Raw genomic sequence first — 122949 nt, 5'->3', positions numbered from 1 at the left:
AAGCCACACACCACAGTCAGCTTAGGCGGTGTTGGGGGCTTGAACCCTAAGGCTTTGTGCATGCCAGGCAAGCACTCTACCAACCGAGTCACAGCCCATGCCCTTTAGTTTCTATTAATTTATTTATTTTTGGCTTTTTAAGACAGCTCTGTAGACCAAGCTGTTCTTGAACTCACAGCGATCCACCTGCCTCTGCTTCCCTGAGTGCTGGGATTATAAGCATGTGCCACTACTGGCTTTAATTTTTATTTTTAGGCAGACCTCACTATACAGCCCTTGCTGTCCTGAAACTATGTGGACCAGGCTGGTCTCCAACTTGTGGAGTGCCTGCTTCTGCCTACTTTAGGTGAACGTACTGCTGTGTGTGTGCACGTGCTGGCACCGCAGCACATGTGTTGGGTCAGAGGATCTTGCGAGAGTTCTTCTCTTTCTACCACTTGGATCCTAGGGATGGACTCAGCTTGTCAGTCATGCCAGCGTGCAAGCAAATATGCAGGCAGACCACTGCATATATGATACAACTTTAAAAATTATTATGTATGCAGTGTTCTGCATCCATTTAACACTTGCAGGCCAGAAGAGGGCACCAGATCTCATTATAGATGGTTGTGTGGCACCATGTGGTTGCTGGGAATTGAACTCATGACCTTTGGAAGAGCGGCCAGTGTTCTTCACCTCTGAGCCATCTCTCCAGCCCAATAAATACATCTTAAAAACAACAATAACATCAAATTGGCTGGGTGCAGTGGAGCACGCCTTTAATCCCAGTGCTCATGAGGCAGAGGCAGGCAGGTCTCTGAGTTCAAGGTCAGCCTGATCTACCACAGATGCTGCAGGCTAGCCGAGATAGCTGTGAACCCTGTCTACAAACACTGGGGCCGGAGAGATGGCTCAGCACTTCCAGAGGTCCTGAGTTCAGATCTCAGCACTCATATTATACAGCTTACAACTGCTCTAACTCCAGCTCCAGCAGACTCAACACCCTCTTCTGGCCTGCACAAGCACCTGCATACACTCACAAATACAAATAAGTAATAAACCTTTAAAAACACAAATACTATATAAAGGACACATATTTGAAATAAATACTACAAGGTGATGTTGGGGAAAGTTCACATACTTGGCTGCAAAGCCACAATCTTCCATGAAACCCAGTCACTAAGCTGAGAATCCAGGAGTTCCAGTCAACAAGCAGGAAGAAGCCACCACAGTGGCCGGATGTGTTCAGCACAGACGGAAAGCATGCACGGCAGCTGCAGAGGACAAGCCAGCACCAACATCCCACAGACTGTGTGGTACACACATGCGCACATGCATGGGGCATCTGTGTGGTGGGCAGGGGTCCACATCCAGGATTTTCTTTTTAGACAGGGTCTCTCACTAATCCCCCAAGCTCTAACTGGCTAGACTGGCTATCCAGTAAGCCCATGGATGTCTTGGCCCCACCTCCTTGCTGCTGAGGTCACAGGTCACGCCCGCTCAAGGCATTTGCACATGGTGCTGAGGACAGACTCAGGTCCTCGCGCTTGGGCAGCAAATGCTGTACTCACTGAGCCCTTTTTTCAGTTTCCTCAGGTTCTTAATGTGTGCCACTTTCTCCAACATCAGCAGAGTGTCGTCTTGAACTTTGGCTAATTTGGTAAGCTTGTGTTTTCAGTTTTAAAGAGTCAGAGGCATGTGGATCTCCCTAAGTTTGAGGCCAACCTGGTCTACATAGTAAATTCCAGGACAGCCAGAGCTACCTAAATCTGGACATGGTGGCACACACCTTTAGTCCCAACATTTGGGACACAGAGACAGGTGGAGGCAGAAACGGGTGTTTTACAGCCTGGTCTACACAGTGCATTCCAGGCCGGCCAACGACAGCGAGACCCTGCCTCAAAAGCAAGTGCGTATGTGTATGCCTAGTGCCCGTGGAGGCCGTAGGAGGCGCCAGAGGCCCTAGGACTGGAGTCACCCCATCCGTGAGCAGAGAGAGCAGAAGATGCAGCCAGAGCGTCTTGCTAGGCCAGTGCAGTGAGGCGGGGTAGGCATCTTCATCTACAGCTTCCTCTCCACCTACAAGTCAGAAGCCACACCACACCTGTCCCTGCAGCCAGTCACTGCCATCTGTGCAGCCCCTGCTGTGCTCAGACCAACATGCTCCCTCTGTGCCTAACAGCAGGAGCCTGACAGTCACTAAGCAAGCTTGAGTAACCTGGCAACCAAGAAGACAAAAGGAGCTCCACCACCTGAGAGAACAGCGTTCTCCACAAGTGCAGAGAAGTGTGTGGCTGCTTGTGGTTTCTGTGGTGATGGCAGTATGCGGGTGGTGACAGGCACACAGAAGGAAGGGACCAAGACTGCCAGATGTAATAGAAAGGGCAGACTGACGCCAAGAATGGCTGTTTTTGAGGTCCTGCCCCACATTTCATGTAGGTGGGCTATCTGGCTTTAACTCGTAGGTTTTAAGCATAAACTATAACTATCCTGTTCGTGGAGCTCAGTACTGGAAGACGTATCAGTTATACCACGTTTGCTCTGGAAAGGAGCTGCCTTAGGTCACCACCTAGCAACACTGGGAAGGAGGTGAGAAGTGCAGTGTGCGTGCAGAAGCCCGCAGCGCGCCCTCCCTCCCAGCCAGAGCTCACAGTGTCCTCTGTGCCTAGTCTGTCATGCATGCACAGGACTGTTGAGTATAGTGGTCAGAGGCACACTAGTGTCTTCCTCAACGCATCTTTTTTAGTGTGGGTTTCTTTTGCTGTTTGTTTGTTTGTTTGTTTTAAAGACAGGCTCTCACTTCACTCCGCCTGGCCTGGCTTCAAACTCCCAGAGATCCACCTTTCTGTCCCGAGTGCTGGGTTAAAGGGCACACCGCTATGTCCTGCTCAGCTGCTGCTGTGTATGCAGGTCCCAGGGGTCTGCACTCAGGTCCTCAGGCTTGCACAGCGACACGTACTCCCCGAGCTGTCTCTCCAGCCTGCCTGTATCTGCTGGAGCAGGTGTCAGGTGTCAGGGAGCTGACGATGAACTGGCCAACCTCCCAAGCGCAGAGACTACGGGTGTGCACCACTGTGCCCAGCTTAGCACCTCACTGAAGCAACAGACTAACCCGTGCCGGAATTGTGAGGTTCTCTCCTGACTCCTTTCTGTGTGAAAAAGCCCCGATGGGCTAAAGAAGCACAGAGTCACTAAGTGTTGGAGAAAATGGTCTATTATCTGTTATCAATCACATATAATTATTACAGCAGTTATTACTTAGCCTGTTAACATATCAATAAAAGACACAACACCTGTTAGATTTTTGATATGCCTTACACTCTGGGGCTGGGCAGAAGCAAGCCCCCTAAGTCCCCTGCCACCTCCCAGCCCCACAACCCACGCCGCCTGCTTTCATTGTATCTCTCTGGCTACCCGACCCTTCATTCCCACCAACACGTGCACGTGCTTGTCACCTGGGTCACTTCTCCCCAGCACCGATCCTCAGAGTGACCTCCTGGCCACAGTCCTTCTTTACGCTAACCCATGGCTACTCCCTTCTCCTCTCCCTCCGCCTACCTCAGTTCTGCCCAACCCAGGTATGTGGGCAACTTTATTTAGCCAATCAGCGATAATTTGGGAGGCAAAGTTACACAGCATCACTTTATTATATGTGAGGGTCTGCTCGCAGAACAGTAAGACTCTCGGGGAGCAAGCAGTTAACTCAACTCAAAACACCAGACCATGCCTGAGTGACGCCCTCCTGCTGCTGCCAACTCCCCGCCAACACTGTTTGTCATCAATCCAAACCAGCCCCAGTTACCCTGAACAACACATGCTACCACCAACAGCATCCTTTCCTGTTATGGTCAGTACTGACATTTTTCAGCCTAACGCTAGCCATACCAACAAACAAGCCTTTGCGTGCCTGTGAGCAGTTACCCTCATTAGGCCCACTTTAACTCTGCGTGGCAACATCCATGAGCTGGGGTCCTGGGCTGAGAGAAAGGAGAACGGGGGCTGGGCACCATCGCTCATCCTTTGCTTCCTGACTGGAGGCACTGTCACCAAATGCTGCAAGCCTGCCTACACAGCCTCACTCTGACCACAATAAACCCTCTCCCAGGACAAGCAACTGACACCTCCCCAGGTTCCCCCTGAAATCAGCAGGCACAGTGGCAATAAAAGCTACCGTGGGCTCCACAACACTGTCCTGGACACAATGGCAGCTCTGTTCACTTTAATTCAGTTCCTGTTTCAAGATGAACAGATGTTACAAGCCACTTAAAATTTTACAGTGTCATTTAATTGGCTGTGAAGCAGAAAGATCTGAGTTCAAGGCCAATTTGGGCTATGCAATAGGACTGTATCTTCAAAATCTACCACAATCTGCTACTACACCAACCTGATCAATTAAAATAAAGTCTTCAGAATGAGCAGCTTGGTAAGACTAATTAGTGTGAGGAGGGATACATGATGCTGGGGAGGAGACCTAGGTCTGGCTCCACTTATGCCCCTGAAATGAAGTTCACTCTGATCCTTTCTTGCTCTTACCTAAAAGTAAAGCAGGATCAAGAAGGATTAACATTAGCTGGGCGTGGTGGCGCAGGCCTTTAATCCCAGCACCCAGGAGGCAGAGGCAGGTGAATCGCTGTGAGTTCGAGGCCAGCCTGGTCTACAAAGGGAGTCCAGGACAGCCAAGGCTACACAGAGAAACCCTGTCTTGAAAACCCAGAAAACCAAACCAAACCAAAACAACAACAACAAAACCAAACCAAGAACTAGATATATCTTCTACTGGTCATTCTTTTTAAAATTATTGTTTATTTACTTATTTTGTTTATTTGTGAGACCCTCCTTCCTTTGCCTCCTGGGTGACAAGATTAAAGGTGTTTGTTTATTTTGAGACAAGGTCTTGATATATAGCCTACCTGTCTTGAAATTCAACTCACTATGTAAAACCAGGGTGGTGTCAAACTTACAGTGATTCTCCTGCCTCCGCCCTAGTGCTGGGATTCTGGCTTCAAATACTACACCAGGCTGGTCACTCTGAAAAGGTTCTCAAAGCCGAGCCTCAGCAGGAAGCAGCTCCACGGGCCGAAGCACGGTCGGAGCTGGCAGAAGCTCGTGTGAGCACAGATGTGTGAAATGGCTCTGAGCCGCCAAATAGTGTGCCGGAGTCAGGAGAAGGCCCCTCTGCCCTCCATACGAGCAAACACTGAGGATGGAACAGTGGTGGCCAGGACAAGAAGGGAGGGCTTGGGGGGCACGGCCACCGCCCGCAGCTGGCAGACACAGGTCAGAAGAGACAGCTAGAGTGACAGTGACGGAGCCCGAAGAACACTCTGCATAAAGAAACCGAAGGAGCTTAGCAAGGCCAACCAACAGAGATGCCATGCAGGCCTCTGGGCTGTTTGATGCCGGCACCTGTAGCTCAGGCTGCCTCTCGCTCCCTGTGGCTGAGGATTTGAACTTCTGCCTCCCCCTTCTCAGTGCTGGGAGCACAGGTGTGTGCCACCATCCCAGCTTGAGGCATGCGAGGGAACCACCCTACAAACAGAGCCACGTCTGGCAGAGCAGTCTGTGCCTTAACCTCTGAGCCATCTCTCCAGCCCACAGCCCAAGGAATCTTTTCGTTAGGTTTTGGTACTCCTGGGAGTTGACGTGCTAGGCAAGCGCTGTCCCACTGACCTGCCTTCTCAGGCCCCTGGCACGTCCTAAGCGGCACTAACTGTACGTGCCACGGAAGCTCAGTGGACAAGAGAAGGCACACCACTGTGCTCGGTCCCCGTGAGTCCTCAGCTGCGCTCCAAGGGCCACCACAGGCTGCAGTGCCGCCACCACAGGCCGCGGAGGACTGAGAAGGAGCTACGCTAAGCAGAGGGCTCCTCTCAGCACTGACATCTGATCTATGACAATTACCAGAGGTGAAGCTGGAATAAAGCCACAGGAAGCCACGAAGCCCTGACACTGCCGACACAGCCTTCCTCCTGCAGCGCACTGGGACAGACACTGCAGCGGAGACGGTGTGCTGCCCACTCAGTGCTCCCTCTTTGGTCACGAGCACGGTACACAGGGGTGAGACAGGGCGCAGCAGTACCTACAGGATGGTGACAGCACGTACCTCCTCACAGACTTCCCGGACTGCTGCCACGCTTGGCTCCTCCTCGGGCTCCATGCCTCCACCGGGGACAATCCATCGGTCTGGATGGCGGCTACTGCTCACAAGCAGCACCTGAAGTCAAGGCACAGGCAAGAAGACACTCACAAGTCAGTCTGAACAAAACAAACAGAGCTGGCTCTTGCTTACATCTCCAAATAACGTTTTACCAGGTGGTATCTGTTGGGACGGCGGACACTCTGCCCAGGACACACCAGGGCACCTGCTGGCAACAGCCGGGCTGTGGTCTTTCCCTCCCTCACACTCCGCTGTCGCATCTCCCTTCTCCTCTATCTTATTCTCAACCCTCGGGACACACAGCTCATGAGGTGACAGATAAAGCAGGAAAATGAAGTCCCTGGCTGTGAAGGCCACCACAGCCGCACACTCTGCGCTGAGCCAGCAGCGCACGCGCACTCCCAGAGCTAAGCTCGCTCTGGGCTCTGAGCAGCAGTCGTCCTGCCATGACTCAACCACAAGACAGCTGATGGGCATAACTCTTTTTACGTACTTTATTTTTATTTGTTTGTTTGTTTGTTTGTTTGTTTTGTTTTGTTTTTAGAGACAGGGTTTCTCAGTGTACCCTCGGCTGTCCTGGACTCACTTTGTAGAGGCTGGCCTCCAACTCAGAGATCCGCCTGCCTCTGCCTCCTGAGCACTAGGATTAAAGGCGTGCGCCACTAACACCTGGCTTGGCCTTAGCTCTTGATCCTCCTGCCTAAACTTTACAAGTGCTGAGATTTACACATGTGCCATCATGTCTGGCTGGAATTTAATTTAGACTGTTTATTAAGAAATGGAGACCCATGGGGCTGGGGAGATGGCTCAGAGGTTAAGAACACTGTTTGCTTTTCCAGAGGTCCTGAGTTCAATTCCCAGCAACCATATGGTGGCTCACTGCCATCTAGAGTGAGGTCTGCTGCTCTCTTCTGGCGTGCAGGGGAACAGGCAGGTAAAAACACTGTATATGTAATAAACAAATACGTCTTTAAAAAATAATAAAATAAAAGATGTGTTTAAAAAAAAAAAAAAAAAAGGAGACCCAGCACTTAGGAGGCAGAGGCAGGCATCACTGAGTTTGAGGCTAGCCTGGTCTAAAAAGCAAGTTCAGGACAGTCAAGATAACACAGAGAAACCCTGTTCTGAAAAACCAAGGGAGGAAAAAAGAAAGAAAGAAATGGAAGAGGCCGGGCATGATGGTGCACACCTTTAATCCCTGCACTCAGGAAGCAGAGGCAGGCAGATCACTGTGAGTTCGAGGCCAGCTTGGTCTACAAAGTGAGTCCAAGACAGCCAAGGCTACACAGAGAAACCTTGTCTCGAAAAATAAAAACAAAAAAGAAAGAAAAATGAAAAGAAAGAAAAGAAAAATGGAAAGCCATGACTAGAGACATGGCTCCGCAGTTAAAGTGGGCTTGCTGTTCTCACAGAGGACCCAATGCCTTCCTCAAGCTGAACTGACAACACATTCATGTGTACATACCCACACAGAAAAACTGAAAAAGCCAAATCTTTAAAGCTGTAATTTACTAATTCAGACTTAAGCAGCACTCTGCTAATGGCTGAGATAAGAACGTGTAATTCCTCTAGTCTCTTTCCTGTGCCCCCCCGCCCCCCCTGTGGCCACCCTGGGACCCCAGGTGAAAGTGCAGAGCAACTATGTGCAAAGCTAGGGAGCAAGCTAGCTGTCCCCACATACTGCTGTCTGCTGAGGGCTGAGCCTCCAGTCCTAGTCTAAACCACAGCCCCTGTGCGCACGCCCTTTCTGTAACAAGCTTCTGCCTCTCTGGCCCTCACAGAAGCCTCAAGGCCTTCTGGGTACTGATCGTCAAGCCATTTCCCTTCTTTTCCCTGTCATGACAGAGTCTCCTGCGGCTCATTCCTAAAGTCTGTCCGGTGCAGACTCCCCAGGGAGACCGCAGAGCAGAGCGGCTCATACGCAGCACCCATCTGAATACCACAGGCTCAGAAAGCCAAGTCCTGCTTCAAGTAACATGATGCAGTGCCCTGGGATGAGGCTGCAGCGCCATGCCAGCCTCAGCTGCTCTGCACAGGCTGCTCTCCTAGTGGCCCTGGCCAAATACCCAACAAGAAGTGACCTCAGAAGGTGGGGTTTGTTTCCTGGCTTACAGTTTGGAGGGCAGGACGTGCCCCACGCCGGGGAACAAAAGGCACAAGCTGCCATCTCTGTGGGTCAGGGAACAGAGACAAACAGCCCAGTGACGGCCAGGTAGGCCAGTGTTCAAAAGGTTCCACAACCTTCCACGACAGCCCAGCTGCTGGGGCCAAGTGTCAAACACTTCAGATCACATCCTGCAAATGTAACTGGAGGACATGGAGATGGGACAAGACAGGCCATAAAAGTCATCGCTAGAAACCAAAGTTCTCATCCGACTCCTCAGTTAAAAAACCAAAACCTAAAGTGACTGCTAAAGCTAGAAGCCCTGGAAGAGCATGGCGGGCGTCTCCGCCATCTCAGATGATCAGGACCTCAGCAGCAGAGTGACAACAAAAATAAGGCCAGCTGCACTCCGAAACTCAGAGGCTCTATGAGACCTTCCAAGCGGGCTGAGGGGGCGAGAGGCGAGGCGCAGGTGCAGCGTGCTCACAGGGAGAGGTGGGGGGTTGTGGGTGCTCTACAGAGGTCTCCACAGTGACAACCCACACAGCTCGCACACCGGCCTAGTCTGCTGTGGCACACTCACCCGATTCTATTTCCAGCACTACACCACTGCAGTGCACACTCAGTGTTAGTGAGTGAGTGTGAGTGCACGCATGCCTGTGTACACTTGCCGGAGTCTATTCTTTCCTTCTACCATGCGGGTCTCAGGCCTGGCAGCAGATGCCTTTACCCAAGGACGCCTCTCCCTAGCTGAGGCCCACCTTCTTGTCAGAGAGCTATGCCGACACCCGGGTGGTGCAAGGGCCACGCCTACCTCATCTCTTTGCTCCGTGAACTGCCTCAAAGAAAAACGCTTTGTCACCAGTTAATATAGGGCTCCTTGTAAAACTGTAACTAGGGGCTGGAGAGGTGGCTCAGTGGTTAAGAGCACTGTCTGCTCTTCCAGAAAACTCTGGTTCAATTCCCAGCACCCACATGGCAGCTCACAACTGTCTGTAATTCCAGTTCCAGGGGATTCTGACACCCTCACCCCAATGTACATGAAAAAAAAAAAAAAAAAAAAACCCTATAACTATAAACTATAACTATAAAAGTAAACAATTGTTTGTAGTGCTTGGATTCAAAATAGGTTTTTAAAATAGAATTTAAATTTTGTTGTTGTTGTTGTTTTGAGACAAGGTTTCTCTGTGTAGCCTTGGCTGTTCTAGACTCTCTACTTTGTAGACTAGGCTGGCCTCGAACTCACTCTGCTTCCCAGAGTGCTGGGAGATTTCAGGCCTGTGCCACTGCACCCCGCTTACTTTTAAAAAAATTTAATTGTATATGTATGAGTGCTTTGCCTGCATGTGTGTCTGTGCATCACGTGTGCGCTGTGCCCACAGAAGCACGCTTTGGGTCACCTCCGACTAAAGTTACAGTCGTGAGCCACAGTGTAGGTGCTGGGAATCGAACCCAGGTCCTGTGGAAGAACAGGCAGCGAGCACTCTCAGCCGTTGAGCCATCTCTCCAGCCCTAGAGGAGGGAGCCACACTTCCACACAATGACCCAGGAGCTGCTTACAGGGCGCTCAACACTAAAGGGAAGTAAGATAACGACTGAAAGTGAATCAACAGTCACAAGGTCAAGGAGCTTCAAGTCTTAGAGTGTTTAAGCAATTTTACCTTCAAAGGTATGCGCTTTAGAATTTTAAAGCTACTTTTTAGTCTACAGAGGAACAAAAAACAAACCCAGGCTAAGGAGGAGCTGCTGGACTGACACTCCACAGATGGCCCAGCTGCCTATTTCCACCGGAAAGAGGCAGTTCCCGGCCTTATCAAGCGAGATGTGTGCTGTGTAGTCACTAGGCGACTTGACAATATGGTGGGCGCAGTCACAGCACTACACACAGAATCACTTTGCAGCATGAGCCGCGGGGCTGTTAGCTACACAACGTCTGACGCTGTGGCTGGGGAGCGGGGGGCATGTGCCCCTTGAGGGCTCTGGGAGAAGGGTTAGGGACTTCCTGGCAGACCCAGAAGAGCGAGCACCAAGCTGCACTTTTAAGCAACGCCTGCCGGAAGAGTGCAATATATCCAATACTCTGCTCTCTCAACATCACTGAGGCAATAAGCAACTGCTTTCTTGACCTCCACAACTGGGTGTTTCCTCCCCAGGGCTGAGCTATAGGAACACTCTGGAAAACCCCTGCTTGTGCACAGCCATGTTCTCCATGTTCTCTGAAGGACAAACTGATGGAAAACAAGGGCATCATCTGTGCGTGCTTCAGCCTACCTTAAGGCGTGCCGAGGAAAGCACAGGTGCGTGCTGTCCCCTTACAAAAGCACACTCAGCAGCCCTGTGTCACCTAGCAGGCGGCTCCTAACACCACCAGCCTGCAACGCTAAGGAAAAGCCATCTCTCCAGCCTTTTTAGCTTTACAGTGAGGGGGTCCCAAATCTCTACAGTCCTTCATAGGACTAACACTTCTATCATACTGAAGTCACACGAGTGTCTAGACTATGGTTCCTAATTCTACTTAAAATTTTTACTTTTCTTCAGTAATATGTTTAAGATGTACAAGAGGACAAACTGAAAGTAGGCTTGAAGCTGGGCACAGTGGCATATGCCTGTCAGTCCAGTACTCGGAGGCTGAGGCAAGGAGATCAGAATTCAAGGCTAGCCTGGGCTACATGAGACTCTGTCTACACAGTCCTTCAAAGAAAAATGCATAGCAAGCTGTCCTTACTTCTGCCCCAGACCACCCTGTGAGGGCATCGGGCTGGTACAGACAGTGCAGCCGTCAGCTGTAAGTGACACACACAGTGTCGCTCCCAGTGCTAACAGTGGGCCATCCACAGCGCTCCACGTCACCTTCTCCTGTGTGCAGAGATCAGCACAGCAGCCCGGAAGGCTTGCTCACTTCTTCTCTATGCTGCTGCCGCTCCTGCTGAGACCGCCGTCCATCCTGCCAGTGCCTCGCTCTTGTCTAAACCTCTTGTGATTTTTTTTGTTATTGTTTTTGTTTTTTTCTTTTTCAAAATAGAGTTTCTCTGTGTAGCCCTGGCTGTCCTCGAACTTTTAGTAAACCAGGCTGGCCTAGAACATGGAGATCTTCCTGCCTCTGCCTCCCAAGTGTTGGGATTAAAGGTGTGCACAACCACTGCCATCACCTCTTGTGATTTTGAGGCTCCTTTAATCACAGAAAAATTTCAAATATACTTAAAAGTATAGGGAAAACACAATGGACTCCCCCAAGTAACTGCCAGCCAGCTTCAATAACTATTAAGGCTGTGCTGATCTTGGTTGACTTACCTGTAGCCCACACTAGTGAGTATTTCAGAGCAAACCCTAGACACCAATAGGCTTTTACTGCTGAATACACGTTAGTACAACCCCCTAATGTCATTTCTGAACTTGGCAGGGCAGACAGCTCCTTATGATGATCTGAGAACAGGACCACACTCCGATTTCTCAGGAACTAACAGAAATGTTCCGGTGCCTATTTACAAACCTGGCAGCAGATGGCGCTGGCTGGGATCCCACCGGCTGGGTTCCCGCTAAAGTAAAGGGGGGAAGGCAAGGCTGGCTAAGCAGCAGCTCACAGCAGCTCAGGTCTCTCTCCTCACTTGTCCATTGGACAACGTGACCCGCTGCCTCCAGGCTTCCCCCACACCACAGCCCTCAGCCCATGCGAGCCCTCCTTCCCTCAGTTGCCCTTGGCAGGGACTTTGTCCCAGCAACAGACAAGAGTAACTGACATAGCCCCACCCCACAGGTCAACCCTTCTGGGACTACACCGCCAAGGATGGCTCCTGCTGCCCTGGACCTACCCCAATTACCACGTGTGCGTACTCTGCCTGCATGTGTGTGCGCACCACATGGGCACTTGCAGAGTCCGGAAAAACAGTGTCAGCTTAGCTGGAGGTGGCTCAACAATTAGGGGCACTGCTCCTCCTGAGCACCTCTAACAGGGGACCCCATTTAACCCCCAGAGCCACACGACAGCTGACAACAGTCTGTAACTCCAGTTCCAAGGATCTAAAACCCTTGTCTCAGCCGGGCGGTGGTGGCGCACGCCTTTAATCCCAGCACTTGGGAGGCAGAGGCAGGCGGATCGCTGTGAGTTCGAGGCCAGCCTGGTCTACAAAGTGAATCTAGGACAGCCAAAGCTACACAGAGAAACCCTGTCTCGAAAAACCAAAATAAATAAATAAATAAATAAATAAATAAATAAATAAATAAATAATAATAATAATAATAATAATAAAATAAAACCCTCGTCTCTTTCTGTAGGCACTGCCTCACACACATAGAGGCAAAATAGTCACATAACACAAAAAATAAATGTTTAAAAGGAGGAGGCATCAGACGCCCTGGAAGAAGTAACAACCATGTGTGAGCTGCCTGTGGGTTCTGGGAACGGAGCCCAACAGTGATGGAAGAACAGCAGGTGCTCCACCCGCTGACCGTCTTCCGACCCTCTGAAGACTTATTAATATGGCTATACTGTAGTTTACTTAACACACTTTCTGTTTGTTTCTATTTGACTTTAAGTGTTGGGAGTTCAAAACCAAGACCTTGTATGTGGTAGGTGAGCACTGACTGCTGAGCCACAACCCAGCCTTTCTGATGGAGACCTTGGGCGTTTCCAGTTTGCTGCTGTTACAATTAGTAGCCTTTTACACCAACTATTTCCCACATGTGAATACACTTGAACGTTACATAATTCACCCAACTAATTTCACTGGCAATGAAAAGTTTACTGGGTACTAAGGTGTCTTAGTTACTTTTCTATAGCCGTGAAGAGATACCATGATCAAGGCAACTTATAAAAGAAAGCATTCAGCCCAGCAGTGGTGGCGCACGCCTTTAATCCCAGCACTTGGGAGGCAGAGGCAGGCAGATCTCTGAGTCCGAGGCCAGCCTGGTCTACAAAGAGAATCCAGGACAGCCAAGGATACACAGAGAAACCCTGTCTCGAAAAACTAAAAACAACAGCAAACAAACAAAGTGTCCTGTAAAGTGTCAAGCAGCCAACAGGAAGCAGGGCAGATCTAACTCATGTCCTTGCAGCACCAACACACAACTGTGCGTGTGCCAGCCACCCCGGGAGTGCAGAACGCAGGCTTGTCACAAGGGTAAAAAGCAGACTCGGCACTTGTGGGGTTAGAGTGTCTTGGCAGTGGGAAAAGGCCCAAAAATAGATGCATCAAGTACAGCTAAGGGGGTGTTCTGAGCAGCATGTATTTTTAGTAATGGCATGCTTACAAGTTTTACATGTCTAAGAGAAAACTAATCCAGCCAACAGCCTTCAGAAATGGCACGCGCACGCACGCACGCACGCACGCACGCACGCACGCACGCACGCACGCACGCACGCCCCTCTCAGAGAGGCTCTGGACAGTACCCTGGAACTACTTCAACTGGACATGAAGAGTTTAGGAAGAGCGGGCCAGTGTGGTGGCTTAACTGGTAAAGATACAACAGCACTTGCTGAGCAAGCTTGCCCGTCAGAGTCAGACCCTAGGAAGCCATGTAAAAAGCAGGGTACAGCAGTGCACATCTGCAGACCCAGCTTCCCTACAGCAAGATGGGAGATAAAGACAGTGCAACTGTCTGCAACAGAACCACGTCACCACACACGGCCTGGGTTCAGCGTAGCAGCAGAAGGAACCAGAGAATGGGCCGGGCATGGTGGTGGCACTCACCTTTAATTCCAGCACTCGGGAGGCAGAGGCAGGTGGATCACTGTGAGTTCAAGGCCAGACTGGTCTACAAAGCAAGTCCAGGACAGCCAGGGCTACACAGAGAAACCCTGTCTCGATAACAAACAGAAAGAATTATTGGCTCTGCAGTTGCCTCACTTTAAATAAAGTCTATTGTAAACATTGAAAAAAACAAGAAATACTGTAAGAATGTTTTCATTTTAGGAGACTGACACTGCCCTACTGCACTAAGAAGATATGCGTGTTTTCATTTTAATCCCAGGTGTGAGGCTGCTTTGGACTGTCCACAATTGTGTGCCATCTGGAACTCTGGGAATTTTTCAGATAGAGAAATGCCAGGCCCCAGGGGTGGAGTTGGTGGTTGGTCGTTCAGGGGGTTGGTTTCTGGTTGGTTAGTAGTCGTACTCAAAGAGGCAACAAGAAGAAATTAGATTCAGCTCACAACTCCAGGAGATACTACACCTCTGGCCTCCATGGACACTTGAAAATTATTTAAAAGGGCTGGACAGATGGCTCAGTGGTTAAGAGCAATGCCTGCTCTTCCAAAGGACCCGGGTTCAATTCCCAGCACCCACACGGCAGCTCACAACTGTCTGTAACCTGTAACTCTAAGATCTGACACCCTCACACCAATGCACATAAATTAAAATTAAATAAAATATTTAAAGAAAAAAAAAAAAAAGCCAGACATGGACACCTAAAAGTGATTTTTAAAAAAGACAGACACAATGGCGTATGCCTAATTATAGCACTCGGGAGGCAGAGGCAGGTGGATCTATGCGAGTTCCAGGCCAACCTAGTCTACAGAGTGAGTTCCAGAACAGGTAGTGAGACCCTGCCTTGAAAAAAAAGAAACTAACTAAATATAATATTTTAAATGCCTACTAATGAGCTGAGGCTACAGCTCAGTGGTAGAAAACGTGTAGCCTGCATAGGCCCCAGGCTCAGGTCCCTGCACCGAGGACGTCGTCTCTGATGACATTTCTGACTGCTGCAAAATTCTATAAGTCAAGTCTTGCCATACCTGGCAGGGAGGAGGCTACAGAGGAGCAATCTCTATAAGACTGTTATTGATTTCCTATTGCAAGAACAAATCTATAGCAGGCCCTTTCTGAAATCATTAAAGACGGCCTACTGACGTGCTGTAACGACCTCTGACGCTCTGTCCCTTAGCTTACACTGCAGTGACTAGATGACAACCAGGCTTCTCACTCACAGGCACTGGGGGAGGTGGAACGCGTACAACAGCCATGTTTGTTTACTTGTTGCGTTTCCCTAAGACAGCATGTCTTAGGATTCTATTGCTGTGAAGAGACACCATGACCACAGCACCTTTTATAAAGGAAAACGTTTCACTGGGGCTGGCATACATTTTCAGAGGTTTATTGGTCCATTACCCTCATGGCGGGGAGCGCGGCAGCAGGCAGGCGGGCATGGTGCTGGGGACATGATGAGACAGCAGCAGCAGGAGACTGTGAGCCACACTAGGCATGGTTTAAGCACAGAACACCTCAAAGCCTGCCTCCACAGTGATGAACTTCCTCCAACAAACCACACTGAACAGCGCCACTCCCTGTGGGCCAAGCACTCGCACACAGGAGTCTCACTGTGTGTCCAAGTGGCCTTGAACTCACGACTCTACTGCCTCAGCCTCCTGCGTCCTGAGAGTACAGGTCTATATCCACCATGCCTGTCATGGGAAATGGAATGGCAAAATTCTGAGTTTTGCCCAAGCTAGCTTCAAACTCAGTATGTAGCCAAGAACTTTGAAACCTCCGACTCCAAGCGCCCGAGGGCTGGGTTACAGGTGTGCGCTAAGCCCAACTACTTACACGGTGCTGGGATCCCCTAGCGTCTTGTGCATGGTAAGAAAGCACTCTACTGACTGAGCTCCACTTCCCGTTCAGAAGACAGTAATTTTCAAATATCATGTGTTAAGTGTCACATACATCTTCACAGTGTGCACTCTGTGACTAGCAGCAGGACATGCTGTGGTGGATGAGTGACGTCACCCACAGCATGAGGACACTGAGTTACTCCTTTACGTTATACTTAGGAGGAGGCGGGCTCTGCAGCCCAGGCTGGAGCTTCCTGCAGCTCAGGGCTTACACTCAAAGCAACTGCTTCTGACGTCAGGCTTTTGGGTTCCAAGATACAGACCTAAGTCACTACAGCAAACTCCACAGAAGAACAAGGAAACCCTATTTTATTATAATTTATTAATTTTTATTTTATGTGCACTGGTGTTTTGCCTGCATGTGTTTGTGTGAGGGTGTCAGAGTCCCTGGAACTGAAGTTACAGACAGTTGTGAGCTGCCACGTGGGTGCAGGAAATCGAACCTGGGTCCTCTGGAAGAGCAGCCAGTGTTCTTAACCCCTGAGCCATCTGTCCAGCTCCCAGATATTACTTTTCAACATTTTATGTCTATGGGTGTTTCGCCTACATGTGTGTCTGTGTGTTACAAGTGTGCCTAGTGCTCTTGGAGGCTGGGAGACAAGAGTTATAAACACTGTGAGCCTCCACGTGGGTGCTGGGAATCGAACCCAGGTCCTCGGGAAGAGCAGCCAGTGTTCTTAACTGTTGAACCATCCCCACAGCCCTGTAAATCAGACTGTTCACCTGCCTGATGCCATAAAGCCACTAAAAGCAGATACAGAATTCAGACTAGAAGAATGTTTATTGCAGGTACTGAGACATCATAAAAATACAAATAAACTATTTGTGACGTAACACTACACCTGCCAGCTGAGGAAACAGATGTCCTTCATGTGCGCTGCAGGGCACTGTCAGGAGGCTGAATGGCACTGATCTGATGGAAGAGGGCACCACGTAATGCCACAAAGGTCAAACCACACGCAAGAGACATTTTAGAACTCAAGTAAGTCACATCTGGTGGGCTCATAAGAGGATATTTTTTGAGTCAGTACTCCAGAAGCAGAGGCAGGAGGATTGCTGAGAGTTCAAGGCCAGTCTGGTCTGCATAAAGGCCAGTGAAAGCTGCATAGTGAGAGAGACTCTCTCGAAAACAACAAGGCTCAGAGACTGCTCAGCAGGTAAGAGCACTTGCTGCTCTAGCAAAGGACCCAGGGTTGGTGTTTAGCAACCACACTGTGGTTCACAACTGTTTGTAATTATGGTTCCAGGGGATCTGTCAACTTCTTCTGACCTTCAGGGGCACTAGGCACAAATACAGTGCAATGTAGGTGGTATCCATTCACATAAAATGAAAATGTCAATAAAAAATAATTTGCTATAACAAACGAGAAACATCCTTATAACGGAAAAACTAATAGTGAAGTGGATTTCAGACCTGTTTTGAGATTTGCCCAAAATAGCTATGTTTCTGACGAATGCCTAAGCCTCTGCACACAGCATCCACACACTGGCGCCAGGACTCAGCGGAGCTGTGCAGGCCACACTTGTACAGCTGTGCTGAGCCTCTCGGGCCACCGTATGTGACTCTGTAAAGCTGGGGTGCAGTCCACTTTAGAAATGTATGTTTGCTCAAGCCATTTCCGTTTGACTTGCTCAGCTCCTTCTGTGGATCTGCTAAGAGAAAACGCACGTCCTGTCTGGTGCGCACTGCTTTACCGCAGACAGCGCCACAGAGCTGAGCTGCCCCGAGTCTCACTGAGGTGGGTGATAGGGCACAGCTAAAGCTCCTTCCAGACTGCCAGGCTTAAAGTCTGTCTGATCTGAGTCTTCCCTCTTCCAGAAAGAAAGAAAAGACCCAGCACCAGCCAATCTTTCCTTTATTCTCATAAACCACAGTGAAATCCATCTTGTGTAGTGAGAACTAACATTTCTCCGCTGCAGTGGTGGCGTTGAAACTGAAGACCTCTAGACACGCGCCACCTTTAACCCTGCAGAGTCTACAGCGCGGCAGCACGTGTCGCTTACCTTTCAGCCCCAGCCCCTCCTCCATTCCAAACGTCTCATACCCAGCATTCCCCCCTAATGCCCGCTGGACAGTTCTGTCCCAACACTAATCAAGCTGACCTGTGTGCGCCCGTGTCACAGCAACAAGAGCTAACCTTCCTTAGCTCTCATCATGTTTCTCAGGGCTTCAGGAAGTAGGTACTTACCTCCATCTCACAGACAAAACAAACTTCCAGGTGTGCTGCCCTACGCCCTCACCCTAGCACTTTGAGCTCGAGGCCAGCCAGGACTACATAAAGACCTTGCCTTTTTTTTTTTTTTTTTTTTTTTTTTAAAGATTTATTTATTTATTTATTGTTATGTATACAGTGCTCTATCTGCACTTACACCTGCAGGCCAGAAGAGGGCGCCAGACCTCACTATAGTACATACATAGTTGTGAGTTAGCATGTGGTTGCTGGGAACTAACTCAGGGCCTCCTGAGGAGCAGTCTCAGTGCCCTTAACCTCTGAGCCGTCTCTCCAGCCGATAAAGACCTTGTCTGAAGGGAGGAAGCAAAGAAGGGAAGGAGGGAGGGAAACGAAATTCTCAGTCAACTTCCAAGGCCTCATCTTGTACCATGCTCTGAGATCAGTTCCCAACCTGGACACACCTCCCTTTCCAGACCCTACACAAGCTGTGATTAAAGGTGTGCATGCACCACCATGCCTGGCTTACTACCACAATCATCTTGAAAGAACTCAGAATCAAAGGCGGGCGTGGTGGCACACCTTTATTCCCAGCACTCCAGAGGCAGAGGCAGGCGGATCACTGCAAGTTCAAGGCCAGCCTGGTCTACAAAGCAAGACCAGGACCGCCAAGGCTACACAGAGAATCTCTATCTCAAAAAACCAAAAAAGAAAAAGAAAAACAAAAACAAAACTCACAATTACCTAGGAGACACACCTCTGGGGGTGGGCAACATCCGGATAGGCTGAAAAATCTTCTGAAGGGCAGCCCAGATAGAAAGAGGTCTCAGGGGCTGGACAGGTGGCTCAGTGGTTAAGAGTACCGATTGCTCTCCCAGAGGTCCTGAGTTCAATTCCCGGCAACCACATGGTGGCTCACAACCATCTAAACTGAGATCTGGTGCCTACTTCTGGCATGCACTTGTACATGCAGATAGAACACTCATACATAAGATAAATAAAATTAAATTTAAAAAAGAAAGAGGCCAGGCATGGTGGTGCATGCCTTTAATCTCAGCACTCAGGAGGCAGAGGCAGTTGGATCCCTGTGAGTTCAAGGCCAGCTTGGTCTACAAAGCAAGTCCAGGACAGCCAAGGCTACACAGAGAAACTCTGTCTCAAAAACAAAAACAAAAAAACCCCACAAAAAACCAAATTTCCTATGTGCACTCAATACCAGCCACTGTCTGGGGAGCTTCAGCTCTGATATGGGGCTACTGAGATGTCAATGACACAGTAAGCAGCTACCAGGTCCTCTGCTTCCCCAGTGTAGACAGCCACTGTGGACTGCCCACTTCCCCAGTGTAGACAGCCACTGTGGACTGCCCACTTCCCCAGTGTAGACAGCCACTGTGGACTGCCCACTTCCCCAGTGTAGACAGCCACTGTGGGCTCCCCACTTCCCCAGTGTAGACAGCCACTGTGGGCTCCCCACTTCCCCAGTGTAGACAGCCACTGTGGACTGCCCACTTCCCCAGTGTAGACAGCCACTGTGGGCTCCCCACTTCCCCAGTGTAGACAGCCACTGTGGGCTCCCCACTTCCCCAGTGTAGACAGCCACTGTGGACTGCCCACTTCCCCAGTGTAGACAGCCACTGTGGGCTCCCCATTTCCCCAGTGTAGACAGTCACTGTTGACTGCCCACTTCCCCAGTATGGACAGCCACACTGGACTCCCCACTTCTGCAGTGTAGAAGCAGCCACTGTGGACTGCCCACTTCTCCAGTGTAGACAGCCACTGTGGACTGCCCACTTCTGCAGTGTAGACAGCCACTGTGAACTGCCCACTTCCCCAGTGTAGACAGCCACTGTAGACTCCCCACTTCTGCAGTGTAGAAGCAGCCACTGTAGACTCCCCCCAAGCCAGCCCCCCTAAGCACCCCCCACTCTCAGCGCTCCGGTGCACTGCTGCCCTCCACTCCCCTCTAGGGCCAGCACAACACTAGCTTCGCTCTCAGCTTTCCCTGCATCAACTTCCCCACAACTGACACCACTGCTTGGCCTGGCATGACAAAATCCCAAGTTCCTCCAAAACCTATCGCTCTTCTGAATTTTGCACATTCTCGGTCTTTTAAGACACTTCTAATGCCAGTACCTGGGAGGCAGAGACAGGCAGATCTTCTAAGTTTGAGGTTAGCCTGCCTGGTCTACAAAGTGAGTCCAAGACAGCCATAGAAGACCTGTCTCAAAAAACCAAATAAATAAACAGTTCTAAAAAAAGACATTGAGCCCTGTGTATGGAGGACAGGCTATGCTAGGAGGCCTCAGCCTCGGCCTGGTGTGGCAGTGACCACCTGTGATCCCAGCTCTCAAGAGAGAAGCAGGCAGCTGCAGAGCTCCCAGGTGCAAGCCCCTGTCTCCATGCAGGTAGAAAGGAAAGAGAGAGTGACGACAACAGAAGCGAGCCTGGCCACGCCACTGCTAACTTTAGAGTAACTTTAAAATCCAGATTTGACATGCGTTGTTGGCTCTGAGCCTACATCAGGTCAGTGGACAGCAGATTCATCTTGTGGGACTGATGAAAAGATTCCAGGGCAGAGCTGGGCAGTGGCACACACTTTAACAGAAGCACTCAGGAGGCAGAGGCAAGCAGATCTCTTGAGTTAGAGGTCAGTCTGGTTCCAGGAAAGCCTTGGCTATCCTGGACTTGCTTTGTAGACCAGGCTGGCCTCGAACTCATAGCGATCCATCTGTTTCTGTCTCCCAAATGCTGGGATTAAAGGTGTGTGCCATCACACACAGCTCTGTTGTTTTTGAGACAGGGTTTCTCTGTGTAACCTTGGCTGTCCTGGACTCTCTTTGTAGACCAGGCAGGCCTCAAACTCAGAGATCCACCTGCCTCTGCCTCCAAGTGCTGGGATTAAAGGTGTGTGCCACCACACACAGCTCTTTGATATACGTCTTAAAGATGGTCTAAGAAGGGCTGCAGAGATGGCTCAGAAGTTAAGAGCACTGACTGCTCTTCCAGAGGTCCGGAGTTGAAGCCCCAGCAACCACACAGTGGCTCACAGCCATCTATAATGAGATCTAATGACTCCTGGCCTGCAGACAGTGCACTGTATACAAAATGAACAAAAAAAATCTAGAAAAAGAAAAAGATGGTGTGAGAAAATGACAGGGGAGTGAGCCTGGTAAGTAACACGAGAAAGAACAGAGGCCAAGTAGCTGGAAAACAAGGATGAGTAAGAAGGCGAGAGGGGAGTGATGGCATCAGAGGCACGGCAGGGGCCTCCGCAGTCACAGTTCAAAAATGGGACTTAGGCTGCAAGGGACACGACCTGATTCTGGGTTAGAATAGTCGTTCTGGGCTGGGCGTGGTGGCGCATGCCTTTAATCCCAGCACTTGGGAGGCTGAGGCCGGTGGATCTCCGTGAGTTCGAGAGCTCTGGACTACAGAGCGAGTTTCAGAGAAACCTCTCGAGGAAAAAAAAAGAAGAGTCGTTATGGCAGCTGGGGTGAGGGTGAATGGGAGGAAGGGCAGAGCAGCGAAGCCAGGCGAGCCATGGCGATAGTCAGGGAAGAGGCGAGACTGGGCTAGAGCAGCACAGTGAGGCTGAGACACGGCTGCAGTTGGCAGGCTAGAGCTGAGGATGGAGTAAGGAAAGCCCAGAATGAGCTCGAGGTTTCCACCCTGAGCTACACAGCACAGGAGTTTGATTTGCTATAGGAGAGGCAGGTTTGTGCAGCTGGCTGTCAGGCATTTTGAGAATGGAATCAAAATTTCAGTTTGAGGGCTGAGGGTAAATTTCAGCTGAGTGGAAACCTGAGGCCCTAAGTTCAATTTCTAACCACCCACCTCTGCTACACAGATGCCTGTGTGTGTGTGCATATATATGTGTGTGTACAGACATATGTGTGCACATATATAGTGAGTATGTATGTGTGTTTGAGAAAGGGCATTGGGGGGCTGGAGAGATGGCTCAGAGGTTAAGAGCACTGGCTGCTCTTCCAAAGGTCCTGAGTTCAATTCCTAGCAACCACATGGTGGCTCACAGCCATCTAGAATGAGATCTGGTGCCCTTTTCTGTTGTGCAGGCAGAATGCTGTATACATAATATATAAATCTTTTAAAAAATTAAAAACAAAACAAAAAACACAACATGGCTCATTAGGCAAGCCTGTAATCCCAGAGCTTGGGAGGCAGCAGGACCACAGTATCCAAAATAGCCTGGGCCACAGAGTCAACCCTGTCAGAAAACCATCAAGTCCTGGGCTCTCCAGCCTGAGCTGTCCGTCAGGCTCTGCGGAGCCATGGCGTAGCCTGCAGGCCATCAGAGCCGATCTGAGGAGAGCGTGCACAGTGAGGAACAGACTTCGACAGTCACCAGTCCCTAGGAGACAGGGAGGAGGGCTCAGGACTGCGCCCTCACATACTGCAGCCCAGTCAGACAACTGTTAAGGAAGCAATCCCTAAGAAGGGCCAGGGCTAGAGAGATGCAACAGAAGCAGAAGCATGAAGAACAGGCTCCCAGCAGCAGGAAGGGAGGGGGGGGGTGTTGGGAGGAGGGGTGGGGGCAGAGTGGGGGGGATGGGGGCAGTCCCTGTAGTGCCAGCACTTGGGAGGGTAGAGGCAAGAGGGTCAGGATTCAAGATTATGTTCAGCTCCAAAGTTGAGTTCTAAACCATCCTGAGCTACATAACCCTGACTCAAAAAGAACACACCTCTACTCCCAGTGCTTAGGGCGGCAGAGGCAGGCAGACTGCTGTGAGTTCGAGGCCAGCCTGGCCTAATAGTTCCAGGCCATCCAGGGCTGTAGACCAGTCTTAATTCCTACCTCCAAAAAGGAAAGTGATGGTGTACAAGACAGAGTGCATCACTGTGGGGAAGGGGGGAGGAGAGACAGGCAGACAGGCAGACAGGCAGGCAGACAGAGAACATCACTGTAGGAGGGAGAGCGACAGAGTGCATCACTGCAGGAGTGAAGGAGCGTGCACATCACTGCAGGAGTACAGCAGTGAGCTCACTAGGTAGGCAGGAAAGGACACACACAGGCAGAAGGGTTGGCTTTATGAGTGTCCATAGAAACGAATCCATTATAGAGTTCTCAAAAAATATATTTTAAACCAGGTGGTGATGGTGGGGCACACCTTTAATCCCAGTACTCAGGTAGCAGTGCTAGGCGGATCTTCATGAGTTCCAGGTTAGCCTGGTCTACAAAGTGTCCAGGACAGCCAGAGCTACAAAGAGAAACCCTATCTCAAAAAACAAAACAAAACAAAAACACACACACACGTTTTAAGCTGGGCATGGGGATGTGCACCTGTAATTTTAGCCTAGATAGGCTGAGGCAGGAGGGCCACCCAAGCTTAAGGCTAAGATTCAGTGATCTGAACCATACAGCAATACCCTCACCCCCCACCCTCACTCCCCGCCACTTCTGCTTTTTTTGTTTTTGTTTTTGAGACAGGGTCTCTCTGTGTTAGCCTTGGCTGTCCTGGACTCTGTGTAGACCAGGCTGGCCTTGGACTCACAGCGATCCACCTGCCTCTGCCTCCCCAGTGCTGGGATTAAAGGCGTGCACCACCACGCCCAGAGCCCCCCCCCCCCCCCGCGCTTTAAATTTATTTATTATGTACAGTGCTCTGCCTGCATGTGTGCCTGCCTGCCAGAAGAGGGCACCAGATCTCATTATAGATGTAAGTTGCTGGGAATTGAACTTAGAACCTCTGGAAGAGCAACCAATGCTCTTAACCTCTGAGCCATCTCTCCAGCCCCCCCAATGCCCTTTCTTAAACACACATACATTACTCACTATATATGTGTACACATATGTCTGTATATACATGTATGCATACACACAGGCATCTATGTGTACATAAACATACACGCATGCCTGGGGAGACAGTGTAACTAGTAAAAATACTTGCTGAGCAAACCATAAGGACCTAAGCTCAAAGCCAGAGCTTATGTTGGTGGTGGTCTGGTTTGTTATGTTGTCTGTTTTGTTAGTTTTTCAAGACAGGGTTTGGTGTGTGTGTGTGTGTAGCCCTGGCTGTCCTGCACTCCCTTTGTAGACTAGGCTGGCCTGGACCTCACAGCCTCTGCCTCGCAAGCGCTGGGATTAAAGGCATGTGCCACCACCGCCTGGCTGTTGATTTTAAGAACAAGGTGTGCACGTTATAACGCTAGCCTTGGGGAAGTGGGGACAGATGGATCTATCTCTGAGGCTCACTGACAGGCCCTGTCTCAAAAACAGACAAGCAAAATATGAAGGTGGACAGCAAATGTGAGTAGCAGGCTGACCTCTGGCCTCCATATGTGTAGTTATACACAGGTGCGCGCGCACACACACGCGCACATACTCTCTCTGAAGAGATAGAAATGAAAAAACAAATGTATTACTAGCTGGGTATGGTGGTGCACACCTTTAATCCCAGCGCTCGGGAGGCAGAGGCAGGCGGGTCTCTGAGTTTGAGGCCAGCCTGGTCTACAGAATGAATTCAGAGAAAAAAAAAAAGACTGCCAAGGCCAGGCTTGGTGGCACACACCTATAATCTAAGCAGCTGGGAAGCAGAGGCAGACAGACTGCTGTGAGTTCGAGGCCAGCTTGGTCTACAAAGCAAGTCTTGGACAGCCAGGACTACAAGAGAAACTCTGTCTTGAAAAACCAAAAAGAGAAAAAGAAAGATCCTTCTCACTTGTAGCAGGTGATGAAGAAAGGACCAGGTTACACACAGTAGAGATGCAATGTGTAACTGGGAAAAAAGACCCATCTAGAAGCCAGCGGTATAATCCCAGCACTTGAGAGGCAGAGGCAGGGGGAATCTCTGAGTTTGTGGCCAGCCTGGTCTACAGAGAGAGAGTTCCAAGATGGAGAGAGATACACAGAGAAACCCTAACTCAGAAAAAAGAATCATCTGGAAATAACACGAAGGGCTAAGGCAGGAAGTAGTTTCAAGAAATGGAGCAGAACGGCAGCTGGCTGTGGTGGTGGATGCCTGCATCCAGGTCCTCGAGAGCCTGAACACGGCAGGAAGATTCAGAGTTCCAGACCACACTGGCCAACACACTGAGTTAAGAGGCCACGCGGACAACACAGAGGAGACCTTGTGAAGAAGGGGGAAAGAGGACCTTCAAAATAAGTTTTGACCTCAGACCAAACCCACACACGGGAAGGAGGGAATTAGATAAAAGCCACGGGGCCACTGTAGAGAAAAGGAGAGCGGAGTGCCCTGACTGTGACCTTACCGTGTGTGATGCTGGAGTGCAGCTGACAGGCACTAGCATCCCCCCTCAGCCCTGCATCTCAGCTATCGCCACCCGGGGATACCACCAGGGCTTTACTGGCCTCTCTGGAGTTGGCTGGAAGGTGTGGTGTGCAGTGACGTCCTGCTACCTGCCCCTCTGAGGAATTTCAGAGACAAACAGTCAGGCCACCAGAGTCTCTGCACACTGAGGATCTCCAGAGTCGGTCCACTCCCAATCGACCGAGTGAGTGAGCTCAGGGTCTGAGGAACCACCAAACAGCGACCTGCCAGGCAAACCCAACACCTCACTGTGGAAAGGCATAGGGTTTACCTCTCTTTTAAGAAACAAACTGGCCGGGTGTGGTGGCGCACGCCTTTAATCCCAGCACTTGGGAAGCAGAGGCAGGCGGATCGCTGTGAGTTTGAGGCCAGCCTGGTCTACAAAGCAAGTCCAGGACAACCAAGGCTACGTGGAGAAAGCCTGTCTCAGAAAACCAAAAAAGAAAACAGAAAAGCATATGGATTTCCTAATCTTTGTAGAGCTAGGATTTTGGTATATAGGCAGAACTGCAGGTTGTGAATACGGTTTAGTGGTGGAGCATGTCCCCAGCATGCAAGAGGCTCCCAGGTCAGTCACACTAAACAAGTATCTCAAGTGTGTCAAGTAGGCATGTGCGTCCAGCACTGGGAAGTGGAGGCAGGGGCTGGGCGTGGTGCACGCCTGTAACCCCAGCACTGGGAGGCAGGGGCTGGCGGATCGCTGTGAGTTCCAGGCCAGCCTGGTCTCCAGTGTGACTTCCAAGACAGCCAGGCTACACAAAAAAACCTTGCCTAGGAAAAAAAAAGAGGAAGAAGAGGAGGAGGAAGGAAGATCAAGGGTTTAAGACCAGGGCTGGAGAAGTGGCTCAGGGGGTTGAGAGCACTGGCTGCTCTTCCACAGCTCCTGAGTTCAACTCCCAGCAACCACGTGGTGGCTCACAACCATCTATAATGAGATCTGGAGCCTTCTTCTGGCCTGCTGGCTCACATGCAGGCAGAATACTAAATCTTAAAAAAAAAAAAAAAGAGTTCAAGGCCAGCCTAGGCTCCAATATGTGTCAAAAACCAAAACCAAGGCTGGGTGTAGTGGCACGCGCCTTTAATCCCAGCACTTGGGAGGCAGAGGCAGGTGGATTGCTGTGAGTTTGAGGCCAGCGTGGTCTACAAAGTGAGTCCAGGACAGCCAAGGCTATACAGAGGAACCTTGCTCAAAAAACAAAACAAACAAAAACAAAACCAACCAAAAGAAGTGCTGAATTACAAGGTGACTTTCTTTCCTGTGCCACCCACATAATGAATGACCTGCTCCTATGTCTCGCCTGTAAATGGGATAAAAAAATCCAAAAACACTAGTTGGTATCCATGTGTGCCTAGGCCCACAGCAGCTGTTCAGTCCTTCCACTGCCCTGTGCCCGTAGCCAAGCAGTGATTTCTTCCACAACACGCGTGTGCAGTCTTTCTGCAGCGTTTGAAAGGCTTCTTTCCCTCGCATGCACACAAAATGACCCTTTTTGACCTGAAGCTCCAGGATGACAAAGTGAGGACACACAGGCACACATGCATACAGCACTGAGACAGCAGAGCCTTCGTGAGGGAGCCGGGAGACAGCTGCTGACGACAGCACTGGTGAAGGGCACCTGCCACAGCACCACGGCCACCACGTCAGCTACCACAAGTGCCCATTTGCAGAAATGTGAGCAGCAGCTAGTACAGTCCCATGAGCAAGGTACATCTTTCCCTGTTAATTTCAACTTACCAACAGGAAACCAGCCAAGTCTGGAAGGAGCGCTCCTACACCTGCAGCCAGGCGAGCCTCTCTCCCCCACGGGGCTCTGAGCTTGCGCCTATCTATCCTGCTGTGGTACAGAGACTCTCAGCACACACCCATCCTGATCTGGGCGTGTCTCCGCTCTCCTGTAACTGCTACACTTTCCTGGGGACGAGTGATTTTTGGTCAACTGGGTTTTTTTTTGTTTTTTTTTTGTTTTGATGTTTTAATCTCTTCACAATATATGTATGTTTCTTGACATTGGCTAAATTTAAAAACCAAGGTCCCATTTACACTTACATTAACCACTCTGGCATTGTGCTGATAATATTTTGTAAATAATCCCCTTTTGATTAAGGCCATTGGTGCCCCCTGAATACCCTCCTAAGTGTGAATTTCCGTCTCCCCCAATGGTGTCTGGCACTTCTACTGAGAACATAAAAGTTCCCCTGAACTAACAGAGCACTGCCCTTCCAACACAATTACATAATGTGAACGTTACACCGTTCCCTGCAGTCTATGGTCCACCATCCTTCCCCAGCGGCAGTGTGGATCTGCAGGCCTCACTACCATGCTGGGCTCTTCGGTCAAGGCATGTTTGTCTCCCTGAGCAGAGCGCGTCTCTAACCCTGGCCTTCAACAGTTTTCTTCTTCCCCAGCTTTAACGCGCATGGAATCTACAACTCAAGATTAACACGACTGCTCTACTCATTTTTTTGTTTGGTTTTTGGTTTTTCCGAGACAGGGTTTCTCTGTGTAGTCCTGGCTGTCCTGGACTCACTTTGTAGACCAGGTTGACCTCGAACTCACAGCGATCCACCTGCCTCTGCCTCCTGAGTGCTGGGATTAAAGGCGCCACCACAGCGGCTGACTGCTCTGATCATTAGCCAGTGTGCAAAACAAAATTTAAAAAGGAAACTCCACCATAAAGCACATGACATGCTTTAATCCTCCTTCTAACAATTTAAATTTTTAACCTGCTACAAATCAAGTCCCATGCCTGGTGTGACCTGCACAAGGCAATTGGTGGCCAAAACATCCAAACAAGCTGGGACATCAAAGCTGCTGTCTGTCCCTTATAAAACTTTTAACCAAAAACGGAAAATCACTTGTTCCTTTGTTTGGGTTCTTAAAGTTTCCAGAATTTATCCAAAATAATACTCATGTTTTCCCTCTAGGATGATTTAAAAACAAAACAACAACAACAATAACAACAAAAAAACCGAAAGGTCTTGCTGCATTCCCGTGACTAAATTACACAACCTACTTATAACCGCGGCGCAGAGCTAAGCACAGCACTGTACTACTGTTATGCTAATTAGTTTTCTCCATCTGACTTCCCATATGATAATGAGAACAAAGCCTCTAGGACTGCATCACCACAGTTTATGTAAGTAAGCATTCTAAAGGCCGCTGTCTTTTCCAGTTTACAACAGGATCCTAAGCCGCTCTTCCAGCGGCCTTTGTAATAAAGGCCAAGTAACAAAGTATACATTTCCGAAACTCCTGCTTCGCTGGAAACATTCACAGCCAGTCCCTCAACAACACAAAGAATGCTTTCACTGATTTTCCTCAGGCCGTATTTAAATTCCCTCCTCCTCCTAAATATCTCGGGACAGTGATTCCGGGCAGTCCATCTGTCTCTTTCATCACGGCTTTTCATAACTAGCGGGTCAAGTTCCTTCCCCCATTTCTACACGAGGCACTGCACCGCAGGCTTGCCACCCCAGCCCACCGCCGCTCGCCGGAATAAAACCTTCTGTTTCACTGCCCTTCATTGTTTTCAAGCTAACTGCCATTTTACCGCCGTGCACACGACAGAAATGTGTCCCCCACAGGCATTTTATGAATTTCCAAAGCGGCTATTCTTCGTGGATTTACAAAACATGCACCTTTTCTGAATTCCCTTCATCACCACAGAAACTGCTTTGTGAAATTGGGGGGGGGGATGTTAAAGTTCCTTAATCAAAAAAAGAAACAGGCTGTAAAAATTTCTATTTTCCTAGCACAGCCTACGAATCATCCCGACATGTCAGGATAAAGATCTTAACAAATACAGCTTTCGATGTTTGTGGATTTTCCGACCCACAAAAAATAAAAACAAAAACAAAACAAAACCAATGATATCCAATGTCCTTTCTCCCGGGGCCCCTCCACACGGACTCGTCAGCCCGACGTTAGAATCGAACGGCCGGCTCCGGCTTGTGCACAGCGCCCGGGCTCTCCCCGCGGCTCCCCCAAACCTCCGCCACAAAGGCCGGCCTGCGCCTCGTGCACGTGGGCCGAGCTGACAAGCTCCGAGCCGCCCTTCCCGGGGTGAACGGCGGCGGGGGCCCCCGCGTGGGGTGGATGCCCCGGCCCCGCTCCGCCGTCCCGTTTCTCCGCGGGGGAGCCCGTCGGAAGCCCTGGGGAGGGCCGCGCCCCGCACTCCCCGACCCCCGCCCCGGCGCCAGGCTCACCTCCTCCTCGCTCTCGCTGCGGAAGCACAGGCACGCGGCCCGCTTCTTGTAGCCGTCGCCGTCGTAGGTGCGGGTCTGGTTCGACTTGAGCTTCATCATCCTCCGGGCCCTGGTTGGCGGGGGTGCCGTGCGGGGCCTCGGAGCCGCGGGATGGGGGCGGGGGGCGGGGAGCCTGCGGCGGACGGACGGCCGCGCGCGCGCGCCCCCGGCTCGGTCGAGGAGGCGGGGAGGAGGGTCTGCGTGTCCGCTACACGGCTCCGCGGCGGGACGGCCTCATTGCCCCCGGCCCAGGCCCCGCGCCTCCGTCACGGCCGCCGTCGCCACCGCCGCCGCCCCCTCTGCCGCCGCCGCCCCCGACGACGACCGCGCCGCCATTTTGGGCGCGCTGCGTCAGCCGCGTAAGGGCGCGCGGGCCCGCGGGAGAGGCGCGCGTGCGCAGCGCACACGGCGTTCGGGAATCGCGCCCGGCGCAGAGGCTCCTGCGCGGAGGGCGGGCGGCGGGAGCTGGCGCGGCCGCTACGCAGACAGCGACGGCCTGGCGCGGGGCGGGGGTGGAGGGGGACGGCGGGAACCCGGCGAGTCGCGGCGCGTGGGCGCCCCCCGAGACCCCCACGGTCCGCTGCGCCGCCGGGCAGAGAGCAGAGGCCCAAGGTCACCGGGTGAGCGCTCGCCCAGCCTGGTCCAAGGTCGCGCTGCTCAGCAGCTGACCCGGGCGGTGACACCGCCGGTCTGCGGAAAAACGGGGCGCTGCGCCCCGCCGCGGACCGCCCACCCTAGCTGCGGGGATCCGGAGTGGGGGGTGGGGGTAGGGAGGCGTGCGCCTGCTCTTTGCAGTCAGGTGGTGGCTACCAGAACATGTGTGCGTCCTGCAGTCATTTCTTTTTCGGGGGTGGGGGAAGGCAAGAGCTGTTCAGCGGTGAGGCTCCTGGGCTGACCGCATGATTGAGGACTGGGTTCGAACCCACCACTGCAAAAGGAGGGAAAAAAAAAAAAACAAGCACATCCTCTTAAACAGGAGTGTGTGTACAGCACACATATGAAATTATGTGAGCATTGAGTATCTATTGGGGCGACCCTCTTGGAGAACGTGGAAGTGGGGTACTGCGCGTTCCTGTGCTAAGCACAGCACCATTACCATGCACTAAACATTTGGAAAGTACTGTCAGAATATTTAGGATTTGCAAGTAAATCCCAAATTATTTATTTATTTGGGGGGGGGGGCGCTGCCATATGCTTATGCGAGGTCACAGGTCAACTTATGTGAATCCTTTCCCACCTTGTAGGACCAAGAAACAACTCACGTGGTCAAGCCTGGCCCTTGTCAGTTCCTGTTTTAATCAGCTTGTATGCAGTACACTCATTTATAGTCTAGAGGGGTCCAAGATAACCCCAATAAATGCACTTACCGCAAAGCCTGACAGCCTGAGCTAGATCCTGGGGACCCACACAGTGGAGAGAACCAACGCCCACAAGTTGTCTTCAACTCCACATGTGTTCTCTGACATGTAGCCACATAGTAGTTGAAAATGTTCATTAAAAAAAAATATTAGGGGTTGGGGATTTAGCTCAATGGTAGAGCACTTGCCTAGCAAGTACAAGGCCCTGGGTTCGGTCCTAAGCTCTTAAAAAAAAAAAGGACTGGAGAGCTGTTAAGTGAGTAAGCGCACTGGCTGCTTTTCCAGAGGACCCAGTTTCAATCCCAGCACCCACACGGGAGCTCACATATATCTGGGGTTCCAATCCCTTCACATAGACATAAATACATGCAGGCAAAACAATAAAATAAAAATAAGTAAATAAGAATGCTGGGCTGGAGCGGTGACTTGGGGTCAGGAGCACGCTGCTTTCACAGAGGACCCAGGGTTCATTTCCAGCACCCACATCCTGGCTGCCATCCGTGATTCCAGTGTCCAGAGACCCCATGCCCACACATGCTGGATACATAAGCAGGAAAAGCATCCATAAATAAGATCAATATTTTTTTTTTTTAGACAGGGTTTCTCTGTGTGTATCCTGGACTTGTTTTGTAGACCAGGCTGGCTTCTATCTCAGAGATCTGTCTGCTGGGATTAACGGCGTGCACCACCACCACTGCCCAGCTGATGAATAAATCTTTTAAAAAGACAGGAAGAAAAAATTGGTCAAAAGGACTGAGGATTAATCTACCATGTACTCAGTCCCCAGCACTGCATAAAGAACGTGTCCTGTGAGGTGGCACATCCCTTTATCCTAGCTCTGGGGAAGTAGAGGCAGGTGGATCTCTGACTTCTAGGGCAACCTGGTTGGTCTACATAGCAAGTTCCAGGAAACCAGGGCAGTACAAACACATGTACAGACAAAGTCACAGACATGTTTTGGGGTGTTTTATTTATTTAATTTTTTTTTCAAGACAGGGTTTCTCTGTGTAACAGCTCTGGCTGCCCTGGACTTGCTTTGATCTTGAACTCAGAGATCAGCCTGCTTCTGCCTCCTGAGTGCTGGGATTAAAGGTGTGTGCCACCACGCCTGGCTACATAGATATTTTACAAGAAAATCTACAAGTCACCAGTAAGGACAAAGCACTGGTCATTATCACTGACTGGAAAATACAAATTCAAACTGTAATGTGGGCCGGGCTTGGTGGTGCACATCTGTGATCCCAGGACTCAGGGAGGCAGAGGCTGGCAGATCTCTGTGAGTTCAAGATAAGTCTGTCAACAAAAAGAGGCCAGGCCAGCCAGGACTACACAGAGAGACCCTGTCTTCAAAATCCTGTAACATGGGCAGGGAATGTAACTTTTTGGGCAGTATGTATGAAACTCTAGATTCCATCCTAAACACCAAGTGAACGGGGCAGCGGCACAATTCTTTAATCTGGTTACTCAGAAGTAAAAGCAGGAAGATGAGGAATGCAAGGCCATCCTTGGCTACACAGGAAATTTGAGGCTAGCCTAGGGTACATGAAATCCTGTTCCAAAGGGGAAAAGTGTAGGAGAGGAGCAATGAAGAGATGGCTTAGCAGTTAAGAACACTTAACTCGAGGCTGGAAGGAAGGATGGTTAGGAGTCAGAAGTTAGTGGTAGGGGCACACGCCTTTAATCCCAGCTTTTGGGAGGCAGAGGAAGGTAGATCTCTGAGCTCGAGGCCAGCCTAGTCTACAAAAGCGAGTCCAGGACAGCTAAGGCTACACAGAGAAACCCTGTCTTCAAAAAAACAAACACTGGCATTGCAGAAGACCCTAGTCTGGTCCCCAGCACCCATGTGAGGTGGCTCATTACCACCTGTAACTCCAGTTCCAGGGGACCCACCCAACACCTGGATCCTGTAGGCACTACACATTGTGCTGCTACATACAGGCATGCATACACAAACACACAGGAAATAAAAATAAATCTGTAAGGCTGGGCGTGGTGGCGCACGTCTTTAATCCCAGCACTCGAGGCAGAGGCAAGCAGATCGCTGTGAGTTCGAGGCCAGCCTGGTCTACAAAGTGAGTCCAGGCCAGCCAAGGCTACACAGAGATCTCAGTAAAAACAAAAACAGAAAACAAACTGTAACTGTGCGTGTTGATGCTTCGTTGTTACACCCTCCTAGTCCCTAGCTTGGTATCCTCTCCAAAGATGCCTTTTCCCCACAATGGCCTCTTTGATGTGTCAGTCAAGCCGGCAGAGCTTATTTCTCAAGTGGCTGCCTCTGGACCTGGGCCACGCATTTATCACAGGCTTCCAATAAAGCAATTCTGAGGAGCACTGGCCTCTGGGCTCCCATAGGCTGGAACTCCCTTCTCCCCACCAGTGCCCTCATTCTGTCCCAGCTTTTTCTAACCCTGAGAAAATGATGGATTTCCCACCCTCGCCCCCTTTTTTTTTGCTAGCAGTTTCCCTGCACTGCAGTCACTATTGACCCAGCACAAGCGCCTGGAGCAGCCAAGGCCAGCCTGTGAGTCTGGGACTTTCCTTCTCATAACTGTACTATTGAAGTTTATGTCTTTTAAATGATCCATTGACTACACCACATAAGCCCAGCGCTGGGAAGGCCAGTCTGGTCTGCACAGTGAGCTCTTGTCTCAAAGCACAAACAAGACTTAATTTCTAAAGCCAGGTGTGGTGCCCCACGCCTTTAATCCCAGCACTTGGGAGGCAGAGGCAGGAGGATCACCGAGTTTGAGGCCAGCCTGGTCTACAAAAGCCAAGTCCAGGACAGCCAGGACAATTTTACAGGAAAACACCTACCTCAAAAACCTAAGAGAAAAAACAAACTTAACTTTGTGTACATTAGTTTTGCCTGCACACACATCTGTGTAAAGGGAATCTGTGGGAACCCCTGGAACTGGAGTTACAGTTGTGAACTGCCACGTGGGTGGGTGCAGGGAATCGAACCTGTGTCCTCTGGAAGGGAAGCCAGTGTTCTTAACCCCTGAACCATCTGTCCAGGTCCTGTAGATTTATTTTGTCTTTTTTTTTCTTAAACATTTTTTGTATGAATGGGGCAGAAACAAGCATCTTCAGTGCATGTTAGAGGTCAAAGGACAACTTCCAGAAGCTGCCAAGCTGGTTCTTTTTGTTCTTTGAGACAGGGTCTCTGTGCAGCTTTGGCTGTACTGGACTTGCTTTGTAGACCGTGCTGGCCTTGAACTCAGTTGCCTCAGCATCGTGTGCCACCAGCCTAGCTTCCGCAGGTTGTCCAACAGGTGCTTCAGGGTAAACTGCCTTCTCAGCCCAGCCAGGATGGAAACCACTGTAGCAAAAACCGTCCTTTAACCCGATTCCGCTGCTATCCCAGTGACCGGATTACAGGCACGGACCAACAAAGCCATCTTGAGTGTTTATTCAGCCCCTAAGAAATGACTAGCAATTGGGAGGCAGAGGCAGGTGGATCACTGTGAGTTCGAGGCCAGCCTGGTCTACAAAGTGAGTCTAGGACAGCCAAAGCTATCAGAGAAACCCTGTCTGGGGGGGGGCAGGGGGGAGAAAAAAAAGAAATGACTAGCAAGTGACAAGACAGCCATTACCACCCAGGACTGTTGCTTCACAGGGTCCTTGAGGAGTCCCAGCCTGCAGTGATCTTAGATGTTCGTAGTTGGGTCTAAGCGCACACTCCTGTCATCTCAGCACAGGGAAGGCTGAGATGAACAGTCTGAGGTGATCTAAGATACAGGGGAGACCCTGGTTGTTTGGGGGCTTTGGAAGCAGATCTATGTAAATCGAAACTCACAGACCCACCAGACCCTGCCTCTAGTGATGGGATGCAGGGTGTGCACTATCATGCCTGGCCAAGATCCTGGTATATTTTAGGAAGTTGAGGCATGATCCACACTTCTGTCCAGCACATCTAAGTTAGAGCAGAACCTGTTTACCATCTCAAAAATAAACCCCTGACTTCGATCATGACATTTACAGAGCCCCTCTACTCCTGGCTGGCCTAGGTAATCACAGCCAGGAGCCGCTGGCCATTTTCCTAGAGAATCATTAGACAGTCCCCAGTGTTTGACTTCACACAAGCTGTGTCTGATGGGCAGCCAAGGCAGCCGGGAAGGCCCCCAACGAGGGCCTTCGCAGTCAGAGGTTGGTGCTGGAGCTCCAAAGCCAGCTACCCAGGACTTCAAATTCAACTGCGCAGTGAGACTCAGCAACTGCCACCTAGTGGTCCAAATCACCAATGACTACCATAGCTCCCCAGGAAACTTACTATGACCATTGTAGCCCTTGAATGCTGGCCCTGCCTCCCATCCTATTAGGACACAGCTACCAGGGAAGCAGGGAGTATGCACAGGGCGCCACCCATGAACTACCAAGGACACGCCTTTTACCTGCCACTCAAGCCAAAATAACATCTTCATCTCCCGAGAACTGGACACACCCCTTGTAGCCTCTCTGCACTCAGGGCCCCAAAAAAGAACTGCTGTTCACTTTTTTCCCAATTGCCCCACGGAAGAGCTCCAGCAGCCTCCACCCCAAGGCAGCCTTCACAAGCCTGGGCGAGCTTGAATGCCAGGCCTCTCCTAGACAAGGGAGCCGCAGGCTCAGCAGCACAGGCCAGGTGTGACACTCAGGAGGCAGGACATCAGCCGATGTCTGCTCAAAGCTCCTGTATGCTTGGACCTCCCTCCCCCCCACCAGTGCTGAGTTAGCATGGCTGCTGTCACAGCCCGCACTGAACCGAGGCTGCAGGTACTCCCCAACAGCCCAGTCCACTGCACTCCCAGCCCAGAGGCAGTCCCCGTTAGGCGACACAACATGAAGTGGACGTGACATGTCTTCTTTAAAGTTTATTCACAACACACTCTGCAACTTCACTGTGGGGGCTGACCACGTCCACGACCGAAGCCGCCTCTCTGCAAGACAAAGCACAGGGGAGTCAGCAGCAGGCCCAGCCCCCGCTAGGATTTCTAGGGCTTACTGTGTGGAGGAGCACCGTGTCTGCCTCCTCACACTTAGAAGCTCATGTTTAGACATGGCCAGCTCCAGCACAGGGAGCCACGATGGCTTACTCTCGCTACCTCTCGTGAGATGAATGGTCTGTGAGGCCGGCCACAGTGCTCCATAACCCTGCAGTCCTGGCCTTGGAGCAGAGGACCCCGCAGGAAGGGCTGGGCTGGTCTACAAGCGCCTTTGCAGTGGCAATTATCCCCATTTCACAGAGAACCAAGATCCTACCCAAGGGAACTCTGACTCTAGAGCAATTCTGTTCTGGGACCCACAGAACCTCCAGAGCTCAGTTCAATTCTAAGTGTCACTAAGTAAATTCAGAGGCTGGGCATTAACCGCCTAATTAAGACCAGCATACGTGGGTTCTGACATGAGATCAGCAAGCCTGTGTGCACACCGTTCCATTGCTCAAGACTGCTCCTAACATGGGGGGAAATGAGACAGCACACCCCCAGAACCGACTAGGCTAGGCCACCCCCCACTGACTTCAGAAAGCAAGCAAGATACTCACAAACTGGAATTCCGTCGCTGAGCCGGCCCCAGCCTCGGCTTTCTTGTCAGCACCAGCTGGAAAGAGAACAGTGTAGAGCTGACCTCTGGGTGGTCAAGGCAAGGCAGAGCCACACACAGCCATGGCCACCTCACCAAGCAGGGGGCTCAACCACCTTCCAAAGTCACCAACCATCTCCCCTAGGAAAGCTGCTTAGGGCACCAAGGACCCAAACTGCTTGTAGAGAACACTCAGGCAGGGGGAGAGGGAAGGTAACAGAGCACGGAGCCGGGGGAACCGAACACTTTACAAGAAAGCACCAGCCACAGGACAGCAGGCCGCAAGCCTGGAACCCAAGCACTCAAAGCCGAGGCAGGACTGCACTGACTGCATGACAGACCCATTCACATGGCAGCCCCAGTTCAAACTAACGTATGCAAAGCTCCACAGGCCAGATTTCAAAGAGTAAAAAAAAAAAAAAAAAAGTCAAATACCTCAGTTTTAGGAGGTTAGATGTTAAAATGACACTTTAGGGCCAAATACCAACACTAACAGCCAAGTAACATGTTTCCACTAAACGTAGGTTTTACACTCAAACTCAGTTCATATGGGTTGGGAGGGCTGGGGCCACCAGAACAGCTTCAGAAAGTGTTACAACTGGAGGCTCCTCTGTCCTCTCCCCGCCAGAGGTTGCTGCTGTTCACTTCCTGCCCCTTAACCAAGTCTAGTCTGTCCTCCAATCAGTGTAGACTAACCTAGGTTCATCAGGCCCCACCCTCTAATTGAGGATCCTGGGGCTGGAGTGATGGCTCAGTGGTTAAGAGCACTGCCTGCTTTTCCAAAGGACTCAGGTTCAATTCCCAGCACCCACATGGCAGCTCACAACTGTCTGTAGCTCCAAGACCTGACACCCCTACACTAACACATGCACATAAATTAAAATTAAATAAAATATTAAAAAAAAAAAAAAAAAAAAAAAAATTGAGGATCCTTCAGCAGGAGCCGGGGAAGGAGTTCAGGCTGTGCGTGTGTGTGTGTGTACATGTGTACACGTACACACAGAAAGGGTGGCGAGCCCTTACCTCCCAGGCGTCACCTAAGGGCCCTGGCCTGCAGTCTCCCCGAGCCCAGCTGGCCCTTCAGGTGTTTGCTTAGTCCCCTTCTGCAAAGCTTCTGTACACACCTGAAACCTGGATAGCTCCCCTTCCATTTCCCCAATTACTAAATGCAAGCTCAGTGACAGGGCCATGCAGGCCTGTCCCCAGCCCCTCCCAAGGCACCCGCACCCAGCACACACCTGCCACTCTGCCTCAAGGCAGAATCCACAGGGACAAGGCAAGCACCTGCTTCAGCTCTCCTGAGGGGCAGCTTAACCCTAACCACAGGTCCTCAGTGTCCAGCACACAGGCCCCCCTCCAACTCCAACACCAAGGACCTTTCCTGGCCACCTTGGCATCAAGGACTGCACCACCCAGGGCCACCTGAGAATCTGGGTTCAACCCGTTACGGATGACACGATACTCACGAGGCACGGCGCTCCTTCTGTAGGTGTCTCTGTCTGCCTCCCCTCTTGTGAATCTTGCAGGCCGCTCACCCTCTGGACCTACAGAAACCAAATTACACTGTGAGCGTGGGGCAGCAAACGAGTACAGCCAGTGCAGGTGCGTCAGCGCTCACTGACAACCACTGACTGTCAGACCCACAACAGTGGCCACAGCTCAGATGTCCCCACAGGACCTTGTCAACATCCTCACGGGTTTTCCCCCTAAAACTTTTTTTACACATACACCTCTGTCCATATGTGTGCCTGCACACCAGAAGAGGGCACCAGATCTCATTATAGATGGTTGTGGGCCACCATGTGGTTGCTGGGAAATGAACTCAGGACCTCTGGAAGAGCAGCCAGTGCTCTTAATTTCTGAGCCATCTCTCCAGCCCAGCTCCTCACATCTTAATTAACACTAGCTGGGCGGTGGTGGGCCACACCCTTAATCCCAGCAATGGGAAGCAAAGGCAGCAGGATCGGAGTTCGAGGCCAGCTTTGTGTACAGATTAATGTCCAGGACAGCCAGGGCAACACAGAGAAACTCTGTCTCAAAAACTAAGAAGAACCCAGAACCACACAGCCAGTGACAGTTCAGTCCATAAAAGATGCTTTCTGTGAAGTCCTGGGGACCTGTCTTAATTGATCCCAGATGCCACGGAGGAAAGAGCCGCCTTTCTAAGTCATCCCCACCTCAACACATGCCAAGGCACACTTGAGTTCCCATCGCCTCCTGTACACACCTCAGAGGAGGTTGTATTTAGCACATACGGGATCTTCTATGTCCCCTAGCTAGGCTGCCTGCCTCTGCTTCCTGAGTGCTGGGATTAAAGTTGTTCCGTAACTCATAGCTAACAAATTTATTCTATTTGTTTCTTGATTTTTTGAGACTCACAAAATCTCCCTGTGTAGTCCTGGTTGTCCTAGAACTCAACAGTGTCCTGCCTCTGCCACCACCGGCCCCTTAACAAACTTTTAAGAAATACACCCAATTCTGTAGCTAGCAAGCAGCAAACACGCTTGCCAGACCCAGGCAAGGCACCCCAAGCTCTTTTCCCCAGGTGGTCCCCAAGGTTCCAGAGAATGTTTTTGGCTCTGAGGATACAATCTACGTAACCCCTGGTTCCCCTTCCGTACTGAGTTCACTGCTAAGCACTCTGCAGGCAAACCCTGGAACCTCTACCCTAGCGCCTCAGCCTGTAGCTAGGACAAGTTCAAGCAACTGTGAGCCAACTGTGGCCTCAGGAGTCAAGAGGACCATTCCAGACCCAACACAGAGGCATATCGTCTGCGGTCTGTAAATACACAGAACACCACTTCCTTTCTCTCACACATGGTGAGCAGCTCTGCTTTGGGCTAAACACATCACTCTGCTCCACAAGTCACTGGTCACGTGCAAGACACAGGGGAAGGTTACAGCCATGAGAAACCACTCAAGCTTAATGCACTCTTACGGGGCTGTCACCCAAGACCCCGTGTACCATAACAACATTTCTGAGCTGGGAGTAGTGGCACACACCTGTAAACCCCAGCACTCAGGATGCTGAGGCAGAAGGATTAAAACTTGTTCAAGGTCAACCCCAGCCACATACGGAGCTCAAGGCCTGTCCGGGCTTCACGAGACAAACACCCTCGCTCCTTAACCTTAACTTGGGTTATTCAGAACCGTACCTTTGGGCCGAGGCCTGCCAGTCTCGGGACGGCTGCGGCGCAGGGTGGCGGGCACAATCTCCGGAGGCAGGTGGAGGTAATCTCGGAGATACTGGATGCCCTCGTTGGTGAGGTACCAATAGAAATGTCTCCAGGCAAACTGCTCCTTCACGTAGCCTCGAGATTTGAGAGACTGGGGGGCAGAGACGTTCGGTTAGCACAGAACTAAAGACCGGTGTGGGGCACGCGTGCGTACCTAATCAGGCTGGGAAATCCTTAAGGGTCCTACGTCCCAAGCCTAAAGGGTCTTTTGGGGTGAAGCAGCTCTGGAAAAGCTCAACTAGACTGGGACCCCGTCCTTGGAAGGTGCTTGCCTGCCTACCTCACGCCACAGCGGCCAGCCCCTCCATACCTGCATGGCCTTCATCACGTGAAGGTTGGGCACGTTCTTGTCGGCCAGCTCGGGGTGTTTGGGCATATGGACATCTTTCTTGGCAACCATCACGCCTTCCTTAAAGAGGAGTTCGTAGATGGCAATCCGGTTCTTCTTGGGCATCAACATCTGCAAGCAAACAACTTCTTCCGCACGGGGCCCGGGAGTGGGCACGCAAGCCCGCGACCGCCGCTGGCGCGGGGTGGGGAACTCAGAGCGCGCGCGAAGCGGGCCCACGGGTGGGTGAGGCCACGAACCGCGGAAACCAGCCCCCTGCACCCCAACAGTGCAGGGAGGACGGCGGGCACCCCGATGCAGGGGCGCACACCTCCCCGCCGTCACAGCTCTCGCCACGGTGTCCGGGGGTGGAAGACACAGACCCTCAAGGGTCACCCCCGACAAAGGACCCCGCTCCCCGCGAGGCGGAAGACGCGGAAGCAAGTGCTGAGTGCTCCCCTAAAATCCGCCCCCAGACCTAAGCGCAGGGGGCAGGCAGGGGCGAAGGGACGCACGCGCGCGGACGCCGTCCCCCGGGCCGGGCGCCTCCCGCCACACGTGGCCTTGGCGCTGGGCTCCCCCGTCCGTCCGCCGCGTCCCCTCCACCCCCGCCGCCATCCGAACGCCGGCCCTCGGCAGCGGCGCCCCGCATAGGACCTGCGCCCCCGGCCCTCGCCGGCTGCGGCGAGCGGCGCTGCGGGGAGGGCGGCAGAGGCCTCCGCCTCCCGCCCCCAGGACGCAGGCCCGCCACGGCGCCGATGGCGGCCGATGGAACCCGGACGCCGGAGGAACTCACCGCGACGGCTGCAGGGACCGAGGCGGAGGCTGGAAAGGAAAGGGCATGCGCGGCGCGGCGTCTCTTCCGGGCTGCGTGGCCCCGCCTCTCTGCAGGACCCCTCCCGCGCCGCCTTGGGTGGCCTCCGCAGTGCCTGAGGAGCGCGGGCGGCGCTAGGACGCATGTGCGAGCCTTGCCCCGCCCCTAGAGGGTCCGAGCCTGCGCATTGTATCGGAGCCGGTCTTCCCAGGCTGAAAGGCTGTGAGGTCCGCATAGACTCAGCTCCCGAGTGAGGTCAAAACCAGCCTTAACTACCAGAGACCTTGTCTCAGAAGGACCAAAAATAAAAAAGCATAGACGGTTAGATTACTTTTTTCATGTACCAGATTTATTCCCAGGAAGAAACTATGAACCTGCCAGCAGTAATTAGGGCACACTCCCCACTAACCCTTCTTATACTGGAGGAAATTTTACTTAAGGTTTTTAGTCTCTCAGATACGAAATTTTTTGGGTTTTCGAGACTGGGTTTCTCTGTGTAGCCTTGGCTGTCCTGAACTCGCTTTGCAGACCAGGCTGGCCTTGACCTCACAAAGATCCGCCTGCCTCTGCCTCCCAAGTGCTGGGATTAAAGGTGTGCACCGCCACACACGGCTAAGAAATGTTAACGATCAAGTAGTGCAAGGTCCAGGCTAGCCACATCAAGTAAGACCCTCTCTAAAAATATATAATAACAAATTTAGTCAGGTGTGGTAACGCCGCCTTTAATCCCAGCACTTGGGAGGCAGAGGCAGGCGGATCTTTGTGAGTTCAAGGCCAGCCTGGTCTGCAAAGCGAGTCCAGAACAGCCAAGGCTAACACAGAGCAGCCCTGTCGCAAAAATCCAAAACAAACAAACATATATAATAACAAACTTTGAAGGCGGGTCATTTTATCTGAATTTATTTGCTTGTTTTGACACAAGGTTCCCTTCTTTAGCCAACACCAGCCTTGAACTTACAGCAGTCCTCCTCCAGCCTCTGCCTCACAAACGCTGGGCTTACAGGCATGGGCCACCATGCCTGGTTGGCGGGCTGGCTTCTCAACACCATCTTCTCGGTGAAATGAGCTGCTCGTTGGCAGAATGCTTGCCCAGCATGCACAGAGCCTTGGGCTTGCCCCTCAGCACCAAATAAGCTGGGCACGGTGGCGCCAGCACTGCAGGAAGTGGAGGAACAAGGACCAGGAGCTGAAGGTCCCCAGACCCTCTCTGGGAGCTAGTCCCAGTCGCCTTGACCTTCGTTCCTCCCTCGTCTTCTTCCCACCTACCACAGGTCTACAGATGGGTGACAGAGATGGGATGCCAGGGTCTCACTCTGTCGCCCGGGCTGCCCTGCTGTTAGCCCACCCCAGAAACCCACAAAAGCCTTTCGTTTTAGAGCACCCTGGTCTGTTCTATGATCTCGGCAGGCCATCTGCCTCTTTCCCAGGAGAACCAACTGCCTGTGCTCCCTGCCCCTCTCCCCATGTTTGTCTCCATCTCCGTTGTATGGCTTCTGTGCTAAGAACCTCCAAATTGGCCCGGAGAGATGGCTCAGAGGTTAAGAGCACTGACTGCTCTTCCAGAGCTCCTGAGTTCAATTCCCAACAACCACATGGTGGCTCACAGCCATCTATAATGAGATCTGGTGCTCTCTTCTAGCCTGCAGGTGCACATGTAGACCACTCTATACATAATAATAAGTAAATAAACCTTTAAAAAAAAAAAAAAAAGAACTTCCAAATTTCTGGTGACATGGTAAACATCATGGAGTTCACGGGCTTCCTTGCAGCCACCAGACACTGAGGCCCCACACCGGGCTTAAATAGGGTTCCGGTTACAATGGACAGGAGCATTCCTCATCAAGCAATACACAGTCCCGTGTGTATGTACATGTGCGCATCTATATTGAGAGCATATGAGGAAAAAGGAGCCTGCAGGCAGTGAGTCGGGAGGGGAGCCGGAGCTGGAGAGGCAGAAGGACAGGAGAGAGGAGGCTCTGGTGTGACAGAGAGCCGGAATGACAGCAGCCAGGACACTGAACCCAGGGAGACGCTGCTGCACAGGGACCTTGGCTCATCAAAGTGCTACGAGCAGCGGGGGATGTGGGGCGGCTGGCATCATCAGGCCGGCACTCAGGAAGCAGGAAGCCCTGGATTCAGTCCCTAGCACTGTGTAAAGTATCCGCCTGCCCCTCCCTCCCGAGTGCTGGGATTAAAGGCGTTTGCCACCATACCAGGCCCGAGAGCGGGTTTTTTCTGGCCACGGCTAACACTAAGAGCCTTCAGCCACGCAGCCCTCTCAGAGGCCCAACCACATCCCGCTGTACACGGCTGGAGGCAGGCCCAGGCCATCATGCTTGCTAGGGCAGACATAGCTGCAGCTGGCCTGGCACTGGGATGTTTTCCTTGGTGTGCATTAGACCAACACACCCCAGGGCATTGTGGGATGGATCTATCTAGGCCAGCAGTTCTCAGCCTGTGATTGAGATGCCTTTGGGGGGGGTCACATATCAGATACCCTGCATATCAGATACTTACATTATGATTTATAACAGTAGCAAAGTTACAGATATGAAACAGCAACAAAATATTTTATGGTTGGGGCTCACCAGGAACTATATTAAAGGGCCGCAGCATAAGGAAGGTTGAGAACCACTGTTCTGGGCCACAGACAGGTTATGGCCAGCAGCTCAGGTATCCCTGCCTAGCCTCCACTCACCCCAAGTACACACCGCCCTGACTGTCACAGGAGTAAGCGTGTTGAGTGGCGTTCCCTGCTCCACTTTCATCACTAGACTAGGCCTTGAGAAGAATCACCCCTGTCCTGTGTCACCTGTTTCTGTGCTCACCAGCTGATGGACAGCGGCTGTTAAGGACATAGGCTGAGTGGTGGCGCACGCCTTTAATCCCAGCACTTAGGAGGCAGAGGCAGGCGGATCGCTCTGAGTTCGAGGCCAGCCTGGTCTACAAAGGGAGTCCAGGACAGCCAAGGCTACACAGAGAAACCCTGTCTCGAAAAACAACAACAACAACAAAAAGAAGAAGAAGAAGAAGAAGAAGAAGAAGAAGAAGAAGAAGAAGAAGAAGAAGAAGAAGAAGAAGAAGAAGAAGAAAACAAAAAAGAACGTATTTAAGCCGATCTGGTGGCCCCGATGTAGCAGAGCAGCTGAAGCCGGGAACCCAGGGCAGGAGCCAAAGTGTGGGTTCATGGGCCCCCGGGGGCCCCCCCAGGTTGGAAATAAGACAGCTGGCATTGGCTTCAAGTCCCTTCCCTAAATTCTTAGACCTTTAAATCCAAATTGTCAGGTCAGGAACAGAGCAGGCCTGGGGCAGCAGCGCCCCCTATGGGTAGCACCTTGATGACGCCACTGACTTCTAGGGCTTTGGCTACCGATAACCCAGATAACCTAGCACATCCCACATCGCCCTTCACACACCTAGAATAGCTTTCCAAGCCTGGAGCCTGTCGCCTCTTCCCACCCACACAGAGGCTCCTAGGGAGAGCCATCTGTGCTGCAAGGCCCCAGTGAAGCTCCCAGCACAGGAGAGTGTGCTAGCGGGTAGACAGCGCACTCACGCACACACGCATGCTTGCGTTGCCTGCGCCTGGCGCGCGGGGTGAGGCTTCGACTTCGTGGTCCCCTCCGGGAAGGCAAACCACGCAGGGGTTGACCCCGTAGGTGACCACACCTTCGCCTGTGTCGGGGTGGCGGCGCCTCTGCCCTCCTCGCCTGCCTGTGTCACTCTTCCTCCACCAGATTAAAAGGGCGCCAAGGTGAGAAAAGGGGAGTCCAGGAAACGGCACCAATTTATAGGCGGTTGGCTCTGTTGTCTTGTGTTCCGGATCCGTTGAATGAGCGAGGATTTTGTACACAGTCCTGTGGCCTGCCAGGGACTGGCCTGGAACGCTCCGTTGTAGACCTCAGCTGGCTTCCTCCATCCTGCTTTTGTTTCCCAACTACATGCGTGTGTGTCACCACACCCTTATAAGGCCCTGTCTCCTCTTCCTCCTTCCCCAAACCCCTCCAGGCAAGGTCTGTCACTTCATAACCCAGGCTGGCCCGGAACTTACAGACATCCACCTGCTTCTGCCTCCCGAGAGCTAGCAATAAAAGCTTGTGCCACCATGTTGAACATGGTTGACTTCTTCTTCTTCTTCTTCTTCCTCTGTCTCCTCCTCCTCTTCTTCTTTTGGTTTTTCTTTTCAACACAGGGTTTCTCTGTGTAGCCTTGGCTGTCATGGACTCACTTTGTAGACTGGGCTGGCCTCAAACTCACAGCGATCCACCTGTCTCTGCCTCCAGAGTGCTGACATAAAGGCGTGCACCGGCTGTTGGTTTGGGGTTTTTTGTTGTTGTTGTTGTTGTTTTTAATTTACTATTATGCATACCATGCCCTGGCTACACATACACCTGCAGGCCAGAAGAGGGCAACAGATCTCATTACAGATGGCTGTGAGCCACCATGTGGTTGCTGGGAATTGAACTCAGGACCTCTGGAGGAACAGTCAGTGCCCGTAACCTCTGAGCCATCTCTCCAGCCCAGAGTTGTTGTTGTTGTTTGTTTGTTTGTTGTTGTTTTTTTATGAGACAGAGTTTTTCTCTGTAGTCTCTGGCTATCCTGGACTAGCTTTGTAGACCAGGCTGGCCTCAAACTCACAGATATCTGCCAGCCTCTGCCTCCCGAGTGCTGGGCTTAAAGGCTGAGCCGCCATGCCCGGCTGTATTTGTTATTTTTTGAGGTGGGATCTCTTGTTGAACTGACCCAGGCAGGGATGACCTTGAATGTGCTTTTTGGTCTAAAGGAGCCAGGGGTGACCTTGAAGTCTAAGGTTGGCCTTGTTTGTAATCTGCCTGCCTCCACTTCCTAAGTGCTGGGCTTGCAGCCGGAAGCCACCACACCTGGTATCCATTGTCTTGTTTTGTTTTGTTTGTTTGTTTTGTTTTTTGGTTTTTTGAGACAGGGTTTCCCAGTGTAGCCTTAGCTGTCCTAGACTCACTTTGTAGACCAGGCTGGCCTCAAACTCACAGCAATCCACCTGCCTCTGCCTCCCGAGTGCTGTGTCCAAGGGGAATCCACCACTGATCTTTTTCTTTTTTTAAGATTTATTTATTTATTATATATACAGTGTTCTGCCTGCATGTACACTTGCAGGCCAGAAGAGGGCGCCAGATCTCATTATAGACGGCTGTGAGCCACCATGTGGATGCAGAGAATTGAACTCAGGACCTCTGGAAGAGCAGCCAGTGCTCTTAACCTCTGAGCCATCTCTGCAGCTCCCATCCATTATCTTTTAATGGCCCTAAAAACCCACTGAGTTTTGTTGGTTTCAATCTGCTGCTGTCCTTCTTATGCATCAGGGGCCGGTGGGAAGCTTTGCAGATGGCTACCTAGTCCCTCCGACAGGACCCGGTCCACCCTCCTGAACTTCCCTACCGCTGTGACATCATCAGAGTGACCCAGACTCACCTGTACCTTGTGTTTTTCTGATTCAGATTTTCCATGTGGAAACAGATTTATTTTTTCTTCCTATTTTTCTTTGCTCTCTTCCTTTATTTGCTTTTTGAGACAGAGTCTCACTGTGTAGCCCTGATTTTCCCGAAACTCATTATGTAGACCAGGCTGGCCACCAACTCACAGTGATCCTCCTGCCTCTGCCTCCTAAGTGCTGGGATTAAAGGCATGCGCAACCACGTCTGGCTTTTGTTTATAAATTTCTCAGACAGGGTCTCATGTAATTTTTATCATCACTATTATAATTGTTATTATGTACCCCAGGCTGGCCTCACACTTGATATGCAGCCAAGACACCTTTGAATTTCTGGTTTTCCTGTCTCACCTTCCAGATGCTGGGGCCACAGACTTATGCCGCCATGGCCAGCTGATGCCTTGCTGGCCTTCTGAATGTTTCAGACCCAGGCCCTCAAGGCTGAATTCCTCATCCTCCTGCCTCCACTTTCCATGTGCTGCACAACAGGCCTGTGCCACTTCATGTTTTTGTTTTGGTTTGGTTTTGGTGTTTCTTTTTTTTTTTTTTTTTTTTTTCTGTTTTTTTGAGACAGGGTTTCTCTGTGTCTCCTTGGCTGTGCTGGACTCACTTTGTAGACCAGGCTGGCCTCAAACTCACAGCGATCCGCCTGCCTCTGCCTCCCAAGTGTAAGGATTAAAGGTGTGCGCCCCCATACCCTGCTGGGTGACCAAGTATTTTAAGGGCCACAAAGCTGTAACTTGGAGGCTCCAGCTCTCTCCCTTGCTGGCAACACACTGATGTGAGCTCCCTGCTGCAGTAGACACTTCCAGAGCGATGCAGTGAGGGAGCTGTCTGCTGTCTGGCTTCTGTCAAAGCAACTCCCAAGATCCACTGGGACTGAGAAGGAGGACTACAGACTGTACTCTCTGGTGAGCACAGTGGCTGGACCAGGCAGGGAGCAGAGGGAACATGGCTGCTGTCTTTAACCTTCCAGATCAGGTTGGTAAAATGGCTTGAAGAGAATACAGGTGGCTTGATGCTTGGAACACACATGATGAAAGTCAAGAACACACACACACATGCATATACACACACATACATACACACACACACACATGCATACATACACATCACTTTTTTGGTAAGATTTATTATTTATACAATATTCTGCCTGCATGTATGCCTGTCCACCAGAAGAGGGCACCAGATCTCATTATAGATGGTCATGAGCCACCATGTAGGCTTTAAAAAAATTGTGTGTGTGTGTGTGTGTGTGTGTGTGTGTGTGTGTGTGTGTGTGTAAATTTAGGTTTGCTCAATCCAGAGCCTATACAAATGCCAGCTCAGTGGCTCAGGACACTTGGCCCCTAGGTAATGAAGGCTATAGTGGTGATGTCACCGAGGGGGCGGAGTCCCAGCATCCCAGTCCTACTGAGGCAGGTGCTCTGTGGATTCTAGGAGCTCCAGTGCTGGCCTCGAGGGTAGGAGAGAGGAATCAGGTCTCCTTTGCCTCCCCGCCCCCACCCCCACCCTGCCATCACTCTCAGACCTCCCTGGACGGGCAGGACATATGGCCCTGCCAGGGGAAGTCAAGCCGGGAGCTCTGCCAGTGAGGGCCAGATGGAGCAGCCAGAAATCACAAATCAGCTCACGGACAGCACCATTAAATAACCCTCGTGGGTGGGCGCAGGTCTGAGGACACATTTCACAGCCCTGGGGTGCCTGGGCTGGCCCTCTTCGCCTTGGACCTGAAAACTCATCTCTCTAACAGAACAGCTTCCTGCTAAGTGCAAGACACGGACTGAGGACAGATGAGCCGGTGTGTCAGGTCACTTCAAAAGTCCTTCTAGAGCTGGGGACATGGCTCCGTTGGTGGGCCGCTTGTCCGGAGTGTATGTGTTGGAAGCCCCCTGAATCACAGCACCCTAAAAACATGGTGCCACACACGTGGAGTAGCCCCAGCATTTGGGAGGTTGAGACAGGAGGATCAGAAATTAATTCTAAGTCTTTTTGGCTACATATCAAGTTTATAATAAATGAATGAAGAAATAACAAAACCAATTAATACAAGAAAGCCCAAAGTGGTTCTTCTGCCTTCACCTTGCTGCACTCAGGGCTAGGGGCGGAGCTGTGTGGGGACCAGGACAAGCTGCCCCTGGAGCCTTGTCATTGGATGGGTAAAGGGCAGCGTGTTCTGCCTCAGCTTTTTTTTTTCCTGAGTCGTTGCAGTGCCAGCCAGGCTGCTGCCATATGGCTGTTCCACCTCTCTCGTCACAGAAGTAGCTTTTTGGAAACTGGGGGACGGGTTCTGAGCCTTTCTCTCCCAGACTTCCTTCATGCCCAGCTGTAGCCCACCAAGGTGAAGATCTCACTCTTTTGGTTTGATTTTATTTTTAAACAAGGTCTCATTGTGTGGCCCCGGCTGATCTGGAACTCACTATGTAGACCAGGCTAGCCTTTAAATCACAGAAACATTCCTTCTTCTGTGTCCTAGGTGCTGGGATTAAAGGTGTGTGCCAAGACACCTGGCTATTTTTCTGTATCGATTTTGTTTGTTTGTTTTTGTTTTTTGAGATAGGGTTTCTCTGTATGACAACTCTGGCTGTCCTGGAACTCACTCTGTATTCCAGGCTGCCCTTGAACTCATGGAGATCCGCCTGCCTCTGCCTCCCAAGTGCTGGGATTAAAGGTGTGTGCCACTGGCGTCTGGCCTTTGATTTATTTATTTTGAAATAAAGTCTCACTCTGGGGTTCATTGGCCCAAAACTCACAATATTGTTCAAGCTGGTATTGAACTCACTGTAGTCTGTCCCAGCTTCTCAAGTGCTAGGAAGGTAGGAATGCATCCCTGTGCCTGTCCAAAGGTTTGCCTTGGCCTCTGGTCAAGCCTTCATCTTGCGGTAAGGAGGGGCTGCCACCCCTGGGCCTGCAGCGTCTGTCTGCACTCACAGAAGCCCTGGAGGATGCACAGGGTGAGTGAGGAAGCTTTGGGGAGCTGGGGAGCTTTGAGCACGGAGCTACCCTCACCTCCCTGTCCATCCCAATGACCTTGCGTCAGTGTTTGCTTGAACTAAGAAACATCTTCGAGCTGATTCTCGACGCGCAGCAGGAGACTGGTGTGGGGACACAACCTCCATCTTAGGATGTGGGAGGCTGAGGCAGGAGGCTTTCCTGTTTCAGGCCAGGGTGGACTACATCATGAGACCGTCTTAAAGCAAAGTAAAACACACATGTGCACATATACACATGCATACAGACATACATGCACACACACATATACCATGCAGACATAAACATAAATGCACATAAACACATGCATACATACACACACGCACACACACACACACACACACACGCATACCACAAAGGCATACACACAAACATGCACATACACACACACACACACACACACACACACATCAGGTGACTTTTTTTTTTTTTTTGTTTTTCGAGACAGGGTTTCTCTGTGTTAGCCTTGGCTGTCCTGGATCGCTTTGGAGACCAGGCTGGCCTCAAACTCACATTGATCTGCCTGCCTCTGCCTCCCAAGTGCTGGGATTAAAGGCGTGCGCCACCATGCCCGGCTACCAGGTGACTTTTTTAAAACAGCAGACGGAGCCAGGCATGGTGTCACACGCCTGAAATCCTGAACTTGGGACGTGGAAGGAGGAGGGTCAGGGAGCTCAAGGCTTCTGGTCTGTAGTGAGCTTGAGGGCAGCCTGACTGCACGAATCTCTTCTTCCATCCGTCTGAGTACTAGCCAGGCCTGAGCTCGCCTAGCTTCCAAGATCACGTGAGATCAGGTGTGTTCAGGGTGGTATGGCCATAGATGCCAGAATTTGCCTTTTTTAAAATATATTTACTTATAGTCGGGCAGTGGTGGCGCACGCCTTTAATCCCAGGACTTGGGAGGCAGAGGCAGGCGGATCTCTGTGAGTTCGAGGCCAGCCTGGTCTACAAAAGCGAGTCCAGGACAGCTACACTTATTACATACACAGCGCTCTGCCTCCATATACACCTGTACATCAGAAGAGGGCACCAGATCTCACTATAGATGGTTGTGCGCCACCATGTGGTTGCTGGGAATTGAACTCAGGACCCCTGGAAGAGCAGACGGTGCTCTTAACCGCTGAGCCATCTGTCCAGCCAGAATTTGTCTTAAATCTACAGCAACGTAGCTGGGTGTGGTGGCGCACGTCTTTAATCCCATCACTCATGAGTCAGAGGCAGGTGGATTGCTGTGTGTTCAAGGCCAGCCTGGTCTACAAAAGCAAGTCCAGGACAGCCAGGACTGTTACACAGAGAAACCCTGTCTCAAAAAACCTAAAAAACAAACAAACAAAAAAAGACCCTACAGCTAAAAAGCCCGGCATGGTGGCGCATGCTGATCATTGTGAATTCAAGGCCAGCCTGGTCTACAGAGTGAGTCTAGGGCAGCCAAGGCTACACAGAGAAACCCTGTCTTGAAAAACCAAAACAAACCAACAAACAAAAACCTACAGCAGGTGCTGGAGAGATGGCTCAGAGGTTAAGAGCATTGACTGCTCTTCCAGAGGTCCTGAGTTCAATTCCCAGCAACCACATGGTGGTTCAAAACCATCTATACTGAGATCTAGTGTCCTCTTCTGGCCTACAGGTGTACATGAAGGCAGAGCATTGTATACATAATAATAAATAAATAAATCTTTAAAAAAAAAAAAAAAAACCTACAGCAGAAAATTAGGGCTGAGGAGATTGCTCAACAGTTAAGAGCACTCTTCCAGAGACCCCAAAGTCAATTGTGAGGACGAAGCTCACAGCCACCAGTACGTACAGTTCCGGGGCATCTCACGCCCTCTTCTGGCCTCCATGGGTACTGCATGCACATGGTGCTCATATGTACATGCAGGCAAAGGACTCATATACACAAAGTAAAAATGGATACGTTTAAAAAAACAACAAATTGTTGCTTGGGGGCTGGAGAGATGACTCAGAGGTTAAGAACACTGTCTGTTCTTCCAAAAGTCATAAGTTCAATTCCCAGCAACCACATGGTGGCTCACATCCACCTGTAATGAGATCAGGTGCCCTCTTCTGGCGTACAGACACACATGCAGGCAGAACACTGTACATAATAAACAAACAAACAAACAAACACTGTTGCTTGGGTTTTGGAGTGTACTACACAGGCTGTGGGATCCCCCTTTCCTTGCTGTGTGCCTTGGGGAGCGGACAGGTCCCAGCATGGAGGAACAGAGGAGTCAAGGAAGGCAGGAGGGCTGTATATACTGCAGGTCAGCCTGCCTCGGTGTTTAGCTGTCAATAGTCTATTCTTGGCCTCTTGAGAGCAGACGGGGCTGGGGACTCAGCTTCGGAATATCTCTGCTTTGGCTGGGTTTGCAGCAGCCAGCTCAGCGGTGCTCCGAGGCACCATTACACACGCTGCTGTAGATCGGGGACCACAAGCTGGGCATGACAGTGCACCCCTGTCCTCCCAGCTCTCAGGAGATGGAGGCAGGGGAATCGGGAGTCCAGGGTCATCCTTGGATACATAGTGAGTTAAAGGCCAGCCTGGGATTCATGAGATCTCAAATGTATAAACAAACAAAACCCAAAGACGGATTGAGGACAATAAGGACACTTAGGTGGTGTGCAAGGTGCTGAGCAGGAATTGTGTGCCACAGCAATGTCTTGGGCCTGTTCTAACTGACACTTCAAGTTGTCCTCACATGGTGACAGTCTGTTACTCCTGGTGGCTCTCATTGAGGGATACTGATGCATGCACTGTGCCAGGGACCGAGGTCTTCTTGAGAGCTCACTTGGTGTGGGTCTCTGGCCAGCATCTCCTCTGAGGTCAGCGCAGCCAGGGCAGGCAGTTAGGCTGGGATGGGGGTGGGGGTGGGATGGGGGCTCACTCAGGTGCTGGGATGTGTTACACTCTGACCAACACTCACTGCTTTGGAGCACTGCTGGGGACTCTGCTGACCTCGCAAAACCCTCTGCAGTCACCTCCATGCCTTTTCTTCCTGTTTTGAGTTCAAGATCAGTGAAGGCAGGACAGGGTGTGCTCCGGGGTCCCTCGGCTCCTGCCTCAGGCCACTCCGCTGTAGGTGGGGTCCAGTGGACAGATCGGGCCGAGGGATGCAGGGCAGAGTGAGGGAGACAGCAGACTGGGGGAGGCAGGACGAGCTGCCACTTAGGACCACTGCAGGTATTTTTGTCAGAGACCCAGACAGATGCTGGAGACTGTGGGGGACTCACCCTCGGCACTCCTTCCCAACACTCCACTCCAAGCACCCCGCAACCCAGAGAGAGAGAGAGAGCCTGGCCTTGGAGCAGAAGATCCCGCAGGAAGAGCTGAGAGTTCTCGCCTGTGTCTGTGAGAGCCTAGCATGTCAGCCTCTGCCACAACCCTCTGATATTCAGCCAAGCTGCCGCCGGCAAGAACTTTTGATTGTTTTCTTGAGGTCATTTTTTAGCACTGTATGGATGGTGTCCTTGGGACAGCCAGTGACCTCCTCAATCCATTCTTCACTCTGTTTTGTTGTTGTTGGGTTTGTTTTGTTTTGTTTCTGGGCTGGAGCCTCCCTATACAGCCTTGTCTGGACAGAGCTGGCTTTGTAGATTAGACCAGCCTCAGACTTACAGCGACAGGCCCACTGCTCTGCGCCCCTACTGCTGGGACCAATGTCGTGTGCCACCACACTACCTCTGTCTGGTTTCTGAGACAAGATCCTATGTTCGGCTGTATATGGTACATGAACATACATGCAGGCAAAACACCCACACAACATACACGCAGGCAAAACACCCACACAACATACACGCAGGCAAAACACCCACACAACATACACGCAGGCAAAACACCCACACAACATACACGCAGGCAAAACACCCACACAACATACACGCAGGCAAAACACCCACACAACATACATGCAGGCAAAACACCCACACAACATACACGCAGGCAAAACAGCCACACAACATACACGCAGGCAAAACACCCACACAACATACACGCAGGCAAAACACCCACACAACATACACGCAGGCAAAACACCCACACAACATACATGCAGGCAAAACACCCACACATGAAAAATAAAACATCACCCCAAGACCGGAGCCTGGGGAGATGGTCCACTCAGTAAGGTGCTTGCTGGGTGAGCATGAGTTGGATTTCTCACACCCATGTAAAACTTTCAGGTGTGATGGCCACATGCTTGTAATCCCTGTGCTGAGGCGAGAGACAGGAGGGTCCCTAGACGCCACTGTTCAGCCAACCTAGCCCAGGCAGTGACCCTGTCACAGAAAATAAAGTGGGGCATGATCAAGGAAGTCACCTGTCATAAACCTTTGGCTTCACACACCCTTCCACACACCAAAACATGTATGCGCAGACATGTATACGCACACATATACCCACGCACACACACATGTATGCATACACACACATACACACACATGCACAGACACACACAGGCGCACACACACACACCAAAACAAAAGACCAAGAAGCACTAAAAAGCAGAGAAGCAGAGAGCAGAGGCTAGAAAGTTCTGTGCTAAGCCTTGGCAGTGTCTCAGCATAAACTCCATCTTCTTCCAATGGGGGTTTGCTTTTGGAGAAAGAATCAGAGAAAGACTGAAGTCTATAATTCAGAAGAACAGGGTTTGAGACCCTCCGATGTCCCCAGACCTGTGGGCGAATCACCCAACCTCATAGCCAAGAGCGATGGCGGTTGACCAGACGCGGCTTCTATGGCCACGAGGTGCATGGCATCTGGAGCGCTGGGTTTGGGGTCAACATCAACTCTGTCCATTTCCTCATCAAAAGAGCGTGAGCTTCAGAGTGGAATTAGCTGTGTGAGGGTTCATCTTGTTGTTGTTTGCTTGTTTTTTGGAGACAGGGTTTCTCTGTGTAGCCCTGGCTGGCCTGGACTCCCTTTGTAAAGGCTGGCCTCCAACTCAGAAATCCCCCTGCCTCTGCCTCCCTGAATGCTGGAATTAAAGGCATGCACCAATAGCCGGGCGTGGTGGCACACGCCTTTAATCCCAGCACTCGGGAGGCAGAGGCAGGCGGATCTCTGTGAGTTCGAGGCCAGCCTGGTCTACAAAGTGAGTCCAGGACTGCCAAGGCTACATAGAGAGACCCTGGCTGGAAAAAAAGAAACAAACAAACAAACCAAAAAACCAAAAAAAAAAAAAAAAAAAAAAAAAAAATTTAGGAGGTTGAGGCAGGAGGATCACAATTTGATTTGCACTACACTCTGGTGTGAAAGCTTGCCTCAGAAAACAAGAGAGGCTGAAGAGATGCCTCAGAGATTAAGAGCACACACTGGTCCTGCTGAGGACCCGGGCTCAGTTCCCAGCACCCACATGGCGGCTCACAGGGGATTCGAGCACCGTTATTTGGGAAGTGGAGGCAAGATATGAGAAGTTTAACACCGTCCTCAGCTACATGGTGAGTGCAGGCACTCTGGGCTACCTAAGACTAGTATCAAAAAACCTAAATCTGAACCAAAACCGACCAAACAGCACTCCCAACCCCTACCCAACGTACACTTGGGTTGAATTGACACCCCGCCTCCGATTAGGAATTCCGATGTATTTAAGGTACCACACCACTAGGTGGCGAGAGTGCCCAGGCCATAGCCACGGGGACCACAGTGACGCGGAGTAAGCACCCAGGCTGCTTGCTCGGTCCAGCTGCATGGCTGAACGCCGTCCTGCCAGGATTTGTATCTCAGATCCAATGCTTTCCCAGCTGTGTGACACCGCACAAGTTACCTAACCTCTCTGGCCTCCGTGTCCCCTGCTTGTAACATTCAGCCAGTAATCAAAGGCGTCTCAAGCTCAGAAAGAACCTGTTTGTCTCCAGGCCGAGGTCCTAAATCCCAGAGGTTGAGGGTTTCATGCCGGACGTGAGGCACAGCACCGGCAGCACCCACACTTGCAAGGCTCGGGACACCCGGTCTCGGGGTTCAGGGTGCAGCCGGCCAGGCAGGGTGCACCCAGGCAGGGTCGGGGTGAGGGGTCCGGGGACATGGGGAGAGGGCAGAGGGACTGAGAGGCTGCCCCTCAGCACTGCCTGTTCCCACATCGCGCTGCTGAAAGGGAGCTTAGCAAATAAAGCGCGGCACCGAGCTGCCGAGCCCCCATCTCATTCCCTGCTCCCCCTTGTCCAGCCTGCAAACAGGAGACCAGGAGCAGCAGCCCACCCCAGCTCAGAGATCTGCTTTTAGTCCCAGCTCCGTCACTGGCACGCTGTGTGACCTTGAATGAGTCGCTTGCACTCTCTGGGCTTCAGAATCCCCATCTACCAGGCGTGGGATCCACCCCTGGCCTTCCTATACAACCAAAGGTATGATAAGAACGGGGGTGGGCGGGCTGGGGGTGTGGTGGGTTGGTACAGTGAGCATGCGCAGGGCCTTGCTTATAAACCCAGGCTGCGAAGAAGGCTCTGCAGGAAAGAAGCTTGCCAGCCTCGGTAACCTGGATGCTTGAGTTCAATCCTGGGTCTCACCCGGAGAAAGGAGAGCGCCGACTCCCCAAATGTGTCTTCTGATCTCCTTACGTGCACCGTGGCACTTGTGCTCAAACACACATATAGTGCATGCCATAAACACACACACATATAGAATAGCCTCGGACTCAAAGATCTGCCTTCCCGTGTGCTGCGGTCAGAGGTGTGCGCCACCATGCCTGGCTACTAACAGATCATTTTTAGCCAACATGGTGGCGCATGGCTTTAATCCCTGCACTCCTGAAGCAGAGGCAGATGGACCTCCGTGGCCTTTTTGTTGTTGTTTGGTTGGTTTGGGTTTGGTTTTTGAGACTGGGTTTCTCTATGTAGCATTGGCTGTCCTGGAACTCACTCTGTAGACCAGGCTGGCCTTGAACTCAGAGATCCACCTGCCTCTGCCTCCCTGAGTCCTGGGATTAAAAAAATAATAGATTTTTAAAAAAATTAAAAACAACAGCCGGGTGTGGTAGCACACGGCTTTAATACCGGTACTGAGGGAGGCAGAGGCAGGTGGATCTCTGTGAATTTGAAGCCAGCCTGGTCTACAAAGTGAGTCCAGGACAGCCAGGGCTACACAGAGAAACCCTGACTTGAAAAACCCAAAAAAGAAAAATAATAAAAACAACAAAATTCAAAACTGGGGGTGGTTGTTCATGCTTGTCATCCCAGCCTTGTAGAGAGAGCAGGAAAGGTCAGAAGTTGGGCACCACCCTCAGCTGTTCAAGGCCACTGTAGGGAGAGAGACAGAGGTGGGAGTGGGGGGATGGGGGTGGGGGTGGGGACTCACAACTCTCCTTCTGTCTCTCCCTTTCTCCTACGCCTTTTTGCTGTGTGGAAGCCATGGGAACTGAGGTCTCCCTGCTGCCTACCTCCTCTTCCAGACCTCACTCGCGGTATCGGTTTCCAATCCATTATTCATTCATTGATTTATTCATTCCCACGCCTTTCCGTGCTGGCCTGCCTTTCTGTCCACATGTCTTTTGTGTCTCTCTGGCATCTGAAAACCCCTGAGGGACAGCTGCGCCTGGCTCCCTGCTCTACGTGGCAACAAGTCTGAGGGAGGATGGACTGAGGGAGGCTGGGAGCAGTGGGTGGGAAGGGACGGTCCCACGGGGAACAGAGACAGGTCAAGTCTTAACGGGGGCTGAGAAAAGTGAGGCAGGGACACCAGAGATGTGGGAACAACGGCTCAGAAAATTAAAGCTCACTGTGTGTGAGCGAGGACATGTGTATTGAGGCAGAGGCACAAAACAGGAAGGTGGGTCGGGGTCATCTCTGATGAGCAGGAGGTCTGCCATCGGAAGGTCTAGAAGGAAGCTAGTTTAATTTAAGAAACATGCACTTTCCATGTCAGTTCCTGGAATGTTTTGTTTTGGGTTCCACAGGGCCGGAGTGGGTGGGCCACACCCCAGCTCTGCACAGAGGACCCCTGGCTGTCTTCTCACTCACCCTGAGAGGTATTTTTAATTGTGTGAATGAATGCATGTGTGTATGTGCACACATGTGCAGGTGTCTAAGGAGGCCACTAGAGGGCATGAGACCCTCTGGAGTTGGGGTTACATGCAGTTGTGAGCTGCCTGATGTGGGTGCTGGCAATGAAAATCAGGGCGTCTGGAAGACAGAAAGTCTTTTAAACCTTTGTTGGTTTAATTTTTTAAAAATATTATTCATTTATTTATTTATTTAAATATTTATTTATTATTTATACGGTCTTCTGCCTGCATGTGAGCCAGCAGGCCAGAAGAAGGCACCAGAAGATTATGAGCCACCATGTAGTTGCTGGGAATTGAACTCAGAACCTTTGGAAGAACAGCCAGTGTTCTTAACCTCTGAGCCATCTCTCCAGACCCTATTTATTTATTTATTTATTTGGTTTTTCGAGACAGGGTTTCTCTGTGTAGCCCTGGCTGTCCTGGACTCGCTTGTAGACCAGGCTGGTCTCAAACTCACAAAGATCCACCTGCCTCTGCCTCCCGAGTGCTGGGATTAAAGGTGTGCACCACCACACCTGGTAATTTCTTTTTAAATAATTTTTTTTTTCAAGATAAGGTGTCTGGGGGCTGGAGAGATGGCTTAGAGATTAAGTGCACTGACTGCTCCTCCAGAGGTCCTGAGTTCAATTCCTAGCAACCATATGATGGCTCACAGCCATCTGTAATGTGATCTGATGCCCCTTCTGGCCTGCAGGTGAACATGCAGACAGAGCACTGTATACATAATAAATAAATAAATAAATAAATAAATAAATAAATAAATAAAATCCTTTAAAAAAAAAAAAAAAGAAAGAAAGAAAGAGAAGAAGATAAGGTGTCTGTCCTGAACTTGATTTGTAGATGAGGCTGGGCTTGAACTCACAGTGATCTGTCTGCCTCTGCTTCCCGAGTGCTGGGATTAAAGGTGTGGGCCACCATGCCCAGCTTTGCTGTTGGATTTTTCAAGTGGCCAAGCTGAGCGCAAACTCACTGTGTGGTGGAGAAGGACCCTCCAGCCTTCACTTCCGGAGCACCGGGGTTACAGGCCTGCACCGCTGCCCCCAGGTGAGTGCTAGAGCTGGAAGCCAGGGCTTTGTGTGTGCTCAGCAAGCACTCTGCCAACCAAGCCTTGTGGGTCTCCTGACAGATCCACAGCTCCTGTGAAGATGGCTGCTCTTTTCCCAGCATCTTGCCTCTCTTCCCCACTGTATCACAGCCTTCTTCCGGGCTGCCCCCCCCAAGCACCTCCTTCCGACTCTTATCAACCCCTCCAAATATCTGGCCATCAGGGGATAGTAAGTATCCTGTTGGGAAAGTCTGGTGCTGTGGACTCTCCTCTGGCTTTTTATATTATTATTATTATTGCTGTTGTTGTTATTATTTTATTTTATTATTGAGAGAGCTCACTGGTCCCTCCTCTGCCTTCTCAGCCCTTGTCCCCTCTCCCCACAATGCCCCCCTCCCCGCCCCCACCCCCGCAAGGCTCCAATCTGTCTCCGTGCAAACACTTCACCACTGAGCTGGGCCAATGCATGAGAAAAGCCTTTGGAATCAGGAACGGTTGCGCTGGGAGAAAACACGAGGCGTTGGTGCAGGCTAGGTCCTTTGCATCCCTCATCTGTCCCAGCCCTGGCATGTCAGTGGCTCCCCCGGGCCACAGATACTCCACTTGCAAGGCTTATCACATGGGGAGCACTAAGAGGAGGCTGAGTCCTGCAGTGAAATCTGGGCCGGCCAGTGTGCATGTCACACCTTTGCCTGGGGCTGATGGGAAACTCCAGGTTGGGGTGTGGGGATCAGGAACCAGGAGGTGCTGAGGCGGGAGTAGAGGGTGGGCTTCATCAGCCTCAGCCTTTAACACCCCAAGAACAGAGGCAGCCCAGAAATGCTGGCCTTGCCTAACTGTTCCCAGACTCCCAGGCCGCCTGCTCTCTGGATGAGCGCGGGAATGATTGGCTGAGGGGAGAAGCCACTCCCCTCCACGGTGGGCGGCGGCACCTCCTTGTGGTGGCCTGATATCAGAAGTCTCGGGAAAGCCGGGCTGTTTGCTTGCCCACCTTTCACTCTCTGCCTGTGAATGCATCTGTTACGATGCTGCTGCGGCAGCTGCAACCAGAGCCCCACCCCTGAAGGTCTTCCGGAACCCTCCAGACCTTCAGTGCCAAGTCGGGACGGCTGAGGAACCCAGCCTGGCGGAGCAAGGACCGCACTCTCAGCCTCTGCAGCCCACAGGCGCCTGGAGTGTGCAAGCCAGTGCAGCAGACCCCGTTGTGATGGACATCCGTTCTATCCCTCTGCTCCCTGACTTTCCCGTGCTGTTTTCAATTTTGGGCATAGCACTTCAAAATACATTCTCAGCAGGGAGGTGGTGGCGCACGCCTTTAATCCCAGCACTGGGGAGGCAGAGGCAGGAGGATCTCTGTGAGTTCTAGGCCAGCCAGGGCTATAATACAGAGAAACCCTGTCTCGAATAACAGACAAAACAATACAAAAACACGTTCTCCTTCAAGCCCTGTTGAACACTCAGTTGCCTCATGAGTGTGGGCCAGGGAAGGGCAGAGGTGGTCCAGCCTGTGCTACTGGTCTGGCCAGCAGTGCCTGGTTTACGGCATGTTCGACTCAGACACACTGAATGGCTCTTCTGGTTCCTGGAAGCAGTCAGAATACAAGGGATGACCTCAGCTGCAGCTGGGGTCACCTTTCAGACCCCCAAGTCCTAGAAGGCCTTTGCTGATAGCCAGCTGAGGTGAACTGCGGCCTGAGAGTCCACGCAGGTCTTCTCGGCCGAGCTGGGGGTGGGAGTGGGCCGTGGGATAGGGTGGAGGAGAGCTTTCTCACTCCGGGGCTAGTCTGAAGGCCCCTCCTGCATGTACCTAACACACATGGGGAGAGGAAAGAGTCATCACACCAGGCTAGACCGCAGGCCCTGTCCTGCTTGTATACACACACACACACACACACACACACACACACACACACGGGGAGGGAAGGGGGTCATCACACCAGGCTAGACCACAGGACCTGTCCTGCGTGTACACACACACACACACACACACACACACACACACACACACACACACACGGAGAGAGGAGGGGGTCGTTACAGGCCCTATCCTGCGTGCACCCACACGTGAGACGCGGGGATTAGCAGCGCGCAGGAACCTCGCACCGAGCTGGGGAGCAAGCCGCCGGGCGGGCGCGGCCTCCGGGTACCGCGGCGCTGCCACCTGCGCAGCCACCGCGCCGCCATTGGCTCGCGGAGAAGCCGCTCTAATCCGCGCCGCCTCCGCCCCCGCGCGGCGCTGCGCTCCGCGGAGTCTCTGACCTTCCTCCTTCCCGCAGCCCCGGAGAGACGCGCGCGCGGCGGTCGCGCCAGCCTCCTTCTCTTCCTCCTCCCCCAGGAAGCCATCCGGGCTTGAGGCCGGGCCGCCGCTGCCCGCTTCGCCGCGCGTCCCTGCCGATGGTGTCCGGCGTCCCGGCGCCCAGGTAGGGGGTGTCAAAAGCGTGGAGAGCGCGCAGGGTGGGGGTGGGGGTGCGGGGAGCCCATGGCCCTAGTGCGGGATGCAGATCCCCAGCGTGTGGTGGCGTTGGACGCAGCGGAGGACGGGTACCTGGGAGAGAGGTGGGCGCGCACCCGGGGATGCTCTCGGGCTTGACCCAGGCAATGCCAGGTTGGTCTCCCCAGTTAGGTCCCTTGGGGATGCTGAAGGGGAGGCCTCTACCCGGAGGACAGAGGAGGTAATAGCATCGTAGGGGCCTGGTCCCGGGTGTTGAGCGTGTTTGTCTGGGAGCAGCTGGGATGGGTGGGCCGCTGCCAGCTTGGTGCGTCTGTTATTTCTGGATCAGAGTGGGCTGGGGAGAAGCACAGCCCGTGATGTCTGGTTTAGATTACAGGTACTTCCTTCTTTGCTTCCGACCCCTCCCCCCACCAGCTGGGGTAGGAGGTGGAAGGAGAGAGGAGGAGGTGGTGCTGGTGAGGGCCCCCGCAGACGCAGCAGAATCCTCCCTGCGCCACACAGCCCTCCCTCCACCGACCTCAGACCATTTGGTCACAGTTGGGGCTGCCCTCCCGGTTGCGTTCACCTTTCAGGAAGCCGTGGATAGGTTAAAGGGTCATTAGCGTGTCTGGGACGCAGTGACAAACCCCAGAGCTTGGCTGGACCTAGCTTCAACCTACCCCCCCCCCCACACACACACTTTTAAGCTCCAGCTCTCTCTCCCCCTCTCCCCCAAGCCCAAGCTCTGCAGCCTGGGGGAAGTCACACATGCGGCCACCTTCTTTTTCTAGGCATAACCAGAAATAGCTAGCATTGTCAGGGGCCCTGGCACAGCTGGGGTGTAGACTGCCAATGGTTTGGTTAGCTCTGTCCCCAGCCTGCTTTTTCTTATCCGATGTTTGCCAGGGTACTCGGATCACCCCCTCCAAGCGGCTTCATGACACCCCAGGTGAGAGGCCACCCTCCACCCCCTCCAGCCCTATGTTCTTGGACCCTGACAGTCTTGAGGTCTGCCGCCCTCTAGACCAAAGTGCCTTCAGGCTAAACATCTGATTTGTCTCCGTCATCGCTCCAGTGTCTGAGAAAGGCTCAGCACCAAGGAAATGTTTGCAGTGTGGATGGATGGATGGATGGATGATGGATATGTGAGTTCTGGGCAACAGCTAGCAGGCTGAAAGGTGGAGGGAAACCCGTCTGCTCTGTCTATATCCCCAGGGACCAAACAGCCATGAAGAAGCTCTTTTATTTAGGCCTGGGGTTGAGTGGTAGCAGTGACCGTTGGAGGGACTTACGTCCTGCTGGCTCCTGTCTGGCTTGATGGTCCTGGGGAGCCTGGTCTGTTGTTTCTTCAACCTACTGGGGTTGGTGGTTTCTCCCCATGGTGCTATGCTCAGACCCTCTGTCCCCCGCTCTAACAGGGCAGCCCCGGTAGCTTCCAGGGGCTGGGTGGGCCCCAACCAGGCTGTCCTAGGTCTCTGGGGGTCTCCCGGTGAGCTGTGTGTGTTTAAAGGTGACACGGGTTTTTGCGGAGCCCTTCTTGGCCAGCCGGGCTCCCTTGACAGGTGCAGGGCCGACCCTCAATAGCTGTGCTGCTCTGCCAGTCAGCTGACTTGCACTTCGTCCGCCCTTTCCTTTCCCCAGCCTCACTGGTCTCCCGTGCAAGCCCTCGAAGCCTCCTGGCCTGTGGCCCTCCCCATCGTCCCCTGCTCTCTGTCCTCCCACCCTTTGCTGTTATGCTGCCTCAGCATCTTTCCCGAGAGTCAGTCCGTGGATTCGGGGTGCCCCCAAGGCCTGACACAGGGACACCTTCACTTGGGGAAAGTGTGACGTAGTGGGTCCTTCACGTCACTCGTAGGGTTCTCCCTCTTCAGGGTGCCACATCTCCAGGAGTAAGGGGTGGGAGCTCTCTTCTGTGGTCTGGCAGGTCAGGGAGGCCGTCAGGGAAGGAGCTCACTGACTGGGGAGCGGGGGTCCTCGCTCTGGAAGCAAGAAGCTGGGTGTATTAGGTAGGAACAGGATCCAGCCCAGGGCCTGGAACATACCATGACCAACATTTTCTGCGGAGCCACGCCCCTAGCCCCGCCCCTAGCCCCTCCCTGGGGGAGTCTAGGTAAGGGCGTTTGCGCGTAGTTTTTTGGGTTTTTTGTTTTTTGTTTTGTTTGGTTTGATTTGGTTTGTTTTTTTGAGACAAGGTTTCTCTGTGTAGCCTGTCTGTCCCGGACTCTCTTTGTAGTCCAGGCTGGCCTCGAACTCACAGCGATCCGTCTGCCTCTACCTCCCAAATGCTGGGATCAAAGGCGTGCGCCACCACCGTTCTGCTTATTTTATATATATACACGTATATATATATGTATATATATATATATATTTTTTTTTTTTTTTTGACACGGTCTCACCGTGTAGCTCTGTCTTGGAACTCACTGTGTAGACCGTGTGTCCTCAAACTCACAGAGACCTGCCTGCCCTCACCTCCTGAGTCTCTATTGTTTTGGCTCATGTGTAGGCACACACATGCGTGCAGGTGCCTGTGGAGGTCAAAGGTCTCTCGGAGCTGGAGTTACAGGCGGTGGGGTGCTGCCCAGCGTGGGCACTGGGAACTAAGCGTGGTCCTCTGCTAGAGCAGTGTGAACTCCACTGCTGAGCCCTCTCCCCTGCCTGTTTTACGTTTCTTCTTAAAGAAAAACAAAACAACAACAACAACAAAACCCTCCACTCTGGGGAGATGACTCAGTAACTACATGAGCCCACGTGGCGGATTCTCACAATTTGCCCTTTGACCGCCACACGCACCGTGGCAAACAATAAATGTAAAATAAAAGACGAAAATCCCCAACCTTCAAGCCAGATGTGTGTGACTGCAGACGCTGTAGAATCAGCTCTTGGAGTCAGAGGCAGGGGAATTACGCAGCCACATCCAGCTTCCCTTCATATTTTGAGTCTAACCTCGAGGATATGAGACAGTTTCAAACAAGAAGCTTTCTTTTTTTTTTTTTTTTTTTCCCTTGTTGCAAAAGTAATTGGTGTTTGCTGTGGGTGATTTAGGTTGGACCGGAAAGCTGTTAGCCGCCATTGCAGCCATGTACCCTGGTGTTGGCTTCCAGTGAACTCAAAGACTGGGCCTTAGGGACTGGGATGGGTGGTTGGGGTCTTAGGAGGTACCCAATGGGAGCCACCCACCACTGTTCAGTGACAGTGGCAATCACGGACGACCCCACAGGCTTCGCACGGCTGGAGGGACCTTCAGAGTCCTGTCAGTTAGGTCTCGGCATCCTCAGGCGTTGCTGCTGGCGACCAGTGTGGGGCACCGTAGATGTTTGCTTCCAGGAAGGGTGGGAGGAAGAGACCTGAGGTGGGCAATGTGACGCAGGAGCTTGGATGCCAGGAAAGCGAGTGCTGACAGCTCAGAAGGGGAGTGGGGTTGGAGAGGTGCCTCAAGCCTTCGAACTGGGGGTTCCTGAAGCATGGAAGGACCAGAGGTGTGAAAAATGCTGGTGGGAGGATTGCCTAGTGGTTAGAGCACGGGCTGCTCTTGTGGGGGACCTACTTGGGTCTGATTCGCAGCACCTACACGATGGGTCAAAACTGTCCGCAGCTTGAGTCCCAGAGCGTCTGGCACTGACTTCTGACCTCATCAGGTGCCAGGTGCACACAGTATGGTACATAGGTATTCCTGCAGGGAAAGCACTCATACACGTAACATTTAACAAAGGTGTCAAAGAATGTAAAAGCTGGTATAGGCTGGGATGGGGGTTGTCGGATAAGACTCGGGGCGCCTGGTTAAATGGGGAAATCTGAATTTGATTGGGGATGTGGCTGAGTACATGTGTAGCAATGCCTGAGGCCCTGGTGAGATCCTAGCACCAGGGAAAAAGGTCACATAAACACATTTTTTTGTTCCTTTTTAGCATAAATGTAACCCAAAGGATGCAGATACACATTTGTACTGGAAAGAGGGGTTTTTTTTCATGGTATCACAGTGACAGTTCACGCTTAGTGTTCTCCTGTGAAAGTCCCGGGCTGTTGTGGTCCCTCAGAGGGTTAAGATGCTGGCTGCCAAGACTGAGGACCCACTTAGTGGAAGAAGATGACAGATTTCCATGGTCATCCTGTGACCCTCCACGAGCCCATTGGGGTACACTCACACCCTTCCATGAAGATGGATGAATAAATAAATAAATGTAATTTAAAAAAAAAAGACAAACTCGATTTGTCTTTCATCTGAAATCTGAATTGCTCTGCGACCTTTGCCCTCTAGGCTGGGCTGGTATCTATGAAGAGGAAAAGAGCAGAGCCTCCAACTTGCTCTTCTTATGTCCTGGGGGAGGGGGAAGGGTCATGGGTACTTATTTGAAATTAACAGAGTGTGTGTGTGTGTGTGTGTGTGTGTGTGTGTGTGTGTGTACGCACCCACAACTGTGCAAACATGGAGGTAAGAGGACACCTCAGGTCTCGAGGCCCACGGTGCTTCAGATAGGGTCTCTGGTTCTGTGCCACTCCCTGTGGACTTCATGGATCCCATCCTGTCTCCTCCTCTCTGGCCACAGAGGCACTGAGATTACAGACCTGCCACGCCCAGCTTGATGTCTGTTCTGGGGACTTGGATTCAGGTCCTGATGCTCACAGGGCAAGCCTGTTACCCATGGAGCCACCGCCCCAGCCCACAGAGCAGTTTTGAATTCTGTGTCGGCAAACTGATTCTCCTCACCGCCCAGAGCGTGCTTGCCCATTCAGAGGGGACAGGGATTTACCCTCAAGGTGGAGCTTCTAAATAAAGTTAATCCAGTGCGGCACAAATCCTCCCAGTAAGCCCTTTCCTGGCCGAAGGTGTGGCAGACAAACCCTCACCTCTCTGGGGGACAGTGTTCTGGCACCCCCTTTATTGGCAACGTCACTTTGGGGGTGATCCCAATGGGTGCAGTCTTAGCAAGGAGCGAGGCGGGCTGGGCAGCGATGGTCAGTGAGGAGCTCGCAGGCGGACGTGATATGGTCAGGACTGCCTCCTGCCAACTGTAGGTGGCTCTTCCTCTGCCAGGTCCACTGCACCCCAGGCACTGTCGTAGGTGTTTGGGGGACTCTGAGGCGGGGGAAGAGGACAATGTGAAAAGATGGTCCTAACTCATGGATTGGATAAAGCAGGTGACTTTATGACTAGGGTTTGATTTGTTCATCCTTTATTAAAGTTTTAAAGTGTGGGTGAGAGTTTCATCTGCATGGACGTCTGTGCACCAGGCCTGCATGCGCTCCTGGCCTCTGCTGGGCATCAGGTCCCTGGAGCTAGAGTTGCAGGCAGTTGCGAGCCACCCTGCAGGTGCTAGAGACTGAACCCAAGCCCTCTGCCAGAGCAGCCAGTGCTCATAACTATTACAACCTCTCTCCTATCCCCTTAGTGTCTTACATTTGTTTAGTGGAGGAGGGGTGGGCAAGGTGGCTATGCATGTGCCCAGGGCTCTTGGGAGTTAGCTCCTCCCACATGTGGTCACTAGGACCATACCTGGGTCATCAGGCGGGGCAGCAAGTGTCCTCGAGTCAGTGTCTCGCTGTGTAGCTGACTGCCCTGGTCTGGCTGTGTGGGCGGTTAGACTTGGGGCGGGTGTCTGTCTCGACCTCCTGCGTGCAGGGTTACCACCACACTCAGCTTTCCTCCTTTCCTTTTCAGATAGGATCTCACTATGTCGCCCTGGCTGGCCTCGAACTCACAGAGATCTGCCTGCTTCTGCCTCCCAAGTGCTGGGCATGTGCCACCATCCCTAGTCTAGCTCATTTTTTAAATTTTAATTTTTTTGTGTGTAAAGGCCTGTATGGATGGACACGTACCACATGCATGTGCCTGGTGCCCGCAGAAGCCAGAAGGCGGCATTGGATGCCCTTGGGTTGCAATTGGTCACACTGTGAATAGACGTCATCTGAGGCAGGGCCCGCTGCTGTGTGGTCTGGCTCCGTTGGCTATTGTGCCAGGCCATCACTGGTCCCAGAGCTTGGGCAGGCATGCTGGGAGTGTTGGGGGGCTACTGTGTGAGAAGGGAAGGCAAGGGAAGGGTAGGGTGCTGTGTTCAGGGGAGGGAGAGGGGCCATTCCAGACTGAGTTAAAGCCGGGCCAGACATGTGAGGGCTGGGGCAGGACAAGTGTGGCTTAGTGGGTGGGGACAAGATCCCAGCAGGACTGAGGGAGATATAGCCAAGAGATTGGTAAGACAGCTGGCAACTGCTGATGCTGGACAGTTAGTTAATTAAATGTTTGAACTGACATCTCATGTAGTCACATGACTGCCTCAGACTGGCTGTATAGCCTAGGCTGGCTTTGAACTTCTGGTCCTCCTCCTCCCTCCTCAGTACTGGGCTTACAGGCATGTACCAGCATGCCTGGCATTGATGACAAACATTTTCAATGACCAACTTCATTGGAGCTTCTAGAACAGGTGACCCAGGGCTCAGCCAGTCCTCATAGGGTCTGGAGGAAACCCTTCATTCCTCAGCCCCACTCTACAGTACCAGGGCCTTCCTGGGGGCACACGTGCCACCTTGACTCTCCTGGGTCACTGACACCAAACAGGAGGGCAGAGCCAGAGCAGGAGGGTGGGGCCAGAGCAGGAGGGCGGGGCCAGAGCAGGAGGGTGGGCCCAGGAGTCCAGGCTAGGGCCACTAAGGCCCTCTCTTGGGCTCTTTCCTCTTAAGCCTTAAGTCTCACTGTGTAGCCTTGGCTGGCCTAGAACTCACTATGTAGACTAGGCTAGCCCTACTTTATTTTGAGACAGGATACCACTAAATTGCCTTTGTAGCTGGCTTATACCTTGGAATCCTCCTGCCTCATCCTCCTGAATATTCTGTCTTTTGTTGTGCGTGTGTGGCAGGGGGTGGGGGATAGTAAGGGGTGGGGGTGGCTAGGGATTAACTCAAGGTCTGTAGTTCGTAAAAAATTGTAAAAGCTTATTATATTAAGGGGCATGGTGGCATGTGCCTTTAATCCCAGCACTTGGGAAGCAGAGGCAGACAGATCTCTGAGTTCAAGGCCAGCCTGGATCTACCGAGTGAGTTCCAGGCCAGCCAAGGCTACAGAGAAACCCTGTCTCAAAAAACAACAACAACAATGATTTATTTATTTCTGTATGTGGGTGTTTTGTTTGCATGCACAGATGAAGAGGCCATTGGAGTCCATGGACTGTAGTTATGGATGATTGTGAGCTGCCACGTGGTGACTGAGAATAAACTTGGGGCCTCTGGAAGTGGTGCCTGAGTCTACCTTTCCCTTCCCTGCCCGCTCCAGTAATGCAGCCGTTCGAACCAAATCTCAGGTATCAGTTCACCGTGCCTCTCCCAAGGCACAGCTCTAACCCAAGGACTTTGTTTTATGTGCAGGGTCACACTGTGTAGCCTTGACCGGCTGGCCTCAAACTCACAGAGATCTGCCTGCCTCTGCCTCCCAGAGTACTGAGACAGCCGTGCACCACTAGGCCCGCCTATGAATTCTATTTTTTTTAATATATACTTTATTAATTTATTCATATTACATCTCAATTGTTATCCCATCCCTTGTATCCTCCCATTCCTCCCTCCCTCCCATTCTCCCCTTACTCCCCTCCCCTGTGACTGTGACTGAGGGCGACCTCCTCCCCCTGTATATGCTCATAGGGTATCAAGTCTCTTCTTGGTGAATTCTATTTTTTAACAATAAAAAAATGTGCAAACAAGGCTGGAGAGGTAGCTCTTTGGATAAGAGCACTGCCTGCACTTGCAGAGGACCCAGGTTCGGTTCCCAGCACCAACGTGGAGGTTCACACACATCTGTATCCCAGGTTCCAGTGGATCCCACGCCGCCTTCTGCCCTCTGAGGGCACCGAATGCGTGTAGTGTGCATGGACTCACACAAAGACATGCAGGAAAACAAATAAGCAAATAAATAACTTAAAAATACTTTACTACTGGCCAGGCGTGGTGGTGCACGCCTTTAATCCCAGCATTCAGGAGGCAGAGACCGGTGGATGGCTGTGAGTTGGAGGCCAGCCTGGTCTACAAAGTGAGTCCAGGACAGCCAAGGCTACACAGGAAAACCTGTCTCAAAAAAAACAAAAACAAAAACAAAACAAAACAAAACAAAAAACCCCCAAACATATTTTACTACTAATTTTTTTTCTTGCAATTGTGTGCACGTGGCTGTTGAGCACACACACTCTCATTTGGAGGTCAGAGGGCAACTTACAGAAGTCGGTTCATCGGCTCCTACCATGTGGGCCTCTGGCATCAAACTCAGACTGTCTAGCTTGGCAGCCTGTACACACTGAGCCATCTTGTCTACCCAAGATAGGGACTTTCTCTGGGCAATTTTCTCCTTTGTTTTTGCCTGTTTTCCTTCCCCCTCCCTCCCCTCCCTCCCCTCCCTCCCCCTCCCTCCCCTCCCTCCCCCTCCCTCCCCTCCCTCCCCGTCCCTCCCCCTCCTCTGCTATAGCATCGGAGCCCAGGCCCTTACATGCTGGGAAAATACACCTTCATCCCAAGAGACTTCGTCCAACTGAGTCCCCCACTATTTATTATACCTCAGGAGGAACAGTTCATTGATGCCGGCAGCTGTCAGTCAGGACTCCATTTCCTATTGTCTCAGATGGATCCTTCTCCTTTCTCCCCCTTCCTTCTCCTCCCTCTCTCTCTTCTTGTCCTACTCCCCGAACCCCTTCTCCTCCTCCCCTCTTCTAGTTTGAGAGGTGGGCCTAGTGGTGCATGCCTGTAATCCCAGCACTTAGGGGGTAGAGGCAGGCGAATAGGGCATTTAGGGCTAGCCTGAGCTACACCTTAGATTTGCGGGTAGCCTGGGCTACATGAGACCCTGTCTCAAAACAACAATCAGAAGAAGAAGAAGGAGAAGAAGAAGAAGGAGGAGGAGGAGGAGGAGGAGAAGGAGGAAGAGAAGAAGAAGAAGGAGAAGAAGAAGAAGAAGAAGAAGAAGAAGAAGAAGAAGAAGAAGAAGAAGAAGAAGAAGAAGAAGAAGAAGAAGAAGAAGACGCCCAAGGGCCTGTGCACCGTGGTTGGCTGAGACCCTGGATCCTTTCTGCGCATGCCTCTTACCCCATCTCACTCTTCCTTCGTTGTGAGTCATCTGCGTTGTCTGCACAGACCACAGCCTGGGCTCTGTTGACTCCACAGCGCTGTTCAGCTGGGTCCTCTGTCTGTCTTCTCTGTGAGGTTGTAGCTGGGTCCGTCTGTCCTGATGCTGTCAGCTGCAGGAAGCCTGCCAAGCTCTGCCTTCAGGATCCTCCCCTGATGCGCGTGGCCCTGTCTCCTCCCGGCTTCCATTTGATGCTCCTGGGCCACTGTGCAGCCACCACAGGGCTGCCTGCTCCCCTACCCCTGGGAGCTGAGGAGCATAGCCCTCCTCTCTCCAACTTTTTAATGACTCTCCTGCCCCTCAGAATGAAACTCAAAGCCCTGGGGAAAAAAAAAAAGTCCTAGCCGGGAACAGTGACGCACACCTTTAGTCTCCTCAGTACTCAGGTGGCAGAGGCAGGCGGGTCTCCATGAATTGAAGGTCAGTCATAGACCACAATGAAGCTTTACAGAGTGAGCTCCAGGACAGTCAGGGCTACAGAGTGAGACACACACACACACACACACACACACACACACACACACACACACACGCATGTATAGGTATTAAAAAATAAAATAAGCCAGGTTCATCTTGGGAAATGGAACTAGGAGGGTCTGGAGTTTAGGGTTATCCTCTACTACAAAGTGAGTTCCAAACCAACCTGGGCTATACGAGACCCTGTCTCAAACTATAAGGTGGGGTGCTCTGGCTGGTGCTGGCCGGTCAGCAGTGAAGGACACATCCCTGTTACTTGGCGCTTCTGCCGAAACCTCAGTTCCCCCTGCAGAGCTCTGCGGTCCCTCTTCCCAGAGACTACTGCGTGCTGTGCACCGCGCTGGGTTCCTTCGCGCGCGCGCACACGCACACCGTCCTTCACGGCGTGGTTGGCGATGCTTCACTTTGCTTTTACAGCGCTGAGACACGAGCCAGAGGCGCAGCCTGCGAGGCGAGCGCTCTTCCTCTGGGCTCCAGCCCCGGGCCTCTATTTCCAGTTGCAGATGGGGAAATAGAGACGCCGAGGGGCCTCAGGCTCCCAGCCAGGTCCCTCAGCGAGTGTGTGAGTCCAATGACAGACTGCAAGGAGGCTTTCTTCTCCTGCGACTCCCCCACCCCCCCGCCCCCGCAGGGTATCCAGTGTCCCCCTATCACCAGCCCCATCAGGCTCCAGCCCCACCCCCCTCTGCCCGATCTGGGTATTGGGTGACTGGTTGTCATTGTACCTGCCCTATTTGGTAGGCTCTTCTGATTGGTCTTCCCTGTCTCGCGGGCGGGGGAGGGGACAGGGGAGTGAGTGGTGGTGGCGGTGGGGGGGGGGGGGGATCTTCATCTCTACCCCGTTCCCAGCCCTTTGTCTTTGGCTCTGATGAAGGGGCAGACCCTGCTTGCTTGGCCTTCCCTCCCCTTGGCACAGGGCAGCCTGGTGACCATAATGAACTGGGCTAGACCAGCAATAGGGCCCAGGACAGGGCTGAAAATGGATGGCAGCCACTGCCAGTGGCTTCAAGCCAGATTCACAGGAATCAAGTCTTGAGATAGAGAGGAGGGAACGCAGGGCAGGGCTAGGCCTCCTGGGAGGTGGGTGTGAGCAGGAGAAACAGCATGGGGCCTTCCAGAGAGTTTATTCTCCAGCTCCCTTCCCCCCTCCCCTTCACTCCCCGTTCCTCCACTGCCCTGCCCCCCCCCCCCCCCCCCATCACTCCTGGAGGCTGAAGCTGCCTGAGGTCTGGGTCTCATGTATCCCAGACTGGGTTCAAACTCACTGTGTAGGCAAAGATGACCTTGAACACCTGATGTTTCTGCCTCTGGCTCCCCAGTTATCACAGGTGTGCACCCCCACGCCCAGTTATCACAGGTGTGCACCCCCACGCCCAGTTTCTCTGGTGCTTGGGATAGAATCTGGGACTGCATGCATATTAGGCAGGCACTCTGCCCATTGAACGATCCGCCAGCCTGCACCTGTATGTGTTTGTTTGTTTGTTTGTTTTCCGAGACAGGGTTTCTCTCTGTAATAGCCTTGGCTGTCCTGGACTCACTTTGTAGACCAGGCTGGCCTTGAACTCACAGAGATCGGCCTGCTTCTGCCTCCCGAGTGCTGAGATTAAAGGTGTGCACCACCACGCCCGGCAGCACCAGTATATGTGTATATATACTTGCCAGAGTGCGTTCTCTCCTTCACCATGTGGGTCCAGGGGATTGGGCTCAGGTCCGCAGGTGTGTGTCATGGGTCCAGGGGATTGGGCTCAAGTCCGCAGGTGTGTCAGCCAGTGCCTTTACCTGGGGAGCCATTCACCGCCCCCTCCTTTGCTGTGGAAACAAAGTCTCACGTAGCCCAGGTTGGCTCTATTGCTCCTTCCTGTCTCTCAAGTGCTGGGATTAAGGCATGGGCTGCCCCACCCAGACGGGAGTGTGCTTTACAGCTGAGCTCATCCAGGCCTTAATATGCCGTGGGGGTTGCAAATGCGAGGAAGTGCCGAGACTTAGAAGCCATCAAGATGCCCTTTAAGGCGTTAGTAAGTGGTGGGCAGTTTGTCTGGACACTTAGATAGCACCTGAAGACCTGAACCATTAGTGTTTGAAAGGACAAGCAGAAGCCAAAATACGTTTTACTGAGTCAGGAGCCAGTCTGGGAAGGGTACATGGCTGACTTTAGCTTGTCTTTGCTACTTTGTGGGTTCTTCTTTTTCCACTACTTACCTGCTCGTCACCCCCCTCCCCCATTTCACGCCCATCACAGATAGGAAGGAAAGGAGGAGAGAGGGAGATCGCGATCCTTGAGTGTAATATCTTGCCTTTTGTTTTTCTTTGAGCACAACTACTAACAAACCGAGACCAAGAACCACCAACCCTGCCTCTCGGGGCCCTAGCATTTATATACCTCAAAAAGGTTCCCGGAATTCCAAACATCACACAATTGCAAAAACCATCTGCAGCTGGCAAACCACACTTCTGCTAGAGCATGAGGCAAATCACAGTCAGCTGCCGGGAAGCAGCTCCATGTTCCACACCTGGGATTAAAATGAAAACATATTCTTACAATATTGCTGTGTTTTTTGTTTTGTTTTTTAAAGATTTACTTATTTATTATGCATACAGTGCTCTGCCTGCATGTACACCTTCAGGCCAGAAGAGGGCATCAGATCTCATTCTAGATGGTTGTGAGCCGCCATATGGTTGCTGGGAATTGAACTCAGGACCTCTGGACCAGCAGCCAGTGCTCTTAACCTCTGAGCCATCTCTCCAGCCCATGTTGGGTTTTTATTTATTTATTTATTTATTTTTGTCTTTTGAGACAGGGTTTCTTTGTGTAGCTCTGACTGTCCTGGAACTCACTCTGTAGACCAGGCTGGCCTCAAACTCTCAGACATCTGCCTGCCTCTGCCTCCCAAGTGCTGGGATTAAAGGTGGCACCTGGCCCATACTGTGTTTTTTAAAGAAGCCAAAATTCCAGATTTGTCACTACACCTGCCTGAGGGTCAAGGGAAGGAGAAGTAAGTGTGCAGACAGTGAATCGATCAGCGGTGCCAGGAGGTTAACGGGGAAGGGGCTGGATCGGCAGGCCTTCCAGGGAGCTATTCTGTATGGTCCTGTCAGGGCAGACACCTGTTATCACAGCTGTCAAGTCCTATAGACTCTACAACGTCAGTGTGAACCCCAGTTGACAGATGTGGCCCCTAGGTGCAGGGTGCTCTAGGTAAGGGGAGACCCTGGGGGGGCCTGGGGGGAGACCCTGGGGGGCCTGGGGGGAGACCCTGGGGGGGCCTGGGGGAGCGTCTGTTCCTTCTGATCACTTAGCTGTGAACCTTATACTGTTTAAAATATAAAAGGAGAGCTGGGCGTGGTGGCGCACGCCTTTAATCCTAGCACTCGAGAGGCAGAGGCAGGTGGAACTCTGGGAGTTCGAGGCCAGCCTGGTCTACAAAGTGAGTCTAGGACAGCCCAGGTTACACAGAGAAACCCTGTCTCGAAAGACAAAAAAACAAAACAAAAAAAACCCAAATATATTTGGGGTTTTGATTCTCAGCACCCACAGAGAGGCTCAGAACCTACCTTAAGTTCCCAGGCTTCTGGCCTCCTTGGGCAAAACATGTGTGCGAGAGTGTGCGTGTCCGTGTGTGTGTATGTGTGTGTGGCGGTGCATGCTTTTGAGACATGCCACACCATGTCTGGCCCCCTTTTTTCCTTTTGTGTGGGAGAAAGGACAGTGTCTCTCGATGGGGGACAGGAGGAACAGCTTTTGCTCTGTGCGCTTTGTGGGGAAGGCAAACATGGTGGGGCAGACACTGGAGAGCAGGGAGCAAGCTGGGGGCACTGCCTTTGGCTGCTCCCTTTTCTCAAAATAAATAGCACAGTTGTCAGATGTGGGTGAGGGGGAGGTGCCTCCGTGAAACGTCTCCCCACAGCCGCCTTGTGACGTGGGTGCCACCGTCCCTGCTCTGTAAATGAGAAAACAAGAGCACGGAGGCGGTAACTGGCCTGGGAAGAGGCAGGGTTGGTGTTTGGACGGGCTCTCGGAACGGGGCGCATCACCCGTGCAGCGTGCAGCCGTTTGTCCCCTCCGGACTCACAGTTAAAGTTAATCACCTCTGTACAATTTTGGGAGGTGCCAGTGTTAGGAAGGTCCTAGGGGGACTTGGTGAAGATTTGGCAACAGGAGGCTTAAATGCTGGAAGCTTCGGATACTGAAAGCTTCGGATACTGGAAGCTTCGGATACTGGAAGCCTCGGATACTGGAAGCTGATCCTAAGGCTGAATGACTTCAGCTTGGGTTGAGGAAGAAGCCACAGTGGACGCCTCAGCTGACCCCCCCCCCCCCCCCGTAAAAGCCCAGGAGCTAGGCTGACTCCTGAGAGTTGTCCCTTATTGAGACAGTGGCCAGCTCCTCACACTTACCCACTGGTCAGTCACAGGGCACAGGCTGTCTCCAGGGAGAAGGGACAATTATGGGCTAGCTCTTCCCCTCACCTGAGGGCAGTGCCCACAGGAAAAGGCTCAGCTCCCAGCTATCCGCCACGAGGAGTATTAAAAGTGCCCAAGCCCTGGTAGGGTGATCCTGGGCACTCCCAGCATCCCCTGCGGCCCCTGCTCTGGGAGCAGTTTACTCTGCATGGGACAACTTCTGGCTTCTGACTAGTCACTAGGGAAACTGGGCCAGGCCAGTGACACGAGCTACAAGACAGTGACAGACATTTCTTTCCTTTTTCTGCCCCGATAGAGAGGTTTTGTGTGTGTGTGTGTGTGTGTGTGTGTGTGTGTGTGTGTGTGTGTCTGCGCGCGCGTGCGAAGACATTTGACCAGGCAGCTTTGCTGACCTGGGTGGCCTGCCAGGTGGCCCAGACACTTAGCTCCTGGATGCTATGCTCCTCAGCTTGTCTTTGTGGGATGAGGTTTGTTCTTAAGGCCCTTTGCAGAATGGGGGTGGGTATTCCTGCCAGCAGGAGGAGCCCTGCCTATTCCTCTTGCCATAAGGCACCTAAGGAAGTGGGGCAGCCATAGCTGAAGTGTCATGGGACTGTGAGGGTTGATGTGTAAACCCTCTTAGGCTTGTCATTGGGTGTGGCAGTGAGTGGAGTCACCTCTTCAGCCTGCAGTTCTGGAGGAGTTGGGTTCCGCCTGGGGGTGGGCGGGGCTGAGCACCACAGAGTGGCTGTTCTTACAGTGTGTTCACTGTCCTACAGATCAGATGGCTCTCTAGACTCAGAGGTTCCAACATGGCACCTCAGCTGCATACGGTTTTTTTTTTTTTTTTTTTTTGGCCTTTATTATTCTTTATTTTGCTTTTAATTAGCTTTTTTGTTTTGTTTTGTTTTGTTTCGGTTTTGGTTTTTTTTTTTTTTTTTTTAATATTTTTATTAATTTATTCTTGTTACATCTCAATGTTTATCCCATCCCTTGTATCCTCCCATTCCTCCCCCCCCCCCATTTTCCCATTATTCCCCTCCCCTATGACTGTTCCTGCGGGGGATTACGTCCCCCTATATATTCTCATAGGGTATCAAGTCTCTTCTTGGCTACCAGCTGTCCTTCCTCTGAGTGCCACCAGGTCTCCCCCTCCAGGGGACATGGTCAAATGTGAGGCACCAGAGTACGTGAGAAAGTCGTATCACACTTTCCACTCAACTGTGGAGAATATTCTGACCATTGGCTAGATCTGGGAAGGGGTTTAAAGTTTACCTCCTGTATTGTCCTTGGCTGGTGCCTTAGTTTGAGCGGGACCCCTGGGCCCAAATCTGCCTATCATATTGTTCTACTTGTAGATTTCTAGGACCCTCTGGATCCTTTTATTTTGCTGTTCTCCCATGCTTCTCTCATCTAGAGTCCCAATAGGATGTCCTCCCATCTGTCCCAGTTTCCTGGTAAGTGAAGGCTTTCGTGGGACATGCCCCTTGGGCTAGTATGCAGATATAAGTGAGTATATACCATTTGATTCTTTCTGCTTCTGGGTTAACTCACTCATTATGATCATTTCTAGCTCAATCCATTTATCCACAAATTTCGGGAATTCCTTGTTTTTAATTCGGTTTTGGTTTTTTTGAGACAGGGTTTCTCCTTGTGTAGTCTTGGCTGTCCTAGACTCACTTTATAGACCCTGGCCTCAAATTTACAGAGATCCTCCTGCCTCTGCCTCCCGAGTGCTGGGATTAAAGGTGTGTGCCACCATGCCTGGCTTAATTAGCTTATTTTTGAGACACGGTCTTGCTAAGTAGCTCTGGCTGTCCTTGAGCTCATAGAGATCTGTATGTCTCTGTCCCTCAAGTAGAATTAAGGGCGTACACCACGATAGTTGGCCTTTTTATTTATTTATTTTTCCTTTAACTTTTTTTGTTTGTTTTTTGTTTTTGTTTGAGACAGGGTTTCTCTGGGTAACAGCCCTTGGCTGATCTGGACTCACTTTGAAAACCAAGCTGGCCTCAAACTCACAGCAATCCGCCTGCCTCTGCCTCCCCAGTGCTGGGATTACAGGTGTGCACCCCCCCACGCCCGGCTCCACCAGGTGTTCTTGTAGAAGCAGGACCTGACCATGGTGGAGGTTCAGGCTGGAGGTGGCTTATTATCCGCCCCCCTCCCTACATGCCTACTCTGAGAGCAGGACAGAGGTCAGAAGGCTCTGGCCTCTGCATTCAGCCTGCAATAGAGCCCTCGGCCTTTCCGTCATTCCCCAGGCTACCAGAGCTGTGTCCCACTCAGGCCTTTAGAGGCAGTGGCTGCACCCCAGTGCCCCCCAAACATGGAACTGCTATCTGCTGACAGAGGCCAGAGCCTCCTGCTGGCATCCGAACTGTTCTTCCTCACCAGGAGGCCTGCACTGGAGAGGGTCAGAGGGGACAGAAGGTCGAGTCTGGAGCACAGAGGTGACAGGCAGATATTCCCAGTGCCAACACTGACAGCTAAAGATCTTCCCTCTGACCTCATACCACCCTCGCTGGGCTACCCCACACACCAAGGCTTGTGTCCACACATAGGTGTTGGTGGGGGCAGTCACACATGCCTGTAATCCCAGCTACTTGGGGCTGAGACAGGAATAGCCCAAGAGTTCAAGGTCAGCCTGGGCAACATAGTGAGCTCCTGTATTAAAAAAATAAAACAAGGCCGGGTGGTGGTGGTGCACGCCTTTAATCCCAGCACTCGGAAGGCAGAGGCAGGTGGATCTCTGTGAATTCGAGGCCAGCCTGGTCTACAAAGTGAGTCTAGGACAGCCAAAGCTACACAGAGAGACCCTGTCTCAAAAAACTAATAATAATAATAATAATAATAATAATAATAATAATAATAATAATAATAATAATAATTTTAAAATGCCATGTGGCTGCACTCACCTTTAGTCTCATGGGACACAGAGGCAGGAGGATCTCTATGAGTTCAAGGCTAGCTTAATCTGCATGGCAAGTTCTAGGCCAGCCAAGGGTATATAGTGTGACCTTGTCTCAAGTAAATGCACACATACACACACACACACACACACACACACACATACACACACAGATCCATACACAAACATAAATAGGCAAAACAGCAACAGCAGCAGCAACAAACCGACCCCTAGCAAGGTGTGATGGTGCCAGCTATAAATCCCATTATTTGTGAAACAGAGGTTAGGAGGCAAGAGGATCAGGAGTTCAAGGTCATCCTCAGCTACATAAGTTCAAAGGTAGCATCAGCTACATGGGAACCTGTCTCAAAAAATAAAAACAAGCTGGGTATGATGATACACGCCTTTAATCCCAGCACTAGGGAGGCAGAGCCAGGTGGGTCTCTGTGAGTTCAAAGCCAGCCTGGTCTACAAAGGGAGTCCAGGACAGCCAAGGCTACACAGAGAAACTCAGTCTCAAAAAACAAAAACAAAAACAATATAAATAAGGCTGGGTGTGGTGACACACACCTGTTATCCCAGCACTTGGGAGGCAAAGGGAGGCAAAGCAAATCTAGGACAGCCAAGGCTACACAGAGAAACCCTGCCTTGAAAAACCAAACCAAACAAACAAACAAACCAACCAAAAACCAAGTTAACAAAGGACACCAAATCCAGGTGTTTGACCTCCAGGGTGACTCTCTGTTCCCGGGGTCGCATCCTTTCGGCTGGGGTCAAGATGGTTGTGGGGTGCAGTCTATGAAAAAGAATGGGATGCCCCCCCTCCGTCACTGTGCCAGAACAGTGGCCTCTGGCTGTGGGGACTGCCTAGCCCGAGTGGAACATGACAGGAGGCTTCACAGGGAGTGCTGAGGCGTTTCCTGAAGGGAAGTGTGGTCTGGACACCACTGGCTCTGCCAAGCAACCTGTTGGGGACCCACTACTCTGTGGAAGGCGGAGGTATCTGGGGATCTCCAGGGGAGTATCTGTAGCTAGCCCACTCTCTTCCAGCCCAGCCAGACACATCATCACACAGTTAGCCACCTCAGGCTAGCCTGGCTCATGCGAGCCTCTTCAGCCTGCTCTGAGGAGTGCAGGACCTGGGGTAGAGCCAGCTGTCTGTGAGACCTGGCTCCTGTTGGGCCCACCCGCTGCAGCAGTGTCTCTCCCTGCCAGTCTCCTGGCTTCAGATGGACAGCTCCCTTTGTCCTCCCAGTAGCCCCCCAAGGTACAAGATAACACAGCAACAGATTCACAGAAACGGAAACTGAGGCCAGTTTCTTACCTGCTGCAGGATGTGACTGGCACACCCTGCTTGCATCCCAGATTCCCTAGCCCAGGGGCAGGCAGGACTTCCCCCCTTCCAGAGGCTCTTCACTGTATAATCCAGATATTTTGGGCTCTCTGTCCCCTTCCCCCCCTCCCATTGCTTTCCCCTCTCTCTGAGCACCTGTGCCTCTTTTTCTCGTCCCTCCCTCTCCTCCGATGCTTCCAATAAACCTGCTTTTTTTGTTGTTTTGTTTTCTTTTGTTTGTTTTTTTGTTTTTTTTTTTGAGACAGAGTTTCTCTGTGTAGCCTTGGCTGTCCTGGACTCACTTGTAGACCAGGCTGGCCTCGAACTCACAGCGATCCGCCTGCCTCTGCCTCCCAAGTGCTGGGATTAAAGGTGTGCGCCCAAGCTCTAAAACTGCATTTTATATGTAACCACCTTGGTTAGCTCATTCTGTGATAACCTATCAGCCTCAAGCTCACTGGCTGAGTTAGACTGCTTGGTGGGGGTCTCCACCTCCCCAGTGCTGTGATTGCAAGCATGCACCTCGGAGCCTTGCTCTTTACATGAGCCCTGGCATCTGGAATAACAGTTCTTCAGGTACCAGTCGCTGGCTGAACCATCTTTGTCCTCCTCCTCCCACCCCCCCTTCCCCCCCCCCCCCGCCTCCTTTTTTTTCTTTTTCAAGATAGGGTTTCTCTGCATAGACCTGGCTGTCCTGGAACTCATACCATAGACCATGCTGGTCTCGAACTCGGAGATCTGCCTGCCTCTCTTTTAAACTCATAATCCTGTCCTCCCTTTGGCCTCCATGCCTACCTAAGGCTTGCACCGCTGACACCCGTGAGGAGCACCTTTCTTCTTACTTGGTTTTCTCTCTTCATCAGTATTTCTAATTTCTGCCCTTCCCACTAAGTGAGCAGGATCTCAGCTAGGCATTATGGGTAGAGCTAGCTGAGTAGACTTAATTATACTAATGTGTGAATGACTCACAGCTCTGTCCTTAACTCTCACAGTGACTATTTAGATGTATATAGGGGGAGGCTTGGGTACTGGGGGCGAAGCACAGTGACAGGGTGCTTACTTAGCATCTAAGCTTCGTCAACCTCCCCAGCACAATTACCGTCAAATTAATAACAAACAAATAAATAAACCAACAAATAGTTTTGGAAATGTTAAATCAGAGAAAGAACTAGAACAGACGTAAGAATGGGGCCTGGAAAGTTAGCTGGGCCGCTAAGGGCACTGGTTGCTCCTGCCGGGGACCTGGCTGAGGTCCCCGTCACTCACGTGGGCTCGCAGCCATGCATGCTCCAGTTGCGGGGGATTCGATGGCCTCGTCTGGTCTCTGAAGGCACCAAGATTGAGTGTGGTGCACAGATGTACATACAGTCAGGGCACTCACACTACATACAGTGAAAATAAATCTAGGGGGCAGCTCAGCGATTAGGAGCTATGGCTGCTCTTCCAGAGGACCCGGGTTCAATTCCCAGCGTGTATGTGGCAGCTCACTACTGTCTGTAGTTCCAGTTCCAGGGGATCTGACCCCCTCTTCTGGGCTCCACAGGCATGCATGCCGTGCAAATACATACATGCATACAGGCAAAACACTCATGCGTAAAAATAAGTAAATCTTTATAATAAAATATTAAAAAATAAATCTGGAAAACATAAAAGCAGAAATGAGGCCGGGGCTGGCAAGATGGCTGGGCAGGCTGCAGAGCTTTCTGACAAGCCTGGAGGCTGCTCCCGAGCCCCACGTGGAAGGAGGCAACTGACTGTGCACATTTCCTTGCGACCTCCGCATTTGTGCTGTGGCACACTCACTAAGTTGTCTAGGATGACCCTGGACATTCTCCTGCCTCAGCTGTGTATTGTTGTTACAGATGCCAGCCCCGATGCCCAGGCATAAAGAATTTATACAATTCGACAACAGTTTAAAAGCAGGCATGCAGCTGCACATTGTGGCTTCCAACTTTAATGCCAGCTCTCAGGAGGCAGAGGCAGGAGGATGTCTGTAATTTCTGGTCCAGACAGGGCAACATAGTGAGACCTTATCTTTTTTTTTTTTCTTGAGACAGGGTTTCTCTCTGTAGCCTTGGCTGTCCTGGACTCACTTTGTAGACCAGGCTGGCCTCCAACTCACAGAGATCCGCCTGCCTCTGCCTCCCGAGTGCTGGGATTAAAGGCGTGCACCACCACCACCCGGCTGAGACTGTGTCTTAAAACAAAACCATGAGAGTGAGCATCTAGTAACAGAGAGATGACTCAGGGGTTAAAGGCACTGGCTGCTCTTGCTAGTGTCCTGTCCCCAGCACCCACATCCCATTTGGTGGCTCCAACAGCCTGCTGCTTCATCTCCAAGGGGTTTGAGACCCTCTTCCACCCTCACTGGGCACCCATACACATTGGACATACGCACACAGAGACATTAAAAAATAAAAGTGTCTGGGCATGGTGGCTCATGCCTTTGATCCAAGCACTTGGGAGGCAGAGGTAGGTGGGTCTCTTGACTTCTAGGCCAGCCTGGGCTACAGAATGAGTTCTAGGACAGCCAAGGCTACACAGAGAAATTTTGTCTTGAAAAAACAAGATAGATAGATAGACACACAGACAGAAAGAAAGAAAGACAGATATTAATATATTTTAACAGGGCATGGTGGTACTCAGCTTTAATCCCAGCACCCGGGGACAGATGCAGGTGGATCTCTGAGTTCAAGGCCATCTGATTCTATAGAGTGAGACCCTAACCCTTAAAAAAACCATTAAGCAAGCACTGTGGCTGGGTGGTTGGGGACTTGCAAGGCCCTGCCTTCCATCCCCACAACCAAAAACCAAAATCAAGAAGGAAAAGGCCTTGAAAAGACCATTTCTCCTGAGAAGGCCTGCAGCTGGTCAGGAAACAGTGTCCAACATCAGTGATCACTAGCGAAATGCAAATCAGGTCCACAAAGCATTCCACCTCGCGAAATGCAAATCAGGTCCACAAAGCATTCCACCTCGAGCTCACTGGTAATGGCCAATAGGCCAAGACAGAAAATGGCCATGGTCAGAGAGCATGTGGGAAAACCGGGACCCGGTGCCTCGCACAGGCCTGCAAAACTGCACAGCCGACGGGGTCCAGGAACTCAAATCTTTGTTTCCAATTCTTCTGGGTACAGAAAACTTTAAGTTTTCAGGCTGGAGAGGTGGCTCAGAGCTTAAGAGCACTGTCTGCCCTTTCAAAGGCCCTGAGTTCAATTCCCAGCACCCACATGGTGGCTCACAACCATCTATTATGAGATTTGGTGCCCTCCTCTGGCACACATGTGGGCAGAATAGTGTATAAATAAATAATACATAAATAATGTTTAAAAAAGAAAAAAGAAAAAAAAAAGAAAACTTTAAGTTTTTCTCCCTAAGTGCTGGGATAAAATGGTGGCACTCAGAGGAAGGATAGCAAGTTACCAAGAAGAGACTCGATATTCTAAGAGCATATATAGGGGGAGGAGGCCTCCCTCAATCACAGACATAGGGGAGGGGAGAAGGGGGAAGTGGGAGGGAGGGAAGGATGGGAGGAAATGGGAAGGGCTAACAATCGAGATGTAATATGAATAAATTAATTAAAAAAAAAAGTCAGCATGTTTTTTTAACATGCGTGCACGGACTTAGAGTGAGGCCAGGAATGCTGGTTGGGTCCCACAGTGCCCAGGGAACCCCCATATGTCAACCAGGGCTGAGTCAGAAAGCCCTGCTGGGGACCAGTGTGGGTATGTTCTCTGCACTCCCCTCCTCCACTGTGTGTGTTTGTGTGTGTGTGTGTGTGTGTGTGTGTGTGTGTGTGTATACATTGAAGGTGGAACCCATGGCCTCCCACACGTGTGAAGTATGTACATGCCATTGAGCACACCCTGTTGCTGCCCCCAACCTGCAGTGGGGACCCTGGTCAGGAAGGCAGAGGAGGAAGGGTGGTGGGGCACTGCCATTTTCTCCCACACTGGAGTTTGATGTCCCCACTGCCTTTCCACACTGTCCCCTTGCGAGTTGCAATGGCAGAAATAGATGTGGGACTTGCAGGTCCCAGAGTGCCTGGGTGTCGTCATGGGGCATGTGAGCATGAGGGCCCAGCCCCTGTTGTCTCCTCCTGGGGGGCAGGCTGGGCTCGGTTTGCCTCATGCTGTTCCTAATGCTGTTTTATCGGGGCACTGGACTGTCATCTCTAAATATAGATGTGACTGTGGCGGCTGCTGCATCCCTAAGTGTGATTTTTACACTGTTGGGGGGGGGGGCGGAGTGGTCAAGGCTTTTGTCCTGTCACAGCAGGAGAGGCTGGAGCATGATCCAGGAACATGCCTAAAGCACCATGAGGCCTGGCACTGCACCTGTCTGCACTTCCCTCCCCTTCCCCTCCCCTTTCCCCCTCTCATTCCCCGTTTCCCTTCCCTCCTCTCCTTAGCCTTCCCTTCCCCTTCCCCCTCCCCTTTCACCTTCCTCCCCTTCCCTCCTCCCTTCCCCCTCCCCTTCTTCCTCCCCTTAGCCTTCCCTTCCCCTACCCTTTCCCCCTCCCCTTCCCCCTCCCCTTCCCCCTCCCCTTTCACCTTCCTCCCCTTCCCTCCTCCCTCCCCTTCCCTCCTCCCCTTAGCCTTCCCTTTCCCTACCCCTTCCCCCTCCCCTTCCCCCTCCCCTTCCCTCCTCCCCTTAGCCTTCCCTTCCCCTACCCCTTCCCCCTCCCTTTCCCCTCCCCTTCCCCCTCCCCTTTCACCTTCCTCCCTTTCCCTCCTCCCTCCTCCCTCCCCTTCCCTCCTCCCCTTAGCCTTCCCTTCCCCTACCCCTTCCCCCTCCCCTTCCCCCACCCCTTCCTTCCTCCTCCCCTTCCCCCACCCCTTCCCCCTCCTCCCCTTCCCTCACTCCCTTCCCTCCTCCCTCTTTCTTCTCTTTGTCCTTTGATTGTGAACCTTAGCTTTAAAGGTTGGGGCAGGTCCCACAGGCTTTTTTTCTTTTTTTTTTTCCCCGGGTCAGGGTTTCTCTGTGTAGCCCTGGCTGTCCTGGAACTTGCTCTGTAGACCAGGCTGGGCTCAAACTCAGAGGTCCTCCTGCCTCTGCCTCCTAAGCACTGCCTATTTTATGGGGTGGAAACCAGGGCTTCGTGTATGCTGACAAGCACCCCACCAGGGAAGCCACACCCCAGCCCTGCACTTGTGTGCCCTAGTGCCACCTTTCACCACTGACTCTGACTAATTGGTGCCGGACCGGCCACTTGTTGGCCACCTTTATTAATTAAGGAAGCTGCAGAATTGGATTGTTTGAGGCAGGGTCTCACTCTGGCTGTCCTAGAGCTCACTGTGTAGACCAGGCTGGCCTTGAACTCACAGAGATCCTCCTGCCTCTGCCTCCCCAGTGCTGGGACTAAAGGTGTTTGTGCTCCACCACACTGACTTAAATGTATATTTTGACATTTTTATCTGCTCGTCATCTTGGTGGTGTTTTGCTTTTTGAGGCAAATTATAGAAAGCCTACCCACAGCCTCGAAATCCTTCGCGCTGATTTAAATGCCTCTCCTGTGCTGTGGAAGGCATAGGCGATGTGATAACAATGTGGTGATCGGTACCTCAACTCGAAATATAGAGCGTTCCAGACAAGTGGAGCCTGTCTTTGTCTTCCGTGCCCCACAGTTTTCCTCCCTGCCTCGCTCTCCTGCTTGACATTCCCAGAAGTCTTCTCTCCTGTTCCTTCTGCTTCCTGGAGCTTCCTTCAGCTCTCTTCTGGGGCAGACCTGCTGGCAGGTGCTCGATGTCCTTCCCTAAGACCCCACCCCAGGTCACCCATGCGAGCTTTCTCTCTTTCAGCCGATTCTCTCTCGGTCCCGCCGTGTCTTCTGGGCCAGCCCTTGGACAAGGCGCCGCTCCTCGCTGCCTTGTAATTTCTGGGTCTTCAGAACCCAGTGTGTGGTGCTTGGTGTTGCTGCCTGCGTTCTTATCTACTCGGGTCTTGTTTGTTTGTTTTTCCTGTCTTCTCTTTGAAAGCCTTTTTGGCTCTCACACCGCCACCGCCACCGCCGCCACCGCCGCCACCACCGCCGCCACCACCGCCCTCTTTTTGGACTCAGACACAGGCATGGTCGATCGTTGGTTATGGCGACACAGCTCTGTCCGTTTCCCTATCCCCATAGCTCACTTTCTCTCTGTTGTTCATACTGAAGATTTTCTGAGCTTCGAGTGATTTCCTTCTCCTTGTTTTGAACGTCACTGCTTTCCCCCTCCTCTGTCACCTTTATTTCGCTGCCGAATCCTTCCCGTGAACTAATAAAAAGGCCCCTTCCATCACTGGAATGGTTTCAGACAGTTGGTACGGCTGACAAGTTCCATAGGGTCGAAGCCCTGCTTCCCTCTTTGTGTCCTTGTTGCTCTCTGTCTGGGTAATTCTTCCTGTCACCCACCCATGCACCCATCCGTCATCCATCCATCTACCCATCCACACCCCCCACCAGTCTACCCATCCACAAACTTATGACCCAGCCACTTTCCCACCCATCCTCCATCTGCCTACCCATCTATTTACTACTTTTTTTTTTTTTTTTTTTTTTGAGATAGGATCTCACTCTATAGCACTGCCTGGTTGGAACCCAGCATGTAGGCCAGGCTGGCTTTGAACTCACCTGCCTCTGACTCACCAGTGCTGAGATTAAAGGTGTGCACCCCTACACCTGGCCCATCCGTCCGTCTGTCCACCCATCTGCTCATCCACCCATCCCATCCCATTTATCCATCCGGTCATCCACCCACCTGCACCCACACGCGTCCATCCATTTGCCAGTTTTGGGTCCCTCCCACTTCAGGACCCTCGCCTTTCCCGGTTCCTCTGCCGGAAACACTCGTCCCACAAATCATGACGCGCCTCCTCTCTCTCTTTATTTAGGTCTGTTCACATGTCACCTCTTCAAAGAGAGGCTGTAGTCTGGGTGTACCTCAGTGGGATGGCGCTTCTGCAGCGCCTGCAAGGCCCTGGGCTCTGAGCGGGCCTCACAGGGACTAGCACTTGACATTACATTATTTATCCTGTAGCTCCCCTTTTGCCATGGAAGGTCCTTGACCTCACACGGATGGTGCCTGGCTAGTTATCTGCCGTGCGCCCCACCCCTACCCCCAGGGGAGCACTGCATATAGTAGATGTGCAGGAAATACGCACAGAGCGAACTTAAGATACCAGCATGAGATTTATCCAGACAGAGCGCAGTGCTGGTGCCAACGTCATCTTCTCGCTGTGTACTGGATGGACAGTGAGTCCCATTCATAGGGTCCCAGGCTCTTGTGAAATACAGATGCTGATGTGGGTTGTCTGTGGTGAGATGAGTTCTGCACGTCCTGATAGGTAAATGCGGATTGTGACTGCTCTCTGTGTCTGTCTCTGTCTCTGTCTGTCCTTCTGTCTCTCTGTCTCTGTGTCTCTCTGCTTCTCTCTCTCTATGTCTCTCTTTATGTCTGTCTCTCTGTCTGTCTGTGTCTGTTTGTCTGTCTCTCTCTCTGTATGTTTATAACCCATACCCTCACCCTCACACCTGTTTAGGTCTGTGCTCTCCCACTGGCCTCCATACCCAGCCTGGGACCCAGGTTTTGAACAGTGGAGCCTCATCTGCTCTGAGACTCCCTCACTCTCCGTAACTCCAAAGCCCTGTGCCTGCTGCCGGATCTCAGCAGGCTGCTCACTGGGGTCCAGTACCCTCCTGCCGGCCTGAGGGGCTCACGTCTCAGCGCCCATGTGTTCAGCCTCCCATACGGACCCTCGCCTGCTGTATTTCTGCAGAGCTGCTTGGGGTGGAGGAGAATTTTGACATTTTGACAGTCAAGAGAACATTATGCAAATGATATGCAAAGCAGCAGCTAATGAGCCCTGATTGCATTGGCCCTGGTGCTGAGGGACACGTGGATAACTGTGCAGGGAGGGTGGGGGTGGGGCGGGGGGGGAGTGTTTTGGAGGCTGGGTAAGAAGACACAGTAGGGGTGATAGAAGTGGGTGTCTGTCTCAGGGGAGGGCATGCGAGCAGCTGCCCGTGTGACCTAGGCATGATACTGTCCTGACTAAGCTGTCCAGATCAAGGGGTGGGAATAGGGGGTAAAGGTCAGTCATGGGAGAACTGGGGCCGCAAGTGGGGGAGCAAAAGGCTGTGGCTGGGGCCTTCCCAGCAGTAGAAGGGCCAGATTAGGCTAATGGGGTGGGAGGGTGCTCTCTACGGAGAGAGAGAGGTGACAGAAGGAGTCTGCTCCTCCCACAGGGTCTGCCTGGTATGGGATGGTGTGAGAAGCCAGGCCACAGATGGGTCAGGTCAAGGTCTCTGGGAGGGGGCAGCGGTCTTCAGTGTCCCTGGGTGGAGCTGCTTGGCTTGGGGACTAGCTGGTGGGTGGAGGGCTTTGCTACAGCACCTGGGAGCCCCATCCCTCCCTCCCTTCCCCACTATGGTCTTCTCTCTAGAACACTGGGCACTTCTACCTTCTAGGCCTGAGGACAACTGACGGCAGACATGCCCTGGGTGTGCCCTGTGCCCACCACTTCAGATACAGTGGCTGTTTCGCCTTTGATCACTGAGGGTGAGGACGGAACTTGGCTCCGAGCCTTACAGACTGAGTGGCTGCAGCAATGTTTTCCAGTCAGGCCTTTCAGAATGCAGTCACAAAGATCGTAAAGATTTAAGGACTGAGTCAGGTGTTGTGTCACACATGCCTTTAATCCTAGCACTTGGGAGGCAGAGGCAGGAAGATCTCTGTGAGTTCCGAGGCCAACCAGGTCTACAAAGCAAGTCCAGGACAACCAGGGCTATACAGAGAAATCCTGTCAAAAAAAAAAAAAAAAAAAAAAAAAAAGAAAGAAAGAAAAGAAAAGAAAAAAGCCAAAAAGGTTTTGGTGTTTTTGCTTTTGTTTTTGTTTTTGTTTTGAGACAGGGTCTCACTATGTAGCATTGGTGCCTTGGAGCTCACTCAGATTGGTCTTGAACTCATGGAGATCTGCCTGCCTCTGCCTACTTAGTATTGGGATGAAAGGCATATTCCACCACACCGTACATTCTAGTATCTTGTGTCCTTTATACATAACTTTATTGTATACATAACTTTATTGTATACATAACTTTATTGTATACATAACTTTATTGTCTTCAGAAAGGTCAAACTTTTAGTCCTATAGATCCCATGTTGTCCCTTTTTTTTTGTTTTGTTTTGGTTTGGTTTGGTTTTTCGAGACAGGATTTCTCTGTGTAGCCTTGGCCATCCTGGACTCACTTTGTAGACCAGGCTGGCCTCGAACTCACAGCGATCCGCCTGCCTCTGCCTCCCGAGTGCTGGGATTAAAGGCGTGCGCCACCATGCCCGGCTCCATGTTGTTCCTTTTAAAGTTGCTTTCCCCCGCCAACAAAAAGGAAATAAAATTGCTTTTCCCCTCTTGACTCTATTCTAACCGTCCACTGCTGGGCTCATGTTTTTTGTGTCATTTGTGTCATCTTTCCCTTGGGACACTAGGCTCACTCCCCGATTCTCCTGGTGAATCAGTCCAGTGCTGTTTCTCGAGGAGTAACTGCTCTTCTGGCTAAGGAACACATATGAATCCAAACATTTCTACCTCTGTACATTCTCAGGTTTATTTTTATTTTATGAATGTTTTGCCTGCTTGCATGTCTTGTATCATGTGTATGCCTGGTGCTCATGGAGGCCGGAAGAAGGTGATAGACCTCCCAGAGTTGGAATTACAGTGATGAGCCGTCATATGGGTTCTGGGAACTGAACTCAGGTCCTCTGAAAGAATAGCCAGTGCTCTTAACCCAAGTGCTTTCTAGCCCAACAAAGATATATATATCACACACAATACACACACACATATATGTATATGTACCCACATTTTATGTATGTATGTATGTGTGTGTGTGTTTATATATGTGTGTGTGTGTATATATATAGAGGGGGGCGGGGCTGGGATGTAGCGCAGTGCACAGTAGTTGAGCATCGTCGTTCTGAAGGCCCTGGGCCGACACCCAGCACTGCAAGAGGAAAACAAGACCAAACAAACAAAACACGAGGCTGTTTGTTGTCTGTTTGTTTTATACCGGAGCTTGGCCCGTGAAACAAGACTTCGTCGTGAATCTTTATTTGTGTGTTTATGTATATAGGCACTCTATTTGCATATGTGCACCTGCACACCAGAAGAGGCATCAGATCTCATTACAGGTGGTTGTGAGCCACCGTGTGGTTGCTGGGAATTGAACTCGAGACCTCTGGGCGAGCAGCCAGTGCTCTTAACCTCTGAGCCATTAGCAGAGGAGGCTGGGGACCCAGAGACCATGTGAGGAGCTCTGAGGGCCAGCCTGCCTCTTGCACTGGGCGTGGATTAGGAGCAACTACATGCAGAGATGCTGTAGTGCGGTAAAGCTGTGCTCACACGGCATGGGAGGGCAAAGGCAGGAGGTGCAGGTGGGGAAGCATATGGGAGGGAAACAGGCCCTGAGTCGTAAGCAACAGCATGTTTTCGTGTCTTCGCAGGGGAGAACTCTGATCTAGATCAGTCCCCTCCGTCCCTAGTGTTCTGAGAGCCAGTGCTCTTAGATGCAGACCGTGTTTCTTTCTCAGACAAGGCTGTTGGCAGCAGAGAAGGCATCCCCGAGGGACAGAAGCTACAGTGATTCTTGCCTGAGGCCCCACTGCCTTCTCAGCTGGGGACAGATGTCCTGTAGGTCAAGCATATAGCCTGGTCTGGTCTCCTGCCACCAATGTAACTAGGGCTGTGGAGCCTGGAATTCAGAAGATAGAAGAGGCTGCTTAACTCTGTCCTAACTCCAAGGATGGCCAGCAGTGGGGGTGGGGTGGGCCCAGGGCTCCAGGCAGCATCAGGTTTGGATCACAAAGAGGAGTTTCATAGAGGGACAGTGGTGGCCTGACTCTGCCCCTGGTCCCCCTTCAGCTGCACAGCTGAGCCCTGGCATCCAGCACAGTACTGCCTGACTTATGGGAAGTGGAGCCCCGCGACCAGAGCCTCCCTGAGGACCAGGAGAGCTGGCTGTGTTCAGGGAGCCCCTTTACTCTCGGCCTGAGGGCTGAGATGCGTAGCTGGGATCGTATAGGACGTTTGAGTGTTTTGGGTTCTGGATCGGTGTACATATGTGTGCACACGTCCGCTGATGTGTGTGAATGTTGTATGTGTGCTTCATGTGCGCAGGCGAGTTGGTACACAGACTTGTGGGAATGCGTGAACGCACATACATGTGGTAGATGCTTGTACATGTATGTTGTGGGTACAAGTGTGTACTGACACACGGGTGCACCCATCAGAAGGGTAGTGTTGCCTATAGGTGAGCATCAGAGGCCTGGGTGCCAGCAGACAGCTGGGAGCTTCTGTGACTCTGAGGCCCAGGTCCACTCTATAAAATGCAGTGCTCAGGAGGTGGAGGCAGAAAGATCAGGAGTTCAAGGCCAGCCTCAGTTACATAGCAAACTTAAGGGCTGCATAAACTCCTGATAGATAGACAGACAGACAGATAGACAGACAGACAGATGCACGCACAGGCACGGCTGGAGAGATAGCTCTGTGGTTGAAAGCATGCATTGCTCCTGCAGAGGCACTGAGTTCAAATCCTAACACCCATATCTGAGGATACCTCCGGCTCTAGGGGAACCAATGCCTCCAGTCTCTGTAGGAACAGGCATAAATAAAATAAAAAGATAAAAAATAAAAAACAAACAAACAAACAAAAAAACCAACCAACCAACCAAACAAACAAACAAAAAACCAAAAACAAAACCTGGGAGCCATGGCGATAGCTCAGCCAATAAAATACTTGCCAAAAGAGCTTGAGGACCTGAGTTCAAACCCCCCAGTACCACATAAAAATCAGTGGTACATACCTATAATCCTCCACTGGGGAGGTGTGGACAAGAGCACCCCAGCCCTCCATGAACCTAGTCCTGGCCACCTGGTGAGCTCCTGACTCAGAGAAGGAACCTTGTCTTAAAGCTCCCTGAGGACCCAAGCCGGAGCTTGTCAACTGGCCTCCACACACACCTGCATTAAAAAAACTGTCTGTTTTGTTTTGTTTTGAGACAGGGTTTCTCTGTGTAGCCTCGACTGTCCTGAACTCACTCTGTAGATCAGGCTGGCCTGGAACTCAGAGAGATTGCCCCTGCCTCTGCCTCCAGAGTGCTGGGATTAAAGGCGTGAGCCACCACTGCCAATTATCCTTATTTTTAATAAGGCGACATGGTGGCTCTCCACCATCCAGCACTCACTGTATAGTGAGGCCCAGGCTAGTGACAACAACACAGTGAGACTGTCTCGCATGTAAATCCATAAATCTGTATAATGGGTATGAACTCTCATGGTTCTGGACTGTGTGAAGGTATTTCACAGTCAACCTGGTAGGACTTGGGGGGGAGAGGGGTCTGGCCACTGAGCATCGCGAGATGAGGTGTGAAGGCCAGAGCAGGAGTAATGCACGCCCTGCAAGGAGGCTGACCAACCATGCTGGCAGCCGGATCACCGCGGTGTGGTGGTGCAGAAAGAGGGCGGCCCCTGCCGTCCACTCCGGGCGGACGTCTGTGCGCTGCATTGCCCGGTTGCCATAGAAACGAGCAGCAGCGGGCGGTGGGTGGCTGAGGAAGGAGGCGGGTCGGGATGGGGGGGGGGGAGGCCGGCGCGTGGGGGCGGGGAGCTGGCTCCTGCAGTTCGGGCGCTGTCGTCGCCTCCAGAGCCAGAGCGTGCCGGAGGGGACCCCGTGGACGGAGCCCGGAGCCTGACGCCAGGCCCCCCGCCCCCCCGCCCCTCCCGCCACCACGGAGCAGGTGGCCAGCCAGTTCCTCCCGCCTGGCCCAGGGGGGCCAGTGAGCCCCCACCTGTCCCCAGTTTGGTGCTCAGCCGGGCTCAGGTAGGCGATGGGGGGGGATCTGGAGAAGTCTGCGTGGAGAGTGGGGAGCCAGCGCCCCTGCCTTCCTGTTGATCGCACTTGGTGCAGGTCTGAGGGGCTCGGCGGCGGGCGGGGGGCGCGGTAGGCTAGGGACCCGGCACTCTGCATCGCTTCGGGACTGTCTCCGGTCTTCTGTGGTCTTGTCTCTCCTCTGTACCTCCTTCCCTGTTAGCACCACAGACGTGGATTTAGAGCAGCCCTACTCCCTGGGTGCTAAGGACTCAAGGGGGCAGGTCGGTGTCAGACAGGGAGGGGCCAGGCGTGGAGAGAAGCGCGCTTGTCTCTCACCCCCACTCTAGGGGATCTGCGAGTCATTTGTCCCAAACCTCCCCCATCTGACACCAGAACCTCGAGGAGTGACTTCTGGGTGGTCTTGCACAGTGGGCTGAGTCAGCTCAGCCCCTCCCACTCCGTGCTCTTTTTGCCAGTGGGATGACCCTGGAACTCTCAAGAGGGCTCCGGTCCCAGCCCCCAGCCAGCCAGGGATTTCCATGTTGGGGCGGGCCTCCCAACTCTGTCCATCTGCAGCGGTGCTGCTGGGGACCTGCTCACTGCTACTGGGGGAGCAGGGACACTGCAGAGAAGCCGCCGCCGCCGCCGCCGCCGCCGCCGCCGCCGCCGCCGCCGCCGCGGCAGCTGCTCCTCCTCCGGAGGGGGCAGAAGGGAGCATTGCGAGGTGCTGAGCAGGCGTAGCCTGGAAACCCTGCTCAGAGGGCCAGAGGAGGGTACCTCAAGAGTGGGCTAGCCCTACTTCTGTGCTTAGCACCCCCTGGCAGTTAACCCGAGTTCTTTGCTTGGGCCTCCCTCCCCTCAGAGGTCAGGCTGCGGGGTGGGTGCCTGCTGCAGTTTATGGCTGTGCTGATGTCTGCAGACCGCAGGTGCAGTCTGGGAGTGTGGGTACAGACTCACGTCTGTGAAGTCAGGGGCCTGGGAAGTGAGAGAGCAGAGGTGGGCTGGCAAGAATGGGGTCAGGGGGTACAGATCTCCCACCCTCTCTCTGAACTCCATTTCCTCTCTCCTCCCTCACTGAAGCCTTAAGCTGGTATGCCCTGACCTCTGCAGGCAGGCCCCCTGCCCTCAGGGCAGTCAGTCAGTTTGGTCTCCCAGCACCTGCCCCTAGCCTGACCTCTACTTCCCTCTTCTGTCCCTGTCTGCCCCACCCCCTGTTCTTGGCAACGTTCAATTTGTTTGTTTGTTTTGCTGTTTTTATTTATGTGCACTGGCATTTTGTCTGCAAGTATGACCATGTGAGAGTGTCAGATCTTGGAGTTACAGACAGCTATGAGACGCCATGTGGGTGCTGGGAATTGAACCGGGGTTCTCTGGAAGAGCAGTCAATGCTCTTAACCACTGAGCCATCTCCCCAGCCCCCAAAGTTCAGTTTTTGCGTGATGTTTGGTGTATACTCCATTGCCACTAGACTCGGGAAAGGGGTCCCCTGCCCGCCCCCCAGTTGTCTGCAGCCAAACCACCTGCTCGGAAACTAGGCTGAGACCCCACTTTCCCCAGGAGCTTCTTCCACACAAGAGAGCCCAAAGGAGGCCCTGGTACCCAAAAGCCTGGCCTCCCCAGAGCAGCTCCATCCAGTCCATGCCAGCCACCCAGACCCCAAAGTCACCCCTCCACTCTCCTCAGCAGTAGCCAACCACTAGCCATCTTCCTGGCCCCAGAGTCGCAGTATTCCCTCACCACCCTCTGTCCCTCCCTGTGACCCCCTCTCCCAGGTGCCCCTGCCCTCCAGCCACAATCTCTGTTCTCCTTGCCTCACTGTAGAGCTTTTCAACCTTGGAAATGAAGGCAGACCACACCCAACCTCTGCTCAGTCCTTATAGTGGCTCCCGTTATAGCTGGGACAGAGATTCCAGCCTCCTTCTGAAGACCCGCCCCCATCAGCATCCTCCCCCCTCCCCCTACCTCTACCTCCCAGCCTCTCTGCACCTTCCTGACCCTTCTCCCCACCCCATACTCACTCTGCTACAACCACATAGCCCATAGAAGCCATGACTCTGGTCATGACTCCACCTCGGGGCCTTTGCACCTCCTGGGCCCTCTGGCTGAGTGCTCCTCGGAGCTCTATTCCTTACCTCCCTTAGGCCTTTGTTCAAATGTCAACCCAGAATGGCCTCCTCTGGCCATCCTGCATTGAGTAGTGCTGTTCCTGGTCCCAGCATGCTGTTCCCTGTCCTTTTCTGTACCACCTTTCTCCACAGTCCCTGTCAACACACAGCCTGCTTTGTCATCTACTCACCCTGGTTCCTCACCTGTCCAACCCCTTTGCAGTCTCATCCCCACAGGCTTAGAGTCCCCACTGCAGCTTGCATGGGTCCTGAGAGCCGTGGCAGCCACATAGAGCCAGCGTTCCTGTCTTAGGAGCCGGTGGCCAGCTTTGTGCTCGGGGATTTGGTCCCTGCAGTGGGGAGAGGGGGGCAGTGGTCCAGGGGCCCAGAGTAGATCAGAAGTCCAGGTAAGGGATGACCATGTGACTGTCCTTGAGAGACTAGAAAGTGAGGGGGAGCGAGCTGCTACATCTGCCCTCACCACACCCTATCTTGCCACCAAAGAGAGCCAATACTTCCTTCTTTCTGTCACCTGGGTTCTATACTGCGAGGAGAGCCCCTTCTATCCCTAGCAGGAGTGTCACTCATGCCCACATAGCCGGCAACCCCGCCTTGGATGCCCTGGGCTCAGGACAGACAGCCTGGTGCCTAGAGAGGGCACCAGCACTGGATCCCTGGTTAAAAGGGGACAAGTCCAGAGCAGAGGGTAGGTGGCTGGACTTCCTGCCAGCCCCCACTTCTGTTCCTTACCTGTGGGTACCTCACTTAGGGCCCCCCAAACTTGCCCTGAGACAAAGGATGGCCAAGTGGAGCCCCTGGAAACCTAAGATGGGGGAGGCTAGAGTCCCGCGGGGCTGTGGTGAGGGCCAAGCCTGCTGGACAGTTCCAGGCTTTTCTTTACTGTCCCCATCTAACACATGGGATGTGTGCACCCTAAGGGGGTGCGGGCATCTTGTGCCCTCCTATCCAGCAACAGCTCACCCAGGGAAGCTGTGTTGATCCGTGGGGCTGGACATGCTGGCTCCTTCACTAGGGTGGGAGTGGGGGCGGGGCTGTGTTGAGAGGGGGTGTGGCAGCTAGGATGGGGTAAAAAACAGGCAGCGCTGCTGTCTGATGACCTGAGGCTCCCGCTAAACCCTTCAGGCAGATGAAATGGAGGTTAGGTGTTCAGCATTTGGTTGTGGTTGTTGGTGTTGGTGTTGTTGTTTTTGACGAGGGAAACTTGCAGAGCCAGTGGCACGAGCTGGTGTAAGTTAGCTGTATAGAGAGGACAGCTTTGAGTTCCTTGCTCTCCTGTACTTGCTGGGTGCTGGGATAGCTACACTGTCCACCAGAGCCAGCCTCGGCTCTGCCCAGCGATGCTCAGACAGCATGCTGTGCCAGCTGTGTGCTCCCCTTAGTCCAACATGAGCCTCAGCGTCTCCCACTTACTCAGTCCTTACTTCACTCCACCCCGACCCCAGCTGCAGCCCACTGTGCCTAGAGCTCAGGACAGACAGACAGACAGACAGACAGACAGCTCTGGTGCCTGCTGGCTGTTGCCATGACTCTCGTGGCCTAGAGGAGTGGTAGCTTGCTGGGCAGCTGGTCACCGTGGAGTGACTGTCCCCACCAGCCAGTCACACTGTCTTCCCATGACCCTTGGACAATACTACTCACTGTGACTACCTCCCTGGGCCTGGGCACTTCGTCTCTATGTAGCTTGGCGACTACCACCTGTTGTTATTGCTGATGACAGGCTACAGGGAAACTGGGTGTGGTGGCCTTCTCTCTAGGAAGTCCAGGAGCTTTTTGGGCATGTCACAGGAAGTGCCAGATGCCAGCCGCATCCAGTTCCTGACCCCTGACAGAAAGCCCTGTCATTAAGAAGAACGTGGCATTTTGTGGGAGAGGAACCTCCTCCTGCCTCAGTGTGCCCACGTGTGTGTGTGTGTGTGTGTGTGTGTGTGTGTGTGTGTGTGTGTGTGTGTGTGTGTGTACATGCATGCTACCAGCCAGGTGGCACTGGGAGCTCATTGGACGTCTCCTGCCTCCGTAAGCACGTCCCCATGTGAGTACAATCCTGGGAGGCTGGCATGAGGAAGACCTAGAGTCGGCTGTGGGCTGGGCTCGCTAGCTCATTGAAATTTTTGGGTGGGGGTTTAGTTTTTGGTTTTTCTGTGTAGCCTCGGCTGTCCTGGACTTGCTTTGGAGACTGGGCTGGCCTCGAACTCATAGCAATCTGCCTGCCTCTGCCTCCCGAGTGCTGGGATTAAAGGTGTGCGCCACCATGTCCAGCTTTTTTTTTTAAATCATGTGATTGTGTATATTTGTGTGTGGGTGTGGCGCTGCCTGGAGTTACAGGTGGTTGTGAGCCATCTGACGTGGGTGCTGGGAACCGAACTCAGGACTCCTGGGAGAGCAACAAGCATTGCTAACCACAGAGTCGTCTCCAGTCCCTCCTTGAATTCTTAAGCCAGGTCACTTTCCAGCAGTGGCCGGAAGGGCCACATGAATGGCCCTGAGTCACAGTGCAAGTGGGGACTGCTGCTCCTTTTTCGTACCACAAGCTGCTTCAACTGGGAGCCCGTGAGAGTCCAGCAAACCATGCTGCCCGCTGCCTGCGCGCTCAGCCTGACATGCCAGGTCATATGAGACAGCGTCTCCTCATGTAGCCTTGGCTGTCCTGGATCGATTTGTAGCCCAGGCTGGCCTCGAACTCACAGTAATCCACCTGCCTCTGCCTCCTGAGTGCTGGGATTAAAGGTGTGCGCCACCATGCCCAGCGTGGCTTTTTCCTTTTTAACGTGTGTGAGTGTTTTGCCTGTGTGTGTGTCTGCATGAGCATTGCATACAGTGTTCAAGGAAGCCAGAAGAACATCACACACACACACACACACACACACACACACACACACACACACACCACCTTGGGCTGGGGAAACGGCTCAGCAGGCAAAGCGTTCACATATGAATCTGAGGACTTTAGTCCGGATCACCAACCGCTTTCTCTTGATGTAACAGACATCACGGCCAAAAGCAACTTGGAGAGGAAAGGGTTTATCTGACTTACACTTCCCAATCGCAGCTGATCACTGAGGGAAGTGGGTCCCTCCACTGGGACCTCCATCAGGAGCAGAGGCAGTCCCTGGCCACCTCAGCCTGCTTTCTCATTGGGCCCAGGACTACAGGCCCAGGGGTGGCACCATAAAAGGGGCCTGGGCCTTCCCAAATCAACCATAAGCCAAGAAAAGATTATTTTTTATATAGCTTATTTGTTTTTATTTTATGTGAATTGGTGCTTTGCCCACATGTGTGTCTGTGGGTGTCAGATTTTGGACTCACAGAGAGTTGTGAGCGACCATGTGGGTGCTGGGAATTGAACCCAGGTCTTCTGGAAGAACAGTCGTTGCTCCCAACCACTGAACCATCTGTCCAGCCAAAGAAAAGATTCTTAAAATCATGCACATTATTGAGAAGAAATTTTAGTTCATTCGCAAGCAGTGACATGAAAAGCCTTTGGTGGACCCAGTGTGATAAGCCCCGCCCACATCCCGCCCATGCCCCGCCACACTGTACCACGTCACAAGCTTCCTCGAAACTGACCACCATTCCCATTTTGCTTTGCGGTTGTCCCAAAATAGTACCTCTTTTATAGTTTCCGGGCCAGGCTTATCCGCATGCCACTTTGGTGGCGTGGCTTGAGATGGGGTGCCGGCTACACTGTAATTTACTTGGCCCATGCTCTGGGGACATGGATTTGGGTCACCCCCAGCCTTTTGTGTGACCCCTCCCCCAACATACACACTGTTGCAGTGAGCCAGCTTGGGCATGCCTGCCTGGCACCTTGAAGGTGAACTCCTAGAAGCGGTCCAGGGAGACCGTGAGGAGTGGGTCCCTCCACTGTGCCACTCGGTTCTCCACCACCAGGCCGGGGAGACTGAGGCTGGGGGAAGGGCGTCCCTGAGGAAGGATCTTCATGTGTTATGGCCACTCGCATTCTCTGGGCAGAGCCAGTCCACCCTCGCCCAGATGCCTCGTGGGTCAGGCTGCGATCCCCATAACTGCATTGTACAGACAAGGAACCGGGGCTGCCTCTTTGAAGACTGGACCCTTTGGCGCTCTGTGGCTGTTTCCTGATTACTGAGCCATTCTCCGCTGGGTGACAGGGAGGCCCAGTAGGGGAGGAGTGTGCCCCCTGGCCCCTGGGGCAGACCGTGGCCTAGATTGGACAACTGTGATGTCTGATGACAGATCCAGGGCAGACACAGTGCCCAGCATGTTGTATAGATCACAGTGTGACCCCGGGGCCCGGAGAGCCACATGCCCAGACATGTGTCGGGGGAGACTGTAAGCAGCTAATGGGGCTATTGAGGCAGGGCCCAGCTGGAAGATTCAAGGAGGCCTTAGTTCAGGATGTCAGTGGGAGAGAGACCTCCTGTCAGCTCCCAGAGAGCGGCATGGCAGAAGCTGGGACTCTGGGGGTCGAGGACAGGGGCTCTGTGTTGGGGTCAGGAGAACCCAGGACCATCTTTTGGACCTAGTGTCAGGACCCAACTGGGTCAGGATGGATGGTGCTGAGGAGAGTGGGGGTAAGGGTGAGGGGATGGGAGGTGGAGGTGAGATGAGGCGGGGTGGGGGGGTGCTCAGCTAGGGAGCCCAGTGGAGCTCACTGGTGTGGGGAAGATGCCTGTAAGTTGGGGGCGGGGGCGGGGGCGGGGCACTTCTGTAGGAAGATGGATTCTGAGGAGAGGTGCTCAGCTGAATCCTAGGGGGGGGGAGGGAGGGGCAGGAGGAGCCAGTGTGGAAATGACTAGGGGTAAATCTTGGGGTTCATCATCCCAGTTTGAGGCTCCTCACAGGGAACCTTCCCTCTCCGTGTGAGTCAGGGACGCCATGGACCACTTCCCTCATCTCTGGATCTCTCTCTGGCCCTTGTAGCCTGTGAACAGCCAAGCCTGCTAACTGCAGATTCCCAGCCTGCGGAGCTCCCTACAGCTTCGCCATGTCTGGCTCCTACGATGAGGCCTCAGAGGAGGTCACGGATAGCTTCTGGGAGGTAAGTGGAGGTCTAGGCATCTGCCTGGCCCCTTACTCAACCCGTAACCTCAGCCTTGCACCCCAACTCCTTGGGCCCCTTCAAAAAACCCCCAGTGTCCCCAACAGGCAGCAGAGGCCTTGAAAGTGGGGTAAGATTAATGTCCTGAAACTTTCCAAGCAGCCCCCAGAATGAGCCACCCAGCCGTTCCCACTGTACTCTCTGCGTGGTGGCCAGGGAAGGACTTTTGAACCAGAGAGTGGGGTGAGCCCAGGGACCCCCCCACAGTCCCCTAGAGGTAGAGGTGTGACTACAAGCCCGCATTTCAGGGCTGTCTGAGAATATTTGAAATCTGGGGGATTGGGGGGTGTGGGGGAGAATATTGCTTTTGGCTTTGGAAACCAGAAGGGAAACTGGCAGGCCTAGACTAATAAGTGCTTAATGGATACCCACAAAACATAATATTGTGTCAAGAAACATCACCTCGGCTCAAGCTCACATGACTCGTGTAAATATAATAGAACTAGCTCACGAGAGCAAAATGAATAATTCATTTGCAGCCCAAGTCCAGATTATATTAAAAAAAAAAAACCCTCTGCTTCTTGTAGCAGCAAGGAGGTTTCGGAAGAGGGTAGGTGCAAACCGCGGAATTCGGGGACCCCCCCCCCGCAAGGTGGAGGGCGGGACGAGGCCGGAGGCGGTGCGCCCCCTGCAGGCCAGGGCCGGCAGCACAGGGCGGCGCGGTCACTCCCTGCTCCGCCGCCAGGTGGGGAACTACAAGCGGACGGTGAAACGCATCGACGATGGCCACCGCCTGTGCAACGACCTCATGAGCTGCGTGCAGGAGCGCGCCAAGATCGAGAAGGCGTACGCGCAGCAGCTCACCGACTGGGCCAAGCGCTGGCGGCAGCTCATCGAGAAAGGTGCTCCACCCGCGGGCTCTAGCGGGTCCCCCAGGGCGGGCCCCTGTGCGCCCAGCATCCCAGCCGCAGAGCTTTCACAACCGGGGTCTCTCTCCTGCACCGAAACAGGCGCGCGCGCGCACACACACACACACACACACACACACACACACACACACACACACATTTTGAAAGAGACTTCTAGAAAAGTCACACACGGTGCAGAGAACCCCTGGGAACTCCTCAGCCAGCCTCACCAGCAAACGTCAGCATTTCATTGCCGCTCTCTTCTGTAGCCCAGGCTAGCCTCCGGCGCCCCATGTGGCTAGGAATGACCCTGACATCCTGATCCTTATGCCTCCCACTCCCCAAATCAAAGATTACAGATGTGCACAGCCATACCCAGCTTCTCTCTCTCCCCTTCTCCCTTCCCCCACTCTTTTGTCTGAAACCGATTTTTACTATGTGGCCCTGGCTGCCTAGAACTTGCTATGTCGACCAGCCTGGCAAAGACATCCACGGGCCGCTGCCTCCCGAGTGTTGGGTTTAAATTGCACACTAGTAGCCAGGTGTGGTGGCGCACGCCTTTAATCCCAGCACTCGGGAGGCAGAGGCAGGCGGATCGCTGTGAATTTGAGGCCAGCCTGGTCTACAAAATGAGTACAAGACAACCAAGGCTACACAGAGAAACCCTGCCTCAAAAAAATAAAATAAAATTGCACACGAGCATATCTGGCGGCAGTTGCTAATTTCAATCCTCCTCCTCTTCTTCTTCTTTTTGGATCAAGGCCCTGCTGTCCAGCCCTTGAGATCTGTCAGACAGGCTTTTCCTCCATCATCAGGCATCTGTTTCTGAACTGTTTGAGGGGAAATTGGAGCTACCAACCTCATCCCCATCCCCAAGCTCTGCAAATACCCAAGAATAGCAGTTGTTCCTGCCCTCTCATTCAGCTACCAGGGTGCTTAAAGCGGCTCATAAAATAAGCTGGGCAGTGGTGGTGGGGCACACCTGTAGTACCAGCCCTCAGGAGGCAGATCTCTGTGAGCTCTAGGACAGCCAGGACTACACAGAGAAACCCAGTCTTTAAAAAAAAATCAAAATAGCTCATATACACCTTTTTTTTTTTTTGAGACAGGGTTTCTCTGTGTAACAGCTCTGGCTGTCTCTGTAGACCAGGCTGACCTTGAACTCACATCCCAAGTGCTGGGATTAAAGGCATTCACCGCCACCGCCCGGCATACACTTTTTTTTTTTTTTTTTAAGAGGCTGGTCTCCAATTCCCTAAATATCACAGGGTGTCCTGGAACTTCTGATCTACCCCCCCCCCCAACCCGGAGTCAGCAGTTCCTGTTTACACAGTGCTGGAAAACTAACAGGGCTTCTTGCATGTTAGGCGAGCACTCTCCCTGCTGAGCTGGTCCAGGGCCCAAACCAAATCACACCTCACACCCAGGTGCCACGACCCTGGGTTCCTATCATGCGGAACTTACAAGTCCAGGTTTGCTTGCCCTTGTTCAGTCCTCATGGGGGGGCGGGGCTGTACTGCCTGGCAACAAATGAACTTGAGGTCTGGTCCCCAGCATCTCAGACCCCAGTCAGTCACCGCTGGTTCCCGAACTCCAGCAGCAAGCTTAGAGGGCCTGCCCATCCTGGGGTCGGCGCTGTTCTGAGCCTGTAGAAGCTCCTGCGGTATAGGAGACACACGTGATGGGGAGGTCTGAGGCTAGCGTGAGAGTGGAGCAATCAGAGAAAGGCTTCCTGGCAGTAGTGGCTATCCTGGGCCTGAAGAGGATGCGTAGACGCTTGGGGAGACGAGAGGAAGATGTTTCCGTTGCCGTGGGAAGAGAGGGAGAGTGTCAGAGAAAGGGGAGGAAGACGAGAGTGCTGAAGGCATTGTGCCTTGGCATCTCCCGCCTAACCCTAACTCCCCGGTGTTCCGCCCAGGCCCGCAGTATGGCAGCCTGGAGCGGGCGTGGGGCGCCATGATGACGGAGGCGGACAAGGTGAGCGAGCTGCACCAGGAGGTGAAGAACAGCTTGCTGAATGAGGACCTGGAGAAAGTCAAGAACTGGCAGAAAGACGCCTACCACAAGCAGATCATGGGCGGCTTTAAGGAGACCAAGGAGGCGGAGGATGGCTTTCGAAAGGCCCAGAAGCCCTGGGCGAAGAAAATGAAGGAGGTGCCTCAGATGGGCGGTGCCTCAGATGGGCGGTGCCTCAGATGGGCAGGGCAGGTGGCAGCTGGGCGGGGGGGGGGGGGGGTGCGTCACAGGAGGACACCTGGCCATAGGGAGGCTACCCACGAGGGAACACCCGCATACTGCAGAAAAATGGTCCATATACGGTGCTTTCGCCAGCAGGCGGCCAGCTGCCTCCACAGATTCCTGTGCCTGGCACATCTGCAGGACCATGAGGGGCAGCACCTCCAGATGAGGCCACGGCCCGGAGCCCCTGAACCAGAGCCAGGACCAGTAGCCTCCTGCCTCTTACAAGGGCAGCTCCACAGTGGAGGGGTGTGGGGGGGGCAGGCAGGTGTTGGTGACGGGTGACCACTCGTATGCCCACCCTGGCCATCTCCCCACAGCTAGAGACAGCCAAGAAGGCCTATCATCTGGCTTGCAAGGAGGAGAAGCTGGCCATGACTCGTGAGATGAACAGTAAGACGGAACAGTCAGTCACCCCTGAGCAGCAGAAGAAACTTCTGGACAAAGTGGACAAATGCAAGCAGGATGTGCAGAAGGTACCTGTGGAGAGACAGCTGCGGGAGTGGGGTGGGGGCTGGGGGGGGGGGGTGGGGTGCCCCCTCTTCCCCTCCCCCCGGCCCTGAGGGTGGTGGCTGGAGCTGCAGGCCTGGTGAAAGCCTCCCCCATCCTCCACCCTGGTACCTGCAGACTCAGGAGAAGTATGAGAAGGTTCTGGAAGACGTGGGCAAGACCACGCCGCAGTACATGGAGGGCATGGAGCAGGTGTTCGAGCAGTGCCAGCAGTTTGAGGAGAAGCGACTGGTCTTTCTGAAAGAAGTCCTGCTGGATATCAAACGGCACCTCAACCTAGCGGAGAACAGCAGGTACCTGGGCACAGCCCGCTGAGTGACTGGCACGCAGGCACCGCAGGCCTGGTGACCGGGAGGGGAGGGAGGAGTGGAGGGAGTGTCGCTAAGAGCCTGCAGATGCAGCTGACTGGTTAGCCTAGGAACACAGGCTTGGGGGGTATGCAGGCCGTGGTGAGGCTGCTGGGTCTGAGGGCTGTCCCAGGAAGTGCTCCACTCCGGCTGGAGGGGAGACAGGAGCTCTGCTCCCATCACTCATGTCAGGTGACTCACAGCTGCCTGTTAAGTCCGGCTTCCGAGCTCTGTCGCCCTCTTCTGGCCACTGACGACACTTGCACTCACATGCACAGGCACACACATACAACATAAAGTTAAAGCATAAATAAATACTAGGCTGGAGAGATGGCTCAACAGTTAAGAGGCACTTGCTGCTTTTACAGAGGGCCAGAGTTTGATTCCCAGCACCCGGGTCAGGTGGCTCACCTTTGGCCTTCAAGGCCACAAACACACATGTGGTGTCCACTCACCCAGGCATGTAAATAAAAATGCCTTTAATCCCAGCTTTTAGGCAGGCAGATCTCTGTGAGTTCAAAGCCAGCCAAGGCTACATAGAGAGATTTTTGTCTCAAAACAAAACAAAAGTTGCAGAAAGAAAATAAGTCATAAAAACCAAAACAAAAAACAGGTGAATCCAGGCGTGGTGGCACACGCCTTTAATCCCAACACTTGGGAGGCAGAGGCAGGCGGATCACTATGAGTTCGAGGACAGCCAAGGCTAAACAGAGAAACCCTGTCTCGAAAAACAAACAAACAAAAAACGAGGTGAAAGGTCTGAGAACTCACTCAGCAGTTAAGCAGTGTGATTCCCAGCACCTGCACTGTGGCTCAAAACACCTGGCTCCAGCTCCAGGGAATCCAATACCCTCTTCTGAGAACACCAGGGACACACATGATGCACACACCACTGCCATACACATAAAATAAGTAAATATATTTTTGTTTGTTTGTTTTTCAAGGCAGAGTCTCTCTGTGTACCCCTGGCCATCCTGAAACTCACTTTGTAGTCCAGGCTGGCCTCAAACTCAGAGATGCGCCTGCCTCTGCCTCCCAAGTGCTGGGATTAAAGGGGTACGTCACCACCACAGTTAGTAAATACGGTTTTAAAAACAACGAGGGAACAGCCTTCTGCTTCCCGGCTGGGGGTTTGCCCAGCATCTTGGCCTCTGAACGGGCTGAGAAGAAAGCCTGTGCCACCCCCTCCTCCTGCACAGCTACATCCATGTGTACCGAGAGCTGGAACAGGCCATCCGGGGGGCCGATGCCCAGGAGGACCTCAGGTGGTTCCGCAGCACCAGTGGCCCCGGGATGCCCATGAACTGGCCGCAGTTCGAGGTGAGGATGCACAGGGTAGCAAAGTGGGGTCCTCGGCAGGTTGGGAGGGGGCTGCCGGTTCAGACCCCTTCAGCCTCACTTCCCCCCGCCCCCAGGAGTGGAACCCGGACCTCCCCCACACCACTGCCAAGAAGGAGAAACAGCCTAAGAAAGCAGAAGGGGCCACACTGAGCAACGCCACTGGGGCTGTGGAGTCCACATCCCAGGCTGGGGACCGAGGCAGGTGAGTACCTCCCATGGAGCTCCTGGCTAGGAGAGAGAGAACCATATACTGGGGCCGGTACATTTTATCCAAGAAGAGAAGAAATGACCCCAGACCGTAGCTGCTGTCTGTCCGGGAAGCAGGTGGGTGGGGGATCCTTCGAGACACCTGCTGAGAGTCACACGGTATTCCAAGCACTGTCCCCCCTAGCATGGATGGAGTCAAGCCTCAACCAGTCTGGGAATGGGAACTGTGCATTCTAAGGATAAGGAGGAAAGCGGAAGTCCAGAGAGGCTGGGCAACAAATCCCACCTCAGAACCAGGGAGACAGTCTAGCTGGACCCCAGATAGCGCTCGTTCACGGGGTCAGACAGTCTCTGGGGGGCCTCTTTGGCACTGTCTCCCTCAGGAGCTGAAGTGCTAATGTAAAATGTTCATGCTGCCTGCGGGTCACTGGCTGGGGCCCCCTCCTGTGTGCTCTGATCTCCGCTCCAGCCTTGCAGAATCTGGACCCAAGCTCTGTTTAGGAGAAGGTATTGACAGGGGTGAGGTCAAAGCCGCTGACACACTTCCTCCATTTGCACCCAAGTGTTAGCAGCTATGACCGAGGCCAACCGTACGCCACTGAGTGGTCAGACGATGAGAGCGGAAACCCCTTCGGGGGGAATGAGGCCAATGGTGGCGCCAACCCCTTCGAGGATGATGCCAAGGGAGTACGGGTGCGGGCGCTCTACGACTACGATGGCCAGGAACAGGATGAGCTCAGCTTCAAGGCGGGTAGGGAGGCGAGGTGGGGCGGGGGGTGGGGCTACGTGGGGGTGGGGCCGGGGCGTGGCTGGGGTGGGCGGGGCTATGTGGGTGGGGTCGGGGCGGGCGGGGCTAGGGAGAAAACCAGGCCTGAATTGGGCGGTGCGAGAGTCGGGCTTGAAGACAGGCAGGTTTCAAGGATTGGTCAGGGCAGAGGCCTGAGCATGGGGTCTGGGGCAGAGATCCCGTTAGGTGCTGGCTGAAGTGGATCAGGGCATCATCTGGATGTCAGGTGGAGATGTAGCCCTGAATCTAAGTCCAGGTAAATCAGATGGAGCACTTGGGGAGGTCCAGCTAGCAGCTCTGTACTGACGGACAGGGAGGGGCTGAGTACCTGTCCACCTGTACAAGGTGTCTCTGTGTGTTCCCACCCACCCACCCCCACCCCCCACCCCGCTTTCCAGGAGACGAGCTCACCAAGCTGGGAGAAGAGGACGAGCAGGGCTGGTGCCGCGGGCGGCTGGACAGCGGGCAGCTGGGCCTCTACCCGGCCAACTACGTCGAGGCCATATAGTGACCTTGCCCACCCAACTCTTCTCATCCTTGTCCACCGCCTTCCACCCTTCCCCTCCCCTCGCCATAGAGTTCCAGACATATTTTCCGATCAAGCTTTTATTTTTTTAAAAGTCAAAACCGAACAAAAGAAGATATACGAAGAGACGGCATTTGCGGCCTACATGGAGGCCAGAGTAGCGGGGCTTAGGGTGATGGCCTCCCCACAGCATGGGCAAGGATCTTGGGCCTTAGCCCAGTGTCACATCTGCTCTACGGAGTCCACCAAAGAGTCTCCTGAATCCTGAGGGATACCCTCCGGAGCCTTCCGGCCTGCCTCACTCTCCTGTCCCACCCCAGGCTGCCAGCAGCTAGCTACCCTTGTCACCTGAGCCTGGCTTCCTAACCTCTCCTGGCCCCCTTCTGTCACCACCCTCCTCGTAAAGGCCTCTACCACACTCCAAGAAGGAGTTCCCCCAGTCTTTAGTCTTCCATTCTGCCCTGGGGGTGTGCCTCTCCTCCCAGCCCCAATCTTTTCGGTCCAGTAAGGCTGGGAGGAAGAAATGGTCACCCTTTTCTATGGAGGCTTCTGGGGAGCTGGAGGGAGCAATGGTGTCCCTGGCACACAGGAGAGTGACAGGAACAACAGACCCTCTGTCCGTGCAGTGCCAACTCTCCCAATGCCAGGCCCATTCTGAGGGATGAAAACCCTGTCTGTGCCTGTGGGCAGAGGCTCCTCCTCCTCAGAACAGAGCCACTGGGCACCTTGCAGAGACCCCTGCCCGTCTCCTAAGACCTTGGCACTGGGCAAAGCTTCCTCCCCCAACCCCAGGGCAAAGCCAGCAACAGTAGCAACCTCCTCCTGTTCTCTGGAGAAGAGGCATTTGGCCACCCTTCCCCCCAACACTGTGTCAACATCAGCCTCTGGGAAGCCAATCCACTCTTGGCCAACCTAGGAGATACGGGGCTCAGGGGAGCATCCAGCTTTCACTAGAAGGGGAAGCCAGCAGCTCAGGCTGGTCACCGTATCCTTCTTCCTTGTCCCTTTTAGCGTCCCAACATTACCCCCCCTGAATGCTGGCAGCCCCCCACCCCCATTTCTCTAAACCCGAGCCTCCGTTAAAGGACTCCAGGGGGTGGGAGGGGACACAGGACCCTTGTGGTTGGAAAGTGGGTAGCAGTTCTCCCTTGGGTGGGTGGGGTGGGAAGCAGACAGGTCGGGTAAGACCCCCTACGGTGGAAAGTGCTCAGAGGCCATTTCTGTGGGAACAAAGACGAGAAATCCCTTGTTCACTGCTGGTGTCCGCTAGGCCTTGGGACTACGGACACCCTTGGCCTCCTGAACCCGGAAGCCCAAAGAAAGAGTATACACAACCCATGTTCTCCCGGACCCCTTAGCGCCCTGCTGCTTCACCCGACACTGTTAACATACCCCTTTTCTTGAGTAGGGCTGTGGCAGGGGCCTGTGTTAGGTCAGTCCTCCCTCAGGGCCAAGAGCATGGCATCCACATTACAGGGCTGCCAGCACCCACGTCCTTGTCACTGTTTGCCCTAGGGCCTTCAGCTGCAGCCTAGATAGGGTCCTGGGCCCCTCAGAACCAACTGGAAGTGGGATTCAAAGCCCTCCTTTCTCCCTCCCCTCTCCCCCGCTGGCAGGGGTCCTCCACCTTCACCTCAGAAAGGCAAGAAGCCGCCATGTCTGCACCTTGGGGCCTGGGCTCCCCCTCTCTGCGCCAGCGGCTTCCCGGCACATGGGGAGGGGATGTGGCCCTGACTGGACCCCAGGCCCACCCCACTCAGTACCCTTGCGGCCCATTCCTGGGCAGGGACTGTAAAGTCTATCCCTTACGAACGACCCCATTGGGGACCAGATTTGCTCCTCACGCTCCTCAGCATGCCAGTGCTGGAGGGTCTCCCCTCCCCCACCCCCCCCTGGAATTCCCCAGAGCCCTGAGCCACGCCCCACCTGTCGTTGCTGGTGTCTGTCAGGGCACTCAGCCCTGGGCTGGACCACACTGCTCGCCATGTCCACACCCCCTCCTGTACTCCCCGGGGCCCCTTGATGCTGCTCGGGGGAGCCCTGTAGGGCTCGGTCGTGATGTGTTTCGTCCCCAGTTAACCACCGTCCTGCAGCCTGGTTCCAGGAGGAGCCAAGGCTGCGCTGCGCCCGCCGCCACTGCGTCCACCGCCCTAGGCTTCCTAACTCCATTAGTTCCGACACTTGTGAAACTCCGAGAAGTGCTGTGGTCTCAGCAATGCGCCTGTTTTGTACAATGATTGTGTAATTTAAAGGTATATAAATATAAATATATATATCTATCTATCAGTTGTGACTGTACGGCTGTCGATAAAACCAGAATTCTGTCATCCTGGCTGGACTTGTCACCTGAGTCATGCGTCTTCAGTTCTCGGGGATTGTGTTCTGGGCCCTTGGTAGGGTCTTTGAGATGAAGATGTCCATCCTGGAGTTGGCCCTGTGCAAGGCCAAGCGCTGACCGAGCTAGGCAACTGAGGGCACAGGTCCCACCTGAGGGAGGTCACCGAGGCTCAAGCCTCCGATACAAAGTGAGAAGTGAGGCACTGCCCCGGGGAGCTAGGCTGTCGAAGTCCCAGACTCATAGCTCTAAGGCTGGCTGCACAGCCCATTAGCAGCATCCTTGTCTAACTTATGAGGCTGTTTCCATACCCGGCACCACAACCAGCCAATAAATAAACAGCTGATCTTGTGGTTCAAGGGTGAACTGGGTCTTTGTGTAGTTCTGAGTTTTATAGCAGAATTCTAAAAAGCCATTGCTGAGGCCTCCCATAGCGTGACGCTGGTCTTTTCCCTCTCCTGCTGATTGCTCCTGCTGTGAACACGTTTTGTAAGAGGCCTCCTGGGAGCATCCGCCCTGGGAGGAGCTCAGTTCTCCCTGCCCTGCCAGGCCAGTGCCTGGACCACTGATGTCCACCTGCACCTCAGCTAGATCTTTTGTGAGACCGGTGCCTCCTTTTCTCTTCCTCAGCTCCCCCATTCTGTGTCTTGGGGGTGTCTTGAAGGTTTCTCTGACCCTGGCAGTGTGGTAGGGCCTCATACAAATGCAGCCCCTCCCCCCCCCCTCCCACCTTCCTCCTCCCCCGGGGTGCACACACCAAGAGAAGCTGCCTTGATCCCCTAAGCCCGTCCCTATTTGAAGCCCACTCTTATCTGAACAGGACTCCTTTTTTTTTTTCCTTTCAATTCTCTTTCTTCATTTTGTTAAACAATTTGTTTACATTTTTAAAAACTGCGTGTAAATGTATGAGAATTGGGGCAGAGAGCAGGCTTGAGCGCACATGTGCCTCCACTCAGCCCCGCGGAGCTCAGGGGACAACCTTGGGCTTCCTGGTATGGACGTTTACCTGCTGAACCATCATACCAGCCTGCCTTTCTTCCCCTCCCCCTCCCTTCCCTCCCCCTCCCTCCCTCCCTCCTTCCCTTCCCCACCGCACACCCCCCCACCCTCCCTCCCCATCCTCCATACCTCTGTTCTTCACTCATTCCCTTCTTTCATTTCCTTTGCTAACGATTTGGATTGAAGAGCTGGCTCAGCAGCTAGGAGCATTGGCCGCGCTAGCAGACCCAGGTCCCATCCCCAACGCCCACAGGGCACCTTGCAGCCTTCTGTGACTCCAGTCCCAGGGACTCCAACACCCTCTTCTGACCTCCTAGGGTACTGCATGCACGTGGTGGTATTCAGGCATACATGCAGGCGAAACACCCATAACACATAAGTAAATCTAAAAGTAATAAAAAGTCTCATGTAGCCGGCCTCTATATGACTGTGGGGCTGAGGGTGACCTTGAACTCCTGGTCTGCTAGCCTCCAGGCCAGATTCTAATAGGGATGTGCTAGCAGAGGGAGGGGAAGCCACTGTGTGCTGCTAGCTCACAAGGCGCCCACTGGGGCAGATGCAGCCTTCGGAAGGTCCCTCAGTGGAAGCTGCCCCTCTGGTCTCCCATAGCTCCCGTCTGTGGAGCTGTTACTGCTCCCCGGTCCATGACTGCAATCCCCTCCCCAGCCCTGCTGGAGCTCTGAGCCTGACCCTGGCACAGCTGGGACATCCAACTGGGTGACTTGAGGGACTAGTGAGGGGAAGGATGCCCTGGCTGGGGAGAAAACCAGTTTAGCAGAGCTGAGCCTGCCTCTGGCTAGGGTCCCAGACCACCTCTTCCCTGGGGATGGCAGATAGCTGGGGCCTAGGAAGGCAGAGGCCTGGGTAGAGGGGCCACCCCGGCACCCATTAAGTCCAGTCCCACATGGCCGATGCCAAGGCACTGTTTGTCTCATCAGGAGACAATAAAAGTGCTGGGGACAGAAGGCTAGGGGTATAGGATGCCTTTAACCTTTGGTGGTCCAGGCAAGCGTAGTGGCACACACCTTCAATCCTAGCACTTGGGAGGCAGAGGCAGGCAGATCTCTGAGGTTGAGGCTGGCCTGGTCTATAAAGCAACTTTAGGACAGCCAGGGCCACACAGAGAAATCCTGTCTCAAACAAAACAAAATACCAAAAACCAAAAACCCCTTGGTGTTCTGGGTGGTACAGCTAGCTCCCTGTCCTTTCTCCTAGAAGTTTGGCCTCAGAAACTAAGGGCTGTGGGGCAGGGGGTGCTGGCCCATGAGAAGGAAAGGTAGAGGAAATCCTGTTCCTGGGGAGGGATGGGTGAACTCACAGCCCTGGCACCCATGGCTGTGTGGCTGTGAGCTAACTGCTTACCCTGGACCTCTAATGCATATGTGCAGAATAGAGAAATGATCCTGACTTCACGGTTTTGTTGAGAAGGTCAACCAATGACAAAAAGGCAGTGGGGGTGGCTAGCACATGGTAGGTCCTCAGGAGGCTTGATCTCGGCAAAAATATCTGGGGAGTGTGACACAGCTGCATTACACAGGAGAATGGGCAGGCAGTCTGATATTTCCACATGCAGACAGGAACACTCTCTGCTCCTCACACTCAAGTGGTGTGCCCAGGGGAGGGACTCAGGGCTCCACGGGTGGGCCTTGTGAAGTGTTTGGGGGACAGAGCTGCAAAATCCTTACAGCCTTACAAAGCCACTGTCCCAAAGCTACTGAACCATCCACCGTCTCCCATAGGCCACCATGTGGCTCAGCTTTCTTAGGTGGTCAAGCAAATTACAAGAGGCTCTGGGCCTCTCTCAAGAGAGCCAGATCCTGGCACACCTGGCATATGTGGGCACGCCTGGCAGCAAGCCCTGCCCTTCAATAGAACAGATGCACGCATAGGCTGCCTTCCTTACAGCCCCTTCAGCCTGGTCCACCTCCTCTAAGGCACACCAGGGTGCGGAGGATGCAATACCGGGCTAGACTAGCTACTTTGGCCTGGCGAACCCTGTGCCTCCATGACATTTACCAAACAGCTACCGTGCTCTCCTCTTAGGCTCGGCTCCATGACACTTCCCTGAGCAAGTGTCCCTTGTGGCCACTGTCCTAAGCACCTCGAAGCACGGCACCCTTGACCACTGCTGACCTCCAGGCTGTGCCATCCACAGCCAGGCACTGGGGACCTGCCAGTTATCTTGTATCTTTATTGCCCACTCCTTGGGTACCCCTGGCTCCCCAACACAGGGTGAAGACATCTCTTAGCACCACGCCAGGGACAGGATGAGTGAGAGGGGCAGAGAGCAGTGACATCGCAGTCCCGTGAGTTGCCGTGGTCCAGTCCCTGTGCGCTATAGGTGCTTCCTCTGGGAATTCTGAGTTCTCCATTTGTGAGCGAGCAGCCCTGGCTCCCTTGGCCCTCCAGGGGCCCTGTGTACTTGAACAAACAGTCCAACCTGAAGAGGTACCCAGAGAGATCATGTGTATCCCCAGATCAATGAGTGGCCTTGGATTCTGGGGTGCCAGTGGCCCCCTCCCCGGACCTCTGTGGCTCTCAGACAGGATGCACAAACTGGTAGACAAGGCGCTGAGAGATGTCGGGCTTGCGAATGATGCCCTTCTTGTAATACTGGCGGATGGAGCGGCTCAGTTTGTCGTAGTTCATGGCCGGCCGGTTCTTGCGCACACCCCATAGCCGGGCCACCTGCGCAGAGTCCTCGATTTTGAAGATGCCTGGAGAGAAGAGCGTGGGAGGAGGAGGGAGGCAGGTAAAGGGCATGGAAAAAGGGAGACTGAAGAAAGATCAGTTTTGGGGAAAGCAAAGGGGACAGATGCTAGGGACCTCTTCAGCCCTGGACCCAGGACAGGCTGAGACCTAGCAAACACCTCCCTCCCTCCCTCTCTCCCTTCTTGCTTTCTTTTCTCCCTCCCTCTGTCTCTCCCCCTCTCTTTTTTTTCTTTTCTTTCTTTCTTTCTTTCTTTCTCTCTCTCTCTCTCTTTTTTTTTTTTTTTTTTTTTTTTTTTTTTTTTTTTGGTTTTTCAAGACAGGGTTCCTCTGTGTAGCCTTGACTGTCCTGGACTCACTTTGTAGACCAGGCTGGCCTCAAACTCACAGCAATCCACCTGCCTCTGCCTCCCGAGTGCTGGGGTTAAAGGTGTGCGCCACCACGCCCGGCTATCTCTCTTTCTTTCATTCAAGGCAGGGTCTCTATATATAGCCTTGGCTGTCCTGAAGTGCTGGAATTAAAGGCATATGCCACCACACCTGGCATTAGCAAATATATTTCAATAAATCTTACTTTTATTACCAATTGAAATCCCAACTTATACATAGTATTTGACCAAATGCAGGTTGAGTAACCCTAATCTGAAATTTTTAATGTGTAGAAGTTTGGAGTTTTAGGACTTGGGATTTTTAAAAAAAGATTTATTTATTTTATTTATTGCATATGAGTGCTTTATCTGCAGAAGAGGGTATCAGATTACATTATAGATGGTTGTGAGCCACCATGTGGTTGCTGGGAATTGAACTCAGGACCTCTGGAAGAGCAGGTGGCGCTCTTAACCACTGAGCCATCTCTCCAGCCCTTGGGATTTAAAAAAAAAAAAAGATTTATTTATTTATTTATTTATTATGTATACAATGTTCTGTCTGCATGTATGGAGGGCACCAGATCTCATTATAGATGGTTGTGAGCCACCATGTGGTTGCTGAGAATTGAACTCAGGACCTTTGGAAAGGCAGCCAGTGCTCTTAATCTCTGATCCATCTCTCCAGCCCAGGAATTTTTAAAAAAGATTTATTTGTTTATTATTATTACATATACAGTGCTCTGTCTGCATGTACACTTTCATGCCAGAAGAGGGCATCAGATCTCATTATAGATGGTTGTGAGCCACCATGTGGATGCTGGGAATTGAATTCACAACTCCTGGAAGAGCAGTGCTCTTAACCACTGAGCCATCTCTCCAGCCGGAGTTGGGAATATTTGACGGGTTTTCTTGGAAAGAAATCCATGCCGGGGTTATGAAGAGTTTTCACTGGGGAGCACTTAGGGATTTCGGACTAAAAGCCAGATGACCTGCATCATTACTGAAATCCCACATTGCAGTTCCGAACCTAGCACATTTGTGTTATATAAGGGGCTTGCATGAGTCTCTGGCTTGAAGCTATGGTTTTGTTAATTTTCTTTACTCTTTTAATTTATTGTTTACGGTCACATGAATGTCTGTCGGCAGATGTGTCCTGAGTATGCGGGTCTACAGTGGTCAGAAAACAGTGTCCATCCTCTAGGGACTGAACTCAGGTTTGGTGCCAAACACCTGCGCTTGTGAGCTTCTCACCAGCCCCGAAGACACGGTGTTTTCTGTTTTTTATTTCATGTGTAAGAGTGTTTTGCTTGCATGTCTCTAAGTGTGCCCCGGTGCTTGCCCTGGTGCTGGAGTCGGAAGAAGTTGAGGGCGGCCACATGCTGCTAGGACTTGAACCTGGGTCCTCTGCAAGACCAAATATATTTCTCTCTCTCTCTCTCTCTCTCTCTCTCTCTCTCTCTCTCTCTCTCTCTCTCTCTCTCTCTCCCCCTCCCTCCCTCCCCCCCTCTCCCTCTCTCTTGGTTTTTCCAGATAGGGTTTCTCTGTGTAGCCCTGGCCGTCCTTCCTGGACTCTCTTTGTAGACCAGGCTGGCCTCAGACACTCAAAGATCTGCCTGCCTCTGCCGCTGCCCAACTCCCAGTGCAGGGATTAAGGGCTGAGACGTCTCTCCAGTCCTGTTTTGACTTTTTTGAGACAAGGTCTCTCTATGTAGACCACCAGCCTCTGCCTCCCCAGTACTGGCATTAAAGGCCTGCGCCACCACGCCCTGCTGAAGCCAGGTGTTTTCCCATTCTTGGGCTGTGTTCCAGGCCTTGTGAGGTCCTGACGGAGTCTCACTACCAAGATGAAGCCTGGTGGAGAGGCCGAGGAGGACACAAGCAGCACCCTAAACTTTAAAAAGCTCCGTGTTGCAGGAATGTAGGTCTCTGAGTGGCACATTTAGCACAGGGGGAGGCGGAGTCAGTCCAGGGCACACCCCCACGCAGCCTCCCCTCCAAGAGCCCTGCCCCTACCCCATCTCCATTGGAGCTCAGCCCACGCCCCTATGCCTCCAGCCCCACAGAAGCCCCACCTTCTCTGCCCGCCCCAACCCACCCTTTATATAGTAGCCGCGCTCCTTGCCTAGCTCCTCCCTTTCTGCAGTCAGCGCCCCAGCCCCACCTGTATAAGCCCCACCCTTCCGTCTTAGCCCCTCCCACCCCTCTGACAGATCTCACGTCTCCTTCCAACTCCTCCTAGGCCGACTCTACCTTTCTCCTTGTTGAGCCAGCGGATGAAGCGGCCGTAGCTGTGGGGCTTGAGCAGCAGTTCTTTGAGGAACTGCCACAGGTGGATGGGCTGCCCGGAGCACGACGAATCCACCTCACCATCCGTCCAGGCCTCCTCGCTGGTGGCGGCTGGAAGCCAGGGCGGACAGGGTGAGTGGCTGCTGCTACCACTCGCTTCCTAGGGCAACCTCCCTCAGCCCCACCAGGCCTTGCTGCGCATGCCCAGCTCACCACAGTAGTGAAGGGCCCCAGGCGAGGTCCTCTCCTTCATCCAGGCCGCTGTGGGACAAGGAGGGGCAGGTTGGAGACCCAGCATAGGTCCTCTGTGTTCCCCTCCTCACTGTGAAATGGGGTTGGGATGTCCCTTGAAGCTGTGGCCTGGCAGCAGGTGCTGAGACCTCCTCACCTTAGCGGTTGCATCAGACCTCCACCCACCCGTTCTTTCTGTCCACCCTTAGGGCATCAGCCAGGGCCAGAGTCCCTTGTTGCTCAGGTCACATCCACTGGTCAGGCCCTGGGACTGGGGCAGGCACTAACCACTCAGAGTCACCTGATTGGGTCCTGTGCCCCATTCACCCCAGACTTCTAAGGGAAGGGGCCAGCACTGGGAAGGCAGAGGCAGGTGGATTGCTCTGAGTTCGAGGTCAGCCTGGTCTACAAAGCGAGTCCAGGACAGCCAAGGCTACACAGAGAAACCCTGTCTCGAAAAACCAAAGAATAAAACAAAATAAAGCTAACCTTTAAAAGGGGGTTCGGGGCTGGAGAGATGACTCAGTGGTTAAGAGCACTGCCTGCTCTTCCAAAGGACCTGCGTTCAATTCCCAGCACACACATGGCAGCTCACAACTGTCTGTAACTTCAAGATCTGACACCTCACACCAATGCACATAAATTAAAATTAAATAACTTTTAAAAGGGGGGGGTTCCCTTTAAAAAGGAAAGTAAGAGCTGGGCATGGGGATGCATGCCTGTAATCCCAGCACTCGGGAGGCAGAGACAGAAAGGCTGATGCGAGTTCAAGACCACCCTGGTGCGGGGAGAGACTCGGCCTGTGCTGTCTTATGTCTCACCTGACTTCCAGATGTCCAGGTGGGCATGCAGCACGTCCCCACCCAAGGGTGCGCGCTGGCGGAACTGCTCCTCCGACATGGCACACAGCTCCTTGCCGCCCAGTTCCTGAAAGGCCTTGCCTGCTGGAGGCAGCCGGTACTGGTGCTCGGTCCACAGAAGCCACTTCTGCACGTTCCCAGGGCTCCAGTCCCCAGGGTCTGAGCAAGAGACACCATCTTAGCTTAGGACTGATGTGGGCACTCCCCCGAAGGTGGTAGGTAGTGTGGCAGATGGCACACCTATGAAGCTTTGTTGCTGGGACTGTGTACTCCTGGTCGGGTAGGGGTGGGGGATCCAAGCCTTGGGGAGTTCCGTGGAGGTAGACACTACACACACACACACACACACACACACACACACACACACACACACACGCAAAGTGAGAGGGAAGAGACAGGGCCCTAAACCAAGCTTGTGGCCTCTGCAACCCATCACATATAGGTGTCTCTCCAGCCCCCTACAGGGCCTTTCAGAAGACCCCAGCTCTGACTGGGACAGAACCTGGGTCACCTAAGCTTTTAGCCAGAAACAGCCAAGCTTTGCCAGATACCTGCTGCCTTCCACAGTCGTCTCAAGGAAACAAACAAACAAACCCAGTGATCCCCTCCATCTTGGAATAGAAACTGAGGCATGCTGCGAGGGGCGGGGTGGGGGGAGGAAGCTCTATCCCCTATCTGGTGCTTAGCAAATGGCGAGCAGCTACCCCAAGCAGCTATGGGTCACCGACTATGTGTGTACCCTGGGAAAAAGCTCTTAGGGAGCCTAGCAGGGCACACAGCTGGAACCAGACTGGGTCAGAGTGGCAGTGTGGCCTCCGGGTGAACACTGGTTCCAGCCAGCGTCCCAGCTGAGTGACCTGCAGGCTAGACTGCTCCCACCTCACAAGCCCATTTTCCTCCCTAAGGTCAATGTGATTTGTTTCTGTCCGCATTGTTCTGAGTGCACACCCCTCCCAAGCCCAGTTCAGGAGAAGAGGTGCCATGGGGGAGCCTTTTTGGGTGGGGCTCTCTGGAGTGTGGGAAAGTGGAGGAGAGATGTGGCAGGAGTGGCCTCGAATGGGGACAGCACCTGGGAGCATCTTGCAGATTGAGGGTGGTGATGCGAAGGTGAGCGAGGGGTGAAAGAAGCCCCTCCTTCTCATGGCAAAGCTGTAGGGTGCAGGCAAGGGCTCTCTGGCCTGTAGAAGTTCCACTTGCAGCACTGGCTGCATGACACCCCCAACCAGGCACACACACACTCACACACACACACATACGCATGCATGCACGCACGCACACACAGAGTCTGTTCCTTGGCATCCTCTCCTCATCACAGCCCCCCCCCCCACACACACAGTTTACTAGGGCCCCACTCAGCTGTTTATTTCTGACTTATCGTGCCAGCTCCACACACAGAAAGACCTCTAATGTCCTGTTCATTGCTTAGTCCCTCAGTCCTTGCACAGGGCCAGGCAGGTGACGTCAGCCGATGGTTGTTTATTGAGTAGCTATTATGTCCAGCGCTGTCTAGGAACCGGGATATACAAATCCTCTGATGAGGTGTAGGCAGCAAGCGAGGTGGGAACAGTCATACTCTCAGACCTTCTGACGGCAACCACTCATGTCACAAGAAAATGGAGGAAGGGCCGGGCGTGGTGGCGCACGCCTTTAATCCCAGCACTCGGGGGACAGAGGCAGGTGGATTGCTGTGAGTTCAAGGCCAGCCTGCGCTACAAAGCGAGTTCAGGACAGCCAAGACTAACACAGAGAAACCCTGTCTCGAAAAACCGAAGGGGGGAGAGGGAGAAGAAAGAAGGAAAGAAAGAAAAAGAAAATGGGAAGAGACCAAGTAGCCGAGACAGTGAGTGACAGGAGAGGGGTGCTGAGTCCCACAGAAGGTGGGAAGCCAGGTGGAACTATGTGTATGCTTTTCACCCACTAAGTGAGGGCCCGGGCGGGTGCGGATGGCCCAGCTGCTGTGTGCCCTTGGGCTGCCGTGGTGATCAGGTCTGCCTAGCAGGTGCCCACCCTGCCTGTGTCCCTGGTGGAGGTGGCAGGGAGGCTCTCACCTGCTGTGATGTTGAGCAGCTTGCATGCCGTCTCGATGTCCTTCAGGACCTCGCCCACCACCATGGACTGCACCTGCTCCAGGGACCGCTCATCCAGGCTGCTCCCTGAGGCCTGGCTGTCGATGACCGGGCACTGTTCTGGTTCCTCCAGGGGTTCCTCCCTGCCACTGGCCATGGGGACTTTGGTGACCCAGCTGCCCTCCTCAGGGTACATGTTAAAGTAGGAGAGGTAGAAGGCAGACAGGCCCTGCTCAGGGGTGGCAGGTGAGCTCGGTCTCCATTCCTGCTTCTCAGGGCCCGGTGTTCCCGCGGCTGCCGCTGCCACCACCGCTGCCTTCTCCACACCTGTCCGCAGGGACACATCTGGGGACAGCAGCAGGCAGCCAGGGGACACATTGCTCAGGCCTGGGCTGGCGCTGCCCATGATGCCGCAGCTGTGACTGCGTCTGTACAAATCAAAGGAGAAGAAGCTCAGTGGGTCTGATGGCCATCCGTGCTCTGTGGGGGACCACTAAGCTGGTTATGGGACTCAGGGCTCAGCAGGCAGTGGGCTGAGCCTGGGAGAGAGGCCTGGGGGCTTCTGGGTCACTGGGCAGTGAGTACAGGGCTGGCTGGAAAACACAATACGGTGCATGTGTGGCCAAGGTGGGGCGTGGACATTGTGGGGGCGGACACTTTTTTAAGGTCGTATGTAGCACAGGCTGGCCTAGGTCATTTGGGTCTTCCTGTTTCCTGCAATTCGCAGGCACTGGGATTGCAGGTCCTCAGCCCATGCGACTGTGCAGGGGCACAGGGTACCTTGACCCATCTCAGGCCACCCTGCAGGACCCACTGTGCAGCTGGCTTTTGCCACGTTGTGGAGTGTGACAAAGGAAAAAGCCAGGTCTGGAGGGAAAACAAAATCTTGGGTTTCTTCAAGAGCCACAGTGAAAACGTTCTACAACTCAGGAAACAGCTTCCTGTTCTCTTGGACTAGCAAAGTTTGATGAACGCAACTCTCCCCACCTCTTTGCTCAGTGTCCACCCCCTGCTTGCCCAGTACCCAGCCTCCAGCACAGCCCAGCAGGCTCCTGCAGGGCACAAACAGCCAACAAGGGAGGAGACGCTGTTGCCTCTGTCCCAGCTCTTCCTTTCAAAGAACCCTTTAAGTGACAAGGAAGAATAGGTTTGGGTGGGTGGGATGGGCAGGGTCGAGTGGGGGGGGGTCTGGAGTTTCAAGGAAACAGAGGGCAGGCCTGGATGAAGTTCAAGTTCTTCTATGCAAACATGTGTGTGTGCCCTGGGCCCTTGGTGTTTACCAAGGCAGTGTCCACAGCCTGCTCTGCCTCTGAGTCCCCACCCTGGCCTGTGCCCACACCCTATGCCCCAGGTGGAGGCCCCAAGCCAGGAGAGCCTCCCTAAGTCTTCATCCCCTCTCTTTCACCCCTCCATGGCCTCCTGCCCCATCCACATCCCCAGCACCCGATGCCTGCCACGTTAAGACAGTCCCTGCCAGCTCCCTGGGCCCCGTGCCCAGCTGCTGGCTTTCCTAGAGGCCGGAGAACTTGATTACCTGTAGTCTTATGTTTGCCTGGACTCAGCCACAGGTGGAAGGGGAGACAGGTGCTGGGATCGAAGTACTGTTGCAGGAAAGGCCAGTGGAACAGTGCTGGCCCCGGTACTGTCCTAATATCACATTCCTACCTCATCTGTCGAGTAGGCTTCACAGCCCTGGCACCCATGCCCTCCCCTTTCTTCTTATTCTTGTTTGACTGATGAGTTAGTCAAGGTACAAGGAAGGTCTTCAGGACCCTTCCCCAGCAGAGACTCTGCCACCTCAGTGCACACAGCAGTCTCCCCTCCCCTCACTCTGCCTCCTAGGGTCCAGCTCTCCCCTGACTGGACCAATGGAACAGAGGGGAAGGCCCCTGGGGCCTAATGGCTGGGGCACCTGGCTGCACCTCTGGCCTCTCACAGCAGCAGCTGGACTGGGGCAGGAGAAGAAGGTGTCGTGGAGAACTCAGGTTCCATCCTGTCAGGGAGCCTCACAGACACACAGTGCTGGACAGTCGTGTCAACTTGACACAAGCTAAAGTCATCTGAGAGGAGGAAACTTCGCTGCTGTGAGTTCGAGGCCAGCCTGGTCTACAGAGCGAGCCCAGGACAGCCAAGGCTAACACAGAGAAACCTTGTCTCGAAAAACAAATCAAAAAAGAAAAGAGAAAAAAAAAAATAAATAAAAGAAAGGAAAAGAAAAGAAAATGCGTCCAAAGCTGGGTGTGGTGGCCCACACCTTTAATCCCAGCACTTGGGAGGCAGAGGCAGGTGGATTGCTGTGAGTTTGAGGCTAGTTTGAGCTACAAAGCAAGTCCAGGACAGCCAAGGCTATACAGAGAGACCCTGTCTCGAAAAACCAAATAGAAAAGAAACAGAGTTGAGGAACCCATGAGGAGCAAGCCATGGGGAGCAAGCCAGTGAGCAGCACCCCTCCATGGCCTCTGCGTCAGCTCCTGCCTCCAGGTTCCTGCCCTGCTTGGGTTCCTGTCCTGACTTCCTTTAATGAACAGTGCTGTGGATGTGTAAGTCAGACGAACCGTTTCCTCCCCAGTTTGCTTTGGTCTTGGTGGTTCATCACAGCTATAGTAACTCTAACTAGGACAGCTACCCACAGCCTAGGCTAACAACAGACTCCAGGGTCTCGCCTCCCAGAGGCAGATGCCCAGGCTCAGGAGAGTGTAGCCTGGCTGTGTGTGGACCCTGCTCCTTGGATCACAGGCTCCTGCTCTGGCCACCTTCCTGTTTCCAGCTCTTGTGCCCACTTCACCATTGGCTCCCTTCGTCCTCCAGGGTTCATCCTGGCTCCTCCTCCCTCCTCACCGTCAGGTCCCTTCAGCCTTTTGTGGAACTCCTCTACTCAAGACTCCAGCCTGCGAGGCTCCAGCTGCCTGCCCTGCTCCCTGGGCTGCAAGGGGCCTCGGTTGGTGGAGTGCTTGCTTAGCTTAGCGTGTGCAAAGCCCTGGGGTCCGTCTCTAGCATCGGTGAAACTCAGAATGGATGAAGGAGCTGGATGGCGACTAGTGGCCAGCCAGCATGGTCTCCTCTGGTTTCTTGCCTTGTTCCTTGCAGGGGACACAACCATGGCCATTTCCCCTTGTGTTACTGCCCTCTTTCCCAAGATGGCGATTTCTTCTCCCAGGTTCCCTAATCCCTGCTCCCATGGAAGCCTTCTGGTGACCCACTGACAATGGGCATGAACTGGTGACTAAATCCCCAGCAAGCCACCTGCCAATGAGCATATGAGGACATGGGGAAGGCTGAAGCTCAGCGAGTGGCAGGGAGGGACCCGCTACAGAACCAAGAGGCCACTGCTTTGTAGATCGCCTGAGGTCATCCTCCCTGTCCCCTGAGTGACGCCTGCAGCCTCCAAACTTTGAGCTGGTCTCAGGGGTAAAGCCACGTGTCTGGATTAAGGCTCAGTGGGGCTGGCCTGCTGTTGCCCCAGAAGTCCTGGTTACCTCTCCAGACAAAAGAAGGCTTGGTAACAGCTGGTGCAGGCTGGGCCAGGAGGCAGGACCACATCGGAGGGTGAGTGGATAGGGCATCATAGCTTGCTGTCCATCTCTCAGTACCCCCTGTCCCCTGGGAATACTAGGACCTGGTGAAGAGCCTCACAGAGTGTGTGGGTCTTTCACACCCGCACCCCAATACCCACCAGCTGGTCAGCACCTCGGAGAGAGCCCGGTCAGTCTAGGTTTTAGGGAGCCCCAAGCTTCCTTGCCAATATCTTGCCACTCCCTTGCTCATCTCTGCCTTTTGGGTCCCGCCTTCCTGGGGACCCAGCAGCGTCGCCCCTCACATCAGCCCTTCAGAAGAACTGGATTCAGCTGTGTAGTGCGCACAGTGCCAGACTCACTCCACTAACATGACCACCTGCTACCCCGGTCCAGTCTGCACTTGGCTCGGGCTACGTGGGAGCTTGTCTTTAAGAAAATGAGAGAGAAGTGGGCAAGGGGCGGGATACAGCTGCGGGTCTCCAGCCATCCCTGGCATCTGTGCCCACGGGTGCTGAAAGGCTCCCTTCCGCCACCATGTCTCTACCTCCCGCTGGTAGCCCAGGTGGGGCTTTTGGAGTCCTATAGCCACCCTGTCAAGTTCAATGTTGCCTGGCTTTCAGAACTTTCCAGCAAAACTGCAGTTCATGCCTTCACTTGGCCTCCTGTGTGGGTGTGAACCCTCCAGTGAAGCTCTTTTATTTAGGGATTTTTGGGGTCCATGTGGCTGCGCTCTTTCTCTCTCTCTCTCTCTCTCTCTCTCTCTCTCTCTCTCTCTCTCTCTCTCTCTCTCTCTCTCTTTCTCTGGCACAGGCCTCTCACATCTGTGTGCACAGACCCTCCTCAGAGGAGGGCAAGGTAGAGAAGCAACTTCTCTCTTCCCTCTGGACAGGAGTGAGAAGGCAGGACTCAAGACCCACTCCCAGACAGGAAGTGCTCACAAGGGACATGAAGCAGGCCTCTTGCTACCTGAGAGAAGTGACCTGAGCCTTGCCCCCTCCCACACAGCCTCAGCTTGAATCCCTGAATCTCAGCCCTGGGAGGTAAGGGTGCCTCCATCTGGAAGAGCCCTGGGAGGCCTCGCTGACATTTTCTTCTGTGCTGGGAGGTCCTTTCCCCATGGCCCCTGCCGGATGCTATGATGAGATGAGATCCCTGGCTGGCCAGGAGTGATTACAAGTAATGGTGGGAGTGACAGGCTCAGACTTCTGGCAGGCAGCTGGAGCCCAGAGCATTAAATGTCAGAGAGGGCCCAGGGCGATGGCAGTTTGCTTTGAGAAGAGCTGTCCTACCTGCTGAGCTGCCTATGGGGGCTCTGGGATAAACAGGGGAGGGTCCCAGGCCAGAGCTAAGCCCCACCTCCTGCTCACCTACTCTTAGATCTGGAGGCAGTTTGTTAAATGGCTGTGCATGACTTGGCATAGACTCCCCTGGGTCTGTTTCCTGCCGCCACTGGGCATCCATGGGCTGTAACCCCTCTGTCTTAGGTCTGGGTGACAGGTAAAACTCAGAGGAACAGCATGCTCATCTCCGGCACCCACCATACCTGGCATGAAAGAGATGCTGGCCACTCACAGCCTGGCTCCTAGACCCAGCCAAACCATCCCTGGCCTTCCTCAGCCTCCTGGTTCACCTGTGTGCTGGGATGGGGCGCTCTTCCAGCAGGCAGCAGATGCTCGGCCAGCCAGGACCATCCACAGGGCGGCCAGCACCTGCTTACTGTGCCCTCTACCTTTCGCCTGGGGAAGCTCTGGA

At 52.9% G+C, this 122949-nt stretch overlaps 4 protein-coding genes across 8 annotated transcripts in view; 1 reads left to right on the top strand and 3 right to left on the bottom strand.

Moving 5' to 3' along the window:
- Nudt3 (nudix hydrolase 3) overlaps positions 1-29689 on the bottom strand; it is a 40158-nt gene extending 10469 nt beyond the window's left edge. Inside the window, exons 1-2 of the mRNA XM_051153470.1 lie at positions 29506-29689; positions 6083-6193 (exon numbers count right to left, since the gene is read on the bottom strand). Coding sequence (XP_051009427.1) covers positions 6083-6193; positions 29506-29604 — 210 coding nt within the window. The 5' untranslated portion in view covers positions 29605-29689. The remainder of the gene's footprint in view (positions 1-6082; positions 6194-29505) is intronic.
- A 6065-nt stretch (positions 29690-35754) lies between these two features.
- Rps10 (ribosomal protein S10) lies at positions 35755-40195 on the bottom strand. Of its 2 annotated transcripts, XM_051153471.1 has the most exons (5): positions 40008-40195; positions 39617-39788; positions 37928-38005; positions 36424-36479; positions 35755-35818 (listed from the first exon to the last, which is right to left on the bottom strand). In XM_051153471.1, the coding sequence occupies exons 1-5, from the start codon at positions 40155-40157 to the stop codon at positions 35777-35779; spliced, it is 498 nt and encodes a 165-aa protein (XP_051009428.1). In that variant the 5' UTR covers positions 40158-40195; the 3' UTR covers positions 35755-35776. The 2 variants fall into 2 exon arrangements, with proteins under 2 accessions (XP_051009428.1, XP_051009429.1); XM_051153472.1 differs by lacking the exon at positions 36424-36479 and having other exon boundaries at positions 35757-35818.
- Positions 40196-60625: 20430 nt separating this feature from the next.
- On the top strand, positions 60626-106295 carry Pacsin1 (protein kinase C and casein kinase substrate in neurons 1). Of its 4 annotated transcripts, none has more exons than XM_051153466.1 (10): positions 60626-60753; positions 98847-98964; positions 99710-99866; positions 101791-102026; positions 102431-102586; positions 102738-102913; positions 104167-104287; positions 104383-104510; positions 105079-105266; positions 105701-106295. In XM_051153466.1, exons 2-10 carry the CDS (start codon positions 98911-98913, stop codon positions 105808-105810), a joined length of 1326 nt encoding a protein of 441 aa, XP_051009423.1. In that variant the 5' UTR covers positions 60626-60753; positions 98847-98910; the 3' UTR covers positions 105811-106295. The 4 variants fall into 4 exon arrangements, with proteins under 4 accessions (XP_051009423.1, XP_051009425.1, XP_051009424.1 ...); XM_051153468.1 differs by lacking the exon at positions 60626-60753 and adding an exon at positions 61690-61713; XM_051153467.1 differs by lacking the exon at positions 60626-60753 and adding an exon at positions 91722-91830.
- A 5405-nt stretch (positions 106296-111700) lies between these two features.
- Positions 111701-118098, bottom strand: Spdef (SAM pointed domain containing ETS transcription factor). The gene is made up of 5 exons (XM_051152627.1): positions 117665-118098; positions 115578-115775; positions 114739-114786; positions 114490-114636; positions 111701-111879 (listed from the first exon to the last, which is right to left on the bottom strand). Exons 1-5 carry the CDS (start codon positions 118086-118088, stop codon positions 111701-111703), a joined length of 996 nt encoding a protein of 331 aa, XP_051008584.1. The 5' UTR covers positions 118089-118098.
- Between the last annotated feature and the right edge of the window lie 4851 nt (positions 118099-122949).

The sequence above is a fragment of the Acomys russatus genome, chromosome 11, assembly GCF_903995435.1.
Source record: "Acomys russatus chromosome 11, mAcoRus1.1, whole genome shotgun sequence".
Taxonomy (NCBI): Eukaryota; Metazoa; Chordata; class Mammalia; order Rodentia; family Muridae; genus Acomys; species Acomys russatus.
The sequence above is the reverse complement of the archived record's forward strand: the minus strand, read 5'-3'. Positions and strand labels throughout refer to the sequence as shown.

Excerpts from the sequence above, each read along its gene's own strand:
- Rps10 (XM_051153471.1), bottom strand. The coding sequence starts at position 40,157 with ATGTTGATGCCCAAGAAGAACCGGATTGCCATCTACGAACTCCTCTTT. Across the intron at positions 39,789-40,007 it reads ACGTGATGAAGGCCATGCAG|TCTCTCAAATCTCGAGGCTA; the intron begins GTATGGAGGGGC and ends TCTGCCCCCCAG. Across the intron at positions 36,480-37,927 it reads CAGAAGGAGCGCCGTGCCTC|CTGGTGCTGACAAGAAAGCC; the intron begins GTGAGTATCGTG and ends TTCTCTTTCCAG.
- Pacsin1 (XM_051153466.1), top strand. The coding sequence starts at position 98,911 with ATGTCTGGCTCCTACGATGAGGCCTCAGAGGAGGTCACGGATAGCTTC. Across the intron at positions 99,867-101,790 it reads GCGGCAGCTCATCGAGAAAG|GCCCGCAGTATGGCAGCCTG; the intron begins GTGCTCCACCCG and ends TGTTCCGCCCAG. Across the intron at positions 104,511-105,078 it reads CAGGCTGGGGACCGAGGCAG|TGTTAGCAGCTATGACCGAG; the intron begins GTGAGTACCTCC and ends TTTGCACCCAAG.
- Spdef (XM_051152627.1), bottom strand. The coding sequence starts at position 118,088 with ATGGGCAGCGCCAGCCCAGGCCTGAGCAATGTGTCCCCTGGCTGCCTG. Across the intron at positions 114,787-115,577 it reads CCTGGACATCTGGAAGTCAG|CGGCCTGGATGAAGGAGAGG; the intron begins GTGAGACATAAG and ends CTTGTCCCACAG. Across the intron at positions 111,880-114,489 it reads CTGGCTCAACAAGGAGAAAG|GCATCTTCAAAATCGAGGAC; the intron begins GTAGAGTCGGCC and ends TCTTCTCTCCAG.